The 110,167-nt window shown below is 42.3% G+C and overlaps 2 protein-coding genes across 5 annotated transcripts in view; both read right to left on the bottom strand.

Moving 5' to 3' along the window:
* Positions 1-5,397: 5,397 nt before the first annotated feature.
* Positions 5,398-103,311, bottom strand: LOC115208463 (spectrin beta chain, non-erythrocytic 1). Of its 4 annotated transcripts, none has more exons than XM_029776532.1 (37): positions 103,198-103,311; positions 98,424-98,554; positions 80,903-81,111; positions 59,858-60,009; positions 49,955-50,128; positions 48,643-48,737; positions 48,243-48,323; positions 47,686-47,801; positions 47,164-47,276; positions 46,667-46,854; positions 45,949-46,066; positions 45,249-45,407; positions 44,326-44,628; positions 43,453-43,606; positions 42,281-43,151; positions 38,405-38,542; positions 35,274-36,030; positions 34,204-34,406; positions 33,650-33,740; positions 33,118-33,264; positions 30,633-30,896; positions 30,127-30,351; positions 29,564-29,653; positions 26,545-26,823; positions 26,228-26,358; positions 25,667-25,871; positions 24,914-25,288; positions 22,549-22,793; positions 22,236-22,374; positions 21,562-21,646; positions 16,325-16,521; positions 15,651-15,751; positions 13,106-13,160; positions 7,878-8,092; positions 7,541-7,714; positions 7,242-7,284; positions 5,398-6,834 (listed from the first exon to the last, which is right to left on the bottom strand). In XM_029776532.1, exons 3-37 carry the CDS (start codon positions 81,051-81,053, stop codon positions 6,616-6,618), a joined length of 7,053 nt encoding a protein of 2,350 aa, XP_029632392.1. In that variant the 5' UTR covers positions 81,054-81,111; positions 98,424-98,554; positions 103,198-103,311; the 3' UTR covers positions 5,398-6,615. The 4 variants fall into 4 exon arrangements, with proteins under 4 accessions (XP_029632392.1, XP_029632393.1, XP_029632391.1 ...); XM_029776533.1 differs by having other exon boundaries at positions 98,424-98,557; positions 103,198-103,309; XM_029776531.1 differs by lacking the exon at positions 98,424-98,554 and having other exon boundaries at positions 103,198-103,309.
* A 4,802-nt stretch (positions 103,312-108,113) lies between these two features.
* LOC115208462 (uncharacterized) overlaps positions 108,114-110,167 on the bottom strand; it is a 5,867-nt gene continuing 3,813 nt past the window's right edge. The window contains exon 5 of the mRNA XM_029776530.1: positions 108,114-110,103. Within this exon, the coding sequence (XP_029632390.1) occupies positions 109,645-110,103 (459 nt within the window). The 3' untranslated portion in view covers positions 108,114-109,644. The remainder of the gene's footprint in view (positions 110,104-110,167) is intronic.

The following is a 110,167-nucleotide window of genomic DNA, read 5'->3' as shown; positions in this document are numbered from 1 at the left end:
TTTTGTTACGTTACAGACTTATTTTAAAATTGATTAAATACAGTTTTTCCCTCATCAATCTACACACAATACCCCAAAATGACAAAGTCAAAACAGGTTTTTAGACATTTTAGAAAAAACAGAAATTCCTTGTTTACGTAAGTACAGTCGTGGCCAAAAGTTTTGAGAATGACACAAATATTAATTTCCACAAAGTTTGCTGCTTCAGTGTCTTCAGATATTTTTGTCAGATGTTACTATGGAATACTGAAGTATAATTACAAGCATTTCATAAGTGTCAAAGGCTTTTATTGACAATTACATGAATTTGATGCAGAGTCAATATTTGCAGTGTTGACCCTTCTTATTCAAGACCTCTGCAATCCGCCCTGGCATGCTGTCAATTAACTTCTGTGCCACATCCTGACTGATGGCAGCCCATTCTTGCATAATCAATGCTTGGAGTTTGTCAGAATTTGTGGGTTTTTGTTTGTCCACCCGCCTCTTGAGGATTGACCACAAGTTCTCAATGGAATTAAGGTCTGGGGAGTTTCCTGGTCATGGACCCAAAATATCGATGTTTAGTTCCCGAGCCACTTAGTTATCACGTTTGCCTTATGGCAAGGTGCTCCATCATGCTGGAAAAGGCATTGTTTGTCACCAAACTGTTCCTGGATGGTTGGGAGAAGTTGCTCTTGGAGGATGTGTTGGTACCATTCTTTATTCATGGCTGTGTTTTTAGGCAAAATTGTGAGTGAGCCCACTCCCTTGGCTGAGAAGCAACCCCACACAGGAATGGTCTCAGGGTGCTTTACTGTAGGCATGACACAGGACTGATGGTAGCGCTCACCTTGTCTTCTCCAGACAAGCTTTTTTCCGGATGCCCCAAACAATCGGAAAGGGTATTCATCAGAGAAAATGACTTTACACCAGTCTTTAGCAGTCCAATCCCTGTATCTTTTGCAGAATATCAGTCTGTCCCTGATGTTTTTCCTGGAGAGAAGTGGCTTCTTTGCTGCCCTTCTTGACACCAGGCCATCCTCCAAAAGTCTTTGCCTCACTGTGCGTGCAGATGCACAGTGAGGATGCCTGCCGCCATTCCTGAGCAAGCTCTGTACAGGTGGTGCCCACGATCCCACAGCTGAATCAACTTTAGGAGACTTTCCTGGCGCTTGCTGGACTTTCTTGGGCGCCCTGAAGCCTGCTTCACAACAATTGAACCACTCTCCTTAAAGTTCTTGATGATCCGATAAATGGTTGATTTAGGTGTAATCTTACTGGCAGCAATATCCTTGCCTGTGAAGCCCTTTTTTGTGCAAAGCAATGATGACGGCACATGTTTCCTTGCAGGTAACCATGATTGACAGAGGAAGAACAATGATTCCAAGCACCACCCTCCTTTTGAAGCTTCCAGTCTGTTATTCAAACTCAGTCAGCATGATAGAGTGATCTCCAGCCTTGTCCTCGTCAGCACAGATCTGGGGAAGAGTACCAAAACATTTATGCAGCAGTGAAGGTCCCCAAGAACACAGTGGCCTCCATCATTCTTAAATGGAAGAAATTTGGAACCACCAAGAATTTTCCTAGACCTGGCCACCAGGCCAAACTGAGCAATCGGGGTGAGAAGGGCCTTGGTCAGGGAGGTGACCAAGAACCCGATGGTCACTCAGACAGAGCTCCAGAGTTCCTCTGTTGAGATGGGAGAACCTTCCAGAAGGTCAACCATCTCTGCAGCACTCCACCAGTCAAGCCTTTATGGTAGAAAGGAGTAAAGATGAACTGAGCCAAGTACAGAGAGATCCTTAATGAAAACCTGCTCCAGAGCTCTCAGGACCTCAGATTGGGGGCGAAGGTTCACCTTCCAACCGGACGACCCTAAGCACACAGCCAAGACACAGGAGTGGCATCGGGACAAGTCTCTGAATGTCCTTGAGTGGCCCAGCCAGAGCCCGGACATGAACCTGATCGAACATCTCTGGAGAGACCTGAAAATAGCTGTGCAGCGAACGTTCCCCATGCAACCTGAAGAGTGTAAGGGGATCTGCAGAGAAGAATGGGTGAAACTCCTCAAATCCAAGTGTGCCAAGCTTGTAGCGTCATACCAAGGAAGACTCAATGCTGCAATCGCTGCCAAAGGGGCTTCAACAAAGTACTGAGTAAAGGGTCTGAATACTTAAATGTGATATTTCAGTTTTTCTAAATTTGTTAAAACCTGTTTTTCAATTGTCAATATGGGGTATTGTGTGTAGATTGATGAAGATTTATTTTTATTTTATAAATTTTTGAATAAGGCTGTTATGTTACAAAATTTGGAAAAACTCAAGAGGTCTGAATACTTTCCGAATGCACTGTATATACAAAAGTATGTGGATACCCCGTCATGCAATCTCCATTGACAAACATTGTCAGTAGAATGGCCCTGAAGAACTCAGTGACTTTCAATGTGGCGCCGTCATAGGATGCCACCTTTCCAACAAGTTAGTTATGTCAAATTTCTACCCTGCTAGAGCTGCCCTGGTCAACTGTAAGTGCTGTTATTGTGAAGTGGAAACATCTAGGAGCAACAAGAAAGGGACCGCTGAGTGCTGAAGTGCGTAGCCCGTAAAAATTGTCTGTCGTCGGTTGCAACACTCACTGCCGATGTCACGTTCGTCATAATAATCGGACCAAAGCGCAGTGTGTATATCGTTCCACATTTTATTATAACAGTGAAACTATGCAAGACGCATAAATAAACGAAATAAACAAAACAACAAACCGTGACGAAGAGGTGCAACATACACTAACTCAAAACAATCTCCCACAAAACCTAGTGGGAAAAACAACAACTTATATATCATCCCCAATTAGAGACAACGATGACCAGCTGCCTCTAATTGGAGATCATCCCAAAAAAAACAACATAGAAATACAGAAACTAGAACCCAACATAGAAAAAAGAAACTAGAACCAACATAGAAATAAATATACTAGACAAAACCCCCTGTCACGCCCTGACCTACTCTACCATAGAAAATAAAAGCTTGGACGTGACAGCTGAGTTCCAAACTGTCTCTAGAAACAACATCATCAAAATAACTATTTGTCGGGAGCTACATGAAATGGGTTTCCATGGCCGAGCAGCTGCACACAAGCCTAAGATCACCATGCGCAATGCCAAGCATCGGCTGGAGTGGTATAAAGCTTGCCTCCATTGGACTCTGGAGCAGTGGAAATGCGTTCTCTAGATTGATGAATCACGCTTCACCATGTGGCAGTCCGACAGATGTATCAGGGTTTAGCGGATGCCAGGAAAACACTACCTGCCCCAATGCATAGTGCCAACTGTAAAGTTTGATGGAGGAGAAATATTGGTCTGGGGCTGTTTTCATGGTTTGGTCTAAGCCCCTTAGTTTCAGTGAAGGGAAATCTTAACACTAAAGCATACAATGACATTGTAGACGATTCTATGCTTCCAACTTTGTGGCAACAATTTGGGGAAGGCCCTTTCCTGTTTCAGCATGAGAATGCCCCCGTGCACAAAGTGGGATCCATACAGAGGCAACCACCATTGTTATGATATAACAATGTTATATTGTTTTTCTTACATCTAGCTAGCCTAGTAGACAGGATTTCCACTAGATAGCACAGACACAAAGACAAAATTGTCTATGCTATCGTAGAAATTTATGAAATTAAAAAATTGCCTTAACTTAAGGTTAGCAGCAGTGGTGTAAACTACCTAAGTAAAAATATTTTAAAGAACCACTTAAGTAGTTTTTTTGGGTATCGATACTTTACTTAACTATTTATATTTTTGACAACTTTTACTTCACTACATTCCTATAGAAAATAGTATACTTTTTACTCATAATGTACTTGTTGCATTTTGAATGCTTAGCAGGACAGAAAAATGGTCCAATTCACACACTTAAAATGAAAGGTTCACCCATTTTGAACGTTATATTGTTTTGTTGCATCTCTGAGTGATGTTCTATTGGCTCACTGGGTCATTTCATGTTTTCATTTGTAGCTGAGTTATTGGCGTTTAAGCAGGCAGAAATCTGTCCTGTATGACGGAGCACTGTGATAAAGTTGCTCTCACTACACTGGAAAACAACTTTTAGATCGTGAAAACGTCTATTCTACATGTCAGATTTCAATACTGGCCCATGTCATAACTCGGGAGGATGTCTTCTCTTGCGATATTCCTACCTCAATTAATTAGTAATTTAACAGAGGGACTAGCACATTTTTCCGATTTGTCTGCCTCTTCCGTCCAGGGTGCATTAAATGATGCCGTTGCTAGAGATATTAGAGAAAGGAGATAGAGTACCACTTCATATTTTCAAACATGGTGGTGGCTGCATCATGTTATGGGTATGCTTGTCATCGGAAAGGACTATGGAGGGTTGTTTTTTAGGATACAAATAAACGTAATAGAGCTAAGCACAGGCAAGTTGCTTACTAGAGTGGTCTAGTTACAGTTTTAAATCGGCTTGAAAATATATGGCAACTTGAAAATGACTGTCTAGCAATGATCAACAACCAACTTGATAGAGCTTGACAATTTTTTAAAGAATAATTTGCAAACATTGTACAATCTAGGTGTGCAAAGTTCTTAGAGACTTACCCAGAAAGACTCACAGCTGTAACCACTGCCAAAGGTGATTCTAACATGTTTTGAATCAGAGAGCTGAATACTTATGCAACAACTATATTTTAGTTATTTAATTTATTAATCTTTAAAAAAAAATTGAATACTTATCTAATCAAGATATATTAGTGTTTTATTTTCCATAATAATAAAAAAGAAATGTTAGAATTTTTATTCCACTTTGACATTACAGTATTTTGTGTAGACGTTGACAAAAAAATGACAATTAAATCCATTTTAATCCCACTTTGTAACACAACAAAAAGGGTGCGAATACTTTCTGTAGGCACTGTATGACAGAAGATAAGCAGCATGTAGCTAATTATAGACAAGTTGACAAACAAATAGCCTATCAAAATGTCTGAAATTATTATAAAAAACATAGGCCTTTGGAAAGTAGGCAGGAAAAAAAAATCCTGCACCCTGTCAACAGCGCATTTTCTGTATTTGCAGTTTAGGGTGCAGTGTGGGCCTCAGATTTTCACATATACAGTAGTAAGGCAGTTGCAGATGGATTATTAGCAATTGCGGGCTGTTTCGGGTTAACAAAAATCTGGCCCGCACATGCAAGTGTATAAGGTGCTCGGTGCTGAAGTTATAGACTAGGGCATTTAAACTTTGAATGTGTATTTCCAGTTACAAGACAAGTGGCTGCATTGATTGCACAGAGCAGACAGAGTAGACTTAAAGTACTCATTAGATTACAGCAAGGTTCAACATTTTCAAGCAGACTAGCTCCACTTTTTCCACTTTTCCAAAACCATAGATAACACACAGACCCATAATGTTTAATAGCATTTTAATGACATCGCACATATTTGAAAGAGAGAGAGAGAGAGACAGAGAGAGAAAAAAAAGTCTACAGGTGCAGTTTCATACATCAGAAAGCCAGGTCAATGTTCTATATATGCCCAAAGACCCAGCCATTGCAAAGAATTTCATTCCTATTACATAATTTCTGATTGTGCAGTAAGATTTTTTTTCTTCTTCTCAATACAATAGATACAGTGACAAAGAAATGCACACTATGTATCAATTAGCAGGATAACGTAGCAAAATTATAATGTGCAGTGCTAGAGCAACAAGCAAGCAACCTTTTTTTGCAGTAAATGCAGAATTTTCACGTTTCCATTTAACATCAATGCTTAAAGTGTTTATTATACATACTGATTTTATAATCTGTAGCCAACTATAACTATTTGGAAACATATATTATGACGCAACTCAAGAGGGACAAAAGTAAACAAACAAAGGAAAAACATGTAAAAAAAATTACTGGTCCATCATATATATAAAACATTATTCCATGAGGAATTAATTTCAAGACATTTATCTTGTTTCAATTACAGGTGTATTATTAGGCTTATCTTGACCTAAAAAGGCATGCAATTACTGATAATACTGGCTAACTATGCCCTTTTTGGAGCCTGATATTTTCTCGAGGTTGTTTGTTTTCAATTTAAACTCAAGTAGGAATCATAGTAAATTATGTTGAAAAGTTGCATTACATTTTTTATTCAATATGTGTATGTGCAGTCACAAATCTGAATTATTTTGAAGCAATGTTGTCTCCCTTTCCAACAGCAAAAAGAGAATGTAGGCCTGCCTCTTGTAGACACCCTCACAAAATTGAGGAAACGTTTAAATACTCAGACCCATTTTAACAAAACACAATGACAAGGAAAAAGCACAAAAACACACAAAACACATTTTTACAAGTAAATAATTAACTTAAAAAAAATAAAATGGTCCTTATGATATTACCAAATCAATTTCATGATGAAACCTGCCCCATACACCTTGACACTCTAACAAAGTACAAATGTTTCTTTTACATTTGTATTTCAAAGTCTTATCAATCGTTTTACCCAATTCAAGGAACATTAGGCACAGCATGTGGTGTAGTTGAGCTGGAGTATCATTGTGGCTTGGCAGACAAAAATGAAAGAAAAAAAATACTGCACTAATAAAAAACTGAAAGTCTTCATTGCTGAGAAACTTCATAGTTTTTTCTTGCCGAAGAGGCTGAATCGCTTCTCCTTGTCCTTCTCCTTGTCTTTCTCCCGCTTGCCCGGGCTGGATTCGTTGGTGAGGGTGACGGTAGCGGGCAGGGTCTGGGCTCGGCTCGACGCCGGAGTGCTCTGGTTGCTGGGCGTAATTGATACCTTGTCAGGTGTCCCCGCATTCAGAATGGCCTGGATCCATGTGCTCATCTCCTCCTGTAAGGGGTCATTGAAAGGTCAGTTTCCTAAACACTTTTTAGCTAATTCTCTGTCTCAAAAAGAGAATGGCAATTGTAATGATCTATGTCTATAAGTGAATGAAATTTGCCAAATAAGTACTTTTCTTTTCTACAAGTGGACTGAGTCTAGGTCGTCATGAGATAAAAAGTTGCACATTAGCGTGGGAATTTTTGGGAAACTCACCCTAGAAGAATAAGTACATGCAAGGTTGTGGAGGTCAGTTTAACAACTAGCCCAGGAATTAGGTTTTATAGTCAAGACCAGGGCCTCTATTCAAAAGCTGTCGTTCTTTTGTTTTACAGTATACCCACTGTTTTGTTTTGGCCTACTGAAACAATCTTTAACAGATGACACAAAATGTTAAACAAAGGAAACAGACTTACTTCTTCTTTGGCTTGGAAGAGATACTCATTTCCATCCGTAACTCTGAAATAACAATGAACAAAAATGTTGGTAACTTTCTAAACATATATATTTGAGATTCAAAAGAGATTTGGATAGCAACATTTGCAAAAAATATATATATTTTTGAAATGGCAGTCAACAAAATGAACTAGAACATTAAGAAATCAGATCTAGACTGAAGCAGATAGCGTAATGAAGTGCAACTAAGAGGATCCACTTCTGGGGTGATTCCGTGAGAAGGAACTTGAACACTACTCTCATTTTTATCATTTTTAACCTGAGTTTGAAGACATGCTTCTTTTTTTTGTAATCCATGGCCACATCACACACAGCCCCCATTAGACTGATCGGAATCGCATTGTGGTAGGGGATGCCTTGACCAGCAGCCTTGTTGTCTTTGTAGAAGCCCATTTCCTGATTGTTGATAACGCAGTACACGTTATGCCAGGATCTGAAAAAGAGAGCCCAATGAGTCATTGTAAGCCTGGGATGCACTGTATAACACAAGTTAACTCCCTTAAAATAATGTATTTTATGTCAAAATAAACTATTATTAAATTACTTCTTCCAAACAATGCTATTTGGATTCTCTCTTTTGATCCAGTTCACCATACCTGCTTGAGGCCTTCTTGTTGTGACCCTCCCACTCATGCTTGCGATGCAGGAAGCCCTCCAGCTGAGCCGCAGGCAAATCCTGGTTCTGGGTCGGCAACGTGGAGGACAGGCTGCCCTTTCCCCGCCGGCTGGCTGTGGGTGAGGGAATGGGGCTCGGGTCCTTTGAGTTCTGCTCCGCCACTCCATTCATGATCTCAACTCTGTCAACACCATTCTGAGAGAGAGAGAGAGAGAGAGAGATAGAGAGGCCCCAATCATTTTACCCAATCATGCCTTAAAACTACAGTATGCAACGCTAATAACTAATTTTGGTTTCTGAATTGTATTTGGACAAATAATCTTGACTGAGTAGGCCTCTTGTTGCCTCGGGCTGTGATTGAGCCCCAAGACCTGTTGGAGTGTTGGAACATGCTGAGCCAGGAGCTTATGTCTACACCAAACGAGCCTGTGTGCATGGACTACTCGTCGGCTGTGAACGGAGAAAGGTAATAAGCCATGTAAGTCATTAGAGCAGCCTTGAATGATGCTGACATCTAAACTATAATTTCCCCCTCCAGAAATGAGCCCAATATAACATATTGGTCCATATTATCAGGCAGGTGTGCTATTTAGCAATAGGCATTATCACCTGATGTAGCCCACCTGATGCAACATAGTGGCTGTAAATAAATAAGCTGAAATGTTGCACATTTCCAATTACCCCACTGGGCTAATCATTAGCTAGGTCACAAAATATAAAGTCGAAACATTCGGCTATCTTGTTGCTAGTTACAGCAACATATTGATGACTTGAATGTCCCAAAAAACGTTCCACTGGCACTTAGCCAACCAAGGCTCATGTAGTCTACTGTGAATATAATGTTTGCCTACCAGTTACACCTGACCTGTGTTACATTTAGCCCCGGTCTTCCCTTTGCATTCAAAGCAATTGCTGCCTGCTAATGCGCATAAACCATGCCGCTGCTAAAAACTCCCATTGTAAAATGGTGCATTTGACACATTTTTGGGATGTGAGAAATAAGTGTAGCCTAGTAACACTAGAAAGCGCAGTAATCGTCCTCTTTAAACAGTGGCCATCAAAACTGCTTAAAAGGTGTGTTTTCCCGCGACAGCATTTAGAATGTTGTAGGCTAAAATGACTGGACATGCATATTTCTCTCCCTGTGCTGCACTCACAAATTGAATGCGCCTCGAGAGGAATATTGATTTGTTACATAAAATGCGACCGACAGGCTGAACAATTGGTGTTGTCTGATTTTGCTGTTGCTTACTCGTGTTGTTGGCTGGAAAATGAAATGTGGATAACACATTTTTCAATACATAATTCAAATAACGAAAGGAACCGTGTCTCAGCTCCGCCTGGCTCTCATTTGGATCATAGGTGCCGGGTCTCAAACCTGGCAGGACCCGGCTCAATTTAATCCCTATGACATTACAGGCAACATCCGCACTGAGCTAAAGGCTAGAGCTGCCGCTTTCAAGGAGCGGGACTCTAACCCGGAAGCTTATAAGAAATCCCACTATGCCCTCCGACGAACCATCAAACAGGCAAAGCGTCAACGCAGGTCTAAGATCGAATCGTATTACACCGGCTCCGACGCTCGTCAGATGTAACAGGGCTAGCAAACCATTACAGACTACAAAGGGAAGCACAGCCGAGAGCTGCCCAGTGACACGAGCCTACCAGACGAGCTAAATAACTTCAATGCTCGTTTCGAGGAAAGTAACACTGAAACATGCATGAGAACATCAGCTGTTCTGGACGACGGTGTGATCACAATCTCCGCAGCTGATGTGAGTAAGACCTTTCAACAGGTCAACATTCACAAGGCCGCGGGGCCAGACGGATTACCAGGACGTGTACTGCGAGCATGCGCTGACCAACTGGCGAGTGTCTTCACTGACATTTTCAACCTCTCCCTGTCCGAGTCTGTAATACCAACATGTTTTAAGCAGACCACCATAGTGCCTGTGCCATGAACACTAAGGTAACCTGCCTAAATGACTACCGACCCGTAGTACTCACGTCTGTATCCATGAAGTGCTTTGAAAGGCTGGTCATAGCTCACATCAACAGAAACCTTAGACCCACTCCAATTTGCATACCGCCCACCAGACCCACAGATGATGCAATCTCTATTGCACTCCACACTGCCCTTTCCCACCTGGACAACACCTATGTGAGAATGCTATTCATTGACTACAGCTCAGCGTTCAACACCACAGTGCCCTCAAAGCTCATCAATAATCTAAGGACCCTGAGACTAAACACCTCCCTCTGCAACTGGATCCTGGACTTCCTGACGGGCCGCCCCCAGGTGGTAAGGGTAGGTAACAACACATCCGCCACGCTGATCCTCAACACAGGGGCCACTCAGGGGTGCGTGCTCAGTCCCCTCCTGTACTCTCTGTTCACTCATGACTGCACGGCCAGGCATGACTCCAACACCATCATTAAGTTTGCCGATGACACAACAGTGGTAGGCCTGATCACCAACAACGACGAGACAGCCTATAGGGAGGAGGTCAGAGACCTGGCCGTGTGGTGCCAGGACAACAACCGCTCCCTCAACGTGATCAAGACAAAGGAGATGATTGTGGACTACAGGAAAAAGAGGACTGAGCACACCCTATTCTCATCGACTGGGCTTCAGTGGAGCAGGTTGAGAGCTTCAAGTTCTTTGGTGTCCACATCACCAACAAACTAACATGGTCCAAGCCCACCAAGACAGTCGTGAAGAAGGCACGACAAAATCTATTCCCCCTCAGGAGACTGAAAAGATTTGGCATGGGTCCTCAGATCCTCAAAAGGTTCTACAGCTGTACTATCGAGAGTATCCTGACTGGTTGCATCACTGGCTGGTATGGCAACTGCTCGGCCTCCGACCGCAAGGTACTGCAGAGGGTAGTGCATATGGCCCAGTACACCACCGGGGCCAAGCTTCCTGCCATCCAGGACCTCTATACCAGGCGGTGTCAGAGGAAGGCCCTAAAAATCGTCAAAGACTCCAGCCACCCTAGTCATAGACTGTTCTCTCTGCTACCAAACGGCAAGCGGTACCGGAGTGCCAAGTCTAGGTCCAAGAGGCTTCTAAACAGCTTCTACCCCCAAGCCATAAGACTCCTGAACATCTAATCAATTGGCTACCCAGATTATTTGCATTGCCCCGCCACCCCCTCCCCCTCTTTTACAACGCTGCTACTCTCTGTTGTTATCATCTATGCATAGTCACTTTAATAACTCTACCTACATGTACATATTACCTCAACTAACCGGTGCCCCCGCACATTGACTCTGTATCCGTACCCCCCTGTATATAGTCTCGCTATTGTTATTTTACTGCTGCTCTTTAATTACTTGTTACTTTTATTTCTTATTCTTATGCGTATTTTTTTAAACTGCATTGTTGGTTAGGGGCTCGTAAGTAAGCATTTCACTGTAAGGTGTAACCTGTTGTATTCGTCGCATGTGACTAATAAAATTTGATTTGATAACACCACTAAAAGGCTCAAATGAATGTCTGCATGCAGTACTGTCTACATACACCAACTCATTCCAAGGTTTTTCTTTGTTTTCTTTATAATAATAGTGAAGACATCAAAACTATGAAATAACACATATGGAATCATGTAGTAACCAAAAAAGTGTTAAACAAATCAAAATATATTTTATATTTGAGATTCTTCAAAGTAGCCACCCTTTGCCTTGATGACAGCTTTGCACACTCTTGGCATTAGTAAAATAAAGAAAACCCCTGGAATGAGTAGGTGTGTCAACTTTTGACTGGTACTGTATGTATTTGATTATTTGTTATTTAAATACTTATTTTCTGTGCATTTGAGTACTTTAAAATAATGTGGCCAGAATCAACTATTGCTATTTCAAACAATTTTCAATTAATAGCCTACTATTTGTAAGAATTTTCAAATACTTATTTCAAATACTATTTTCAAATGCCTGGGTTACATTTGAGTTTTCAAATACTTTTCAAGTGTTTTTCCAAATACATTCCAATAATGAACTATTTGTCTTTTTAAAAAAAAGTTAATATTTACTGTGAAGAGACCTCTTGTGGCATGTCTTGTGGGATATGCATGGGTGTCGGTGCATTTAACATGTCAATACCTCTTATAAATACAAGTGATGATGAAGTCAATCTCTCCCACACTTTGAGCCAGGAGAGATTGACATGCATATTATTGATGTTAGCTCTCTGTGTTCATCCAAGGGCCAGCCGTGCTGCCCTGTTCTGAGCCAATTGCAATTTTCCTCAATCCCTTTTTGTGGCACCTGAGCACATGACTGAACAGTAGTCCAGGTGCGACAAAACTAGGGCCAGTAGGACCTGCCTTGTTGATAGTGCTGTTAAGAAGGTAGAGCAGAAGCGCTTTATTATGGACAGACTTCTCCCCATCTTAGCTACTGTTGTATCAATATGTTTTCACCATGACAGTATTTTCACATAATTTATTACAAGATTTCATTGAGGTTTAGGGTTTAGTGAATGATTTGTCCCAAATACAATTATTTTAGTTTTAGAAATATTTAGGACTGTTTGATATCAAATCAACAATTATTTTAATAGACAAACACATTTTTCTCTTAGGAACATCTTTACAGTTCAAACAATAAGTATTAACAGACATAAACAAACATGTGACAGGCATGCACAAGCAGGCATTGCTGCTTCACTGATCTACATATACTTGGGTCTTAGTTTGTAGTTAGTAGTGATTCAGGAAGTACTGAGATGACAGGGTAGTGCAGGACAAAATGCAGATTGTGGGCTGGTAAAAATGAACCTACACAAGAGGTGGCCATGACACCAGTGCACCAACATTAATTTTTAACATTAATTATTATTATTATTATTATCATCCTCTCCCCTGTAACTATTCCCCAGGTCGTTGCTGTAAATGAGAATGTGTTCTCAGTCAACTTACCTGGTAATAAAAGGGTTAAATAAAAATAAAACAATTCATTTTAAGGAGCATGGATGGGCCTTCATACCAAAATAATTACATTTAATATATAAAATATTTCAATATTCATATTTCATTCTTCAGCTTTAATGCAATTATGTTTTCTGGGAAACGCCTCAGATGCAAAGGATGCACCTTAGGTGAGATTGAACAATGTAAAGCTCTGAGAAGTAAGGCCCTAGTCAGTCTTTTGGCCCTAAAAGCTGGCATATTTTTGGTGGTAAACTTTGGAGCAGTAACTTACCTGTGGGGAATCCTGGTCTGTGGGCAGCCCGTTCTGCAGTCTGTTCTCTACTCCACTGTGGAGAATATACAGTAGAAAGGGATAATCAGGAAGCGAGTCAGAGAAGGTGAGTAAGTGTCCATGAGCTACCTAACAACAACCTGTGGTGATATTCATAACTACCTTGATTTACTTGAGTCACAATTGTTTGATGGGTGCACATGTTGGTTCTTTGCCCTAGCACTACACAGCTGAATCAAATAATCTAAGCTTAATGATGAGTTGACACCCTTGTCTGTTTCTTTACCAACACCACTACTAGGGCTGTGGAGGTCACAACATTTTGTCAGCCGGTGATAGTCAAGCAAATAACTGTCGGTCTCACGGTAATTTACCGTTAATTAACATAAACACATTTAGCATCTCCTGGCTTTCACACATAGCCTACAAGCCACTGATGCAAGCCACTGATGACCTTTGGAACATCTACATTTGAAAAAGTATAATAAATCCATGTAACATAGCCTACACCTTCACAATAAATCCATGATTTATTTTAGACAGAAGCATGATATGAAGCATGATATGAAGAAAATGTAGTCTATTTCAGAAGAACAGAATAGCTGTCACGCCCTGACCATAGAGAGCCCTTGGTTCTCTATGGCGTGACTAGGGGGTGTTCTAGTCATTTTATTTCTATGTTGGTGAGCTGTATGGTTCCCAATTAGAGGCAGCTGGTAATCGTTGCCTCTAATTGGGGATCATATTTAGGAAGGCCTTTCTCCCACCTGCTTTGTGGGATATTGTTTTGTTGAGTGCTGATGTGCGCCACGTGCTTCACTTTTGTTATACGTTTTTTGTTCAAGTTTCACGGTAATAAATATGTGGAACCCAACACAAGCTGCGCCTTGGTCCGTCCTTCAAAACGATCGTGACAATAGCATACACTGATATGTCCTTATGTTAGGTCCTGATCTGGCAATGCCAAATGGCTGTGGGCTATACTTGTCACGCCCTGATCTGTTTCACCTGTCTTTGTGGTTGTCTCCACCCCACTCCAGGTGTCATCCAACTTCCCCATTATCTCCTGTGTATTTATACCAGTGTTCTCTGTTTGTCTGTTGCCAGTTCGTTTTGTTCATAGAACCTACCAGCGTTTTGTTTCCCTGCTCACGCCTGTTCCTTGCCTGCCCCTGTTTAAAGAATAAACGTTTGTTTCTTCAACACTGTCTGCACCTGAGTCATACCTTAAAACGTGATAACACTAGTTCATTTAGCAGACAAGATTTTCTTAGAATTTGGTGACATTATTTTATTGTATGAAGAATACAATAGAACAAAGCTGAATAAATTATAAATATATTCTCCAAACGATTTGAGGGAGTGCGCACATGGGGCTATTCTGTGTTAAGCGGTTAACAAACAAATTTGTACTCCTACATGCTTAATTTAGAGTTATTAATGTAACTTTAGTTGTTCTACAAATGTTGGGCTACATGTTTAGATTTTTTCCCCCGCAATTTGGTTGACGCAGCAGATTTAGCTTAAAATGGTGATAAACTATTAGGCTATTTCTTCACATTATAAGCGCAGAAATGCGCACATGGCAGTAGGCTATAAGCACGAATATTCCATTAGCGGAAAACACCATGATAAAAAAAATGCTAATTATTAAATGTGCATTTTTATGGTGAAATTATCTTTCCCAAACTTGCAACTGTTAATGTATGCCAGTTAGGCTCTAAACCCCTTGTAAAACGGATTAATGTGCTTAATTTTAAGAAGTTATTTGGCCACTTTAATTGTGATACAAACCTTATCAAAACATATGTGCTAGGCTACATGAGGTGTGTTACTATGATTAGGAAAAAAAAGGCAGTGTCTTATGCTGGGCATCATTCACAATTGATAATATATCATTCACAAGTGATAGGCTAATATTGTCACCCATCAGACTATTCTTGATTTAATCTTGTCTTTACATATACTAAATAATATATGTGTGAAATGTGTTTTGATTTAGAATGGACCATTATCATGCACCGGTCTCGAAACAGGGGCAGCGGGAAAAAATACAAGTCATCTATACACTTAAATAGCGGATGGAGGATGCGTTTCCCGTGGTTCATTTTCATGCCAACCAGGTAGACTACCCTCCTGTTGTAAAGATAAACAATGTGCTTAATATTAGAATGTTGAGAATGAAATATAGTAGGCCTAGCCTATACAAAGCTGATGGTATCCTGCTCTTTTTAGTAGAGGCCATCACTCTGTTTTCTCACGCAACTGCATAGCTTATAGAAATGTTGCTCAACATGAGCTCATGAAGTGTTTGATTAGATTTTCGAAGACATTTGCATTGATGTCAGAGTGATTATATGGACAATAGAGTGCTGAGTAACAGGCAGTTAGCAAGTTTGGTAGGCTACTAATGACCATAAGCAGCATCAGAGCTTGAAGAAGCCTAATTACTGTGACTAAACGTTCACGTGGAATTTAACTGCAATCATGACCGCCGGTGTGGCGGGAATATGGTCACCGCAACAGCCGTAACTGCTACACTTACCTCTGCAGTGGTGAGTCCTGCTCCGGTAAAGGCTCCGGCGAAGGGGGTTTTCGCATTCTTTCTTCTTCCTCTTGCTGTCTTCTCACTTCCAATAACTCCAACTGGAAGAACAAAACACAACGGGACCTCAGTCTCATTTAACCAACGTAATCTGAGTAAATTAATCTGGCAATGCCACCTTCAAAGAGTGATGGCAGGGTCACACTTCAATTTTAACGTTTGCTATTTACCTGGGACTTAAAGACGTGAAAAATGGCAGCTAATTTAATTACCTAATGATTACATTGTAGTTTCTTTGGGATTCATGGGAACATGCAAAACTTTGTACCAATTATTACCAATTATGTTGAATTCTTTGAACGCACCAGATTATATTATTACTACATAATTTTTCATTAAATACTGGGTAAATACTGTACTGACATGGAGTTAACATGCACTTAACACTAGGTGTCAATGTTAGTACGTGAACTTAAATAATTGACGAGCGCAAGATAATATTGTTTAGTGAACAGCTTTCTTATTGAAACCTTATGAACATTACAAATACTCACTGGAATAGGACTGAAAATGTAACTGTCGATGAGTAAGACTAATGTCTCTCAGTAAGAATCATTTTACCATAAAGATTTGTGACACGTGACAGAAACATTGCAACCCTCCAAAACACTCACCGTAGTCAACCTCTCCAGCGCCGAGAAGCGCTCCTCCCAAGTGGCGGCCGATTTCTCGAACGCCTCGTGCCTCTTGATCAGTTTCTCCACCTCGTCCACGCTCTGCCCCAACTCCCGGCCGAACAGGTATGGCTCCTGTCCCAGCAGCCACGCCTCTGCCACCCCTGCATCCCTCCCAAACTGGTGAACTTCCAAAACTAGACCGTGCAGAGCAAAGATAAGAAAGTCAACAGGGTAAACTTCATTTCAATGTTGTAGCTAATTTATGGCCTCTGGCATGTGGGAACGGGTAACCTGAGCATTCATGACTAATATCCCCCCTCCCAAAACAGAAACACTCACTGTCCACTTTAGCCCACATGCATTAGTTATCAGCAGAGCGAATGTGGTCTCAGAGCATTTCATATTATTCTGTGCGTAAATCCGAGACACTCCATATGGTATACATTAATTTGTCGATGTCCATCAACCATTTCATTTGACATGTTACAAATTACAATTTTGTATGAGATATTCCGGATTGAAATTCGTACAATATATTCTGAATTTGGAAAACGCACAATATGTTATGAATTGCAATTAGTACAGTATGTTACGATTTTGCAAAACGTACAATATGTTATGAATTTCCTAAACATATACAGTGCATTCGGAAAGTATTCAGACCCCATTACTTCTTCCACATTTTGTTATGTTACAGCCTTATTCTAAAATGTATAAAATAACTTTTTCCCTCATCAATCTACACACAATACCCCATAATGACAAAGCGAAAACAGGTTTTTAGAATTTTTTGCAAATGTATTAAAAATAAAAAACAGAAATGCCTTATTTACATAAGTATTCAGACCCTTTGCTATGAGACTCGAAATTTACATTTACATTTACATTTAAGTCATTTAGCAGACGCTCTTATCCAGAGCGACTTACAAATTGGTGCATTCACCTATAATATCCAGTAGAACAACCACTTTACAATAGTGCATCTAAATCTTTTAAAGGGGGGGGGGGGTTAGAAGGATTACTTTATCCTATCCCAGGTATTCCTTAAAGAGGTGGGGTTTCAGGTGTCTCCGGAAGGTGGTGATTGACTCCGCTGTCCTGGCATCGTGAGGGAGCTTGTTCCACCATTGGGGTGCCAGAGCGGCGAACAAATTGAGCTCAGGTGCATCCTGTTTCCATAGATCACCCTTGAATTGTTTCTACAACTTGATTGGAGTCCACCTGTGGTAAATTAAATTGATTGGAAATGATTTGGAAAGACACACACCTGTCTATATATGGTCCCACAGTTGACAGTGCATGTCAGATTAAAAACCAAGCTATGAAGTTGAAAGAATTGTCCTTAGAGCTCTGAGACAGGATTCTGTCGAGGCACAGATCTGGGGAAGGGTACCAAATACATTCTGCAGCACTGAAGGTCCCCAAGAACACAGTGGCCTCCATCATTCTTAAATGGAAGAAATTTGGAACCACCAAGACTCTTCCTAGAACTGGCTGCCTGGCCAAACTGAGCAATTGGGAGAGAAGGGCTTTGGTCAGGGAGGTGACCAAGAACCCGATGGTCACTCTGACAGAGCTCCAGAGTTCCTCTGTGGAGATGGGAGAACCTTACAGAAGGACAACCATCTCTGCAGCACTCCACCAATCAGGCCTTTATGGTAGAGTGGCCAGATGGAAGCCACTCCTCAGGAAAAGGCACATGACAGCCCACTTGGAGTTTGCCAAAAGGCACCTAAAGGACTTTCAGACCATGAGAAACAAGATTCTCTTGTCTGATGAAACCAAGATTGAACTCTTTGGCCTGAATGCCAAGCATCACGTCTGGAGGTAACCTGGCACCATCCCTACGGTGAAGTTTGGTGGTGGCAGCATAATGCTGTGGGGATGTTTTTCAGCAGCAGGGAGGGAGATTAGTCAGGATCGAGGGAAAGCTCCTTGATGAAAACCTGCTCCAGAGCGCTCAGACTGGGGCAAAGGTTCACCTTCCAACAGGACAACGACCCTAAGCACACAGCCAAGACAACGCAGGAGTGGTTTCGGGACAGGTCTCTGAATGTCCTTGAGTGTCCCAGCCAAAGCCTGGACTTCAACCCGATCAAACATCTCTGGAGAGTCCTGAAAATAGCTGTGCAGTGTCGCTCCCTATCCAACCTGACAGAGCTTGAGTGGATCTGGAGAGAAGAACTCCCCAAATACAGGTGTGCCAAGCTTGTAGCGTCATACCCAAGAAGACACGAGGCTGTAATCGCTGCCAAAGGTGCTTCAACAAAGTACTGAGTAAAGGGACTGACTACTTATGTAAATGTGATTTTTCCATCTTTTTTTATATACATTCAAATTCAAAATTTTTTTTTTTGCTTTGTCATTATGGGGTATTTTTTGTAGATTGATGTAGGGAATAAACAATTTAATCCATTTTAGAATAAGGCTGTAATGTAACAAAATGTGGAAAAAGTCTCACGGGGTCTGAATACTTTCTGAATGCACTGTATATGTTAAGAATTGTAATTTGTTGTGGCTAATGTTAGCTAGGTGGAAAACACTAACGTTAGCTAGCACTAGGGGTTAGGGGACAAGGTTAGGAATACGGTTAAGATTTAAAGGGTTAATGTTAGGGTTATCTAAAAGGGTTAAGATTAAGGGAAGGGTTAGCTAAAAAGTAGTAAGTAGTTGCAAAGTTGCTAATTGGCTAAAACGCTAAAGTTGTTTGTGATGAAATTCGAACACACAACCGTTGCTAGACATTCGCGTTATATGCCTACACATCCACCCTGACCAACCACACTCCTTTCATTTTTGTCTTACGTAACCTTATATCTTATGTAACCATACCAAGCGTACCATATCATACTAATTTGAGTGTCACAGATTTACGTTTACTATGCTATGTCTAGTCTATGAGACCAGTCTGACAGAGGACATGGGGCAAATAGAGAAGGGCCAGATTGATCAAAGTACACATAAGCGCACCAAGGTTGTGTTCATTAGGGCACATAAAGGTAAAAACGTGTAACAAAAAAAAATTCAACTGAAAATTCAATTGAGCTTTTCTGATTGGTCCAGGTCTTTACTCTTCTGTTTGATGCCTAATGAACATAACCCAGCTCTACGCATGGCCAACACTTCAGGGACAGTTTCTCATCCTCCAGAAATGATAAAGGCTTATGATGTGTCATCCTCACATTCCAAGGTATGCATAGTAACATAATGAAACAGTCTTCCAGAGGGACAACAAAGGATTGTTCACAACGTTGGTGCAATGGAGTTGTCTAAAAATCATATTCTAAATACTACAGACTACTGCACCGGTCACACCAAGTCATTTCAACGTGGACAATTGGGTAATATTTGGTTGAGACGTTGATCAATTAGATTACAACCTACATTCACCCACTCAGAAAGACAACCAAAAGTTTGTTGAATTCCCAATGTGTTATCTTATGACTATGCTTTCAACCATCTAAAAGCACAACCAAATTCCAATGGAAAAACAATGTCTTGAGTTTTGGTTTCATTGTCACCTAAATAGGTTATCACTGTGCTTTCAACCGTTTATAAGCGCAATGAAGTTCCAATGAGATATTTAGATATTTCAGATATTTAGTTTATATACGACTAAATGTGTGATCACTGTGCTTCACATAATAGCACAACAAAATGACCGGAATTCAAATCAAATCAAACTTTATTTGTCACAAGTGCTGAATACAACAAGTGTAGACCTTACCGTGAAATGCTTACTTACAAGCACTTAACCAACAGTGCAGTTCAAGAAAGAGTTAAGAAAATATTTACCAAATAAACTAAAGTAAAAAGTAACACAATAAAATGACACTAACGAGGCTATATACAGGGGGTACTGGTACCGAATTGCAGTTGAGATTGCATTAAAAGTACATGGTGCAAGTGATCAATGTGGTTGCAGATTCTGCACAGATTATTATAGCAATAGCGAAGACCTCCACAGACCTGCAACCTTTGCATGCTATTTTGAACAGGCACGCTTTCTATGATTAGGGCTCCCGAGTGGCGCAGCGGTCTAAGGCACTGCATCTCAGTGCTAGAGGCGTCACTACAGACACCCTGGTTCGAATCCATGCTGTATCACAATCAGCTGTGATTGGGAGTCCCATAGGGGGGCGCGCAATTGGCGCAGAGTCGTCTGGGTTTGGCCGGTATAGGCCGTCATTGTAAATAAGAATTTGTTCTTAACTGGCTTGCCTAGTTAAATAAAAACATAAGAAAACATGTACAGTTACAGTAACCCCAAAACGTAGCCATGGATGTTTTACTCATTAAGGTTGAATGAATAAATACTGTTATATTAGTTTGTAAGATATCCTTCACTTTAGGGTAATTACTGTATTACAAAATCTTTGTTGAATTGTGTTTGGTTGTCAATGTAATCAAAAACACTGTATCAACATTTGAAGATCTACTTGGTTAGTATCTACAGATTGGATAGTTCCATATTTATTTTATTGTTTATTTTACCTTTTTTTTTACCTGGTTAAAATCTAATTTTCAAGAGAGGCCTGGCCAAAATACCAGCACATACAATTTCATAGAGACACATTAACGTTAGATTTCCCCCTCAAAACAACAGTTTACATTAAAGACTTTTTGCAAATCCAATGTATTTTACACATAGATGTCATGCAATGATGTGTATAAACCCTGGATTGGTGATACTATGTAATGGCCAATGTGAGGCTTTGAAGCCATCGGCCTCCATAGGAATGAATGTAAGTCTACATTATTTCAATAAAATGTTACAAGGACAAAATTACATGTATTTAAGTATGTATTTGTTGTGGGGACAGTAACATGAGTCCTCTCCCCCAAAAATGTTTAGGAATATGTTTATGTATTTTTATATATATATATATATATATTTTTTGTGTTCAGTTCACAAAATACTTTTTTAAAGTAAGCATTAAGGTGTCTGTATTATAATATACTTGTCAAAAATGAATGTAGACATACAAAAATGGATTTCTATAGCTTCCAAAAAAATGAAGAGTACCAAGATGGCTGCTCGGTGGCTTCAAAACAGTGCCCTGTTAGTCATCTAGGGTTAATACATATATTTAATTGCGTGTCACAATACATTGACAAATTACATTGAAACAACGTTGATTGAACCAGTTTGTGCCCAGTGGGACTGGATATGCCCAACTAATGACAAGATTCCATCCAATAGCACGTGTGAAAGTATGAACAAAAACCCTTACTCAGTCTTAACCACTCCCGTCGGTCCTCCCACTTGTCAATCATGTCTTTCCTCTTGTCCATCAGCTGTAGCAACTTATCTTTGATCTAAACAGAGGACATAGCAGCAAATACTTATATTTTAGCATTGGGTATCATCACATACAAACAATGCAATACACTAAAACCTGAAGAGGCTACAATGCAGTATGGTCATTCCACAAAATGAGTGCCTTTAATATTTTAGGTAGAAATGATGCACCAATATTGAATTATAAAAGCCTGAAGTGCTCTTTAATAAATAAGATTTTTATATGAATAAAGAAGATTCAGAATTTCGACATCCATCTGTGCACCCTCTGTGACTTCTAGGAAGAGTTTAACCCACTTCTCCCCAACATTTCTCCAGGTGAAATCAAAAGTTTATTTTCACATCTCAAAAGGCACCAAATTGTTGGGATGACCCAGTAACATAGGGCTGTCAAAATAATTTCCCCAAATGGACCATTTAAGTGCTGGCAAAACAAAATGGTGATATCTCATCATTAGGGTGGCTTTCACTTGGTCAGTTCATTCAGACCAGTGCAAAGAAAGAAAGGAGACAAGGACATATTTCAATTGAGAAAGAGCAGTGGTCCGCAAATGGCTCATGGGCTGCCCTGCAGTAGCATAGCATTGGTTTGGCTATGGAACTTACCTCCTCTGATGCATAGTGCTTTCTGGCTAGCAGAGACTTGCCCAACTCAATGCAGGCGGTGAAGCTGTCATTGCGGGCGTCGATCTCAGCCTTGATACCCTGGTGGTTGTTCATCAACAACTCCACAGAGGACACGTCCCTGTGCAGAGAAAGGAAAACATGCACACACGCAGGCACGCAGGCACGCACACGCACACACACACACACACAGATCAGGATATTAGTATACGAACCTAAGATTGGAATAGGAATTTCAGTTTACTGAATTGAAATGGAACTGACCCCAACCTAACTAAGTATAAGAGTAATTTACCTTGGATTCTCCTGGGCTTCGATGAGACGGATGACGTCCTCCATCCACAGCATGAGGTCGCGCACCATGCTGAAGAAGCGGAATTTGTCGCCCGTGTCCAGGAGGTGGACCCTGCGGCCATCGCAGGCCTCCAGCAGGGTATTCCAGGCCTCCAGCACCTCGCTCTCCCTCCGCTGGATGTCGTCTGCCTTGTCGCCGGCGTAGGCCGACTGGAGGCGGACGGCATCCTCCTGCAGCTGCCTCACCTGAAGGTACGAGCACAAGTCGCTTTAACGCATTTTATTCTACAATTACGCTACCTTCCACTGCCTGGTATTTACATGAAATTACAGGCTGTGTAATTAACAGGTTAATAATTACTAGCAATGTGAACCGATATTGAAAATCTATATTTATAGTGGTAAAAAATTCAGAGACAGGATTATGAATAACATTGCAACTGTGTGATTGTTTAATATTGTGTTCATTTCCATTGCTTTGTGAAGCTCAGACAACTGCTTGCTTATTGCCTATTGGGCTTGCCACCTCAGGGCCAGTTTGAATTCAATGGGAAGCCAATTGGTGATCCATCAGCAGGCAGTTAATTACAGCGCATTCGGAAAGTATTCAGACCCCTTGACTTTTTCCACATTTCTTTACGTTACAGCCTTATTCTAACATTTATTCAATACAACATTTTCCTCATCAGTCGACACACAATACTTCATAATGACGAAGCAAAAACAGATTTGTAGAAATTTTTGCAAATTTATTAAAAACCAAAAACAGAAATACTTTATCTACATAAGTATTCAGACCCTTTGCTATGAGACTCAAAATTGAGCTCAGGTGCACCCTGTTTCCATTGATCAACTTGATTGGAGTCCACCTGTGGTAAATTCAATTGATTGAACATGAAAGGCACACAACTGTCTATATAAGGTCCCACAGTTGACAGTGCATGTCAGAGCAAAAACCAAGCCATGATATCAAAAGAGTTGTCCGTAGAGCTCCGAGACAGGATTGTGTCGAGGCACAGATCTGGGGAAGGGTACCAAAACATTTCTGTAGCATTGAAGGTCCCCAAGAACACAGTGGCCTCCATCATTCTTAAATGGAAGAAGTTTAGAACCACCAACTCTTCCTAGAGCTGGCCGTCCGGCCAAGCTGAGCAATAAGAGGGAGAAAAGACTTGGTCAGGGAGGTGACCGAGAACCTGATGGTCACTGTGACAGAGCTCCATAGTTCCTCTGTGCAGATGGGAGAAGATTCCAGAAGGACAACCATCTCTGCAGCATTCAACCAATCAGGCCTTTATGGTAGAGTGGCCAGACGGAAGCCACTCGACAGTTAAAGGCACATGACAGCCCACTTGGAGTTTGCCAAAAGGCACCTAAAGACTGATGAAACCAAGACTGAACTCTTTGGCCTGAATGCCAAGCGTCCAGTCTGGAGGAAACCTGGCATCATCCCTATGGTGAAGCATGGTGGTGGTAGCATCATGCTGTGGGGATGTTTTTCAGCGGCAGGGACTGGGAGACTAGTCAGGATCGGTTTCATCAGACCAGAGAATCTTGTTTCTCATGGTCGGAGAGTCCTTTAGGTGCCTTTTGGCAAACTCCAAGTGGGCTGTCATGTGCCTTTTACTGAGGAGTGGCTTAATGAAACCCTGCTCCAGAGCGCTCAGGACCTCAGACTGGGGCGAAGGTTCACCTTCCAAGAGGACAATGACCCTAAGAACACAGCCAAGACAATGCAGGAGTGGCTTCGGGACAAGTCTCTGAATGTCCTTGAGTGGCCCAACCAGAGCCCGGACTTCTCTAAACATCTCTGGAGAGACCTGAAAATAGCTGTGCAGCGACGCTCCCCATGCAACCTGACAGAGCTTGAGAGGATCTGCAGAGAAGAATGGGAGAAACTCCCCAAATACAGGTGTGCCATGCTTGTAGCGTCATACCCAAGAAGACTCAAGGCTGTAATCGCTGCCAAAGGTGCTTCAACAAAGTACTGAGTAGAGGGTAGGGGGTCATATTTCTGCTTTCTAAAAAACTGTTTTTGCTTTGTCATTATGGGGTATCAATATGGGGTATTGTGAGTAGATTGATGAGGGGAAAAAACAATTGAATCCATTTTAGAATAAGGCTGTAACGTAAGAAAATGTGGAAAAAGTCTGAATACTTACAAAAGCACTGTATGCTAAGTTGAGAGCCTGTGAGAGTGTTTTGTGTCTGCAAGAACAGTCATGTGTCCTCTTTTACATAATAGTGTAAGTTATCAATATCATATTGCATTATCGGTATTGGTGCCCACCACTAATAATAACATGAGATTTCAGTGCAGTGATCTGGTGAAGTGAGCTACAGGGAGATATTAGCTATGTATCTACCTGTGTTCCCAGGGCCTGGATGTCATGCTCAAAGGTGGTGTGCATCCTCTGCAGTGTCTCCACTGTATTCTGGTCACGTCCCACCTCCTCTGGAAGTTTCTTGTGTTTGTCCAGGATGCGGCCCAGGATCTCCTTGGCGTCATGGTAGAACTTGTGCAGCTCGTAGGAGGCGGCCAGGATCTGCGTGCGCGTGTCGATAAGTTCCAGCAGGTCAGCCCAGGCCTCGTTGAGTCCATCCTTCCACTCGGCCACCGTGGCGGCATCTGCGTGGCCCGCATTTATCAGCTCATCGGCCAGGCGGTTGACGGCATCCACACGCTCCTGGCCGATGTTGCCTGTGTCGCGCGCAAACTCCCGGAAGCGCTCCTGGAGCATCTGTGGATGGATAGATGGATGGAGAGGAGGAGAATGAGGACCTTTAACACAAATATATATTGTAATGCCCTGTCTTACCTACTAAAAGGTAATTGTGGTATCAAATGGGCAGTACTGAAATCAGTCTATGGCCACGTTACAGACCATTTGCAAAGCAGTCACACACCAAAGCACACAACACCTGGAAAATGTTAAACATGTCAATATGATATTGAGATATGATGCCCAACTGCAATTTAGATGATGTGGCATTCAGCTATTGGTAAATTTTTGGAATTTGGCTGCTATGCAGATGGTCTGGAATGCGGACTATGTTTTTCCTTCCTGACAGCACCAGGAGTGAGAGGGTAGGGTTTGAAGTCAGGTGGCATTGCTTACGGTGACATGCTCGTAGTCCTGTCCCAGCTCATGAGATCCAGCCACCACCTCCCGCTCGGCAATCCACTGCTCCAAGTCGTCAACCTCGCGGTTGAGCTGGAACAGACGGAACCGCTCGTCCAGTTTGCCCCTCCTCTCCTCAGACAGGTCCTTCATGCCGGCATAGAGCTTGTCCACCTGAGACTGACGCATGCCTATCCTCTCACTGCCCACACAAACAGAAATCAAGAGTTCAATGATCAGTGGATGGGGTTAACGAGAGTCTTTTTTTAAAAGTTTTTTTGCAAAAAAACGTTCTTGTTCCAACACTAACACCCATGATCAAACTAATACACTAGTCATGGTCTGCAAACAAGGCTTTCGTTAGTGAAATCAGGTCTGTTAGGGTTCAGCTGAAACAAAAATATGCATACACACCACACTCTGGTCTACTGAATGCTCCACTCATGCAAAATACTTTTTCTAGATCGGACATTCATAATCAGGTCAACATTCCTTGACGGGCGGCAATATTAAGTGACGTTCTATTTCAATGGCTTCCCTCTAGGCTCTCTCACTGACCTCTCTGGATGTCCTGCAGCTGTCAGGCCTCTGCTGGTCTTGGAGAGCTGATGGACTGTCTCAGCGTAGTCTTCCACCGACTGCTCCACAATCTGGTGCTTCTTCAGCATGGCTACGGAGCTCTGCTCATCCTAAGAGGGAAAGACACTTGTTTTTAGCGCTTTAGTGAATTCTATGTTAGAAGAAATATCAGTACAGGGGACGCGCACACACACACACACACACACACACACACACACACACACACACACACACACACACACACACACACACACACACACACACACACTAAAACACTGTCAATAACACCCTAGTACCTTGGCCTTCTCTTCAGACATCATGTACAACTCCTGCTCGCTCATCCAGGCCTCAGCCTCAGCGGCATCAAAGTAGTACTTCTGTGCATTGTGGGCCTCCTCCAGTCGGGCGTGACGCTTCTCCGTCTCCTCAATCATCTGGCCCCACAGCTGTTGCAAGTCGGCCATGCGCTGGCGGATGGCCTCCACGGCAAGGCTGTCCTCCATCAGCAGGCTCTCGCTCCGCTCGAAAATGTCATCGAAGCGGGGCTGGTGTCCCTGGATCTCCTTCTGCAAGGTCTGAGAAGGGGATACAATACAAAATTAATTTCCATGGAAATGGGCAATAAAAGTAATGTCAGCAATACATTAAAATACTAGATACACAAAGCCAAGAGTACAATACTTTAGATACACTTCATTAAGTATGTAGTAAGTAAGTAAGCCTTGCCTAAATGGTCAGGCGCCCTATTTCTGTAGTGTACACCCCTTGGAGAGGACACCAATCTGTCGTAGCCTATATCTCAATTAAAAATCAATAAGAGAGTGATACTCTTTGCTATGTACAGTGGGGGGAAAAAAGTATTTGATCCCCTGCTGATTTTGTACGTTTGCCCACTTACAAAGAAATGATCAGTCTATAATTTTAATGGTAGGTTTATATGAACAGTGAGAGACAGAATAACAACAAAAAAATCCAGAAAAACGCATGTCAAAAATGTTATAAATTGATTTGCATTTTAGTGAGGGAAATAAGTATTTGACCCCTTTGCAAAACATGACTTAGTACTTGGTGGCAAAACCCTTGTTGGCAATCACAGCGGTCAGATGTTTCTTGTAGTTGGCCACCAAGTTTGCACACATCTCAGGAGGGATTTTGTCCCACTCCTCTTTGCAGATCTTCTCCAAGTCATTAAGGTTTCAAGGCTGACGTTTGGCAACTCGAACCTTCAGCTCCCTCCACAGATTTTCTATGGGATTAAGGTCTGGAGACTGGCTAGGCCACTCCAGGACCTTAATGTGCTTCTTCTTGAGCCACTCCTTTGTTGCCTTGGCCGTGTGTTTTGGGTCATTGTCATGCTGGAATACCCATCCACGACCCCTTTTCAATGCCCTGGCTGAGGGAAGGAGGTTCTCACCCAAGATTTGACAGTACATGGCCCCGTCAAATGATGCGGTGAAGTTGTCCTGTCCCCTTAGCAGAAAAACACCCCCAAAGCATAATATTTCCACCTCCATGTTTGACGGTGGAGATGGTGTTCTTGGGGTCATAGGCAGCATTCCTCCTCCTCCAAACACGGCGAGTTGAGTTGATGTCAAAGAGCTCCATTTTGGTCTCATCTGACCACAACACTTTCACCAGTTGTCCTCTGAATCATTCAGATGTGCATTGGCAAACTTCAGACGGGCATGTATATGTATTCTTGAGCAGGGGGACCTTGCGGGCGCTGCAGGAATTCAGTCCTTCACGGCGTAGTGTGTTACCAATTGTTTTCTTGGTGACTATGGTCCCAGCTGCCTTGAGATCATTGACAAGATCCTCCCGTGTAGTTCTGGGCTGATTCCTCACCGTTCTCATGCTCATTGCAACTCCACGAGGTGAGATCTTGCATGGAGCCCCAGGCTGAGGGATATTGACAGTTCTTTTGTGTTTCTTCCATTTGCGAATAATCGCACCAAATGTTGTCACCTTCTCACCAAGCTGCTTGGCGATGGTCTTGTAGCCCATTCCAGCCTTGTGTAGGTCTACAATCTTGTGTAGGTCTACAATCAATAGGTTAACTTTTGTACTATGGGGGATAGTAGATTGACATAGGCTAGTGCTTTTGCTGTTCGTTAGGTCTACTCATCTTGTTGGCTGACAAAGTAGGCTAAATGTGGACATTTTCAATATGCGCCTCGAAATTTGATAAGAGGGACGTCCGCAGTTGTGTCCCCGATGTGTCTGTCTTCATTCACTTGTAGCCTACTTCTTAGCTGAAATGCCTGTGAGAAGGACCCGATCATGTGACGGCATTGGCTACATCTGAGAGAGCCATGTGAGTGAGAGGTGCTTCGGAGCACAGCAGCCAGGTGAAGGGAATTATAATTAGTCTATTATATTCAGCCCAAGGGCACAACTGCCACTTTGGCCGCAAACGGCATGGATATTTTAGGGGGCATTATGGCCACACAAGGGGGATGCCGCCAGGAAATTCGAGGCCTGGTGAAAATATTATCAAGCGCTTGTCAAATTATGAATGAGAGACTGATGATGTGTGTGCAGCTTGCAACTTTTTTCTCATCATCATTAGAGTCCAATCATGCAGCCTTAGAACGCATTAACCATCAACACATATAGCCCAAAGTTTGTAACACAACTAAAGTTGCATAAATAACTCTAAATGAAGCATATAGTACGAGTGGTTTCTTTGTTAACCGCTCAGCACAGAATATCCGCATGTGCACACTTCCTTTGAAATTGTTTGGAGAAAATATCCTTCTATTATAAAATAATAAAAAATAATGCCAGGGAGTCCTAAGCAAATCTTGTCTGCTAAATTAAGAAGTGTAGCCCACAGCCATTTGGCATTACCATATCAGGGCCTAACATAAGGACAACTGAGAGAGCATGTTATTCTGTTCTTCTGAAATAGACTACATTTTCTTTATATCATGTTTCTTTAGACCTGTCTAAAATAAATAATGGATTTATTGTAATGCTGTAGGCTATATTAAATGGATTTCTTAGACTTTTTAAAATGTATATGTTCCAAAAGTCTGCATCAGTGGCTTGTAGGCTATGCCTGGAAGCCAGGATATGCTAAACGTGTTTATGCTAACTAACGGTCAATTACCAGTAAGACCGGCAGTTATTTGCTTCACAATCACTGGCTGACAAAATTTCATGAACGCCACAGCCCTAAACACTGACACTAACAATACTAATTTTGCTTATAAATAGGCGCATAAACGTATTCACAAAAATAGAATGGTGCTTAATTTGGGCCTAAGTGTGACTTCCTTGTAAAGTGACAGTACATGAGAAAAACACACATACCTGATTTTTCTTGATAAGCAGTTGAACGGTCTGCAGGTTGTGACCATGATCTGTGGAGGTTGCAATTGGCATCCTCTCTTCGACCCAAAGCTAAAATGGACAAGCCAAATAGATTACTACGTGCATTAAATGAAAATACCAGAACAAATAAAGCCTCAATAGAACACACAAACACACGTTTGTTTTACTATTCTTGTGGGGACCAAACAATTGATTTCTATTCAAAATCCTATCTTATCTAACCCCTAACCTAACGTAGCAGGCGTAAAATAAATGCCTGAAACTAGATCCCCAACATACTGGTCTTGACGAGAATAAAGAAACTGTCGGGGGAGGTTCCCTTCTGTACTGTTCAACCAATCCAGTAAATGTGGAAGAGGAGTTAAGATGGAGTGTCGCCTTGTTAACGTTGCAAAGTCGCATCACAGGTTCTCTTTCCATTTCCCCTGAAAACCGAAATGTCCCCACTTGTCCGATTTTTCCCTGTTTTACTATCAGAAAACCAAAAACACACAAACACACAGTACGCCCCCAGGAGGCAGCTCAATCAACTATCAACTCACAATCTCGTCCTCTACATCTCGGTTGAACTGGTGGATCTCGCGGGAGGCCACCAGGAAGTTCTTTCTCTTCCTCAGCGGGTCCAGCAGCTCTTTGAACTTGTGCTCCACCATTTGTCTCTGGCCGTCCACCTCCCCCGTGTCCTTCCCTTCCTGGCTGAGGACCAGCGCCTGGCTCTGCAGCTCCACCACCTCCCTCTGACGGACCTCCACCTGGTTTTCCAATATCTATGGGCCACCAGGGAGAGGGAGGAGAACATTTTTAACACAGCGTTGAACCTAGATGATGTTCCGGGCGGGGCCCAGGCCACGAAGTCAACATCCATGGTTTCTTATCCAAAATGTTCAGATCAGAACAATTGATGCCATAATTATTTTATTGTTTAAAACCAATTGAAGCCAACGTATTTAAATTATTCTTAGTATTATTATTTACATTATCATTTCATTAATGCCAACATTATTTATCAATTTGGTTACAATGACGCATGCTCCACCATGTACAGTACCTGCTGCTTCTTGAGCAGGATGTTGACGCTGGTCAGGTCTTTGCCGTAGTCGTCCGATTGAATCTGGCCCTCCAGGCCACCCAGCCACTTGTCCAGGTCGGCACAGCTCTGTGTAAACAGCTCGGCCTTGTTGGCGTCAAACAGGCACTGGGCCTTGGTCTGGGTGGTGGACTCCAACTCTTCCCACATCTTCTGGAGGGCTGAGAGCTTCTCCTTCACCACCAACTCTGTCTCAGGCTTCTCCGACACCAGCTGCATCCCATCCTGGAGAGGAAAGAATCAGAATCAGAATCACCTTAATTCGCAAAGTACATTTACATGTACCAGGAATTTGAGCTGGTGAAATGGTGCTGCTATGCCTTACAATAACAAAATATACAGAGAGAAAATGTATGCATAAAATACATACAGTATAAAATTAGGTAGAAAGTAGAAAAGGTCAAGTTTCTGGATAAACTTTGTCTTGCTGCGGTTGTTGAAACACATTTTATGGTAGTGAAATACATTTAGTGGGGTGGGCAGGTACAGTCGGTTAGTTATGGTGGGTAACCCCATGAGTTTTGGAGTGGGTATAATAGGGCAATTAGTGAGTATAAGTTAGTCATAAGCAGTTGGGGAGTTATAGTGGGTACGTACACTCAATAGACAGTTTATAACACCCATCTAGTACCGGGTCAGACCCCCTTTGCCTCCAGAACAGCCTGAATTCTTCAGGGCATTCTATAAGGCGTCGGAAACGTTCCACAGGTATGTTGGTCCATGCTGACGCGATGGCATCACACAGTTGTTGCAGATTGGACAGTGGTACATTCATGCTGTGAACAGCCCGTTCCATCCCATCCCAAAGATGATCTATTGGGTTGAGGTATGGGATCTGCGCATGTTCCAGCCAATGTTTTTCTACTCCTCAATTTTCCAGTGTAGGTCATCGCATGCCCATTAGAGCCGCTTCTTGTTTTTAGCTGATAGGAGTGGAACCCAGTGTGGTCATCAGCTGCAATAGCCGATCCATGACAAGGATCGACGAGTTCTGTGTTCCGAGATGCCATTCTGCACACCACTGTTGTACTGTGCCGTAATTTGTCTGTTTGTGCCCCACCTGTTAGCTTGCATGATTCTTGTCGTTCTCCTTTGACCTCTCTCAATTCCGAGCAGACTGGATGTTTTTTGTTTGTCGCACCATTCTCTGTAAACCCTAGACACTGTCGTGCGTGAAAAGCCCAGGAGGGTGCCCGTTTCTGAAAAACTGGATTTGGCGAGCCTGGCACCGACGATCATACCACACTCAAAGTCGCTAAGGTCACAAATGTTTCCCATTCTAACATTCAATTGGACAGTAAGTGAATGCCTTGATGCCTGTCTGCCTGCTTTATATAGCAATCCACGGCCACGTCACAGTAGGAGCGATCCATTTTCGTGAAAGGGGTGGTGTACCTAATAAACTGTCCAGTGAGTGTACAGTATTGATTATAAGAAGGTGAATATTTTTCATAAAGTAATGCTAAAGGAAATTGAGACGGATTACTGTTATGTGTTTTGCCTGAACTGAAAAAATAAAGGTTCTTAAAATGGTTCTTCCTCAGCTCTTAAGGTTCCTTGGAGAATTCTTGCCCGGTAAAAAACCTTAAGTGTGGGGTTCTTGATGTGGCATCTATGGTTCTTCAGAATTCTAAAAGGTTCTTGAAATGTATGAAAGCCTGCAGATGTGTCCCTTTCATAGCACACAGCAAATTGGCCAGTGTTACTAGTGTTGATTTTTTAGTGTAACATTTTTTATGTTGACACTGTAAAGAGTTAAATTAACAGTCAGTGGTTTAAAATAACCCCACTGTTGGTGTTAATAACCAGAGTTGAAAAAAACACGCTTATCATTATCATATTTCCCAGCATGCTCTATTGCAGGTTGATTTTTTAAAATTGTTTGTTTCAATATAAATGTTTTTGCATGTACATTGATTGATTAATTCAAAAATAAATCACACACATTTTCCTAAACTATTCAAATCTGTTACTTGGACTTCTTGTACCCGTTACTGAAATTGTTGTTTCAGTCTAGATGTTTAAGGTTGTCTCCTAACTCAGTCTTCCCAACCCTGGAAGTCATTCTGAATGCAGGTTGCGGGTGAATAAAAATTCTAAATGTTGGATATGCCCACTCTGGCTGGATTCCAATAGCAGTTACACATCACTTTGCAAGCCAGTATAATGAGGCTTGTAGGCCTGATGTGGCCTTTAAATGATGAGCTTCAGGTCACTTGATAATAGTAAAACTAGGCCCTCAAAAGAAAGCCATATGAAATATGTATTTCATTGTCTTAAAATAATGTAATTTTAATGACAACATCCACTTAAGAAGACTTAAGAGTCTAGATAACTGATCATATTAATTTCAATTAAACGGAAGCGCTTATTAACTTGTGTTCATTCATCTAATACCAATTGCAAAATCATCAAGACAGAGTGAATCTTATTTTGGTTTGCTAACCTTCTCAATCTTGTCCAGCCACTCCTTGTTGGACTGCAACTCAGCCATGAAGGCCTGATGCTTGAGCCATTTGCTGTGGAGGTTCCTGGCCTCGTCGTACGACATGTCCTGGGCCGTGAGCATCTTCTCGTTGATCCACAGAGACAGCTGCATACACACACACACACACACACACACACACACACACACACACACACACACACACACACACACACACACACACACACACACACACACACACACACACAGGTAGGTCATTGTATTTGACTGCCTTAGACTGTGAAAGCAGTCTGTCACTATGCATACATTGCCACACAATGTATTAAATGTAAATCAGTACATGTAAGTATTCCTATTTTCATAATATCGGGACTGATACCAATGTTAGACTCTTAGGGAAGATTTCCCACATCCAGGTTAAGCATATTCCTGGACTAAAAAGCACTTTCGATGGAGAATCTCTATTGAAAGTGCTTTTTAGTCCAGGAGTAGGCTTAATCTGGGTCCGGGAATGACATGTTGGGCAGCAGACCTCCTGGCAATCCTGTAGGAACTTCTGAAGGTCCCGGTTATCCTTCAGCCTCATCAGTAGCTCCACAGCAGCCTCACGGTTCTTCTTATGCCTGTGCAAATGTTGGGTAAACAGATTTGATCATGGATAATAGATCCCTTGTTAATTGTGACTACAACAAACAAGTTGCCAGTTGTGTGTACCAGATATTTCTACAGATTTTTTACATCACAATACACATTACCAAGTAAAGGTGGAAAAGTCTGCTGCTCTGCCCTTGAGCAAGACAGTTAACACGAGTGCTGATGACGTCGATTAAGGTAGCCCCCGCACCTCTCTGATTCAGAGTGGTTGGGTTAAATGCGGAAAACACATTTTGGTTGAATGCATTCAGTTGTGCAACTAACTAGTTATGCCATTTCCAGGAGATTGTTTTATCATATTAATGTGGTTCCTGGGGCATTAAATACTCCAACAGGTGTTGTGAGATCTAATCTGCGCAGCAGAGTAACTGTAAAAATGACGACCTGTCCAGCAATGTCATTTGTTACTATATAGTAGAAGAGGCTTCTAACCTGTCGTCAATAGACGTCGCTCTCTCCTGGATGCGGTCGGCGTTGATGTTGCCGTCGCTCGCCAGCCGCCTGCCAGCCTCCACCACGCCGTTTATCTTCTCTTCGTTGGCGTCCATGGTGGTCATGAAGTCCTCCTGCTTCTTGATGGCTCCTTCGGCCCCCTCAAGTGTAGTGGGCATCTCTGTATGGGCCAGCATGTACTCCTAAAAACAGGGTTATAAAAAAAGAGAATCAGTGGGATTATTAGAAAATCCTGTGACAGACTGAATATCCAGGTTGGGGTCAATTCCATTTCAAATCAGTCAGGGAGTAAACTGAAATTCTTGAATTGACTGAATTGAAACAGAATATAGAACCCCACCCTGTTGGACTTCAATCTAAATCACATTGGACACAGACTATTTGCATTGCCCCCCCTCTTTTACACCGCTGCTACTCTCTGTTGTTATCATCTATGCATAGTCACTTTAATAACTCTACCGGTGCCCCAGCACATTGACTCTGTACCGGTACCCCCCCTGTATATAGTCTCGCTATTGTTATTTTACTGCTACACTTTAATTACTGGTTACTTTTAGTTCTTATTCTTATGCGTATTTTTTTAAACTGCATTGTTGGTTAGGGGCTCGTAAGTAAGCATTTCACTGTAAGGTGTAACCTGTTGTATTCGTCGCATGTGACTAATAAAATGTGATTTGATATGACACTTTTTTAAATGTACTTTAATATGTGCATTTGATTTGCAAAGCAGCATGCCCCCAGTAGAGGGAGTGGATTCTAGGTGGGCAAGAAAAATGACACATTGTTACCACATCCCTGCCTAGTAAAATTAGGTAACAGCAGCGACAAAGAGGACTTTAAAATAAACTGTTACCGAAAATCAATTTTTTTATGAGACGGAATCAGTGTAATTAAATAATAGTGAAACAGAACCATTCACTTTGGATTCCTAGGCTAAGAATTTTCCACTCTTGGAATAGAATTTCAACTCACTTCCTGGATTGACCATTTCGAAATTGAATCGACCAATCAAGTACCCTGGTTTAAGGGGTATCGACCAATCGGCGTACCTGGTTGTTGAGGAAGACCTCGGCCTGCTTGGTGTCCCTGAGAAACAGCTGGTAGGCGTGGGACTGTGACAGCAGGTTCTGCCGGTTCTCCCACATCTTGTGCAGCTCGTTCCAGCCCGTGTCCAGTGCCTGTAGCCGCTGCCTCAGGAACATGTACTGGGCATCGGTCTGGCCCTGGGTCACCATCTCGCCCATGTCGCGCATCTTCTGGTAGTCCTCCTCGTAGTTGCAGATCTCATTTTTGATGCCGTCGTGCTGTGCTAGCAGCTTCTCTGCCTCAGCCAGCGTGTTGGGCGTCTCCTCCGAGGCGATGGCTGTCTGTGTGCGCGACAGCCACGACTGGAAGTCATCCAGTTCGCGCAGGAACTGCTGCAGCTTGCTGGCCTCGCCAAGGGACTCTTCGCGGTTACGCAGTGTGGCCTTCATCTCCTCCCACACGGCGGTGATCTCGGCCAGGCGGCCCGTGATGGCCTTGGCCTGGTCCGGGTGCTCGCCGGCCAGCCGCTCGGCCTCGCCGCGCAGGTCTCCCAGCTTGTCCTCGATGGCAGCCAGGTCACGCTCCATGCCAGTGAGTTTACGCTGCAGCGCCATGACACCCGTCAGGTCGTTGCCCAGCTCTTGGGTGGACTCGATGACCTTTGTCTTCTCGCGGATCCACGACTTGGTTTCGTTGCAGTCCAGGTGGTAGTTCTGCACACCCAGCGCCGAGATTAGAGACTCCTTCTTCTGGTCCGCCAGATCCCGGAATTGGCTCCATCTGGTGAACAAATTAATAAATAAAAATATGATCATTTAGCAGACACTTTTACCCAGTTGACAGACAGTGACACATATTTCAATACATGTGGACCATGCGGGAATCAATCCCACCATAACCCTGTTGTTGCTAGACCAAGGCTCAAATTGACTGAACCATTGGCCAATTAATTTGATGATAACCAACGATAAATGTCCAGCTCATTTTTCAATTCAAAGGATACAGTGATATCCAACACACAATAACACAATTTAAAGTCAATAGGTATTTGAAACTCACCATGAGCAAAGTAAAAGGTCAAACATAATTAAACTACATTAACTACATTATAATAACCTAATCACCTTTTGGTTTCTTCATTTGGCATCAGGTAGTTGGCAACCATATGGAAAGGCCTTAAATCAGAACCTGAAAGTGCTATCTTCAACCGTAAATGTTGTGAATATCAGGGACATTAGTGGTGGACGGCTTGACTCATAACCCGCAGTTCCCGTGGTTATATCCACAGGGCGGGCAGATTTAGGGTCATGAAAGGGTCATTGTGTGGATGAAGGGCATATGGGTGGGGAATAAAGAGTATAATAAATGTATAATTCTTGAGCAATTTAGGCTATATTAAGGTGTTTCTTTCATTATTTTAGGCTATCCGGCATTACTGTGTAAGCCTAAGCTTAGGGTCTAACTGTACGCACGCCAATCGCCAAATGCTTTTGGGAACGGGCAGCAAAAAGTTAGCGTCGATCCACGGAGGCAAAAAGGCCAATGTCAGAGTTTAATTCAATAAGAGAAAAGCCACCTCACAATCATCACACATAACACTGCTATCATCCTCTTTTACCACCTCATCAAATCTTTCCAAACATACATTTTCTGGCAAAAGAGGAGGATAGCAGTGTGATGATTGTGAGGCGTTATACAAATTTGACAGACACAAGATGGAGACCTCAAATAGGCAAAATGTTTACTTGAGAACGATAGTGGAAGAATATTATTTTAGCATCTTGAGAGAATGTGAATGCGCAGTTAAATACCATCTGTAGAGGTCCTATCTTTATCAGCATCATAAAAGCTGATAGTATTTCAACCACATAAAATATGCATCCAAGCCGAACTGAAATCTTATCAGAAACATGTTGGGTCGTTTTCACAGCTTTCTATTTCCTTACAACCGGTCAAACTGATGTCATTTGAACATTTTGCACAGAAAATATTTTCATTTTTCTTAATAGTTATTGTATTTTCTCCCCGGTCCCTAAACGTCTTTGCGCTGTGAAAGAAGCAGAGATCACTCAGAAAGCTTCATTGATGTCAAATACATTGAAGCATTAATTCTATTGATTTATGACATTATTCTGTTGAGCAAGGGTTTATTTAGTCTTCTAGGGCAAAATATAATGACAGAAGAGAAGCTGCATGTATGTAATTATAGACAAGTTGACAAACAAATAGCCTACCAAAATGTTGGAAATGATAAGTAGAAACATATCTAACACATCAGGTGTGGGATTCAGATTTTCACTTTATCACATATAGTCGGGCGGTTGCGGATGGGTTACTAGCAATTGCGGCCAGGTGAGGGTGAACAAACAGCTGATCCCCGCACCACTGAGGGACATATCAGCTACAGATATAGGATCTTAATTTGAGCCAGTTTGCTACAGCAGAGAAATAATCCTACAGCAAAAGGAAACATTTTTAATTAATACATTTTGAATTAGGGTAAATCAAGTCTGAATATTTTAAGTGGGAGTTAAACTTTAGAAGCCTTGTTTTTTTATTTGTATTATTTAAAAAATTGACCCCCTTTGTTGTGATATCCAATTGGTAGTTACGATTTTGTCTCATCACTGCAACTCCCCAACAGACTCGGGAGAGGTGAAGGTCGAGAGCCATGCGTCCTCCGAAACACGACCTGCCAAGCCGCACTGCTTCTTGACACACTGCTCACATAACCCGGAAGCCAGCCGCCAATGTGTCAGAGGAAACACTGTCCAACTGACGACCAAAGTTAGCTTGCAGTCACCCGACCAGCCAAAAGGAGTCGCTAGAGCATGATGAGCCAAGTAAATCCTCCCGACCAAACCCTCCCCTAACCCGGACGAAGCTGGGCCAATTGTGCGCCGCCCCAAGGGGCTCCCATTCACGGCCGGATGTGACACAGCCTGAGATCAAACCTAAGGCTGTAGTGGCACCTCAGCACTGCGATGCAGTGTCCTAGACCGCTGCGCCACTCGGGAGGCCCCCTTGAAGCCTTGTTAAACCTCTAATACACTACAAGTTTGCATTTCCTGCAACAACCGGATGAGCAAATTAAGCTAAGGCATCTGTATGATAGGAAATAGTGTGACGTCTGACTGTGAATGGCTCAACTTGCCTGTTATTGAGCTTATCTTGCTGGGCTTTGATGTCCTTCTCACTGGGGTGTCCGTTGTGCATCAGCTGCCTGGCGATCTGGTTCACGACAGCGACGCGTGATGCCTGGTTGTTCATCTCAGGCTCCAGGCTCTCGAACCTGGGAAAGAGAGAGCATGCCATGTCATGACCAATCAAGTTCAACTCCAAAACAAACCATTTTCCCTTACGCACATTGATGTCTGGGCCACGTTCAGGCAAATGTTGTGGAACATTTCAGATAGAACTGTCATGAATAGAGCTGACATAATTTCTTATACTACATGTCAGAGGCATGTTTGTTATACAAACGACATTTTTATCTGAACGTTCCACAATGTTGTACCCTGATGAATGCACCTCAGACGTATTCCCCTGTTTGGTGTTTAACCTCCTAAGTACTTCCTGCACTTTTCTGCTTGTACCTCTGTACTCTTTTTATTATCTGTCATGTTCTATCTGTTTAAAATACCTATTTCATAATTTTCTATGTAAGGTGACCTTCAGTTTCTAGAAAGGCACCTAACAAATAGGGCACCTAACGCCCAGTGGGAGGAGCTGTTGCATTGTAACTAGTTTATCATTTGTATATTTACAGTTTTTCTCAATCTGGTAAAATAGTTTTTTGGAACTGTGGTCAAACGTACCTATAGCCGAAAACCAGTGATCAAATGTTGAAATACATTTGCAGAACTTCTGATCATTTTATTTTCTTTCTACTTGGATTGCATATCTTAGACCCCTTTTGCTAAAGCTGAAATACAATTGCCATCAATGAATACAAAATTCACAGTAAAGTGTTTTGTTCACATAAGAGAAAAATGTGTTCACTGTTTCCAGCAATCAGTAAGTACTAGTGCACAAAATTGCCCCCCTTTGTTGTGATATCCAATGGGTAGTTACGATTTTGTCTCATCACTGCAACTCCCCAACAGACTCGGGAGAGGTGAAGGTCGAGAGCCATGCGTCCTCCGAAACACGACCTGCCAAGCCGCACTGCTTCTTGACACACTGCTCGCTTAACCCGGAAGCCAGCCGCCAATGTGTCAGAGGAAACACTGTCCAACTGACGACCGAAGGTCGCTTGCAGTCAACCGACCAGCCAAAAGGAGTTGCTAGAGCATGATGAGCCAAGTAAGCCAAGTACATATGGCTCCAGGTCATCTATAAGTCTATGCTAGGTAAAGCTCCACCTTATCTCAGCTCACTGGTCACGATAACAACACCCACCCGTAGCACACGCTCCAGCAGGTATATCTCATCCCCAAAGCCAACACCCCCTTTGGCCGCCTTTCCTTCCAGTTCTCTGCTGCCAGTGACTGGAACGAATTGCAAAAATCGCTGAAGCTGGAGACTTACATTTTCCTCACTAACTTTAAACATCAACATAGTCCATCTGTAAATAGCCCACCCAATCTACCTACCTCATCCCCATATTGTTTTTATTTACTTTGCTGCTCTTTTGCACACCAGTATCACTACTTACACACCATCATCTGCTCATCATCATCTGCTCATCTATCACTACTGTGGCCTATTTATTGCCATACCTCCTCATGCCATTTGCACACACTGTATACAGACTTTATTTTTTTCTATTGTGTTATTGACTGTACGCTTGTTTATTCCATGTGTAACTCTGTGTTGTTGTTTCTGTCGCACTTCTTTGCTTTATCTTGGCCAGGTCACAGTTGTAAATGAGAACTTGTTCTCAGCAAGCTTATCTGGTTAAATAAAGGTGAAATAAAAATAAAATAAAAAAAGGGATCAAAGCTTTCACCTGGATTCACCTGGTCAGTCTATGTCATGGAAAGAGTTTTGTAAAACGCGAGAACGGGTTCAAAATATTAGGGATCAATGAAAGAAAGCCATCTAAATATATGGATATTTGTCTCCGTTAATCTCCGGTAGATTAAAAACGACTCTGATTTTGTAGATTATTTAGGGTTAAGGAAGTATTTATGAATCATAAAAAACAAGTTTGGAGACACTTTACACAAAAAAGAAAGAAACCGGTGGTTTGATTCATTCTGAAAATTGCCACATTCAGTTCTTTAACCCATGGTAATGTTGGAAGATTAGTGTACATATAATTATAATAAGGAGAATAGTGAACAACAGTAGGCTATACCCTCGTCTGTTGCCTGCACTAACCGTGGTACTATGTGATGACACAGCCAAGTATCGCGCCATGCGTCAAGTTCAAACTGTTACGGCTTGGTCTGCGTTCCACTCCATAATGATTTAATTAGCCTACATGTCTTTTTTTATATTATCAACTGTTACTAATGATCCTCAGCAACAACCACATGGCCGAGACAGCGTTTACAGAGGAAGCAAAGCAAATGAAGGTAAACGAAACAATGTCATTAAATGGAATAATAATGTGGGCTATACCAACTGAAGGGAACTAAGAGTAAATTGGCAGTTGAACATGTGTTGTTATTAGGCCTACTGATATTCGATATTGATAATGGCTAATATTTAACATGATAGAAATATGAAACAGAGAAAGTTGGGGTAGCCTGCAATTAAGACATTCGAAAGTGCCCATCCCTGCAAGTTAAAAGGCTGTACAATTCAAATTCAGTGTAATTGCACAGTATTTCATGAGCTTTACTGTGGGAAAGTTGATATGTGGACATGCTTCAGTTTGCTTCCATATGACTGGTTCACATTTGTCTCCGGCGATTATAAGGCAAAATAGATATAAAGCAAGTGTCATTTATATTTACAATTACTTAAAACAAATGGATTACTCATTCACTTAGCTGTTATTGTCACGCTGGTATAAATGATTCGGGAGACAGGCGCAGGAATGCGTAATAGGGTTTTTTATTACACCCCAAATTACGGCGTGCTGTGTAAAGGCACGGGGACGAAGACCAAACAAACACGTACACAAAACACAGGGTTGAAACCCAAACAAAAGAGCGAGGAGTACCTTGAATAAATAACACAAACGCACAATGATTATCACACGGGATGAGACCCGTAATCACCTGCGCAATCCACAATGGCACGAAAGGCAAAACAAACAGCACAGGTACTCACACGCACCAACGGACATTGTAACAATAATCGACAAACAACGGAAACCAAAGGGCACACTTATACAAGTACTAATCAGTGGGAATAGGGGACAGGTGTGCGTGATGAAAGTTCCGGAGGGATCCGTGACAGTTATCAATAGCTCTTATCAAGTTGTCATTACAGTGCATGGAGAATGGTGTTATTTCTAAAGGGAAAAAATTAGGTAGATGCTTTTTCCGCTTGAAAACGGTAGGTTCACTTGACCTTATTCATTGTTTCCTCACACGTAAAGGTGGTGGAATGATTAGGAAATTAAGTCAAAGTCAGAATACGGCATATCTGTAGACCAACCTCCACCACACTTTCACTTATTCGCCAAAACAAATAGCAGGTGAATAGCACGCTATTCTCATTCTTAAGTTCAAGGTCAGAATACGCATTGAGAGAAAGTTGCATAAAAAAGGAGTTACGTTCCATTTAAGTACGCTTAACTCGGTTCGGAATTGGGCCCTTAATGTTTTGCAAATGGCCAGAGTTCCGTGTCTTCTGTACAGTGTTTTGAAAATCGACAAAGTTGTTCCAAAAACAGCTTGAATATATGTTATTTCATAGTTTCGCTATTATTATTATTCTACAATGTAGAAAATAGTAAAAATAAAGAAAAACCCTGGATTGAGTAGGTGTGTCCAAACCTTTGACTGGAACTGTATGTCAAATACTTTCAGATACTTGAGTGGCACACCAAGCTAAATCAGGCCTAAAGGAGTAAGGTCTAGGGGTAGACTATGGCTTCAGCATGCATGTATATATGTATGGGTTCTCTCACCTGTGCTGAATGACCTCTAGGTCTTCTAGCTTCTCTGGGATCTCCATGCTGTTGAGCCACTGATCCTTCTCATCGATCCACACCTCGCAGGCGTCCGCCTCGCTGAACATCTTGTAGAGGGCCAGGGCGTCCTGCAGTGACTGCTTTCTCAGCCGGGTCAATTCGGCCACCTCCTTGTAGCGCTCCTCTATGCCTGCCAGGCGGCCTTTGACCTCTTCCGACTGAGCCTGCTCTTCAGGCAAGGCGGCCGCCTGCTCATGGAGCGCATCGATCACTGGCCGATAGCTGGCCACCTCGGCGGCGGCGTCCTTGTGCTTGCGCACCAGGGCCTGTGTGGAGAACTCGTCATGGCCCACCTCGCAGCTGGACACGATGCGCAGGGCGTCCAGGGTCCAGGCGTCGGCATCATCTGCGTCCGCCTGGAACTGGTGCAGGGCACATGCTTCCTCCAGATGGGCCTTCCTCACAGCCGCCAGCTCCTCCAACGCTGCCCACTGCGCCCGCAGGTCGGCGATGCGTTCGCGGATCTTGGCGGCACCGAAGTGGCCACCGTCAGCCATGGCCTGGCCCTCGGCAATGGTGTGCTGCAGGTGAGCGGCACGGCCATTCATCTCGTCCTCCAGGGTGCGGTGCTGGCTCAGCAGGCGCACAGCGCCCGTCAGGTCCTTGCCGCTCTCGTCCGACGACAGGATCTGCTCCTTCTCACGGATCCAGCCCTCCTCCTCGGCCATCTCCCAGAAGAACTTCCAGAGGCGGCGGGACTCCTCCAGGCGGGCCCGGCGCTCGGCAGCCAGCTGGGTCAGCTCCTGGTAGCAGAACTCCATGTGGGCCACGCGGTCGCGTATTACCTGAGGGTCACAGGGCTTGTAAACTGTACAGGAGACAGAACAGAGGCCCAGTTAGCATCTAGCAGCACCCACAGATGTACATTGTACTGTATTGACTCACATGTTATGATTTCATTCCATTGACTATGATTCCTTTCATGTTTATTTTTCAGTTTGCTTGTACAGATCTTGAAGTATCTTGCAAAACGCTATGCTATTCAACTGAACTGTAAAATTGTGTGATGACATGCATTATTATCATTAGCTAATAATACAAACACAAGTAGAAAACAATACGATTCACAATTTGAATAATTGCAGCCTGAATGTTTTGGACATCCTCACCGTCCCCGTCGATGGCGAACTTCTGAGCATTGTTGTTGACAGCTTTGACACGGTCAGCCTGGATGCCAATGTCGGCCTCTACCAGGGCATGTTTCTGCAGGAGATCCTCCACTCCGAGCAGATGCTTCCCATAGTCCTGGGATAGCAGTATCATCTGTATGGCAGAGACATAGAGGCATGACATTCAGGCATGTGTGGGAGCAACATACAGGCACCTTCAATTACACTGGTCTAAGTTCATCAGTTGCCAATATGAATTGTTTACTTTTTGTGCACTTCGAAACGCAATACGAGTATTTTTTCAAGGTGAGGAGAGGAAACTTCTTGAAACTTACATTTCATCTAACTTGTAATTTAGATGAAATGTCAAAATCAATTCCAAATCAACCACAACCATCAACTCCCTAGCGACTCCTGTAAACCTAAGAGGATTCGATAGGTGGAAGCATAATGCTGAGAATTCCACCCAGTCAATCAGAAAGGCAAGATGACGTAGTGTTTACAGTGCCAACCCAATCCTCTTGTATCTACAGGAGGGTCTAGGACGAGGTTCAGATGTGCCGATTTGGAGTTATTCTGCATTGGACTAACATAATCCAGTTAGTTTCACCATTGATACTGCTTAAAACGATCATTTAGAAGAGGGATTAATACAAGATTATTACATTCCGTTTGCAATTCTAACATGTGAAATGACTTGAAATGACCTATTTCCAATACATTTTAAATGTGTTCAGGTGTTGGTGGAAGCAGGGTAGATGAGGGTCAATGCATTTTGAACAATTCAATTTGTGTTACAATAATTATTAATTTTGTCTTTCCAACACGGTTTTAACACGTACATTTTCGGAAGGGTCCCCCTTCCTCTCTTACCTTCATCTCGTCCATCCAGTCCATGATGTAAAGCATCTCCTGGAAGACCCTTTGCAGACCCAGGTTCATCTCCAGGCGCTGGCGCCTCGCCTTCAGAAGCTCCAGCAGGTACTCCCACAGCCGGATCACGTTGTCCTTGCGCGCTGCGATGCGTTTGATGTCGTGGTACTTCTCTGCCTCCAGCTCCTTAGCGACAGACACCACGGCCTGCACACGCTCCTCGTATGCTGTAATATCCGTCTCGATGGCCTCATGCTTCTTGGTGGCCGCGTCCACCGCCGGCAGGTCGAAGCCAAAGTTGTCCTGCGAGATAGAAGTGATTGGAATGGAATAGAATAAAATACAATACTGTTAGAATATACTGTATGGTTGGCAACATACTGGCATACAAGGAAGACATACTCTCAATTTCTGTAATGTTATCATCTTTACAATTTGATAATGACATAAAATACTATGATCCTTTAAAGGGGCAATCTGCAGTTGCTACATCCATTTTTGGATTTATACATTGAGGATATATACCCATTGATTCTTGAAGAATATAACTTCTAAATGCCTCATGAGGGACCTCTCGAGTGGCGCAATGGTCTAAGGCACAGCATCGCTGTGCTAGCTGCATCACTACAAATCCGGGTTCGATACTGGGCTTTTTTGGAGAAAAAAAAATTGAAAGCGGGAAAAATCCATATATTAGCCGCGTCATTGTTTAAGCCGCGAGGCTCAAAGCGTGGGAAAAAAGTTGCGGCTTATAGTCCGGAATTTACGCTAATTATTATTTTTGTGTGTGCTCGCGCATGTGTGTGTCTATGGCTGTGCGACAAGCCATAGGATTTCGCTTAGCCAGTTGTCCCTCATGGCTACTTTGAGTGTTTGTGTGAGTATGTGTGTTCGTGTATTTGTGCGCAAGCATTTATTTTTACCTGTGAGACGAGGCGCTGGTTCTCACTCAGCCAGGTCTCCCTCATGGCAGCCTTGCGATCAAAGCGACGAGCCAGCTGCTCCAGTTTCTCCTGTCGAATCAGCTCCGTCCTCAGAGCCAGCTCCCGCTCATGCTCCGCCTTCTCCAGTCTCTCCCAGGTCTACCATAGACAAAGTTTAACACACAATATTAAGTCAGGTATATCATATGGTCCAGACAGACCAACATGAACGTCAGACATCATTTTTCTGTTCATTTCTAGGCTATTCTACATGTTGAATTGCCACAATTTGTACCTTACACATACGCACTATGCCAATGGTGGATTCAACTCTTTCATAATCTCACAGTTTTATGACCTGATGCAAAATGTATGAGTTCTGCTGAATTACTCCTATTGTAATAATTATACAATAGTAAAACCCCTACTTACTAATAATAATACTACCACACACCAAAGAGAGACTACCAAACACCCTGACACAGACAAACAGGAGAGAGAGAGAGAGAGTGAACAACCTGATGTTTCAAAACATTGATCGAGGAGTAGGGTAACTTTGTCCCTAGACCCTGATCTTGTGTCAGTTTAGCATTTTTGCCACTAATGGTAAAGGTTAGGATTGGGAGAAGGGAAACTGATCCTTCATCTGTACCTAGGGAAACTTCACCCTAAAGCGTTCTTCAGAGACTACAGACATCACCTTGTTAATGTCAGAGATGAGTTTGCCCTCCCTGGGCATGTAGACTTTCTGATTGTTGGCCCTCATCTTGCTCTGGATGGTAAACAGAAGCACCTCCAGGTTGCCCTTCTCAGTAAACCTGATCAATTAAAAGAGAAATGGTTTTGGGGGAGTGATATTTTGACAGCGTAGAAAAAATGAATGTCTAAACACAACGCATCACTTTAAGTTCTCAGGCTTGCACTTATTTCAAAGCGTTTTTAAATGCAACAGTCATGTCTTATTTCTGCATCGTTAAAAATACTAAACATGCATATATTATCGCTTCAATTCATGGACATAGCAGAACAAAACATTTTGAAGTAAATTCCACTACAAGCAGGAGAGAGGTGTGCACCCAGCATGTTAGGTATTGTGCCATTCATTTAACATTAGACTTGACATTTTTGTTTTAGGTAGTGACATGAATTTTTCATTTAAAATATTGGTTTAGAAGTTTGGAACAAAGAATTTGTGATGTTCAGGGAATGTCACAGGAATATTAACAAAAAAAAGGGATGAGGGAATGGCAAGATAACTGGGCAATGTTATACCTTGAGTAAATATTATATTTACAAATATTCTGAAGATGGTTTTAAAGCTGAAGATTGCCCATCTTGTCAGATCTCCATAAGTGCATAGGGGGTGCATTTGGGTATAGGGGTTGATTTGGGATTGGGTGCTAGCGGGGGGCACTCACTTAGGGGGTTTCTCGACCGTGCGATATGTGTTGAAGGCTTGAAGCTGCTGCTGCACCCCGTTTAAAGAGTTGGCAAACTTGCGATTGTTGAGGATGATGATGGTCTGCTCGATCCACTCCAGCAGGTCTGAGGCCAGAGACTCGTACTTCTCAATCATCTTCTCTGTCTCAATGGCATTGTCCAGTACCTAGCGGAACAAAGAGGACACATGTCAAGCTCTGGCCAAAAATGTCCAGACCTGGGTTCATATATAGTATTTGTTTTCTTTAAAACACTTAGAGTGTGTTTGCCAGATTGACACAATTTGCACTTTTGGTACTATTCATTACGCCTATGGTTTCATTACGCCAGAAGAGCTCAATCAAGTACATCTTGAAAGTTTTTATACTATTTGAATCCAAATCTGAAAAGCTCTGCCCCGAACAACTTGTTGACAACAACCCACCAAACAAACATGGAATTTGAGATAATAAACTGAGAATAAACACTGAGTCACCTTCCCAATACGTTTCCCCTCCACTTTCAGCGCCTTCATTTTGGAGAAGTAGTGGTAGTATGTCACTACGTATGTGATGACAGACTTCTCATCGGGGTGGTCCACACTGATATCTGTGAAGCAAAAATTACATTTCAGATTGGTTAATACAATTTGATTTGGATAATTACAAAAAATATTAAAAGAAGATCTCTTTTTGTATTTCATGATGTTGTATGACAGGGCAGTGGGAAGGTAAAGCAGGTGATATGCTGATAGAAAGTGGAAAGTGGCAGACAGGGCTCAAATCCCTATTGCCAGAGGATATATGTAGTCTGGAGTCTGCAGCACTATCACTAGACCAGACTCTGTCACCTACAGTATTTTATACATTCCAGTTAAGGATTATTACAATTTGATTTTGTTTATTTGGACAACAAAAACATAAGTCACAGTACACTGAGAAATCATGCGTGGCGTCAGATTGAACTATTTTCCATATGCACTCCTCTACTACATAGAAGAGCATAGTCCAGAACTCACCCTCTGGGTCTAGGAGCTTGGTAAGCCCAAGATGCTGCTCAGCCAGATTGAAGGCATTCTGAAGGTTGTGGTGGGCATTGGACTTTTTCAGTTTGTCAAAGTCAATCAGGTCTGGCCTATACATGAGACAAAGCATCATACCACAGCACCAGTCATACAGTATACCACCAAAGAATCACAAGATAAATACCCAGATGTAATTTACCTGTTGAAATGTTATGTTGTTATATTAAATAGTTATGTTCTGATATCTCAAAGATTCAACACAATTACACCAAATGATGTACAGTAATGCATCAATAAATCCAAAGACACCAAAAAGTAATTAGTTGAACATTACTCTATTGTAAATAAGAAAATAAATCGTCATAAATGAGGGGGGTTGGAGGTGGGATAAAAAAAATATATTGGGTCATTACATGTGACCACATAAAGTAAATAGCAGACAGTGACATAAATCACAAAGGATAATTGGTCTGAATTCCATGAGAAAAACTATCTGAATTATGTGACCCACAAGGGCATGAAGGATAGTTGATCAAACAGACTCTTGTTACCTGTGCTTATGGATGAGGGCATTGAAAGCCATGCCATCTCGCCAACTGGTGCTGAAATTGTGAATGTTCACGTTTGGATAGCTACAAAGAACAAAACAGAGAACAACAGATATGATGATTTGTTCAATGTTCAAATTCATTCCCTAAGCAATTTCTATATAATTCAAGATGTGGATCTGCTTCTGGAATTTCTTTACTGACTTGTTCTGAAAGTAAAAAGTCCAGTAACATCAAGTCACAATGGTGTTGCTGTCTAAATAAATGTATAATTATCTTAAGGAGGATTGTTTAAGTCAAGTGGTAGAACTGAGAGCTGTAATGTACAGTAGATGACCCAAATCTAAGTATTTAAAATCTCTAAGAAACGTGTCTGAATGCAAGGTGACAGCCAATCACTCACCCAGCAGTCTTCATCTGGCACCAGAGGAGCAGGGCGTCCTTGGCTGATCTCTTCTCCTTGTTGTCTCCATCAGTCTCAACACTGATGTCCTGGATCTGTCACACAGACAATGATACAACAGTACTGTGAAAAGTCTCAAATCAAAAATCTAATTGTATTTTTCACATGTGGCAAATATGCACTTTCCCAACAATGCAGAGTTAAAAAGTAAGAAAATGTGATTAAAAAAAAGTAACATAATAAAATAACAATATCACGGCTATATACAAGGCGTACTGGTACCGAGTCAATGTGCTGGGGGTACGAGGTAGTTGAGGAGATTGAGGTAATATGTAAATGTAGGTAGGGGTAAAAGTGACTAGGAGATCAGGGTAGATAATAAACAGAGTAGTGTCAGCGTGTGGGAAGAGTATGAAATGGCGTGAATGTCTGTGAGTGTATGTAGTGTTTGTATGTGTATGTTGAGAGTGTCAGTGTAGTATGTGTCAGTGTGTGGGTAGAGTCCAGTGAATGTGCATAGAGCCAGTGCAAGAGAGTCAGTGCAACAACAAAAAAAGTGGGTCAATGCAAATAGTCCGGGTAGCCATTTGATTAACTAATTAAATGTTTGATTAACAGTCTGATGGCTTGGGGGTAGAAGTTGTTCGGGAGCCTATGACTTGGGTGACTGGAGTCATTGACTTCCTCTGACACCGCCTGGTATAGAGGTCCTGGGCCTTACGCAATACCCGCTGTAGCGCCTTGCGGTCTGATGCCAAGCAGTTGCTCTCATACATAGCCTACATATCTTACTCATGTTATAACATAATCTTTATGTAAACAACTGACTGTGTAATATGTGTGCTGAGAAGTACAAGTTAGTATTAGATCACTGTGATAAAGGATGAGGCCCTACAGTAAATAAGCTACTGACGCTCAATTGGATTAAAATCAGCATACGGGCCAACTCTCCTCCTGGAGAGCAACTGGGTTTGTTGCCTACATAACAATAATAGCATACCTGATTCAGATAATCGTGGCCCTGCTTTACATAATGTGTCTCCAGGATAATAATAGAGAAACACTGTCTAAGTGAGCGTTCAAACCAGACAAATTGATGCATAAAATGTGCAGCAACTCAATGGTTTTCAATGGGAGCAGTGCTTTGGGGGAGGCCCTCCGGTTGTGTTGCGCTGTTCGTTATATATGTTGCAAAGACTTATCCATTAGCCAATTGAAAACCTAGAGCAGCATTTCTAGCAAATCATTTCTCCCCACCACACCGCTGCATCAGACATACGTTTCATGCGTTTTGGTTTGAAGACTCCTTTACCTGGAACCTGAGAATGATGGTCCAGATGAGGCCCAGGGTGAGGCGGTGGTTGCCATCAACGATGTCATGTGAGCCCATGTTTTCCAGGTGGACCCTCTGCTCCTTGAGGAACTGCAGGGCCTTGTCCACATTCTCCAGGCAGTGGATACGCATCCGTCCCCTGGTGGGCTTGGGCTGGGGAGAAAGGACAGAACACAGAACATGTCAGCCACAAGAGTTTCACTTTTTATTTTATTATTATTTTTTACATTTTAGTAATTTAGCAGACACTCTTATCCAGAGCAACTTACAATCAGTTGAGAGTGGCCATAGGTAAAAAAAATAAGTTGGTGACACTTTATTTCTTGTTATAAGCATGTAGAGTATGAGCCCTTATACTGTCTAATTACAAGGCTTCCCCCAAAATGTATAGGATCATACATGCCCATGACATCATAATGCATTATACCTGTTGGCCTAAAGTTAAAGAGATAGTTAAACCATATTACACAAAATTACACATTGGTTTCCAGTCTATGGATAAGGTATGACAGCCATCCATGCTTTGGTTTAGTTCCCTGTTACTGTTTCCACATGCTAATGTTTTAGCATTTGTGGCAGAAATCCCATTCAAGTCATGGTATCGATATTGGCATTTTTTGCACAGGTCCAAATCATCCAAAAGTATCTACAATTAATTGTGAGGATAATATCGGTCCCATGACTAGAATGGGATTTGTGCCACAAATGCTAAAACATTAGCATGTGTAAACAGTGCCAGAGAAACTAAACCAAAGCACAGATTGCTGTCATACACTTTTTTACATTTTACAGACACTCTTATCAAGAGCTTCATACTTTTTAAATACTTTTTTCCTACTAGATCCCTGTGGTAAAGAAACCCACAACCTTGGCACTGCAAGCACCATGCTCTACCAACCAGCTCTACCAACTGAGCTACACAGGACTTGTCCATACCTTTTCCATAGACTGCTTACAGGGTAAGGAAATTAATTTGTCATTTTGTAATTTGGGTGAACTATTCCTTTATGTTTTTAATTATATTATTCTCATGCCATTAGAAAGGGTGTTCATACTGATATGTAGTTCTGTTTATGTTTGTACACTACATGACCAAAAGTATGTGGACACCTGCTCGTCGAACATCTCATTTCAAAATCATCGGCATTAATATGGAGTTGGTCCAAACTTTGCTGCTATAACAGCCTCCACTCTTTTGGGAAGGCTTTCCACTAGATCTTGGAACATTGCTTCAGGGACTTGCTTCCATTCAGCCACAAGAGCATTAGTGAGGTCGGCACTGATGTTTGGCGATTAGGTCTGGCTCGCAGTCGGCTATTCAATTCATCCCAAAGATGTTCGATGGGGTTGAGGTCAGGCCTCTGTGCAGGCCAGTCAAGTTCTTCCACACCGATCTCAACAAACCATTTCTGTATGGACCTCGCATTGTGCACTATGACATTGTCATGCTGAATCAGGAAAGGACCTTCCCCAAACTGTTGCCACAAAGTTGGAAGCACAGAATTGTCTACAATGTCATTGTATGCTGTAGCGTTAAGATTTCCCTTCAGTGGAACTAAGGAGCCTGAAACATGAAAAACAGACCTGACCACTCCTCCACAAAACTTTACATTTGGCACAATGAATTGGGGCAGGTAGCGTTCTCTTGGCATCCGCCAAACTCAGATCGGGTTTCGGACTGCCAGATGGAGAAGTGTGATTCATCACTCCAGAGAAAGCGTTTCCACTGCTCCAGAGTCCAATGTCAGTGGGCTTTACACCACTCCAGCCGACGCTTGGCATTGCGCATGGTGATCTTAGGCTGCTCGGCCATGGAAACCCATTTAATAAAGCTTCCGACAAACAGTTCTTGTGCTGACATTGCTTTCAGAGGCAGTTTGGAACTCATTAGTGAGTGTTGCAATGGAGGGCAGACAATTTTTATGTGCTACGCGCGTCAGCACTCGCCAGTCCTGTTCTATGAGCTTCTGTGGCCTACCACTTCCCGGCTGAACCGTTGTTGCTCCTAGACGTTTGCACTTCACAATAACATCACTTACAGTTGACCGGGCAGCTCTAGCAGGGCAGAAATTTTACAAATTGACTTGTTGTAAACGCGGCATCCCATGACAGTGCCATGTTGAAAGTCACTGAGCTCTTCAATAAGGCCATTCTACTGCCAATGTTTGTCTATTGAGATTGCATGGCTGTGTGCTCGATTTTATACACCTGTCAGCAATGGGTGTGGCTGAATTAGCTGAATCCACTAATTTGAAGGGGTGTCCACATAAACTATACAGTATATACAAAAGTATCACACTTTTACAATTGACTGGTCATCTACATAAAATCAAAAGTACAATCATGTTTGCAAATTCAACCTGACAAAAAAACACGATTACATAAAAAAAGGAACAGATCCTTAATATGCCATTTAGCATTTTACTTCATTTTACTTTTGCCAATGTATGTTGAGCTACATTCTGCAACCCTCCCAGTCAATGATTAGCAGACCTGGTCAAATACATATGTCAAATACTTTCAAGCTGTGTTTGATTTCTTTTGAGCTGCACAATGGAACCAATGCAAAAGTCCCAAAAGTGCAAACTTAAAGCTAATTCAAGCTCACCTCAAATACATTCAAGTTTACATATATGATATATGTATTTGACAAAGGTCTTATAATTAGAAAGGTTTTATATATACAACATGCCACTTCTTCACTCTTAAAAGCAAAGGATGCAGGTGACTATTTCAGTCTGTTGAAAGTGAATGAGTAACCCGGCAATAAAGCAGCCTTCTGCCCTCTGATGTGCGTGGAGACTTTACACTGAGGTGTGGTTTTGGAGGAGCAGAAGAGGGAGGACTAGTCCTTTGTGCAGGCAGGGGGAAGTCAACCCCGTTCAATCAAAACCGCTATCTGGGTACAAAAAAAAAGAGCTGGAAGCAGGCACGTTTGAATTCAAGTACTCAGCAAAACTGAGTCAATAGTGTAAAACAAAAACATAACCGCATGATTAATTTAAAATGCAGTACTGTACATGCCTAGTTTTTCCACTGTGTTGAAAGAAGAAAATGTATCCCCGAAAACAGATGACTGGTTTGGATTGAAGAATGAAAAAATTGACTTACTGTTTCTTAACACCATTTGATTGACACCCAAGTGAGAGTGAAAGCAAAATCCCTATTCAACTCCTACTGCTGAGTCAGTCAGCACAATACACTGCTGACCTCTAAGACGTGTGTGTGTGTGTGTGTGTGTGTGTGTGTGTGTGTGTGTGTGTGTGTGTGTGTGTGTGTGTGTCTGTATCTCTAATGTGTGTACATGTACATATGAGTGTGTGTGTCTGCAGAGACACACTGGCAATGTGTGGCGGTGCAGCTCTTTGAGATGCAGATTTACACTCTGTAGGAGCTGGGAGTGCAGCGCCAGCCGAGTAGCAATGACATAAGCACTTTTCTACCAGACCATGACATCATGTACAGGAAGCCTCATTCCTACAGCCTATACAAGTTCACTTCACTTTATCATTGCTGAAAGATGATGTACAAAATGTTAGTAGACCATGGCTTGCATTTTATATGCAATGTATGTACGTACATACACAGTTGGGTATTCTACATTTTAGCAGATGTTCTTATCCAGAGCAACTAGGGATAAGTGCCGTGCTCAAGGGCCCATCAACAGATTTCTCATCTAATTGGCTCAGGGATTCCAACCAGTCACCTTTCGGTTACTAGCCCAGCGCTCTTAACCACTGGTAAGCATATTCTGTATGTATAGCATTTTGAATTATGTCATTTAAAAAAGTGCTAGCTATTGACAAAAATATATTCAGTGCTTATGAGCAGTGATGTACTGGTAAAAACATAAGGTGGGTAAACTCTGATAGCTGTAAATAAAGTAGCAGTACCTGTATTTTCAATGTATTTTTCCGCAGTAGGTGGGTAAACGCTCGCACAAAATAAAAAAGGTGTGTAAATGACTTTTAGGTGTATTTACCCTCCACTACACCACTACTTCTCAGTGCTTATTTGTACATGACTTGTGTACGATCTATTCACTAGTTTCCATATCATGATACCTGAAGACACACATAACAGGGTCAGAAGAACACTGGCATGGGGCCTATGGAAGTCGAATCATCCTCCTATGTGTTGCATAATATCCTGGTAACCTAATGTGGTACCAGATCTGGGTTCAAATAAAAACCTTGAGTTTTTGCTTGAGCCTGCCTGAAGTGCCAGATGGGCTGGGTTTGCACTTGTGGGACTATTCCATTGCTTACATTGCGCCAGGAAAGCTCAGTCAAGCGCAGCTTAAGTATATTGAACAATTCCAAATACTATTTGTTCCCATGCCTCTACCTGGCACATAGCTGTTACCTGCTGTGTCTAAACTCAAATCGAGTTACACATTGACCAGGAAAATTAAACCTGGCCCAAGGCGTGCCCAGAGGAATTCATTCATGTCAAGGAGACCTTTTTCTCAGGAGGAAATGCAAAAATAGGAGTTTGGGATTACAACAGCCAAGTACAGTAATACAATACAATACAATACAAAAGGGAAAGCCCTTCGAGTTTTGAACATCAACTGCTGATCGTAATTGCACACATGGATTACGCCAATAGCCACATAAATCCATCAAACTCAACTCTGGACCTCAAAGCCAGATCCACTGCATTTTTTCATTGTTCACCTCTAATCAGGGACTGATTTAGACCAGGGACACCAGGTGTGTGCAATTAATTATCAGGTAGAGCAGAAAACCAGGAGGCTCCGGACCTCATTGGGTAAGAGTTGAGTACCCCTGGCATAGAGTATCCTTGGTAGATTACATTATGGGATGTGCCTTGTTGGGTCTTTGCCAATAGAGTGAGATGTCTTATTGGGAGCCTTGTATGTGATAGCAAGCCTGGAAAGCGGAACCTTTCATGGTACGTGGCTCTGACTATGTGGACATCTTTTCTCTTCATCAGCAAAAAATAAATCAAAGGCAGCCTACCTGCTTAAACTCTCACCAACTACACTTTAGTAATAAATCAAATCAAACTTTATTTGTCACATGCGCCGAATACAACAAGTGTGGACCTTAGTGTAGACCGTGAAATGCTTACTTACAAGCCCTTAACCAACAGTGCAGTTCAAGAAGAGTTAAGAAAATATTTACCAAATAGTCACACAGTAAGAATAACAATAACGAGGCTATATACAGGGGGTACCGGTACCGAGTGAGTGCGTGCGTGGGGGTACAGGTTAGTTGAGGGAATTTGTACATGTATGTAGGGGTGAAGTGACTATGCATAGATAATAAACAACAAGTAGCAGCAGTGTAGAAAAGGGAGGGGGAGGGGCAAATGTAAATAGTCCAGTGGCAATTTTATTAATTGTTCAGCAGTCTTATGGCTTGGGGGTAGAAGCTGTTGAGGAGCCTTTTGGTCCTAGACTTGGCGCTCCGGTACCGCTTGCCATGCGGTAGCAGAGAAAACAGTCTATAACTTGGGTGACTGGAGTCTCTGACAATTTTATGGGATTTCCTCTGACACCGCCTATTATATAGGTCCTGGATGGCAGGAAGTTTGGCTCCAGTGATGTACTGGGCCGTACGCACTATCCTCTGTAGCGCCTTGCGGTCAGATGCCGAGCAGTTGCCACACCAGGCGGTGATGCAACCAGTCAGGATGCTCTCGATGGTGCAGCTGTAGAACCTTTTGAGGATCTGGGGACCCATGCCAAATCTTTACAGTCTCCTGAGGGGGAAAAGGTTTTGTCGTGGCCTCTTCACGACTGTCTTGGTATGTTTGGACCATGATAGTTTGTTGGTGATGTGGACACCAAAGAACTTGAAACTCTCGACCCGCTCCACTACAGCCCCGTCGATGTTAATGAGGGCCTGTTCGGCCCCCCTTTTCCTGTAGTCCACAATCAGCGCCTTTGTCTTGCTCACATTGAGGGAGAGGTTGTTGTCCTGGCACCACACTGCCAGTTCTCTGACCTCCTCCCTATAGGCCATCTCATCGTTGTCGGTGATCAGGCCTATCACTGTTGTGTCTTCAGAAAACTTAATGGTGTTCGAGTCGTGCTTGGCTACACAGTTGTGGGTGAAAAGGGAGTACAGGAGGGAACTAAGTACACACCCCTGAGGGCCCCAGTGTTAAGGATCAGCATGGCAGACGTGTTGTTGCCTACCCTTACCACCTGGGGGCGGCCCGTCAGGAAGTCCAGGATCCAGTTACAGAAGGAGGTGTTTAGTCCCAGAGTCCTTAGCTTAGTGATGAGCTTTGTGGGCACTATGGTGTTGAACGCTGAGCTGTAGTCAATGAACAGCATTCTCACATAGGTGTTCCTTTTGTCCAGGTGGGAAAGGGCAGTGTGGAGTATGATTGAGATTGAGATTGTGTCATCTGTGGATCTGTTGGGGCAGTATGCGAATTGGAGTGGGTCTAGGGTGTCCGGGAGGATGATGTTGATGTGAGCCATGACCAGCCTTTCAAAGCACTTCATGGCTGTCACTTAAATCAGTGTAGGTGAAGGGGCGGAGACAGGTTAAAGAAAGATTTTTAAGCCTTGAGACATGGATTTTGTATGTGTGCCATTCAGAGGGTGAACGGGAAAGAAAAAATATTTAAGTGCCTTTGAATGGTAGTAGGTGCCAAGTGCACCAGTTTGAGAGTGTCAAGAACTGCAACGCTGCTGGGTTTTTCACACTCAACAGTTTCCTGTGTGTATCAAGAATGGTCCACCACCCATAGGACATTCAGCCAACTTGACACAACTGTGGGAAGCATTGGAGTCAACATGGGCCAGTTTTCGTCACATTGTAGAGTCCCATGCTCTGATGAATTGAGGCTGTTCTGAGAGCAAATGCAACTCAATATCAGGAAGGTGTTCCTAATGTTTTGTACACTCAATGTACACTGTGGATGTTTAGTTATGGATTATTAAATAGGTCTTGAATGTTGGCTGTATGGTTCATATACTGTACATATACTGTATGATACAATATTAATAAAAAAATATATATCTAATGAAACCACACAAATCCTTAGGTTAAAAATATATCCATGTGAAGAAGTGTTCCCCTTTCCATCTAATTAGGTCATTTTTCTGGACAATAATTTTGCCCATTTATGCCAGTGACACCTTTTGTCTCAAGAGCATCCCCAGAGTAACATTCCGTGAAATAATTACATCAGTGTCACATGGATGAACATTTTTTCTCTCACATGCATGACCTTTTCTCAAGACACTCTTAAAAAGGGGACGGCCTTTCTTTTGAAAATTTCAGTGTAATGCATCCCTGGCATCAAACATTTTGGAGATGCCAGTGCCTCCGGAAAGTATTCAGACCCCTTGACTTTTTCCACATTTTGTTACGTTACAGCCTTATTCTAAAAATGATTACATTGTTATTTTCCCCTCATCAATCTACACACAATACCCCATAATGACAAAGCAAAAACAGGTTTTTAGAAATGTTTGCTGATTTATAAAAAATAAAAATTTGTTGAAGCACCTTTGGCAGCGATTACAGCATTGAGTCTTCTTGGTTATGACGCTTCAAGCTTGGCACACCTGTATTTGGGGAGTTTCTCCCATTCTTCTCTGTAGATCCTCTCAAGCTCTGTCAGGTTGGATGTGGAGTGTTGCTAAACAGCTATTTTCAGGTCTCTCCAGAGATGTATGATCGGGTTCAAGTCCTCGATCTGGCTGGGCCACTCAAGGACATTCAGAGACTTGTCTGAAGTGAAGTGAGGTGTGGCTTCCGTCTGGCCACTCTACCATAAAGGCCTGATTGGTGGAATGCTGCAGAGATGGTTGTCCTTCTAGAAGGTTCTCCCATCTCTACATAGGAACTCTAGAGCTCTGTCAGAGTGACTATCGGGTTCTTGGGGACCTCCCTGACCAAGCCCCCCCCTCCCCCCTCCATTGGTCAGTATAGGCAGAGTCTTTGTTACCCTCCCTCAGATCTGTGTCTAGACACAATCCTGTCTCAGAGCTCTAAGGACAACTTCTTCGATCTCATGGCTTGGTTTTTGCTCTGACATGCACTGTCAAATGTGGGACCTTATAGACAGGTTTGTGCCTTTCCAAATCATGTCCAATCAATTGAATTTACCACAGGTGGACTCCAATCAAGTTGTACAAACATCTCAAGGATGATCAATTGAAACAGGATGCACTTGAGCTCAATTTCGAGTCTCATAGCAAAGGGTCTGAATAATCATGTAAATAAGGTTTTTCAGTTTTTATTTTTTATAAATTTGCAAACATTTCTTAAAACCTGTTTGCACTTTGTCATTATGGGGTATTGTGTGTAGATTGCTAAGGATTATTTTGTATTTAATCCATTTTAGAATTAGGCTGTAACGTAACAACATGTGGAAAAAGTCAAGGGGCGGAATATTTTTCCAGAGGCACTGTACCATTCCTATGTATCAAGGGTCTTTCCACCAATTAGGTGCCTTTTGATTTCACCAAAGAGCACATGTTCAATTTCATAAAAAACACATTTCCCCATCTCAAGAGGTTAAATAAAAAAAATCTTTAGTAAGTTTTTATTTTATCTTTATTTAACTAGGCAAGTCACATAAGAACAAATTCTTATTTTCAATGACGGCCTAGGAACAGTGGGTTAACTGCCTTGTTCAGGGGCAGAACGACAGATTTTTACCTTGTCAGCTCAGGGATTTGACCTTGCAACCTTCCAGTTACAAGTCCAATGCTCTAACCACTAGGCTACGTGCCAAAAATGTAACCTCATTCAAATGAGTCTTCAGTTCACGTAACAGGGTTGACCTTAAAATGAGGGACAGATGTAAATAAATCAGTAATCAGTAACAAGAAATAAATAATCTTCAGAAATGACTTTGTCAAAGCAACAAACTAACTAAGGGTTTACAATGATGGTGAAATGTTGGGGTTAAGTGGGTTAAAATCTTCCTAGAAATACACAGGGTTGACGGAGTGACGTCAAAAAACGGATTTTTGGCACTTTAGCAAGTCTATATTTTGAATTCTCCATGTGGTCTATCGTGGTTCCCCCACGGGACGGTTGAGCTAATGTAGGCTAATGCGATTAGCATGAGGTTGTACATAACAAGAACATTTCCCAGGACATAGACATATCTGATGTTGGTAGAAAGCTTAAATTCTTGTTAATCTAACTGCACTCTCCAATTTATAGTCGCTATTACAGTAAAATAATACCATGCTATTGTTTGAGGAGAGTGTACAGTTATGAACTTGAAAAGTTATTAATAAACAAATTAGGCACATTTGAGCAGTCTTGATACAACATTCTGAACAGAAATGCAATGGTTCATTGGCTCAGTCTAAAACTTTGCACATACACTGCTGCCATCTAATGTCCAAAATCTAAATTGTGCCTGGGCTGGAATAATACATTATGGCCTTTCTCTTGCATTTCAAAGATGATGGTATAATTATTTTTTAAAGCATGTTTTTTAGTTTTTTTTCTTTGTATTATCTTTTACCAGATCTAATGTGTTATATTCACCTACATTAATTTCACATTTCCACAAACTTCAAAGTGTTTCCTTTCAAATGGTATCAAGAATATGCATATCCTTGCTTCAGGTCCTGAGCTACAGGCACTTAGATTTGGGTATGTCATTTTAGGCGAAAATTGGAAAAAAAGGGTCCGATCCTTAAGAGGTTTTAAAGGGCACTTCATTTAATATAACAGGCTTTTAAAATGCAATGTTGGTGCACAACTGCTAATTAAAATATCAAAAGGCACTCTTTTTGTGGAATGGCCCTCAAGCATCTCAGAGTAGAATGCTGATCTAGGATCAGGTCCTCCCTGACCATGTAATCTTATTCATTGTGATCTAAAAGGCTAAACTGATCCATACAGGCCCGGGTAGTATGGTACTCACCAGTCTCTCCCCAGACAGCACCTCCAGCAGTTTGATGAGCATGCGTCCATCACTCAGGTCCCGGTACAAGTCGGTGATGCGGCAGGACACCCGGGAGAGGTGAGAGTTCACCCATTTGGTGAAGGTCTTCTTCTGCACTGCTTCGCGCTCATCTGGAGAGAAAAGAAGACAGGGAATACAATTAAGATATAAGTAATAAAAATAAGCTCTGTCAAATTGATATGTCATTAAATGAATTGAAGATGAAACAACTGAATTCCTGATGACGGATAAGCAGAGTTATGGTCAAAAAAATATATATGCTAGTAGACGCGCTTATCCAGAGTGACTTATAGGAGCAGTTAGGGTTAAGTGCCTTGCTCAAGGGCACATCAACAGATTTCTTACCTAGTCAGCTCAGGGTTTTGAACCAGTGACCTTTTGGTTACTGGCCCAACACTTTTAACCGCTAGGCTACCTGCTGCCCTATGTTTGCCAAATTAGCAGTGTTGGGGAGTAGCGAAATACATGTAGTTCAACTAGTAATTAAACTACATTTTGCAGTAGCTTGGTGGTAGATTAACTCAATTAAAATCTTGGTAGTGCTTGCAGTAGTTAATAACTTTTTGACCATGTAGCAGTGCAGGTAACTACTGGGACTACACACTACTTTTTTGGCAAAAAGAGAAGAAAATATGGGTGAAATAGGCAAGATTTTATAAATGTATAAATTACTTTATTGCTGTCATCTGTTCTGGGTTCTCAGGACAGTGCGCATGAAAGTGAGGAGACAAGGGGAGAAAGCTACCGCAGACAAATGAGATACAACCATAGCTTCAAAATGTAAAAAAAAGTGGAAGCGGGAGCTGGGGCTATCCTGTTTATGTTCGGGGCCCTTGACAGGGCCAATGCCGCACCCTCTGGCTCAGAGTTCATATCCATGAACACAAGGCGGGTTTATTTATAATCCTCCCCAATTTTCCTGTTATTGCATTCCTTATCCCTGCAAAGACGTAAGCATCTGATTTGATTGTTCGTTTGCCACATGGCGAAATGAGATAGATGACCTCGCCACACGCAGGACTGGCTGCACCTTGCAATGTACTCTCCAACTCCAAGGCCCTCTTGACTTTTTTGTTATTAGTGATTTATTTGACACATTTGACCATCTTGCCGAAGAAAAACAATTGGAGAAGGTCGAACCTATTCCTCACATCCCCCCATCCCTGAAACACAAAACATGATATCAACATTTGAAATAAAAAGGTATCCTTTGATTAAAAAACACTATTGATTTGGAATCGATCGCTCAGTTAATACTGAACCCTGACCACAATTGTAGTGTGTATGACTAAACAAACTAGACTCAGAGCCAACTTCCTGCCTGCTGCCCTAACCCTCGGGGGTACAACCAGCTATCATCACAGGAGATTGCTGAGTAGAGAACGGCTCATAATAACGGCTGGAAAGGAGCGAATGGAATGGCATAAACACATGTGTTTGATGTATTTCATAACATTCCAGCTATTCTGCTCCAGGCATTACCACGAGCCCATCCTCCCCAATTCAGTTGCCACCAACCTCCAACGCATCAAACCCATTTCTGTGGCGATATTGCAACATGGTAAAATCACCACAAGCGTCACATAGTGGTACATGCTAGTGGGGATTTTTTTAAGGAGCCTCCTGTGAGACCGGAGGACAAGACAGAGCTGGACAGAACAATAGAGGCAGTGTTCTTCTCTTCCACCCCTGCCCTAGCTCAACTCCGGGGAGGGCTAGCTAGAGGAATGTTGCACTAGCATCTGGTCTTATCGTTAGGTAAACACATAGCTCCCGATCTATTAACACAGTTTGAAGAGTGAGTTTAAGATGTTTAAATACAAAAAAACGGTTGCCAATAAAGACAATTTGAGGTCGTTTCATTAAACAAGGCTGCATCATGCCGTTTGTCATTTGTCAAAGACCTTGGGCTGATTGGAAAATGATAGCAGTATCTTGAAGAGCCAAGTAGGGGGATATGGTTAAGAGAAATACATAATTTATTATCTGAAATGACACCCATTTTTTTCAATTGATTACACTGTCATCTCAATGCCATTTTTAGTAGATGATCGCTTTAGGACCTTCATGCAATAGAGCAGTTGTTCCCAAACGTTTTATAGTCCTGTACCCCTTCAAACATTCAACCTCCAGCTGCGTACCCCCTCTAGCACCAGGGTCAGCGCACTCTCAAATGTTATTTTTTGAAATCATTGTAAGCTTGCCGCACACACTATACGATACATGTATAAAACATTAGAATGAGTGTTTGTTTTTGTCACAACCCGGCTCATGGGAAGTGACAAAGAGCTCTTCTAGGACCAGGGAACAAATAATAATATAATAATAATCAATAATTTTGCTCTTTATTTAGCCATCTTACATATAAAACCTTATTTGTTCATCAAAATTGGTGAATAACTCACCACAGGTTAATGAGAATGGTGTGCTTGAAAGGATGCACATAACTGCAATGTTGGGTTGTATTGTATACTCTGAGCACAGCCCTATCCAGAAATCTGTTCACAGAACCGCTTGTTGCAATTTCGATGAGGCTCTCTTGTTCAGATGTCAGTAAGTGGACTGGAGGCAGGGCATGAAAGGGATAACGAATCCAGTTGTTTGTGTTGTCCGTTTCAGGAAAGTACCTGCGTAATTGAGCACCTGAGTAATTGAGCACATGAGTGTCCGTAAGCTTGAGTTCATTTGCGCACACAAAAATCATACAATGATGGAAAGACCTGTGTGTTGTCCTTGTTAATGCAGACAGAGAAAAGCTCCAACTTCTTAATCATAGCTTCAATTTTGTCCCGCACACTGAATTTTGTTGCGGAGAGTCCCTGTAATCCTAGATTCAGATCATTCAGGAGAGAAAAAACATCACCCAGATAGGCCAGTCGTGTGAGAAACTCATCATCATGCAAGCGGTCAGACAAGTGAAAATTATGGTCAGAAAAGAAAACTTTAAGCCCGTCTCTCAATTTAAAAAAAATTGTCAATACTTTGCCCCTCGATAACCAGCGCACTTCTGTATGTTGTAAAAGCGTTACATGGTCGCTGCCCATATCATTGCATAATGCAGAAAATACAAGAAATTTCAGGGGCCTTGCTTTAACAAAGTTAATCATTTTCACTGTAGTGTCCAAAACGTCTTTCAAGCTGTCAGACATTCCCTTGGCTGCAAGAGCCTCTCGGTGGATGCTGCAGTGTACCAAAGTGGCGTCACGTGTTACCACTCCACTATGTCTCCCTGTCATCCTTAATTGACCCTCCCATAAACGTAACGGATATATACCAGGAGCTGTGCCAGGCCTGCCACGCCTGTTGACTCATCTAGCTGTAACGCATAGAATCTACTGACTTGTAGTCATTGTTTCAAAACATCTCCTGCCATGTCACTGATGCGTTGTGAAACAGTGTTGTTTGATGAAGCATTTGTCTGTATAGTTTTTTTGTCCTTTTCCCCCAGCATTGTCCCAGCCATATCCGCGGCAGCAGGAAAAATTAAGTCCTCAACAATAGTATGGAGCTTGCCTGTCCTAGCCACTCGGTAGCTCACCATATAAGACGCTTCTAGCCCCTTCTTATTAATGGTATCTGTTGCTTTTATACACGTCTTACTACTCGAAAGTCGTCTTAATTCTCGCTCAAACTCCCATGGCTTATTTTTCAAATTGGCATGTTTCATTTCTAAATGTCTGCGCAAGAGTGAAGGTTTCCCGCGAGAGAGTAGCGGTTAATGTGATTGGATGTTAATTATTTGACTAGGCTACCTGTATTTGACATTGTGTTGTTATTTCACTAAACACTAGATGGTTTAATTTTATTTTTGGCAGTGAAACGAGGCTACTCAGGCGAGTAAAAAACATCACCCAAATGTATAGCCACGTTGGAAAATCTAAATGGACTGTGAATCACATTATTATTTGGCGTACCCCCGACGGCATTGCTCGTATCCCTGGGGGTATGCGCACCCCAGTTTGATAAAAATCAGTGCGTGCTGATCTAAAGCTCAATGTGATTCCATCACATCACAAAAAAATCATGCAAAAGGATTGCATTGGAAGGTACATTCATTGCACTTCGTTACATACAGTAGTACTACCCCTATTTGACCCTGTTCTAATCCAAATTTCATCTGTATGAGCTCATGGAATACACCTGGTTTCGAAATGCATCGGTCCTGTAACAGTTCCTGTGTCTTTCTGTGACTGCTAATTCACTCCTTTATTAAAGTATAGATATTATATGGGTCATTCCACAAAATGAGTGCCTTTTGCATCCTTTTGATATTTTAAGTAGAAGTTGTGCACAAATATTGAATTGTAAAAGTCTGTTATATTAATTGAAGTTCCCTTTAAAATGGACCACATGGAAAATTCAATACATCTGATTTTTTTATATGAATTAAGACTTGCTGTTAGTAATTCATTATATACACAAAAAAACCTGTCCCTCTTTTTAAGGTCAACTGAGGGAAATGGTTCTAATAATTTGCAAATAAATTCATAAAAAATCCTACAATGTGATTTTCTGGATTTTTTTTCTCATTTTGCCTGTCATAGTTGACGTGTACCTATGATGAAAATTACAGGCCTCTCTCATCTTTTTAACTGGGAGAACTTGCACAATTGGTGGCTGACTAAATACTTTTTTGCCCCACTGTATATTAATTCATTTCTTACTCTTGCACTGATTAATAGTGTCCTTTAGTCATAATTGTGTTGGCTATCACTCTCTTCCAGAGAAAATCATTCCAAGTCGTAGCATTGCTTTGTGACCTTGACCCACAGCTCTATTGTTTTTGGAGTTCAGGAACAAAGAAGTAAATCCAACCTTCTGGGATATGAGCAGTCTGGTCATCACGACTGACACAAAATAGAAACTATTGATTTATTGATGCATCTAGTATCTCTATCCTGGGGGCTAACTCCGGTTCCCAAAAGCAAATCTCTCACCTTATCTCAACAGAGATACACATTCATTCAAATTCCAGTTTGGTTTCTTTTCTCTCTCTTTTTCCCTCTCTCTAGGTTTCGGCAGGAAAGGGAGATCTTGATTAGGGCACTACTCGGGAATTGCAGAGTTCAAGGCAATTTGGATTACTACCCCACCCTTAGCTGGCAGGAAATACTGAACGTGGTGAAAGATTATATTTTGTAACTGCACCTCTAAAGCACGGTTCATGTTCAGCGCTAGTTACCTATTGACAAGATTGACTCCTCTCATATTCTGCAGTCTGTATTTCAACCACTCTTGTGAGGGCAGTCTAATGATTGGCAGAGACTGAAAACAATCATTCAGAGGGACAACAATAACAACAGCCATTTTGTTTAGGCTTAGATATACATATTATATGATATAGCATTCATATATTGGCAAACTAACAAATGAACAGACTAGAAATCAGCATCCAAGGACGAAAAACAGAAAACGAAGGTGGAAGACTGGACATAGCGAAGCAGTACAAAGGTTGCTTCCTTCTTCCCTCACTGTTGAATCAACATCCTGTGGCCTGTGGCGGGTCAGAAGATTGAAATTCTTCTGACTTCCTGTGTGTTAGGGCTGGATTAGTGGATGATGTCACACTGCCATGTTTAGGAGTGACTAACCACTGGACAAAGGCGTTGTCAGATCAACATTCAACATTTGATTGAGTTGTCAGACATGAAGTCAACTTCATGTAAAACCTGAAATGCTATTGCTGATTGTTGTTTGAAAACTAGATCGAAATTAAACAAAAACTGTGCGCGTTAATGATGTTTTGCCAACTAACCAGCAATGTCGATCTAAAAACCTTATGCCAACAAAACACATGGGAACACTGGGAAAACATAAATACCAGGTAGCGTACTTGACAAGATGTCTCCATGTCATAAAGTGGATACAGTCCCTCTATTGATAGAAGGGTAAAAACAGATCACCAGTCTGATAAGTCAGGGTATTATGGCAGATGGCCTGTTTGTTCTTTAACAAGGCCTCAGGTTATCACACAGGCAACTACCAACAGCTATATGTTTCAAATCAATGACTCAACATCAACATTTCGCTGGCAGTCAATGCCTGGCAAAAGGGAAAACAAAGCACTAAACAGGACGTGGCTTTGTGTCCATTTACACCCAGTAAAAACATTCACTCCATTTTGATATCTCCCACTCTTGTAGGTCTTTGAATTCTCTGACATGTTTTATCAGGGCTTACTTTATACTTTATAGTAAAGACGTGGTTGAAAACCTCAAGATCATACTTACTATTCTCAAATGTCACGATAGCACTATATTTTACACTAGTTTCCACTAATATTTACCTGCTATTAACTAGGATGAAGGCCAGAATTCAATCCGATCACGCTTTGTCGACAATGCATCTTGAAAGGTCATTTCCGATTTAGCCGACATATGCAGCGTTTACTGTGAATGCGTCGCGAAAGCGGGAACATTGCCTTTAAAAGCTGCATTACTGACCAAGCACGATTGGATTTAATCCCAGCCTAGGTAAATGGTATTCTCTGGTATTCTCTGGCTTACTTATCAACAACTGAGGGCATAACAAAAGCTAACCTTGAATGCTATATTTCAGGGTATCGGGCAAATGGGGTGTCAAGTTCAAATAGTCAGTCAGTGTAGCTTAATAGAGTAAATCAAACTTGTAAAGGCCAGAACTACACTCTTTTTAACACTCAAGTTTGCCCCCTTCCCCACCCCAGCCCATTCAAAGACTTCTTCAGTTCCATGGCTTTCTGTTGCCTTCTTTTTTTGTCTCTCCATAAAATATTTTCTTGCCAGCAGTAGAACAGACGGTCAATTTAGAGGCCGACTGTGGTGGAAGCCGGGTTGGCAGGGCCCTGTTTGCAGACAAAAGTAGTACTTCAGCACTTAAGTCTGTGTGGTGGTAGTCCAGCTCATTGGTGTGGAGAAGTAGCTACAGTCTTGTACAGAAGCGACTGGAATGCATCTAATAACTTTTTTACACTATCATGCCGACCCAATCAATACAATGTTAGATCGAATATTGTCTTTTCACACTGTCCTTTCCAGCACGGCTTTAGCAACTATGGTGGATGTGTAACCAAGCCAGCTCAAGCTTGTCAAAGCAAATGATTGACCTAAAAACCCCACTTCAAGGACCCAGATTAAGCCTACTCCTGGATGAAAAGGATCAATGGAAAATCTCCATTATAAAAGTGCTTTTAAGTACAGAAATAAGCTTCATCTGGCTGAGAGAAACCAGTCTTAAAACGTATTAGATAAAACAGAAAAATACATGAGACCTGACAATGCACTTTCAATTTCCTTTTGGTTGATACAGCCACAGGACAGCTGTACAAAATTATTTGCTCAATGTTTTCACAGTTCATGTCTGTTTATTAAAAGTCACTGGCACAATGACACCACGCGGTTATGCTGAAAATATAACACATTTACGAACTATGAACCAAAGAGCTCTGCCTAAAATCAGGTCATGCGATAGACTAGCGTCCTGTCCAGGGGGTGTACTTGTTCATCAAGCTGTCTCACGCTACAGAAACAGGAGATAGGCTCCTGTCCTATGAGCAGTTCTGGCTCGAACAAGGTTACTACTTACTCTTGCTAAAATCAAGGGTCATAGTGATACAACCAATGGTAATCCTACTCCCCCTTACAGTAAGTCTGACATTTTCAGTTGAACGTTACTGTTCCTAGATCCTGTAGACTACACTTTGAGACCCTATCAACATTTGTTACAGTAGAAGTGTTGCACTAAAATTAGCATTATCAGCACACCAGGTCAATCCATAAATTCTGTAATATCTTCACTCAATTTAAATATATATATATTATGAAGCATGCTGGCACTACATGACAAAAGAATAGTAATCAATAAATTTGACTCTGTGATGTTTTATCAATTCAGTCATCTATAATTGAGTAAAGCCAATAGACCAGAGGGTGAAAGTTCAACTCTATCTCTCTGTCTTCCTTTTCATTCCATCTGCTTTACAACATTGGACAAGGTTTCGGCAGTTAGTAAACTCTACACAAAGCTACATATTAACAAACGGTACATATTCATCCAGTCGTATCCACATAGTTGTTGTGGCCAGTTTATACCATTCAAATGAGAAAAACTGGACAAATTCTGACCATTGCTGTAAAAGTAAAGATCTATTAATGAAAAGGGGACTTACATATAAAATATATAGAAGAGACACATTCAACAACACAATAGTGCATTCAGACACAATTACTCATAGAGAGACTGAGTTAATGACTGATATTATCATGTGGCAAAGACCACATTCTCTTTGGGATGAGAGAAACCCCAACAAAGATGTCAACAAAAGTAATCTACATGTCAACAAGGACAGCAGGACTATAAAACAATGTTACTATGATAATGGTTACATTACCATGTTCATTTCTCCTTTTTTTCTATTGCAGTCTAGCCTGGGGTTCATCATAATGAAAATATGAAAATGAATGTCAAAAATGTATTTAGAAAATAAGTAATTTTGTAGTAAATGTACTAAACAATATCACACAATATAACACAATGACATACTGTACAACTAATAGTGATGCTATATAACATATAGTAAGCCTATATCCCTGTTTAGTAAAAATTAAAAATACATTTAAAAAAACACACACAAGGCTCCTATACTAACTCTGTAAAAACATATTGTTAAGCGCTATAATTTCCTAGAATTTGACTCCTTGAAAGTGTATTTGCATGGGATGGCTCGACAAAACAACCACATCCACCTTCCCTGTCCCCTCTCATGCTATTGTTGTCCTGACTACCCACTAAGAACTAGCACGCATGCCATTTAGATAGCATCGTGGATTGTGTGTTTGTAGACAGAGGGCCTCCTTCGAAAACTAGCTATTTTGTATTTTATTATCAACACTAAATTCCTATCCTCCAAAAAAGACACAGCCTTATAATCCAGTCTGAAAGTCATCCTTATGCCAGATCATAGTGCTGCCATACTAAACGTGTCCTATCCACCACTAACAGTCTTCTACGATTAAGACACCCAATTTGTTTTATTTTCTAAGAAGTAAAAGAACAACAACGAAATATAATGCTCTTCATCCAACTAACATTACCCTGATAAAGAACTGCCAAATTCAACACAGAGGATCCAGAATTCTCTTTCTAGACCTCGCCGTCTATCTGCTGACAGAGCATATAGCGTAGCAACACCTATAAACAAAAGGAGCCCACAGTCTCCATCATTCACTTACCTTGAAGCTGTTTAAAGCGCCCTTCTAACATGTTGTAGTTGAAAGCCACCTGAGCAGGGTAACCAGAGTCCGGGTCGGTGTATTGTACATCTTGCCCACCCAACTCCCAGTCCACTTCCATAGTTCCAAACTAAAACTGGGACCCGCTGAAAGAAAATACCCCCTCAGAAAAAAACACAAGCACAGCAAGGCGAAAAACGGAGGGAAGTTGAGAAGGGATCCAATGGGCTCTTTTAGCCTCCTACCGCCAACCTTGCTACACCAAAAGCTCCAAAAAAGAATCCAGGAAAGGTAAGGTAAGGAAAGGAGGGAGTATTCTCAAGGACGAGACTCTTCCCAGAGCAGCCACTGAAGGAACAGGCGTGGAGAAGCAGGATCTGTGTCAGATATGGGGCACAACATGCTTCTTCTTCTCTCTTGATTGTTCTGTCTTCCCTCTCAACCCATTCAAAAGCAGCCTCCACCCCACCCCCTCTCACGCCCCCCTCCCTCTGGTTGTGAGCTGCTCACCCATTCAGGAGTACAGACTTTTTAAAGAGTGGTATTGCCCCCCCCAAAAATCACTGCACCTCATCCTCAACTGGCAGACAGTTAAGGAAGGAGAAGGAATAGGTGTCCAATAAAAAAAAGAGAATGAAAGGGTTTTTCTTAAATTCAGCACACCTTTCCTAAGTCTGGGAGGAGGAAGGGACGGGTTTAAAGAGGGGAGGGGAACAGGAGTTTGTAATTTCGTCAGTGGCTAGCCACTGCCTGAGAGCTCAGTGATGATGTCACCACCTCATTTCCATGATGGCCCCAGCAGTGGGGAGAAAAAGGAAGGAGGTTGGGCTGTACCAAGCCTGAAGAGAGGAGGGGCTAGAGAGAAGCTAGCCGGGATACAACCCCCCCATTTCCCAGCATTGTTGTTCAGTTAGAGACAGAGGAAAAATCTGGCCATTCCAGAAATGTATAAATGCTGGTTTTAAATTATGTGAGCGACCAACGTCCTGTCAAAAAAGTGACCCAACAAACTTCCTGTTTCAGAGGTGAATTGAAAGCCTCCCCCTCTTTCTTCCTAATGGATGAATAGTCCACATATTGGCTCGTGAATGGTTGCTTCCCAAACAAAGGAGGAGCACACTCAACCAGTTTCCACTATGCAGAACATCACAAAGCAAAAATGATTCTGATTACAAATCAAACATAAATGGTCAAGGTACCTCTGCGAACATTGCCAGGGCAAGGACAGACATATTTCTCTCTAAGCAGAGACACCTTCTATAACAGTTAGTGTTTGATTCTTTGAGGCTATGAAAGTAGGAGCTTAGGATAGCTACAGATAAGAGTTGGGTTAGGACTAAAGATGGTACTGTATCATTTGAAGATTAATCTATTTGTCTATCAAATAATACAATTACTCATAAATCATAAAGTCCAGAAGAGGTGGTCTTCACAGATAGATCCCTTAAACAATGTAAACTATGCTTGGGTCCTATTATTGCTCAAACAATTTCTATTTGCCACAAAACTGATAAACAACGTAACTGGGAATCAAAATGGCATGCCCATACAAAAAAATAAATCACAATAAGGGAGGCCTTTTGCATCTCCCCAATGGTCAAAATGTGGAATCCGTACCCTTTCTGATATTATGGACAGTAATGGTTTTTGAACATTCCAAGATTTGAAAGACATATACACATTACCAGGCAACTCCTTTTTTCTATAGGTCTATTTACAACTTAAGTCACCTATGCTGGCCTATGGTATCCCTCGGGAAACCCAACTACCGAACCATCCAATGTTGGGATTTATAAAGAAATTATCTGGGCTCCCAAAATAACTGATCTCTATAATATACACTGAGTGTCACAACGTCTATAGAAGGTGGCGCCTCTCCCCGTTCGGGTGGCGCTCGGCGGTCGTCGTCGCCGGCCTACTAGCTGCCACCGATCTCCTTTTCTTTTTCATTTGGTGATGTCTGTTTTATGTTAGCACCTGTTTTGTGTTAGTTCATTAGTGGGGGTATTTAGTCTGTCTGTTTTTGGTTTGGGTTTGTGCAGGATTATTTTGTGTCATCTTATTGTAGGTTGGGGATTTGATTTTCCTCTGCCGTTCTGTGTTTAGGCATTAGGGTTTGCTGGGCTGCGTCCCGACTCATTTAGGGTTCTTACCTTTCGCTTGAGTTTTGTACCCTGCCTTGTTTTACGGCACTTTTGGACTTTGTTCATTAAACATGTTTTTCACGTACCTTAGTCTCCTGCACCTGACTTCACCCCTCCTGCATGTTAGAGTCGCTGTGACAGAATCCCGCACCAGAATCATGGAGTCAGCAGGAGCAGAAGCGCCAACCCCGTCCATGGAGGAACGGGTTACCCAGCACGCCAACATCCTCCATCGCCTGGGTACGGCTATGGACCAGGAGTTGGCGCGTCTAGAGAGCTGGGAGAGAAGCGCTCCCCCACTCACGCCAGCAGCTGTTCGACACCCTGCGCCCCTACCAGCGCCGACAGAATCCAGCCACAGTGGGATTAAGCTCGCACTCCCGAGGGAGTTCGATGGGACGGCCGCTGGGTGTAAGGGGTTACTACTCCAGCTGGAGCTGTACCTAGCGACTGTTCGCCCCACTCCCTCGGGAGAGGAGAGTGTCCTCATCTCTTGTCTCACGGGTAGAGCCCTAGAATGGGCCAACGCCGTCTGGGAGGGTCCGGACTCGGCTAGGGACAATTATCCGGAGTTCACCTGCCGCTTCCGGGCTGTATTCGATCATCCACCGGAGGGCAAGGCGGCGGGTGAGCGACAGTTCCAACTGAGACAGGAGAAGAGGAGTGCCCAGGACTTCGCGCTGGAGTTCCGGACCCTAGCCGCTGGAGCGGGGTGGAATGAAAGGGCCTTGATTGATCACTACCGCTGTAGCCTGAGAGAGGACGTCCGCCGGGAGCTGGCATGTCGGGACACCACCATCACCCTGGACCAGCTCATCGATCTGTCCATCAGACTGGACAACCTGATGGCTGCCCGCGGGCGTTCCAATCGGGCCCTTTTCATTCCACCTCCCAGTCGTCCTGCTCCAACACCCTTGGAGATCGGGGAGGCTGCAGCTAGGAAGACCGGAGGGGGAGTCTTCTCCTGCGCCCACTGTGGTTGCAGAGGGCACACTGCCGACCGGTGCTGGAGAGGCTCGCCCGGGAGTTCAGAGGGCAGGCAGAGCACCACTTCGACACCTTAGGTGAGTCAGCACCAGCCTCACCCAGAGCCCCCTGTCGGCCACATGCATGCCTTATTTTCTTTTCCTGAGTTTTCCCCTCGCTCCCAGCATAAGGCGCTAGTCGATTCAAGCGCGGCTGGGAGTTTTATGGACCGTGGGGTCGCCAATAAGTTAGGGATTCCCCTGGTTCAGTTGGACCAACCCTTCCCCGTGCACACCCTAGACAGTCGACCACTTGGGTCAGGCCTGGTTAGGGAAGTCATTGTGCCACTGGTTATGGTGATGCTGGGGGGTCATGAGGAGCGTATCGGCCTCTTCCTCATTGATTCCCCGGCGTTTCCAGTGGTACTGGGAATTCCCTGGCTGGCCACTCACAATCCTAACATTTCGTGGAGACAGAGGGCTCTTAAGGGGTGGTCGATGGAGTGCTCGGGCAGGTGTATAGGGGTTTCCATCGGTGCGACTACGGCGGAGAGTCCAGACCAAGTCTCTACCATGCACATTCCCTCAGAATATGCCAGTTTGGCTATCACCTTCAGTGAATGCGACTCAATTACCACCTCATCAACGAGGAGATTGTGCGATAAACCTCCAGGCTAACGCTGCACTTCCCAGGAGTCACGTGTATCCTCTGTCTCAGGAGGAGACAGTGGCTATGGAGACATACGTCACTGAGTCCCTGAGGCAGGGATACATTCAGCCATCCAAATCACCTGTCTCCTCAAACGTATTTTTTGTGAAGAAGAAGGAGGGAGGTTTGCGTCCGTGCATTGACTATCGAGGTCTAAATTCCATCACGGTGGGTTTCAGTTACCCGCTACCTCTCATCGCTACGGCGGTGGAGTCATTTCACGGGGCGCGCTTCTTCACGAAACTGGATCTCAGGAGCGCGTACAATTTGGTGCGTATCCGAGATGGGGACGAGTGGAAAACCACATTTAGTACCACATCTGGCCATTATGAGTATCTCGTCATGCCGTATGGGTTGAAGAATGCTCCAGCCATCTTCCAATCCTTTGTGGACGAGATTCTCCGGGACCTGCTCGGTCAGGGTGTGGTGGTGTACATCGATGACATTCTGATCTACTCCGCCACACACGCCGCACATGTGTCTCTAGTGCGTAAAGTGCTTGGGTGACTGGTGGAGCATGACCTGTACGTCAAGGCCGAGAAATGTGAGTTCTCCAAACAAGCCGTCTCTTTTCTGGGGTATCGCATTTCCACATCCGGGGTGGTGATGGAATGTGACCGCATTGCAGCCGTGCATAATTGGCCGACTCCGACAACGGTTAAGGAGGTGCAGCGGTTCTTAGGGTTTGCCAATTACTACTGGAGGTTTATCTGGGGCTTTGGGCAGGTGGCGGCTCCCATTACCTCACTGATGAAGGGGGGCCCGGTGCGGCTGCTGTGGTCAGCGGAGGCGGACAGAGCCTTTTGTCGGCTGAAAACCCTGTTTACCGAAGCCCCAGTGCTGGCGCATCCGGACCCCTCTTTGCCATTCATAGTGGAGGTGGACGCGTCCGATGCTGGGGTTGGAGCTGTGCTGTCACAGCGTTCGGGCGCGCCCCCGAAGCTTCGCCCCTGTGCTTTCTTTTCTAAGAAGCTGAGTCCGGCGGAGCGTAACTATGATGTGGGGGACAGGGAGTTGCTAGCCGTGGTCAGGGCCCTGAAGGTGTGGAGACATTGGCTTGAGGGGGCGCAACACCCCTTTCTCATCTGGACTGATCACCGTAATCTGGAGTACATCCGGGCGGCGAGGAGACCAGGAGACCAGGTGGGCTATGTTTTTCACGAGATTCCAGTTCACTATTTCGTACATACCAGGTTCCCGGAACACCAAGGCCGACGCACTGTCTCGTCTCCACGACTCCGAGGAGCGGTTCAACGACCCCCCTGGACATCGGGGGGGGGGGGCCCTGGCGTACACAGTCCTGTCCATCTTGGACTCCAGGCGTCGGGTAGGGGGCCTGCAGTACCTCGTGGACTGGGAGGGGTACGGTCCGGAGGAGAGGTGCTGGGTACCGGTGGAGGACATCTTGGATCCATCACTGCTGCGGGAATTCCACAGCCTCCATCCGGATCGCCCTGCGCCTCGCCCTCCGGGTTGTCCTCGAGGCCAGCGTCGGCGCGCTGCGGGAGCCGTGCGTCGGGGGGGGGGGGGGTACTGTCACAACGTCTACAGAAGGTGGCGCCTCTCCCCGTTCGGGCGACGCTCGGCGGTCGTCGTCGCCGCCTACTAGCTGCCACCAATCTCCTTTTCTTTATCATTTGGTGATGTCTGTTTTATGTTAGCACCTGTTTTGTGTTAGTTCATTAGTGGGGGTATTTAGTCTGTCTGTTTTTGGTTTGGGTTTGTGCGGGATTATTTTGTGTCATTTTATTGTCGGTTGGGGATTTGATTTTCCTCTGCCGTTCTGTGTTTAGGTTTTAGGGTTTGCTGGGCTGCGTCCCGACTCATTTAGGGTTCTTACCTCTCGCTTGAGTTTTGTACCCTGCCTTGTTTTACGGCACTTTTGGACTTTGTTCATTAAATGTGTTTTTCACATACCTTAGTCTCCTGCGCCTGACTTCACCCCTCCTGCATGTTAGAGTCGCTGTGACACTGAGTATACAAAACATTAGGAACACCTGCTCTTTCAACGACATTAGACTGACCAGGTGAATCCAGGTTAAAGCCATGGTCCTTTATAGATGTCACTTGTTAAATCCACTTCAAATCACTGTAGATGAAGGGGAGGAGACAGGTTTAAGAAGGATTTTTAAGCCTTGAGACAATTGAGACATGGATTGTGCATGTGTGCCATTCAGAGGGTAAATGGTCAAGACAGGCACACCAGTTTGTGTCAAGAACTGCAACGCTGCTGGGTTTGTCACGCTCAACTGTTGCCCGTGAGTATCAAGAATGGTTCACCACCCAAAGGACATCATAGCCAACTTGACACAACTGTGGGAAGCATTGGACTCAACATGGGCCAGCATCCCTGTGGAACGCTTTCGACACCTTGTAGTGTCTATTCCCCGACGAATTGAGGCTGTTCCGAGGGCAAAAGAGGGGGAGGGTGAAACGCAATATTAGGAAGGTGTTCCTAATGTTTAGTATACTCAGTGTATAAACAACTTTTGGAAAGTTCATATTCTGAGCTAGTCATTAAAAAAGTGTGGTCCACAGATATATGTGAATCTGTACAACCCTTTAACTGAAACAGAATATGGAACTTGGCATCCCGTGATCCGAACCATCAATTTATACTATACATTTAAGTTTGTTCACAGACTGTATTTAACACCAAGGAAATGTTTTACGTTGGATGGAGACATGTTGGATTGGTGGGGTTGGGGGATGGGATGGGAGGTTGGGGGTGGAGGCTCACTTCTTTTTGTTTATTTTCCTTTACAGACAACATTTGTTATTACCTTTTAACTCTGTAATATGATCATAATGATCAATACTTAGTATTTATGTATATTTTTTAATGTTTTTTTTTTGAGTGGCAGCCCACAGGTTATTATGATGTGAACTGAATACGAAATGACATAAAACCTTATGTTGTACCTGTACCCCACACCCCCAATAATAAAAAATAAAATAAAAAAAGGTAGTCACACAAAAAAAAATCATTAGTAAAGTCCAGATAATCCTAGTAAATACAACCAAATTAAATCCATACCATACAAGACTAGGCTCTGACAAAATGTTTTCCACAATGATTCCCCCTTGGATTTAGCCACTGACTCAACCATGTAGCCTTATATTCATAGCAGTCTCAGGAGTTCTCTGCCGCAGAGTATTTTTGCTACATACCAGCACCATCAACAATATCCCATTTGTCCTCCTGTTCATGAGAAAGCCTTGTGGCAAAGGAGGAGGCCACAGATATGCTGCCTTATACCTACTCCTCATGATGTTATGAATTCATGCTCATCTCAGTACCACGAGTCTTGCAAATCGAATCATTACGACAATGGACACAGGGAATGAGAAAAGACCAGAAAGGACACCGTCTGTCTGTCTTTCTGCTGTCTGTCTGTCTTTCTGCTGTCTGCCTGTCTGTCTGTCTGTCTGTCTGTCTGTCTGTCTGTCTGTCTGTCTGTCTGTCTGTCTGTCTGTCTGTCTGTCTGTCTGTCTGTCTGTCTGTCTGTCTGTCTGTCTGTCTGCCCAACCTTAGATGTAGATCCTTAGATGTAGATCCCAGTAGTTCATGTGCTTGGGCAGTTTTATTGAGGAACACTATAATTCCCATAATATAAATTAGATTATTATGTGTTAAATAATATAACATTTGTTGTGTCACAATAAAGCATAAGGGAGTGGTAAAAAAAAATATTAGAACAAATATACAATGGGTAAAAACACATGATGAATATGCATTCCTAGTTGTACAGCGCCCCCCAAAAATGTGTGAACTGTAAATGGAACAAACGAGACAATATAGACTTCCTGGGTTTGGTCACAAGGTATCCACAAGGCCATAGCCTGCCTAAGGGCTATTCTTCCACAGCCTCCCTATTCTTCCATAACCTCTTGATACACGCCTTTTCATCTAGACTTGTAACGCACGGTTTTAAGTCAGATTCTTAGTCAAGAAAAACACACACGTCCTTCCACATGACTCACCTCATAGGAATGTCTATGAAACAGAGAAAGGAAATAGGGTGGTGACATAGGGTTGTCGGTTTCTGGGTGGGTTTGTGTGATGGTCAACCTCTGTGATAATCAGACAAATTGAAAATACCAAACACTTGAGAGTGAAATCTCTTTAAAATGTCAAATTGAGTTGTTCATAAAAATGACAGTCATCCATTCCTTTTCCTTGTGGCAAAGTTAATGTAGATATGCTTTTATTTTAGTTGGATGTGAAACAATAGGGCGTTCACTGAGCTCATGAAGTAGCCTCTTCTCAAAAGTTTCACATGATGCTACAAAGAATGAGGTCAGAACAATTCATGGAGAATGGCCAAGCCCACAGATTTGCAGTGAGTGGAAAATGTATGCACCAAAATAAACCTTGCTTTGCTGACTTACCTTGAAATAGCAGATCTGTATGCAGGTCTCCTATCTTAATTTGATCACTCTGTTGTCGCAGAGAAGCAGGGTCAAATTAAGATAGCGTGTGTGTGTGTGAAGAGTAGCTGCTGCTTTCGCAACAGCTAATGGGAATCTTAACAAAATGCCAAATACCAAATAATTTACCCACAATCCACTGCTTTACACTTCCCCATGTGTTCACATCAGTTATTCTACGTGTCTAATCAATAATTAAAATAAAGACCCTCACTTAAGATGTGTAGATTCCAATCTGGCTTCACAGTAATACTTTACATTAAGTTGCTCTTATACCTGTGTAGTAACCCTGCAATTACTACAGTCACAACATTGTTGTTACAAAATAATTGTGTAATATTTTAATACCTTAGTAATTGCATAGAAATGAAGTTGAGCAGTATTACAAAAAAAAACAGCTAAACTCCATTACTATGTATTTAAAATGCAATTATTGAAGTCCATTGTAACAACATGTTAATCCAATGTTGATATTGGTGTAATTACAGTGTTACTGCACAAGTATAAGAGCAACTCAATGTAAAGTGTTACTGGCTCCACTAATTAAACAGGATGGAAAACTTGCCCAGCAAGCAGCGTGTATAACCGGCAATATCCCCTTCAGCGATGGCCTCTGACAAAATGACGGAGACCATTCATTTTTGGAAAGAAGCGGCTCACGCTGAAGTTAGTAAGACGAGAAAAGCTTGTCAAACAGAGCGTGAAAAGGGTGGGACTTAAGTCGGGGAAAGCTACATTTTATGCAAATGTCCGGCCATGTGGTGGCGTGGTTGATCAATCGAAGCTCACTATAGCTTCTAGCCCCTACTGGATTGGCTGTTGATACCTAGCACTACCTAGCATGCTGTCGGCTTGCTAGCACCCAAATGGTAAGCCACTCTGGGAGAAGCTAGCGTTACTAGGTGAAGCAATGCTTGCTTGTGGACATTGGTCATAAGAGGTGAGTTTGAAAGCTTACCAACTTACCAACAAAAGAACTTAAGTAAAAATACTTTAACGTACTACTTATGTCATGTTAGACTCACTAAATATAAATGCATCATTCGTAAATGATGTCTTGAGTGTTGGAATGTAACCCTGACTATCCGTACATTTTAAAAACAAGAAACTGCTGCCATCTGCTTTGCTTAATATAAGGAATTTGAAATTAAATATACTTTTACTTTTGATACTTAATATTTTAGCAATTACATTTACTTTTGATACTTAAGTATATTTAGAACCAAATCATTTTAGACTTACTACTCAAGTAGTATTTTACTGGATGACTTTCACTTTTACATGAGTAACTTTCTATATTAAGGTGAATTTAGTACTTTTTCCACTACTGTTGAACGCCCTGAAATTGGAAGGTAGGAAGATCGAGTCATACCAAAGACTAACATTTTTTTTAAATAATGATGCCTCTCTGCTTGGCACTTAGCATTATAGCTTTAAGGATTGGGGGTAAGGCCTTGCAACAGACTAGCGTCCTGTCCAGGGGGTATACTTTTAAATCAAGCTGTCTCACGCTACTGGACCAGGAGATATAGGCTCCTGCCCTATGTACTCTTTTGGCTCGGACAAGGCTTAGTTGTCCAAGGCTTACTTAGGGTTTAATAGCAGGGAACCGGGCTAGTGAGATTTCCTGAGATTTCCCACCCAAACCCATTCTTGTTTCCTGTGACAAACAACGTTGAGAAACTGTTAAATTATAATACATATTTATGCCTTCTCAAGTCCCCAATAGAAAACATTCCTTAGGCTACTTGCATGGCTTCTGTACATTGATTTGCCTACTACAACATCTCGACGTAGTTACGGTAGACAATGTCCAATCTCAATCTCCCTCTCACATTCAAATCTCCACTAATGTGTGGCACTGGCAGAGGCTCAAATATAAACTGTTGCTAATCACAAAACGGCTGATACACTGTGACCACACAGTGACCACAAAAGCGCTCGAGGAAATAAACATTTGCAAAAAAAAAATGCACAATGTTACGTTAACAAAAGAGGGCGTACGATTGGCTACTGGTCAGATTCGCGGACAATTGATCAACTGCGCTATCCATTGTGCTGAATCTCCGCTAGCCTGTGACAGTCACCACAATAAGTGGGCTATCAGGAAGTATAAACAGCCACAACCTTCTCAAATTCCCCCGATAGCAGGTGCAACGGGAGATAAACGGGAGATAAATGGGAGATAAACGGGAGATAAAAGGGTCAACAAGCTGCCTGACATCTTTCAGTCAAAGGTAGGCTTAAACTTATGTAATTTTCACTAGACCTCATAATATTTTACCAGTCAGGCAGCGCTTCATAAGCCTAGGCTACCTTAAAACTAAGCTACAATGATTCTCTACACTATACTAGCTTATTTTGTCACATAAACTGAAATCAGGCGAACTATTACAGTTTTAGCAACCAGGAAATGGCAGAGCGATTTCTGCATATTGCAACTTTAACAGAGTATGTTGGCTGCTCATGTGGGCGTGTGTGTGTGTGGGCAGGGGTGGTTACAGAGTTACCAAGCCACTGGGAATGTAATGATGTCCCTTCCTGTTTGAGTCATACGGGCGAGATGATTCTTAGATGCAACACCGTTACTGTAAACATCAAGCGTGCCCTCTTCAGTCAAATGTCTTGAATTCATATGCCATTGACTTCATTCTCATTTTACAAAGTTTTATTGCAGAACAAAGTTTAATAGCAGAATGACCCGTTTTTGATTCAACCCAGGGCGCCTGGTTACTAGGTTGGATTTGAAGGGCCTCTAGTAGGTACGTGTTCATGTAGCCATTGAAGACACTCTTGACTGAAGCAAGTGGAGGTGGGGGAGAGGCGTATGCTCCGCTGGGCAGGAATGCAGGAAAACACAGTCATGTGAGAAGCAGGATGCTCATCGGAATGCCAAGGGCTTTTTTTCGAGTTCTCAAAACAGCTTGCGGTCTCCGGCCAGCAAGAAGAGAAACCAAGGAACACTTTCTCATTTCTATTTTTGATAATTTTTTCTCGTCAAAACATTTTGCTCAATTGCAGGGTTGGCTGCTGGTTCTGCGCAGGCATTTACCTAATGAAACTCTCTCTGTTCCAGTAAGCCTACATGACCTTGCCATGGGGATTTTGTACCTAATCTCTCATTTAAAACAACTCAATGATAGAAAGTCACAACCATTCTACTATTACCAAATGTCATGTCAATCCACCAACAATAATTGCACCAAATTATCATTTCTTATTTTCTCAGTTGAATTTCTCAACACACATTGATCTATATACAAATGAATGATGTGGTTGCCAGGCAGTTTCAAAGAGGTTTCTTCCCTATCTTCCTGTATCTGTCTGCCAACATCTACCTTGAGCGTTTGCACTTTTGCCATCATTTTTATTGATTTCATTGCATCAGGCAAGCACAGCTACACTATTTTGAATAGTATTTGAACCGAAGTCTAGGTGTACATCATCATACGACCATTGCTATTCTATGAGATTAAGTGAATGCAATGCCAACAACAGGGGTTATCCTTCTTGGCACTAACTCCTCTCCTCTCTGCCTCACTCACCTGCCAGGGCCTTGATGCGCGAGCGCTCGAACAGGCGAGCTGAGCTGTTCTCGTTGTCCCACTCCTCATCCCAGCGGTTGTTGACCGTGTCGCTGCTGCTGTACTGCTGCGTGATCTCCATGTGCTCATATTCCGCAGCTACTGTCGTCATCCTGACCTTTCACCTTTTCACCGATTATACTTCCTCATCAGGGGCTTCTGATGAAGCACTGCAATCACAGAGAGAGACATGTTCACATACATGCTACATTCAGTTAGGACAGCAGGGCTGTATTAGGTGTAGGGTGAAGTTGCCCCTAGATGCTGATTTGGGTCAGTTTAGCATTTTCCCCTTTATAATGGTTTGTGGTTGGGGGAGGGAAAGCTGATTCTAGTTCTGTACCTGGGGTAAACTTCACCGAGAGGTGGAATTACATATTGTAGATGGCGTTCCAAGTCGTCTTTATGTAGTCATGCTGTGCATCGCAGAAGATTGCTATATCATATTAATGTGGTTGTGAGATCTGATCATCTGTTCAGCACGACTGCAGAAAAGATGACCTGGAATGCAACCATTGTATAAGGGCAGAACTATGGGGATATTTTCAGTAAGATTTCAGCCTGATTTATCACGCTATAGTCTCGGTTGGCTGCCTAAATATGGTTCATAGGTAAACAAACAGAGCGATAGTACACAATGTCTATCTCTTGGTTTAATCACATTTTCCAAATATGTCAAGGATTTAAACCCAATTATAGATTTGTGAAAAGTGAGAAACTGAATGACAATGACGTTTTGTCAAAGAAATTACATTATAGGGAAATGGAGACAACAGTGTTTCCCCACTCAAAGTGAATTAGCCAACAATGTTTTGCTGCTGCCTAAGGACAAACTAATCAAGACACACAGTGCCATCTTCTGGTAAAACCCGAAACTCACTTCTACCAGATTGTTTTCTATCAAATATACCACAATCATTCAGGGTAGCCCTTTCCTTCAGTCAATGACCAAAAGCACCCTCTTTGACCTCATGGGTGGAATGATCTTTCATATTTTTTGTTATATTTCAGTCTTCTGTGACGTATATAAAGTTGATCGCAGCATTAGATTCAAAATGTAATTGTACTGGTTCACACACAGCGATAGGATGCCTAAAAACAATGGATTATATACTAATTAGCTATACACTGTAAAGTCAGACATGACATACAGTCCCGTGTGGCTCAGCTGGTAGAGCATGGTGTTTGCAACGCCAGGGTTGTGGGTTAGATTCCCACGGGGGACCAGTACGGGGGAAAAAATGTATGAAATGTATGCATTCACTACTGTAAGTCGCTCTGGATAAGAGCGTCTGCTAAATGACGTAAATGTAAAATATGATATTCCCATTTTTAAATATAGCTAATCTGAAAGTCCAGAGTGCTTTATTTGAAATAAATGTATTGATACCGGATGGTATCATGTTAGCCATCATTAATAGTGATAAGAAGAAAAACGGCTGTTTGACAATGCGAGTTATTGGTACACTACCGTTCAAATGTTTGGGGTCACTTTGAATTTTCCTTGTTTTTGAAAGAAAAGCACATTTTTTGTCCATTAAAATAATATCAAATTGATCAGAAATACAGTGTAGACATTGTTAATGTTGTAAATGGCTTTTGTAGCTGGAAACGGCAGATTTTTTTATGGAATATCTACATGGGCGTAGAGGCCCATTATCAGCAACCATCACTCCTGTGTTCCAATGGCACGCTGTGTTAGCTAATCCTAATTTATCATTTTAAAAGGCTAATTAATCATTAGAAAACCCTTTTGCTGTTATGTTAGCACAGCTGAAAACTGTTATTCTGATTAAAGAAGCAACAAAACTGTCCTTCTTTAGACTAGTTGAGTATCTGGAGTATCTGGGTTAGATTACAGGCTCAAAATGGCCAGAAACAAAGCACTTTCTTCTGAAACTCATCAGTCTATTCTTGTTCTGAAAAATGAAGGCTATTCTATGTGAGAAATTGCCAAGAAACTGAAGATCTCGTACAACGCTGTGTACTGCTCCAGTCACATAACAGCGCAAACTGGCTCTAACCAGAATAGAAAGAGGAATGGGAGGCCCCAGTGCACAATTGAGCATAATTGCAAAAAGGTTTTCTAATGATCAATTAGTCTTTTAAAATGATAAACTTGGATTAGCTAACACAACATGCCATTGGAACACAGGAGTGATGGTTGCTGATAATGGGCCTCTGTACGCCTATGTAGATATTCCATAAAAAAATGAGCCATTTCCAGCTACAATAGTCATTTACAACATTAACAATGTCTACACTGTATTTCTGATCAATTTGATGATATTTTAATGAACAAAAAAATGTGTAAGTCAGCACTACGGCTAGACAGAGTCGTTCATGGAGCTAACATCTGAACTGCAACCTGAGATTGTGTCTGTCACGGGTGTCGTAGGGATTGGACCAAAACGCAGCGGGAATATGTATACTCATCTTCTTTTTTATTGAAGAAGGAAAACAAAAATAAACACGTATACAAAAACAACGATGAAACAGTCCTGTAAGGCTACTAGTCTATACAAAGAACAACTACCCACAAATCCCATAGAAAAAACACCCCTACTAAATAGGACCTTCAATTAGAGTCAACGAGGAACAGCTGCCTCCAATTGAAGGTCAAAACAATAAACTAGACATAGAAATAGAAAAAAATTGAAAATAGAACATAGAAATACAAAACATAGAACACAACCCAAAAACCCCGACAACACAAAACAAACACACCCCTGCCACGTCCTGACCAAAATACAATAACAAATAACCTCTTTTACTGGTCAGGTCGTGACAGTGTCTTACGTGCCAAACGTGTTTTACGAACACTGTGGTGTATGTACAGTGCATTCGGAAATCATTCAGAACCCTTCACCTTTTCCACATTTTGTTACGTTACAGCCTTATTCTAAAATGTATTAAACAACAGAATTCATCATCAATCTACAATACCATAATGACAAAGGTTTTTAGACATTTTTGTTAATGTATTAAAAATAAGAAACTGAAAATTCTTATTTACATAAGTATTCAGACCCTTTGCAAAGCTGTCATCAAGGCAAAGGATTGCTATTTGAAGAATCTGAAATACAAAATATATTTTGATTTGTTTAACACTTTTTAGGTTACTACATGATTCCATATGTATTATTTCATATGTTGATGTCTTCAATATTATTCTACAATGTAGAAAATAGTAAAAATAAAGAAAAACCCTTGAATTAGTAGGTGTTCTAAAACTTTTGACCGGTAGTATATATATATATACAGCTTAATAAGGTAGTCATGACATAGGCACCTGGAATGTGCCTTGTTAAAAGTTAATTTGTGGAATTTTTTCCTTCTTAATGTGTTTGAGCCAATCAGTTGGTTTGAGACAAGGTAGGGGTGGTATACAGAAGATAGCCCTATTTGGTAAAAAACACCAGTCCATATTATGGCAAGAACAGCTCAAATAAGCAAAGAGAAATGTCAGTCCATCGTTACCTTAAGACAGGAAGGTCAGTCAATCAGGAAAATGTCAAGAACTTTGAAAGTTTCTTCAAGTGCAGTTGCAAAAACCATCAAGTTCTATGATGAAACTGGCTCTCATGAGGACCGCCACAGGAAAGGAAGAGCCAGAGTTCCTCTGCTGCCGAGGATAAGTTCTTTAGAGTTAACTGCACATCAGATTGCAGCCCAAATAAATGCTACACAGAGTTCAAGTAACAGACACATCTCAACATCAACTGTTCAGAGGAGACCGCATGAATTAGGCCTTCATGGTCAAATTGCTACAAAGAAACCACTCCTAAAGGACACCAATAAGAAGAAGAGACTTGCTTGGGCCAAGAAACATGAGCAATGGACATTCGACTGGTGGAAATCTGTCCTTTGGTCTGATGAGTCCAATTTTTTTTTTAAATGTTCCAACCGCCTTGTCTTTGTGAGATGCAGAGAAGGTGAACGGATGATCACCACATGTGTAGTTCCCACCGTGAAGCATGGAGGAGGAGGTGTGATGGAGTGGGGGTTCTTTGCTGGTGACACTGTCGGTGATTTATTTAGAATTCAAGGCACACTTAACCAGCATGGCTATCACAGCATTCGGCAGCGATATGACATCCCATCTGGTTTGCGCTTAGTGGGACTTTCATTTGTTTTTCAACAGGACAATGACCCAAAACACACCTCCAGGCTGTGCAAGGGCTATTTGACCAAGGAGAGTAACAGAGTGCTGCATCAGATGACCTGACTTCAACCTAATTGAGATAGTTTGGGATGAGTTGGACCGCAGAGTGAAGGAAAGCAGCCAACAAATGCTCAGCATATGTGGGAACTCCTTCAAGACTGTTGGGAAAGCATTCTTCATGAAGCTGGTTGAGAGAATGCCAAGAGTGTGCAAAGCTGTCATCAAGGCAAAGGGTGGCTACTTTGAAGAATCTCAAATATAAAATAGATTTTGATTTGTTTAACACTTTTTTGGTTACTGCATGATTCCATATGTGTTATTTCATAGTTTTAATGTCTTCACTATTATGCTACAATGTAGAAAATAGTAATAATAAAGAAAAACCCTTGAATGAGTAGGTATATCCAAACTTTTGACTTGTACTGTATATAATACATAAACTAATAATACTCCCAATCCGATGTTTACGAAAATAGGCCTCATACCCTACAATAAAGAATAATAAAGAATAAAAGAAAGAAAGAGAGAGGGAGGGCATCTTATTATCATCATCATCGTCGGCGTTGTCATTATCACAGCTCCTACAGTTGATGGAAGCAGCAGTGTACATACAGTACGCACTTTATTTCCCTAACCAGAGGCCTCCACAGTGACTACGGCTGCCTTTTACGCACTTCGCCACTTAGCAGACAATTCTAAGTGCATATGATCATCAGCAGAAACTGCAACCAAAGGGCTCTTCACTTCCTGTAAACATTAGTAGTTGTCTATAGATTGCCTCAGCCTTTTCCTCCTTGTCTGATACGTTGTGTATCCCCCTCTATCCCTCCCCTGTCTAGGCATGAGTCCCAAATGGCACCCTTTTTACTTTTCCCTCGTGCCCTATGGGCCCTGCTCAAAAGTAGTGCACTATAAAGGGAATAGAGTGTCATTTGTGACGCAGCCTAGGGCGCAGGTTGACATTTATTTTCATGAGTCTTGTCCTGGAGGCAGAACTGGGCAATTTCTGCTAGTCAAAATTAGCTATATTGTAAATATCATAGAAAACAAAAATTCGCTTTTTGGTCTTCATTTAAGGTTAGGGTTAGGCGTTTGCAGTGTGGTTAAGGTTAGGGTTAGGTTTAAAATCAGATTTGATGACTTTGTGGATGTACCCGCTAGTGATGACACTGCAGAGCTGCCTCCATAACAAGATTCATGATGAAAAATGCTAACCTGCTCCTAGGACTGCCAAGCCATTACCGCCAAAGAGTATTCAACTCAGCCAATTTCATTAGCTGGTTAACAACACAGCTAATGTCTATATTTGACTAGTTATCTGAACATAAAAATTCTCAAGTTCTCAGTCTTTGTTTTGTAAAAATATATTCAAATAATTTTAAAGATGTAGTCCGAGATCTTAAGCATTTACAAATGCGTAGCATATTGTACGAAATGTAATTCGTAACATTTCATGTACATTTTTTTAAATGCAGGACGTAACATATCATACGACATAGATGAGGTAGAACACAATTGTGCAAAATCTTCAGGGACCCGTTTTGGCACATGATCACAACATTCAAAACTACTGGCTGAAATTATGCAAAAGCATTACTTTACGGCAATCATTGATAATAGTTCTGCTCAACTGCACTGTACTGATCTTTTATGTCTTCTTTAATAAACAATGTCCATCCATATTATATATCTTTTTTACTTTTACCCCTTTTTCTCCCCAATTGGTAGTTACAGTCTTGTCCCATCGCTGCAACTACCGTACGGACTCGAGAGAAGCGAAGGTGGATTGCCATGCGTCCTCCGAAACACGACCCAGCCAAGCTGCACTGCTTCTTGACACACTGCTCGCTTAACCCAGAAGCCAGCCACACCAATGTGTCGGAGGAAACACTGTACAACTGGCAACTGAAAGTCAGCTTGCAGGCACCCGGCCTGCCACAAGGAGTCACTAGAGCGTGACGGGACAAGGACATCCTGGCCGGCCAAACCCTCCCCTAACCTGGGCGACGCTGGGCCAATTGTGCACCGGCTCATGGGTCTCCCGGTCATGGGAGACACAGCCTGGGATCGAACCCGGGTCTGTAGTGCGCTACTTGGGAGGCCCCCATCCATATTCTAAATACAAAATAAATGTTCTGTTTTGATGGAATGATTCAAGAGGAGATACATTTTAATCATCATAAGAAGTCCTAGGATTCAGAAAAAAGTTAATCAGCAATTATGCATTAGTGGTCTTAACATTTACTGGATGTAAGAGGAGATATCAGCCCTCGAGGAAATGGAGGAGGAGATATGGGACGGTATGGAGCTCTACAAATGGCCTTCATGTTAATGTCCTGAAAGGAAAGAAGAGCTAATAAGGGTCCTCTGGGGCTAGAACAACTCTAATGGAACAGGTAACATGAGCCCTCCAAACACTCCCTAACCTTATGGAAAAATCCCATGAAGATATAAAAACAGTCTTCCGTCAAACCTAAAGTATGGCAAATATCAAATGTTGAAGTGATGCTTTGTTCATATTGAGATACAGGTATACTTTTTTGCTGGGTGAGTTTAGGTCAAAGGTCAGTCATCAGGTCAGGTCAGGTAGTAGATTCAGGTTCATCTATTCTTTCATTGTAAGAAATCCCTTAAGAATTTGAATTATGTTGTTAAAATGTTGTTATTTCTAGTGTGTTCTTATGCCAAATACTGACTGGGTTTCTTAAACTCCTTCATGTGTGTACTGATTTGTCCTGCAAGTCAACATGTACTCTCTGCCCGCAATATAGCGTAGATTTCACTATAAACCTTTCCATCTACTAATTTCAGAGAGGAATAAAATGAAACTACCCACGAGGCAAAAACTGGTTGAACCTACGTTGTTTCCACGTCGTTTAAAAAATAATCTATGTGATGCTATTGAATCAACATGAAAAACTGACTGGATTTGCAAAAAGTCATCAACGTGCATCAACGTAAGGGAATTTCGTATTTTTTTCACCCAACTTTAAATCCAATGACATGGTGGCATGTTTTGTTGATTTCACATTGAATTCACATTAGTTGACAACTACAAATCCCTACCATACCACCACTAGGTGTCCTCCTCTTCCAAAGGCTCTCACAACTGCTAGACTCAGTACCCCCTTCCCTCTCCTTCTCTCCCCTCCCCTATGACACATTACTTATATGCAGCTGTTGGGTCATTTCATTTCTGCTATGGTCCATCTCACCAGAATCCCTAGATCGCCTACAAAAGCCCTAAATGGCATTGGACCCTCCAACCTGTCAGACCTACGAAACATCCTTTTTCCTCCCACACGCACAACGCCTTTGGTACTCCCTTCTCGACAATCTCAGGGCTGCTCAAACCTATGGGATATTTAAAGCAGGCCTTTAGACTCATCTCTATTGGCTGGCATTTCTGTTCGATATATTATAATTTTTCACCCCACAGCCATTTCATCCGGAGTAGGGTGAAGTTGTCCCTAGACGCTGATCATTTGTCAGGCAGGTTAGGATTGGGTAAAGGAAACTAATCATAGCCGGTACCTAGGGGCAACTTCACCCCACAGCCCTTTCATCCCACTAAATCTAGGGTTTGTTCAGGATAGGTGAGTAATTTCATCTCTACACATCACATTTCTATGAGCAACAGTTTGAACATTTCACCTCCTTGAATATACCCCAGGTTAAGAATTATGTCAAAGCAGTCCAGTTCAGCGGTTAAGAACATTGGTCCAGTAACCGAAAGGTCGCTAGTTTGAATCCCCAAGCCAACTAAGTGAAATATCTGTCAATGTGCCATTTAGTAAAGAACTAAACCATAATTGCTCTTCTACGTTGCTCTGGATAAGAGTATCTGCTAAATGACTAAACTATAAATGTAATGATTTTTCACTCGCAGATACAACTTCACCCACTAGGGAACTGAGATCAACATTGATCTGAGATGGTGCAATCATAGAATATCAACCAGCATTTTTTCTCTTCAAAGGCAACATTTTAACAATTTATTTTTATAGATAGTAAGGCTTACGTTCATTCATTTTCATCATGTTTACTTCACAGAATGAGAGCAGGCTACAAGAGATACATTCCAGTTACAAGGCACCTCCATTGATGGAATACATACTATTTACATCTGAATCTGAATGTCCCACCTGCCTCCTCCCCTAAGAAAAGGTATCATGATATTCACACCCTATTCAGATGGTATGAAAATTCAGTAAATGTAAATGTGGGATACTCCAATGATATGTTACATTTCATATGGTATGTATTAATTTGTGGATGTCCATCATCCATTTCGTATGGTATGTTATGAATAACAATTTGTCCAATATGTTACGAATTTGCTAAAGCGATGTTAACGAATTCCAATTTGTAGTGTATAACGTTAGCTAGGTGGCTAATGCTAATGTTAGCTAGGTGGCTAACATTAGCTAGGCTAGGGGTTAGGGGTTAGGGTTAATCCTTAAGAGTCTAAGCTGGGGTGGGGGGATTCTACTTAGATAACATGTGGAATTGTTTTAAGATGGACATACCAAGGATCATTTAACTATTTGATTTTGAATTTTAGGTATTTTTGATGAAACACTGAATTTGGCCTTACTGCTATTAGCCCATAAATATGCATTGAATGGCAGATTCAGACATGGAAAAACAGATATATTAGAGTGTAGCCCAAACTGTTCGGACGCTACAGATGTTTTCATGAGAAAAACGATTTTCGGGATGTTTCATGGTCTGACAATCACCGCTGTAGCTCGGCTACCTTCCACCGCAGATGCAGAAAGCCACCATTGGATTGAGACGCAGCCCATGCAAAAAAACCTGATATCTCGACCGTAAAACAGAAGGATTTTGATGGGGATTTTTTCCATTATGATAATTAGATTTCCCACGGGGGCACGGACATCGACTGTAGGGGGTTAAAGGGTTTTAAGGATAGTGTTAGGGTAAGTTAACAAGCTAAGTTGTTGCAAAGTGGCTAAAAAGTAGTAAGTAGTTGCAAAGTTGCTAATTAGCTAAAAGTTGTCCTTGATTAGATTTGAACGCACAACCTTTATGTTGCTAGACGTTCACGTTATATACTCCCACTCATCCATCGCGACCAACCACTCTACTTTTGGTTTTGCCTTAAGTAACCTTCTGTCTTATGTAACCATATCAAACTAATTTGAGTGTCACGGATTTACATTTACTATGCTACGTCTAGTCTATGAGACTAGGCTGCTTCCACCCCCTCACTCTGAGCAATAGCAGAAATTGCAACAGCTTGGATACTAGCTTGGCAAATAGCCATGGAGCGCTATATACCCAGCAACCTTTGTGCTATCTAACAGTTGGCTGTTGTGTGGACCCGTTCAGTCTGAAGCTATCGTTTTACCATCTACTCTCCACAATGTCCATCATGTAAAGCTGTCTGGACAAGAGGGGAATGATGGCCATACTTTCCTGATATTGCAACCGTCTGGCACCATTTGTTTCAGTAATCTTCATGCATTCTACATCAGCTCACCATGACAGTGCTGTGTGTTTCTAAACTAGGGCTAAGCTGTGGGTATGCATGTTTAAAATCCACATGGCAATCACACAATACATGATTTACTTTGCAAGCATACAACATGTACACTTTCCCCCTTTTTCAATGTATAAAGCCAGACAATCCTTGTTACATCACACATCCCCTTCCCAAACACAACAAAATCTGATTTTGTGTCTGCACACACCCACACAAATGCTGCTCTACACCTCACATCGCATACTGGTCCTACGGATACGGATTGCGTCTATTGTTAAGCCCCCCCTACCTCTGTTTAAAGTGACAGGAGAGACATGCCACTCAGTCTTTGTGCATTCAAACATGTATGCTATTGTAACAGTGTAGGTTCCGTCACTTCGGTTACACTCACTCCTCCTTTTCCGCAGCAACCAACGATCCGGGTCAACAGCATCAATGTAACAGTGTAGGTTCCGTCCCTCTCTTCGCCCCAACCCGGGCTCGAACCAGGGACCCTTGCACACATCAACAACTGACACCCACCGAAGCATCGTTACCCATCGCGCCACAAAAGCCGCGAAACCCTACTTCAAGTCTCAGAGCGAGTGACGTCACTGATTGAAATGCTATTAGCGCGCACCACCGCTAACTAACTAGCCATTTCACATCGGTTACACTATCCAAGGCATGTAGTTTTGCAGCCGACCATATTACTGTACGACTTGCTTTTTGTAACGCATCACTAGCATACCAGGCAATCGTATTTTGGGAGGGGCTCCTACTAACTGGACACACATGCATGGAATGTGTGTTAGCGCAAGTGCTTGCTACAGCTGTGCTACAGCTTTTTAGCATGACACACATAGAACAAGGCCCTACAGAAGGCAGTCATTTATATTCTACTGCATATGTGCTGTAAGAGATACAATTGCTCAGAGTAGGATTTGAAACTAGATAGTTTCTAAATTGTGTAGAATTGTGCCAAAACAAGGCAAATTATGTGAATTCAAGATGATGATATTGGGCTTTGGTTGACAGGAGGCTTGGTGAGTCCCCAAAATATAGTGACTCACTCAGCCCTGAATCCTAATTTACTTTGACATCCGCCTGCGTAACTCAAGTTTTTGTGTAAATCTTCTATTGACATTATTGTATGAAAGCATGTGCATCACATGCTAGGATTATGAAGGAAGAGATCCAAGCCTTCCAATCAAATCTTTGTCAACTGCCTCCCTCAGCCCCATTAGCTGACCTTATCTCCTCCAACATAATTATATTTACAGTCAATGCCATACTATGCTAATCCCTTTCTCAAGTAAGTTTGTTGATGTATACCATGTCCAGAAAACACACATTCGAAAAATTGAACATTTTTTATTTTCAAATGAGCTACATGAATGTTACGATCCATTCTTAAAAGGGTGATCTTTTTTAAATACATTCTACTCGTCTGCAGTTTCTACTGACACATGCATCCTTAAAAAATAAACCAACATTAACCATAGAAAATATATGTCTTGCTACAACAGCTGCAAGCTGTTCAGTTTTCAGTTTCAAATGTGCTAATGGCTATCCAGTAAACTGTTGGTAAAGGCACACATCCAAAGCTCTTATTATTATGTATTGTTCAGCTACAGTGAGGGAAAAAAGTATTTGATCCCCTGCTGATTTTGTACGTTTGCCCACTGACAAAGAAATGATCCGTCTATAATTTTAATGGTAGGTTCATTTGAACAGTGAGAGACAGAATAACAACAAAAAAATCCAGAAAAACGCATGTCAAAAATGTTATAAATTGATTTGCATTTTAATGAGGGAAATAAGTATTTAACCCCTCTGCAAAACATGACTTAGTACTTCGTGGCAAAACCCTTTTTGGCAATCAGAGGTCAGACGTTTCTTGTAGTTGGCCACCAGGTTTGCACACATCTCAGGAGGGATTTTGTCCCACTCCTCTTTGCAGATCTTCTCCAAGTCATTAAGGTTTCGAGGCTGACATTTGGCAACTCGAACCTTCAGCTCCATCCACAGATTTTCTACGGGATTAAGGTCTGGAGACTGGCTCGGCCACTCCAGGATCTTAATGTCCTTCTTCTTGAGCCACTCCTTTGTTGCCTTGGCCGTGTGTTTTGGGTCATTGTCATGCTGGAATACCCATCCACAACCCATTTTCAATGCCTTGGCTGAGGGAAGGAGGTTCTCACCCAAGATTTGACGGTACATGGCCCCGTCCATCGTCCCTTTGATGCGGTGAAGTTGTCCTGTCCCCTTAGCAGAAAAACACCCCCAAAGCATAATGTTTCCACCTCCATGTTTGACGGTGGGGATGATGTTCTTGGGGTCATAGGCAGCATTCCTCCTCCTCCAAACACGGCGAGTTGAGTTGATGCCAAAGAGCTCCATTTTGGTCTCATCTGACCACAACACTTTTACCCAGTTGTCCTCTGAATCATTCAGATGTTCATTGGCAAACTTCAGACGGGCATGTATATGTGCTTTCTTGAGCAGGGGGACCTTGCGGGCGCTGCAGGATTTCAGTCCTTCACGGCGTAGTGTGTTATCAATTGTTTTCTTGGTGACTATGGTCCCAGCTGCCTTGAGATCATTGACAAGATCCTCCCGTGTAGTTCTGGGCTGATTCCTCACCGTTCTCATGATCATTGCAACTCCACGAGGTGAGATCTTGCATGGAGCCCCAGGCCGAGGGAGATTGACAGTTCTTTTGTATTTCTTCCATTTGCGAATAATCGCACCAACTGTTGTCACCTTCTCACCAAGCTGCTTAGCGATGGTTTTGTAGCCCATTCCAGCCTTGTGTAGGTCTAGAATCTTATCCCTGACATCCTTGGAGAGCTCTTTGGTCTTGGCCATGGTGGAGAGTTTGGAATCTGATTGATTGATTGCTTCTGTGGACAGGTGTCTTTTATACAGGTAACAAACTGAGATTAGGAGCACTCCCTTTAAGAGTGAGCTCCTAATCTCAGCTCATTACCTGTATAAAAGACACCTGGGAGCCAGAAATCTTTCTGATTGAGAGGGTGTCAAATACTTATTTCCCTCATTAAAATGAAAATCAATTTATAACATATTTGACATGCGTTTTTCTGGATTTTTTTGTTGTTATTCTGTCTCTCACTGTTCAAATAAACCTACCATTAAAATTATAGACTGATCATTTCTTTGTCAGTGGACAAACGTACAAAATCAGCAGGGGATCAAATACTTTTTTCCCTCACTGTATTTGCAAGATGAATGACAAAGCTAGTGGGATAACAAAGAGAATGGACAACAGCTGTGCAGGGTTGAGAACCAAACCTATTTTTTGAACGGAGAAATACCTTTGTGCATCACCATTTTACAGTAACTAAACAATATATTTAAAAATGTGTTCCGTGTCCCAACTGGGGCGTAGGCTAGGTATCTTCTGACAAGTGAGATCCTATGTAGTCATTTCACCAATTGATAGTCATATATACAAGGAAATGATTAAGACACAGTCTATACCAGGGGTGGGCACACTTTTTGGCTCGAGGGCCACATCGGGACAAACAAACAAAATGAACAGTGGGCCGCACAGATTTTTTGGGGGAAAGATTTGTTTGCTAATATCAATTTGCGGGCCAGAAAAAAGGCAGTTATTTGAAAATATTATAAGTCCATTATAATTTCTACATACTTTCTATCGAGTTTTAGATATTCAAGTGTGGCCTGGAGTCCCAAAACAATAATTCCCCCATCTCCAAAAAACCTCACTCAAACCTCCCATGGGCCGGATTGAATGGGCATGCAGACCGGATCTGGCCTGTGGGCCATATTTGACCACCCCTGATGTATACGCATCTCCAGAGTCTAAAACTATCCTCTGCTGCTTGCCTCCCAGCACTGATCAGAAAGAACTGGCAAGATGCAAGCAAATTATCTACAACGATTTAGCCATATTGCCTTCACCTGTCCTCTTTTGGATTGGTACAGATAAAGTACAGGAGAAGAGGTGAGGAGGCCAATGTAGACTATTGAGATACAAGTATCTTACTGTGATCTAATCAGACAAACCAGCCTCTGACAGCCAGTAATGAGTACTCTGTCTTTTGTTATGCATCAATGTCATGCGCTTAAAATGTCATACATGCCAGACAATTATGACTTCATTTCCTGAAGACAAAACCTCTGGAAAATATTAGCTGATTTTTCTCCATTGGTCCTAGACGCTATGAGAAGGATGTGTCTTTCTTCACATGCAGTTGAGCCCCAAAGTGAGAATACAGATGTAGTTGTTGCCTAAAGTGGCAAGCATTTGACTTAAATGTCCCCAACCTAACTGTCTTCAATCAAGTGAATTAACCTGTTCTTCTGGTCCATCTACAGTGCATTCGTAAAGTATTCAGACCCCTTCACTTTTCCCACATTTTGTTACAGCCTTATTCTAAAATGGTTTTTTTTTTAATCCTCATCAATCTACACACAATACCCCATAATAACAAAGAGAAAACACGTTTTTAGAAATACTTTATATACATAAATATTCAGACCATTTGCTATGAGATTCGCAATTCAGCTCAGGTGAATCCTGTTTCCATTGATCATCCTTGAGATGTTCCTACAACTTGATTGGAGTGCACCTGTGGTAAATTTAATTGATTGGACATGATTTGGAAAGGCACACACCTGTCTATATAAGGTCCCACAGTTGACTGTGCATGTCAGAGCAAAAATCAAGCCATGAAGTCAAAGGAATTGTCAGTAGAGCTCCGAGACAGGATTAGGTCGATGCACAGATCTGGGGAAGGGTACCAAAAAATGTCTGTAGCATTGAAGGTCCCCAAGAACACAGTGGCCTCCATCATTCCTAAATGGAAGAAGTTTGGAACCACCAAGACTCTTCCTAGAGCTGGCCGCCTGGCCAAACTGAGCAATTGGGGGAGAAGGGCCTTGGTCACGGAGGTGACCAAGAACCTGATGGTCACTCTGACAGAGCTCCAGAGTTCCTCTGTGCATCATTCCACCAATCAGGCCTTTATGGTAGTGTGGCCAGATAGAAGCCACTCCTCAGTAAAAGGCACATGACAGCCTGCTTGGAGTTTGCCCAAAGGCACCTAAAGGACTCTAAGACCATGAGAAACAAGATTCTCTGGTCTGATGAAACCAAGATTGAACTCTTTGGCCTGAATGTCATGCGTCACGTCTGGAGGAAACCAGACACCGCTCATCACCTGGCCAATACCATCTCTACGGTGAAGCATGGTGATGGCAGCATCATGCTGTGGGGATGTTTTTCAGCGGCAGGGACTAGGAGACAAGTCCGGATCGAGGGAAAGATGAACGGATCAAAGTATAGAGAGATCCTTGATGAAAACCTGTTTTTGCTTTGTCATTATGGGGTATTGTGTGTAGATTGATGACGGAAAAAACGATTTAATCCATTTTAGATTAAGGCTGCAACGTAACAAAATGTGTGAAAAGAAAGGTGTCTGAACACTTTCCGAATGCACTGTATCTCAGTAACGAAAACAGATACAAGAATAATGGGTTCTGCTTTATTTTACTGTTGACTTGTTATTGATATTTGCATACAAACGACCTGCTAAAATGGTAATTATCTAATAATGGCCTAATTATTACTTTTCAGTTTTTGTGATGTAAATACTAGCTGAAATACAAATGCCAAATAAAGTATTACACCAAAAAGTAAATTTCCCATTAAATGAAAAGAAAACAAAGATCAAAGATTTACTGAAAAAATAAAACACTCCCAGGTGTAACAAATTATATCTTTATCAGCCAGTGGAATGAAACAAGATGCACCACTTATCCCAATAAGAGTAGAGAACCACTGAGATCAGATAGTGGTGTGGGAAAAGACCAGGGAGAGAGCATCACCACCTTCCTCTGGGTTGTATTATCGGCCAGAGGAGGTGATAGCCACATTCCAGAGAGAGGTCTAAGGCCGGGGCCAGAAACAGATGGCTGATAACGTTGGTTTGTTATCAATACTTTGATTAGGCGATAAGTATACATTGTCACAAATTACACACAAATGATATAATCTGATCCAAAACTGGATTATGGTCCCAAACTGGACCCACAGGGGTGTACATTTAGTTTTTTGGCCCAACACTACACTGCTGATTCAAATGATCAAAGCTTGATGATTAGTTGATTATTTGAATCAGCTGTGTAGTGCTAGGGGAAAAAACTAAACGTGCACCCCTTGGGATCCAGAGGACCGAATTTGGGAAACCCTGGGTTAGATTGTCTGCACCAAGATTGGTTGGGGTTTCAATACCTGGTCAAGTCATACCAAAGACTAAACATGGGACCTAATGCCTTTCTGCTTGGCATGCAGCATTAAAGGGATAGTCTGTGATTTTGGCAATGAGATGTATCTGCGTGCAGTTTGAAGGAAGTTGCTAACTAGCATTTGCTCAATTGCTAACTAGCATTAGCACAATGACTGGAAAAGTCTACAGGTACAGCTAGCAACTATCTCTAACTTATTTCATACTGGACGCAGATACATAAAAACGGTATCCACGAGTTGATCTCACTCTGGGGAAGTAGATAAAATCCTATGTGTGTGAACTGTTCCTTTAAGGAGATGGATTGGGGGTAAAGCCCTGCGACAGACTAGCATCCTGTCCAGCAGGTGTACCTGTACATCAAGCTGCCTCACGCAGTAGAAACAGGAGGTAGGCTCCTGCCCCTATGGGCCGTTCTGGCTCAGACAAGGCTTACTTACTTACTAAGCTGGAAGGTGAGGATACTGTGCATTTCATTTAACCTTTTGCGTGTCTTACTCCAAATATTCTTGTTTGCATGTCTTCATGAACATTTTCCAATGAATTTCTACGTGACCTGAACAAATGCATGAACAAGCATCTATCCGTTAGAACTTCAACCTCATTTAAAGTTCTGACCTACGTAAAAAAAATCTTTCCGTTGTCCGTCAACCCCCATAGAAAAACAGTATGCTAAATATGTATTAGGAGGGTAGAACATTTCCGTCTGAACGCCGCCCATGACAGCTTTATGCAACAGGTGGAATTAAACTTCTATCTAAGCTCTATAAGTGACTACCTGTTTGGCTTAGTCAAAATTGTAGGGCTATATATGTTTATGCCACCAGCCCCAAATCCTCACGACCATGCCTGTTTGTCTGATGAATAACTTCCGATCCAAACATTTATGATAACAATGCTGTGGATAAGTATCATGTGTTTATACAACTGAAAAGCGGTTTGACCTGGGGCAGATACCTCACTACGGGGATAGAAGACACGCTTGAGTCAAGCCTGAAAAAAAGACAAACTGGTAATCCCCAATCCCACCGGTTTCTACCATAAACATAAATACATACATTAATTCACTTTCTAAAAACCTGTTTTTGCTTTGTCATCATAGGGTATTGTGTGTAGATTGATAAGGAACGTGTTTTATTTAATCCATTTTAAAATAAGGCTGTAACGTAACAAAATGTGTAAAAAGTAATGGGGTCTGAATACTCTCCGAATGCACCATATCTCCTCTGAATTTCACTAGCATACATTGAAAAAACAGGAGTCTGCTCTCAGGGTCTGATTGTCATTATAGTCTCTCTCTCATCAGATACTTACGAATCTAGGCATTATACCCCATTTCTGCCAACTCAAGGCCCCTATGACTACTACTTACCCATTGTTCTTGCTGTCTCTCTTTTGCCAGAGTACAATTGTGTGTGTGCGTGTGCGTGTGCGTGTGTGTGTGGCACTTCAAGGAATCAGGGATTATCTATTCAGCACATGAATCATACGCTAAATGGGGAACACTATTTCAAGAAGTAGATATATGAATACCTGCAGTGGCTGGTATTGAAATTGCTTGAGAGAGTAAAGGGAGCCAAGATGGATGCTGTCCTTCAGCTGTGTAGCAGCAACAAGCCACATGACATGGAAACTGCACCAGTGGAACTCCAGGGTATGATTTCCTGCTTTCGTGGCACAGAGACATGGGAAATGGGAGAACACAAGTGATATGAGGTTCATGACCCGGGAAATGCATCCTCTTAGAATTACCTCATCTTTTCCAGAGACTGTTCAACAACTTTCCCCTCCAGCCAAGAATGATAGACCATGGATAGCGCTGGTCCAGGGCGTTAGTGCTTTTAGAACGTGCACTAACGCCGTTGGACAAGAGATAGACCACGGACAACAAACAAAGGACGGCATAATGTCATTACAGCCATAGCACAAATTAAAGCACAAAAAAGACACTTCTCCCTTTCCAAGAGACCAGCCCAGTTGCAAATCTACATTTTGAATGACATGACAATCCATTGCAAATGAGCTAAAGTTGAACGAAAGTTAGACACATCATTCACTATTTGGTTCTAGATGAGCACTGCTACCAAATGAGATTGATTGATTATATTATATCATTATGTATATGAATCATACAGCCAACATTCAAGACAACTTCTTACTGCAGGGTCAGTCAGAGGAGTGAAATCTCGGTGTGCCCAGCTCAGCACCCTTGGGCAGGACACTCCATCAGAATTCCTTTGGTTCTCTTGGTTCTAAGCCAGCTGTGTAAATGGCTAATGTGTCGAAATAGTAAGTGATCTGAATAAAACACAACTGGGAGCCCGTATCAGCAATGCAAGAAAAGCTTGTCGCTGTGTAACTCATCCTCACCAAAAACAATACGTATTACTATTGCTTTCAAGGTGCTATAGGCCCCAATTGAGGTTAGGAAGGACAAAACATCAACCCAACACAGTCTTTGCTGTGCTTCTACCTCACTGGACAGATATTGAGTTAGGGCACTTAGGGACAAGTCATGGAAACAAATGTGTATCAAGTATCCAGGGGAGAATTGGGAAAGAGTAAAACTATTTGGGGCTACTGCTGCTGTGCATGGTTCTCGCCCACTCCCAAGGGGTCTTTGTCATTTCCGCTAGTTCTGGTCGGGCTTAGATAACAGAGAGTACAGTATGCTATCAGCTATTTGGCTTCAGTTATGCCCCAGTCCAAACATTGGAGTATGTTATGTTGTACTTTCCTTAATCTACTCAGTGTTGTTTCCTAAATACTCATAGTATCACCTTTTGGATGAAAAGATGGAATTGAATAACACAATGAAAATGACAAAACTATTCTCACTAATTTCAAGAAATTCCATCCTTTTAAATGGCCTGGTATTTTAGTCACAAAAAGGGCACTGGGGAGGCTACAAGACAAATGGCTCAGTCTCTAGGCATTCTCAGACTTTGGTCCCTAAAATAAGAGCGTCAATTCCTTTCAGCCTAACAGACACAGCTGTGGAAACATGCTTGCCATGGCTGAGATGTTTGACAGTCCTACTGAAGGGGAGGTGGCCCATGCATGTCCAAGTTGGCTGACCACTCCCAAAACAACGTACATACCATCACCCAAGCATTTTTTGGGGTACTTTTACATTTTAGTCAATGCTTGTATCCAGAGCGACTTACAGGAGCAATTATGGTTAAGTGCCTTGCTCAAGGGCACTTCGGATGATTTTTGACCTAGTCGGCTCAGAGATTCAAACCAGCGACCTTTCAGTTACTGGCCCAACGCTCTTAACTGCTAGGCTACCAGCCGCACGCACGCGCGCACAACCACACACACATCGGCCCTCACCTGTCACCCTGTGGTGGCAGCTGTCCCCCAGCCTTCCACCCCTCCCTCTGCTCCCCCATTCCCCTCCTCTTTTACTGACCATCGCCTGCCCTGATAGAAAACAGGATGCCACCCTCTTCACCACCTGTTACACTATAACACATGCTGTTGTGTCCATTTCAAATACCAGCCCCAAACACACAAGGTATCAGTTTATGTCATGACATTCATTGTCTTTTTAATAATTGATTCTTAAGATGGCTCCAAGAGAGGACTATCTATCTCAAACAAGTAGAAGATTTTAAAAGCAGTTTGGAGTTAAAAGGGCCAGTGGGTAAAATGGCCGTTTGCTTACAGTGGAGGGGACATACAGTATCTGTGCAGTTTGAGCATGACTGTTTTATCAGTCATTTGACTGGATGAGCATATAATGTAAAGGAGAGTTTAGGGAAAATGGAGCCTGAAGGTTAATTCAAGACAGAATTCTGAAAATAATCTCTCCTTAACACAACTGATTTATTTATTGTGAAACCATCAGGGTACATATAAATAATTGTTCCACTGATCCCTGAACAAATGATACTCATTGAAAGGGCTGCCTTGGTTTTATGCACCTGCTACACAGTAAACTCAATTGACATCAAAGGCTGTTAATGCAACAAGATTGGTGTAGCTGCACGGACACTGAAATTGAGAAAAACAAAAGACAAAAAGAACAACCTAAAGATACTGGAAAATATGTTGGTTTAGGATATGCCATGATATCATCATCTTGTCATTTGCAGGTCTGAACACATAATTTGGAAACCAAATATGATGTAATATTTTGATGTAGTATTTTGTCTGTGTCTGCTGGTAGGAACCAGAGTGATTAAAGGCCTTTACACTATCTTCACCCCTATTATTTGTTCGGTGAGACACAAACGTTCCACATGTGACTGCATACTGTATGTGTACAAGGCTAAGTTGGAAACTCATTCAAATGTTGGTCCAATTTTAAACGAACAACAAGTTTTAGAGCTTATAAAGATGCTTTAATGTGTCTGTGTTTGTGTGTGTGTGTGTGTGTGTGTGTGTGTGTGTGTGTGTGTGTGTGTGTGTGTGTGTGTGTGTGTGTGTGTGTGTGTGTGTGTGTGTGTGTGTGTGTTTGCATTCGTCCATGTGTGTGATATTAGACAGATGGATAGGTTGTGTGTGTGCATGCGTGCTTGTGTCTTTCTGCATTCACAAACTGTGAAGTGTTTCCCATTGCAAAGGGACCCCGCCCTTTCAGACAAGGCTGAGTGGGGAAGGCAGACACTAGGTCTGCATACAGCAAATGGTCTTAAGAAAAGAGCCTGATCCATCAAGCAAAACCTAATGGGAAAATGCACTAGAGTGCTACACTTAAATGCCACTATGCCATGGAAAGCCTGATTAAACACACTTCCGGAGAACCATTAAAACCCCAAATAACTTGAACCAAACATATCACTCAAGCCTTGTTGTTTGGAAAAAGTACTGATTCAGTAATAGCAAGTCCCATAGAATAATCACAGTGTAATTAAATTGCAGGTCTTTGAGTTATTAAAAATCCTTTATTAAATCCTATGCCACTTTTAACCGTGCATGTTTCCCTTTGTTTCTCACAATGGATATTTGACAACTTCAATTCCCACTGTGGCTGACATAACTTGTGTTATGTAGGATAGATAGGCCTATCAGGTAAGCACAGTGTGGCAATGCTAACATGCCACCACTGGAACTAGGAAGTTATTGACTTCATTCATTGCTATATGGAGTGGACTGGTTGCTTGCAAAATAGATGCTTACAGTATCCTAGGCCTATAGCTTCACTACGATAGAACCCGAGTTTTTTGCTCAGTAAAATCCCTTTGTATAACCTACTCATCTCCCTCATTACTCTCATTTGAAATGTTGTTTGAGTCCTTCTGTGACTGGGACATTGAGGACTCGACCAGGTCGCATTAGTGCTGCAACGTTGGGCTGTTTTTATGCTGAGGAGTCCTCTGCATCACGACAAGAAGGCCGCATGTAGCATCAACCGCAAATATTTACAGTCCACCAAATAAAAACTATCTTGGAGACACAAACGACATGTTGACGAGATGCATGTAAATTATTTTAAAATTAGCACATACTAAAGAAAAACATGAAGGTGACGCTTCATATCTTTGAAGTTATGTTTTGAGGAGGAGCCGATCACTTACGTTTTTATAGTTACTGTATCATCATCTTATCATGCAATTAAATATTGTAGCTGCCAATGTAACATTAGCCTTCTGCGGCCATTTCAACAACCAATACACTTCACCTAAAATGAGTAATATTATCTATATCAATAACCCAACATCATCAACAACTACGCACCACGTAAACCAAGGACCATAAAATGGGGGATTTTTTGTTATTGTGCACAACCTAACTCAAACATAATGTTAATGCCACAGTTAGCCTGTATTTCGAACTGTACAGAATAACAAACGTGCTAAATCATTGCCCTCGCAGCATCACCCTGGGCTACCTTCCGCGCAGCGCCACAGATCCGCACGACCACGCCTGTTTGCATCCATTCTTCTCTACCGTTATTCCACCCATAGTGGAAGTCACAGAACACCATGGAAATCGATATCAGACACTATACAAATTAAATATAATCCAAATTGCGCATAATGTATAAAATATAAAGGTATTTCTGATATGAACAGTAGGCCTACAAGATCAACATGTCTAATGGTGTTAATAGCGCAGGCCTATGAAAAAAACAAAGACCGACAAAACATAGTTTCGTATGCCTATATACGTGATTCACGATGTCATATTTGCTTGATTTCAATTTTTTCCATCATCTCCCAGTAAATTTAGGTAACCTATTTGCTTTGTAGCCAATCTGTGTTACGGAAATTGTCTAACCTCGGCAAAAATTACAATACAACTGGCAATGTGATGAGATAAGCTCGTCTGTTTGAAATAACACATTTATTTGACTTACCAATCAAATAATAAGGAACGAACTTCACCGCCTTGAGAGTCCGCAACGGGCAAACGAGAGGCTGGGCAACAAGAGCTGGGAGTGACTGGGAGAATCCGCACTGCCGCCCCCAAATCCACCAAAAACTGTAGTGCTGCACTGAATTTCGAAGGGGCGGAGATTATAGAGAGTGAAGTAAACCTATCGCTGAGGACTAGCCTACACCATTTAAAAAAAAGAAGCTATATTTGATATGGATTATGTTTTAAAAAATTATTAAATATTGCATAGTTTAGCCTACATCAACATATATGTCCTTGAGTTAGAAAATGTTCCTTCTGTACACTAAATATGTGTCACTTTGTGGCTTTAAGATGTGTCATTTACAGTTTTAATGTAAGACTGCAGGCCCTAAAGACACTGAGGCTATCGAAGATAATTACATCTGTGAGTCATATTTACAGTACAACACATTTTCTACACTACAATTGTACATGTGAAACGTTTTCCTGTAATATTCTCTTTCATTCACTGCTTGTAGATGGACAGGGTATGTCATGATTCTGACTGGCCTTCATCTTGTTCATCCATTGTGCACGCTTATCAATAATGCATTGCAGTCATACACAGGACGTCATAATGGATCTTCAGAAGGACCTCTGATCTACAGTGCCTTCGGAAAGCATTCATACCCCTTGACTTATTCCACATGTTGTTGTGTTACAGCCTGAATTCAAAACGGATTACATTTTTTTCCTCACCCATCTATACACAATATCCCATAATCACAAAGTGAAAACATGTTTTTTGAAATTTTAGCAAATTTATTGAAAATGAAATACAGAAATATCTCATATACAGGTGGTGATTACAGCTGAGCTTTACACACATGGATTGTAAAATATTTGCCCATTATTCTATTTAAAATTCTTCAAGCTCTGTCAAGTTTATTGTTGTTCATTGCTAGACAGCCATTTTCAAGTCATGACATAGATTTTCAAGTCAAAACTATAACTAGATCACTCAATGTCATCTTGGTAAGCAACTCCAGTGTAGATTTGGCCCTGTGTTTTAGGTTATTGTCCTGCTGAACAATGATTTCATCTTCCAGTGTCTTCATTTTTATTTATTTAACTACACAAGTCAGTTAAGAACAAATTCTTATTTACAATGACTGCCTAAGAACAGTCGGTTAACTGCCTTGTTCAAGGGCAGAAATGACAGATTTTTATCTTGTCAGCTCGGGGATTTGATCTAGCAACCTTTCGGTTACAATCCCAACGCTCTAACCACTAGGATACCTCTGTCTGTTGGAAAGCAAACTGAACCAAGTTTTCCTCTAGGATTTTGCCTGTGCAAAATTTGAATTACATTTTTTTAAATCCTAAAAATCAAATCACATTTTATTAGTCACATGTGCCAAATTCAACAGGTGTTCACCTTACAGTGAAATGCTTACTTACAAGCCCCTAACCAACAATGCGGTTAATAAAAATATGGATGAGAATAAGAAATAAAAGTAACAAGTAATTAAAGAGCAGAAATAGTCTGGGTAGCCATTTGATTAGGTGTTCAGAAGCCTCTTGGACCTAGACTTGGCACTCCGGTACCGCTTGCCGTGTGGTAGCAGAGAGAACAGTCTATGACTAGGGTGGCTGGAGTCTCGGACAATCTTTAGGGCCTTACTCTGACACCGCCTGGTATAGAGGGCCTGGATGGTAGGAAGCTTGGCCCCACTGATGTACTGGGCCGTTTGCACTACCCTCTGTAGTGCCTTGCAGTTGGAGGCTGAGCAGTTGCCATACCAGGCAGTGATGCAACCAGTCATGATGCTCTCGATGATGCAGCTGTAGAACCTATTGAGGATCTGAGGACCCATGACAAATCTTTTCAGTCTCCTGAGGGGGAATAGGTTTTGTCGTGCCATCTTCACGACTGTCTTGTTGTGCTTGGAGCATGTTAGTTTGTTGGTGATGTGGACACCAAGGAACTTGAAGCTCTCAACCTGCTCCACTGCAGCCCCGTCAATGAGAATGGGGGCGTGCTAGGTCCTCTTTTTCCTGTAGTCCACAATAATCTAATTTGTCTTGATTACGTTGAGGGAGAGGTTGTTGTCCTGGCACCACACGGCCAGGTCTCTGACCTCCTCCCTATAGGCTGTCTCGTCGTTGTCGGTGATCAGGCCTACAACTGTTGTGTGATCGGCAAACTTGATGATGGTGTTGGAGTCGTGCCTGGCTGTACAGTCATGAGTGAACAGGGAGTACAGGAGGGGACTGAGCACGCACCCCTGAGGGGCCCCTGTGTTGAGGATCAGCATGGCGGATGTGTTGTTACCTACCCTTTCCACCTGGGGTGGCCCATCAGGAAGTCCAAGATCCAGTTGCAGAGGGAGGTGTTTAGTCCCAGGGTCCTTAGCTTATTGATGAGGTTTGAGAGCACTATGGTGTTGAACGCTGAGCTCTAGTCAATGAATAGCATTCTCACATAGGTGTTCCTTTTGTCCAGGTGGGAAAGGGCAGTGTGGAGTGCAATAGAGATTTCATCATCTGTGGATCTGTTGGGGCGATATGCAAATTGGAGTGGGTCTAGGGTTTCTGGGATAATGGTGTTGATGTGAGCGATGACCAGCCTTTCAAAGCAGTTCATGGCTACAGATGTGCTACGGGTCGGTAGTCGTTTAGGCAGGTTGCCTTAGTGTTCTTGGGCACAGGCACTATGGTGGTCTGCTTAAAACATGTTGGTATTACAGCCTCGGACAGGGAGAGGTTGAAAATGTCAGTGAAGACATTTGCCAGTTGGTCAGCACATGCTCGGAGTACACATCCTGGTAAACCGTCTGGCCCTGCGGCCTTGTGAATGTTGATCTGTTGAAAGGTCTTACATCAGCTGCGGAGAATGTGATCGCACAGTCTTCCAGAACAGCTGGTGCTCTCATGCATTGTTCAGTGTTATTTGCCTCGAAGCGAGCATAGAAGTAGTTTAGCTCGTCTGGTAGGTTCGTGTCACTGGGCAGCTCTCAGCTGTGCTTCCCTTTGTAGTCTGTAATGGTTTGCTAGCCCTGCCACATGCGACGAGCTTCAGAGCCGGTGTAGTACGTTTCAATCTTAGTCCTGTATTGACACTTTGCCTGTTTGATGGTTCATTGGAGGGCATAGCGGGATTTCTTATAAGCTTCCGGGTTAGAGTCCCTCTCCTTGAAAGTGGCAACTCTAGCCTTTAGCTCAGTGCCAATGTTGCCTGTAATCCATGGCTTCTGGTTTGGGTATGTATGTACAGTTACTGTGGGAATGACGTCATCAATGCACTTATTGATGAAGCCAATGACTGATGTGGTGTACTCCTCAATGCTATCGGAGGAATCACGGAACATATTCCAGTCTGTGCTAGCAAAACAGTCCTGTAGCTTAGCATCTGCTTCATCTGACCACTTTTTATTGATCTAGTCACTGGTGCTTCCTGCTTTAATTTTTGCTTGTAAGCAGGAATCAGGAGGATAGAATTATGGTCAGATTTGCCAAATGGAAGGTGAGGGAAAGCTTTGTATGCGTCTCTGTGTGTGGAGTAAAGGTGGTCCAGAGTATTTTTTCCTCTGGCTGCACATTTAACATGCTGATAGAAATTTGGTAAAATGGATTTAAGTTTCACTGCATTAAAGTCCACAACTACTAGGAGCACAGCCTCTGGGTGAGCGTTTTCTTGTTTGCTTATGGTGGAATACAGCTCATTCAATTCTGTCTTAGTGCCAGCCTCTGACTGTGGTGGTATGTAAACAGCTACGAAAAACACAGATGAAAACTCTCTAGGTAGGTAGTGTGGTCTACAGTTTATCATGAGATACTCCACCTCAAGCGAGCAATAGCTCGAGACGTCCTTAGATATCGTACACCAGCTGTTATTTACAAAAATACATAGTCCACCGCCCCTTGTCTTACCAGACGCAGCTGTTCTATCCTGCCGGTGCAGCGTATAACCAGCCAGCTGTATGCTGGAAAAAAAGGATTCTACCAGTCCATTGTGAGTAATCGCAGTCCTGTTGTCCAGAAGTTATTTTCGGTCATAAGAGACGGTAGCAGCCACATTATGTACAAAATAAGTTAAAAAAAAGTTAAACAACGCAAATAAACAAACAAAAAAACACAATCGGTTGGGGGCACGTAAAACTTCTGCCTTCTTCTCCGGTGCCATCTTACAGTCCTTGCCAATGACAAGCATACCCATAACATGAAGCAGCCACCACCAGTGATGTGTTGTGATGGATTTACCCCAAATATAACGCTTAGTATTCAGGCCAAAAAGTGTATTTCTTTGCCACATACAGTATTTTGCAGTATTACTTGAGTGCCTTGTTGCAAACAAGATGCATGTTTTGGAATATTTTTATTCTTTACAGGCTTCCTTCTTTTCACTCTGTCATTTAGATTAGTATTGTGGAGTAACTTCAATGCTGTTGATCCATCCTCAGTTTTCTCATATCACAACCGTTAAACTCTGTAACTGTTTTAATATCACCATTGGCATTATGGTGAAATCCCTAAGCAGTTTCTTTCTTCTCCGGCAACTGAGTTAGGATGCACACCTGTACACCATCCAAAGTGTAATTCATAACTTCACCATGCTCAAAGGAATATTCAGCATCTGCTTTTTCTATTTTTACACATCTACCAATTAGTGTCTTTCTTTGTGAGGCATTGAAAATTGAGGGACCTTACAGATAATTGTATGTTTGGGGTACAAATATGAACACGGAATGAGTCCATGCAACTTATTATGCAATTTGTTAAGCACATTTTTACTACTGACCTTATTTAGGCTTGCCATGACAAAGGGGTGACTACTTATTTCAGGTATGATTTTTTTAATTAATTGATCAAATATATAAATTCCACTTTGACATTATGGGGTATTGTGTGTAGATCAGTGACACAAAATCTCAATTGAATCAAATTTTTTATTCAGGCTGTAACACAACAACATGTGGAAAAGGTAAAGGGGTGTGAATACTTTCTGAAGGCACTGCACTTTAGGGTAAAGACGAGCATCAATAGAAAATGGGAACTGAACTGGCAGCTGGGGGGCTGCTGATCTCTAATCCCAGGTACAAACCACTAACGTTGTGCCCTTGAGCAAGGCACTTGAGCAAGGCACTTGGAGAACAAAATTGTGTGTGTCTGGGGGTAATGGGAAAAGGTATATATTACCCTTCTAACCAAATATACAATAAAATACTTATTCCTCTATTCTATTATTCTACACAGTTGTACTGAAACCTGATGCAGATCCATCATTCTGTCTAAATGCAGAAAACTGCTGTGGGCTTCATCATGAGGACTATGAAAAGCGATTAGTTAGCTCACAAAAGCTGTATTCTATGGATTCAACATGCTCTTTTTTTTTCAAAACTTGTGTGGTGGCAAAGTATATTCAATTTGCTAAACGTTATAAATATAGTCTGTTCATGTTAACACTCCAGTACATCAGTCACAATCTATAGCCACAATAGTCACAATTTTAATTTGTTTTTCAGCCAAACATTCTTAAGTAAAACAACCTTATATTTTGGATAGTGCCGGCTTCAGGCATAAGCGACATCAGCAGTCGCTTAGGGCCACCAGCCACTAGGGGGCCCTCAACCCAACATTTTTGAGTTCCAATTTTTTTAGGAACTCAGTTGGGGTCTCAATTTACTATTGAGCGTAAGAACAGTAGAATACACTAGGTGCCATTTTGAAATTTGTTTGTGCATCTTTTGGAAGCTTTTCTCTTGTTATGTCAGTCACTGACAATCACTCAATTTGCCATATCAGCAAACAATTTTGAGATTGGTAGTTAGTCTAGCCAGCTGTCTAAACTTATAGTAATCATAGCTGAATACTGACCGGGCATGCAGGGCACATGCCCAGGGCCCTGATCTCCAGTGGGGCCCATTGATTTTGTTAGTCATTCTCACTGAAATATCATATTAACATGGCAAAAGTCGTGGCAAAATGTGCAGAATTGCAGGAAATTAGCTTTAAAACAGCTAGAATGTCTCTCCACCCCATGGTAAAATTGCAGAAAACTTGCTTTAAACTGCAACATTTCATCTACGCCCCATTGCAAAATGTATAGAATTGCAGGAAATTTGCTTTCAAAAAAAGTTATTTCCGCATCAAGAGGGGAGCAACTAAAATGTTTTGCTGCAAGGTGGGGTGGGGGGGCCCAACCAAATCTTGCTTAGGGCCCCCAAAAGGTTAGCGCCCTCCCTGATTTGGGGTTAGAATTGGGTATGACAGTTGTACATACCATATACTGTATTTTTCTTTAATTGAAAATACCATTTAACAGCAGTTACTTTTGCAGGTTGAACTTCTTATTATTTTAATCTTAACATGACTTCTGACCAAAAATGTAACACAATTGCAACCGATTTCTACTCAGATCTTTACATAAGGCAGCCCCTAAAGGGTTAAAATGCCATCAGTGCCATCAGTTGTTAGGCTCTGAGCCTGCAATTTGGGCTGGGGCTTGAACCTCCACCTGTTGACTGTTCGATCCCTGCCTTTGCAAAACAGTCCCCTCGCCGTCGGCATGCATAGCTCGCCGACCCTCCGCAGCCCTGTCAGAGACTGAGGAGATCCCCTCAAACCCTCCCTCAACCCCTCCCCTACGTGTCATGGGAGTGTAGAAGCTGTGAAACAGCTGGCTGGAGGGATGGGTTGGTGAGTGGCGGGCGATGGCCTTGGTGCTTTTAGCTCTGGGGCCCATCTTTCCGGAGTGGATCCTGCCATCATTGAAAACTTGCTGCTGGGGAGAGGTTACCTCTTTCCCCCCTCTTCCTCCCGGCACCGCTGGCGAACATGACCCCTCGGCATTGAGGTATGTGCTCTCCCCGCCAGGAGAAGGAGACCATGGCCCAGCCTCGCTCCACACGAAAGCTCCGTGTCGCTGGAAAAAGGGGAAACAGACATGAGCACAACTGGGGGGAAGCAGAGGGTGGGGAGGGGGAAGG

This window comes from Salmo trutta, chromosome 14 (genome assembly GCF_901001165.1).
Source record: "Salmo trutta chromosome 14, fSalTru1.1, whole genome shotgun sequence".
Lineage (NCBI taxonomy): Eukaryota > Metazoa > Chordata > Actinopteri > Salmoniformes > Salmonidae > Salmo > Salmo trutta.
This window is presented reverse-complemented; position numbering and strand designations above follow the sequence as displayed.

Coding starts and splice junctions, on each gene's coding strand:
- LOC115208463 (XM_029776532.1), bottom strand. CDS start 81,053: ATGACGACAGTAGCTGCGGAATATGAGCACATGGAGATCACGCAGCAG. Junction 8,093..13,105: donor CAGACCAGGATTCCCCACAG/GTAAGTTACTGC, acceptor TCTCTCTCTCAG/AATGGTGTTGACAGAGTTGA. Junction 6,835..7,241: donor TCTTCCAAGCCAAAGAAGAA/GTAAGTCTGTTT, acceptor GACCCCTTACAG/GAGGAGATGAGCACATGGAT.